The sequence below is a fragment of the Eleutherodactylus coqui genome, chromosome 12 (genome assembly GCF_035609145.1).
Source record: "Eleutherodactylus coqui strain aEleCoq1 chromosome 12, aEleCoq1.hap1, whole genome shotgun sequence".
NCBI classification, from domain to species: domain Eukaryota; kingdom Metazoa; phylum Chordata; class Amphibia; order Anura; family Eleutherodactylidae; genus Eleutherodactylus; species Eleutherodactylus coqui.
Window position 1 is genome coordinate 109,718,265 of NC_089848.1, and position 131,409 is coordinate 109,849,673.

The window sequence follows — 131,409 nt, forward strand, 5'->3', positions numbered from 1 at the left end:
GACTTTCGCGTGAAAAAAACGCGCAAGAGAAATACCAGCGTGACGGCGCCATTAATCTCTTTAAACGGGGCGCTTCTGCTTTAATTTAAACTTCTCTTTTCTTGTCTGTAAAATGTAAAAATACTTCGACTTTCAATGATTTCTCAGCATTTTCCAGAATCTGCTTGCTGTCAGTGAATTCACACAAAGATAAGACTGTGGTCGAAAGTGAAATTGCGGCATATTTCATATTGCGGTGCTTTGGGGCGTATATGTGTCGGAGATAATCCCCGTCGGGCAGACGGACGCCATGTGCCCCACTCGGGCAGACGGACGCCACAGAGGTTTGAGACCCCTCAACAACCCTGACCCAACCGCTCCATGTATTACATGGTTTTCATTGGCTTCCGCTTGGCCCCTCCCCAGCCCCCAGTAATCGGAGTGGGATCGCCGCTGGAGCTTAGATGTGATCCTGGCGGTTTAACCCATTAGATACTGCTGTCTCTAGAGGGCTTGGAGGGAGAGGACTCCCACCGTCACCACATCAGCACTTCCACAATCTGATCATGGGTCTGCCATGTATGGGGGTCTGTGAAGGTCAATGTTTAGCGCTGACAGTAAGGACTCCTGTCCGCGGGTGAATTTTCATTGAGTTCCCCACAGCGATAATCCGGCCGCGGGAAACACAGTGCACACTTTCCATAGCGTTGCTATGGAAAGCACTGCCCTCCCCCCCCCCCTGTCCACGAGCGGAGAATCTAAGCGATTCTCTGCTCGCGGGCGGCAAATCGTAGCATGCTGCAAGTTGTTGCAATTCTCCGCAGTGAGCCTATCTATCAGAATAACGTATCATTGTGGCCGGGCTCACAAGAGCGTAAGTTTACCGCACGCAATGTACATGTGTGTGATATACCGTAATTCGCAGGCCATGCAATACTTTGCCTTACGGTATTTCGCTCACATTAGCGTGTAGGAATTGCATAGTATGTGAGCGCAAAAAATTATGCAGCGTGTTCTATTTCACCACGTATTATGTGCGAGAGCCCATTGTTCTCCATGGGCGCATAAGGATTGTGATTGAGGAAAACCTCTAGCGAAAGGGGATCCTGTGGGCAGAGACAACTCCTCACCAAAAGGGGTCGGAGGAGGATGTCAGGAATCGCTCTGACCAACAGGCTGCACAGCCGGAATACAACGCTGGGGCTCCAACTAACGTGTCCCAACGCACAACTCGCTGTTCATCTGAACATGTCAGCACCGCCATCTAATCTGTGGCGACTACAGAACTCTTCCTGCGCTGTTAGGGTGGGGTCTCTAATAAAGTGGCTGCTGTGTATGTTTTTGCTTGCAATTGCTGAATGGGACGTTACACGAGTCCATAATGATGATTGGCTGCAGATGCGGACGTCGGCTTCTGGTTTTGCACTTAGCGGACTCTGATGATACGTCTTTGTCATGTTGTTTCTCTCTCAGTATCGCGCGGACTATGGAGTTTCCTGCGACTGCGCAGTTTACTGCTCTCAACACTGTTACTGAATGGGATTCCATTGATGTGGTCAGCGAGTCTCCTGTTACCAAGGAGAAAAAGGTAATGCTCCCTCCCGGTATTAAACGGCGTATGTTCCCGATGCCGCAGTGCCAGGAATTAACAACTTTCTACAAAGAGACTTTCCACCCTAAGGCCTCATTCAGATGAGCGTGATTTTTTTGCGCGCCTGTGTGCGTAAAAAAAATGCACTCAGTAATGCGGAAAGTGCGTGAACGGGCAAAGTTTGCGCATGGCACTTTGGTCCCCTCCTCACTGAACACCCTGCTGCTGCAGTCAAAGTGTTCAGTGATGAGGGGACTGCAGCGGGGATGAAGGAATCCCCTGCCACAGCTGTGGCAGGAGACCGCAATGCTAGACCAGCTTCTGCCGCCCCAATGAGATAATTGGGATGACGGCAACCCCTGCAGTGGTGATTTTCGGGAGGTGGCTTGCAATATAAGCCCTTCCCTGAAAATAAGCACTAGCTGCTGGAAAAAATAAACAAAAATTATACATCTCCTAGCAGTGCTGTCGGGGCTCCGCTGCGTCTTCTTCCTGGATCCGCAGCACTTTTCTAAAGCATTTTCTTCTGTCCGGAGATTGAAAAATCCCGTCCTCCTGAAAGCGCTGCCTCTGATTGGTCACAGCACTCAGCCAATCAGAGGCAGCGCTTTATGGGGCCTGCGACTTTTAGAAAAAGACTGATGGGGATTGGGAGAGGAGCCGCACAGCGCTTCTAGGTGAGGTAACTTTCTATATTTCACTTTATATATTTCATGACTGCTGGGTGGTAAATCCAACAGCGTTGGCCGCGCGCTGGAGTATCTAGGACAAACCCATGTGTTCTGACATAAAGGGCAGCGCTGGAGGACGGCACGACTCTGATAGAGACCGTGTGAGAGGGAGACTAAAGAGGTCTCCATGTCACGCATTAACCCCTTAGTGACGCCATCTATTTTGGACTTAAAGATGCAAGGACTCTTTTAGGATTTTCATTTCTACTTTTCATAAGCCGTACATTTTAGATCTCTCCATCGATACGGTCGTATTTCCGCGGCGAGCGGCAGTTTATATTGGTACTATATTTTGGGTACATATAATGTATTGCAAAAGGCCGGCTTCACACGATTGGATTTTTACTGCAGCCTATAGCATGCTTTGAAAGGTATGGAAAGTCGCTTTTTCCTTCACACTCACAGAATTGCATAGTCCGCGGGCGGAGGATAAGTCGCGGCATGCTCCATTTTACTGCATAGAAGTCAATCAAAGCCGTCCGACCAGCAGCCCATGTGCAATTGACATTGCAGATAGGCCGCGGGTCCCCACATCATCACCTAGCAATGTCATAGGAAATCAAATATTTAAAAAAATTCTGTACATGACCAAGGGCGATTGTCTGCAGTCATCCGCAGTACAGAAAGGGCAGGTCCATGGGGTCGCTGTCTGGGCTCACAGCCGGATTCCGCTACGGGAACTTTTATTAACTTTTATTAATTTTTTTTTGGAAGGGCGGGGAGAAAACACCATATTCAAAGACCCATAACTTCTTTTATTTTTCCATGGGCGAAGCTCTGTGAGGGCTCGTTTTTCGTGTGACGAGCTGTAGTTTTTATTGGTGATATTTTGGGGTACATGTGGCTTTTTTTATGACTTTTTTTATTGCATTTTTGGGAGGAGGAGAAGTTAACAAAAAAAAGCATTTGCGCAAAAATTATTTTTTTTTTATAGTGTTTGAGTGCAGGCTGAAAAGTGTGTTCAAGTCCTTGTGCGGGTCGTTACAGATGCGACAATAACACACAAAATAAAACATAGGGGAAATTGCAAAAAATGTTTTTTTTATTTTTTTATTTTTATTGTATCATATTTTTTATGTCCCTGTAGGGGACTTGAACCTGCAGTGCTCTGATCGCTCTGATCCCTTCTGTATGTTAAAAAATCCAAGAAGATGAATCATTTCAGATTTATCTCCACCTTCCGTGTGACTCATCTGTACAATTCCATTGGAAAACAAACTGAAATCGTTCAGGCTGGCTTCACAGGGGCGAAAGCGTATTTACGCATGCATTTGTGCAATGGGTGTTGCGTTTTTGCTCGCATCTGCGTATTTTACTGTCAATTTTGCGCACGCAAACATTCTCCTTTTGATTTCAATGGCCAATTAAGTTTAACATGGCGTAATTGGTGCATAATCCAAGCCAAAATAGGACTTGCTGCGGGTTTTTTTGTGAGATCAAAATGTGCAGCGTGTAAACGCACATATGACCGAATTCATTGAAATCAATGGGCTCTATTTACTGCTATTACATGTGTAAATTTTGCATGTGTGATATGTAACGCAAATGTGTTTATAAATAAGCCCTTGGGCCGAGGTCAGATGAGCGCGGTTTACATGCTGCTGTCACCCTGAAAAAGATTGTGTGACCAGGCTGTCTCTAGCTCCGTGGTGCAGGCTGCATTCTTCCACGGCTCCATAGGAGCCTATGGTAAGCACCCTGGACAGCGCGCACCACAGAGCTGATAGGCGATACGCCAGTCACTGTCCGTTCTTGTTTAGAAGTGCAGATTCTGCGCTTCTAAAAAGGACCCGTGTGAGTGCTTCCAGTGGTTTACATGCAGCTGTAGTAGCGTGTAAACCACGTTCCTCTGACTGAGCTAAAATAACTAAAATAATATGGTTGCACAAGTGTTCACACCCTCTTATATCTGGGGGTGCGGTTGTGTTCAGGATTAGCCAATCACATGTAACCCCCTGATAGAATGTAGTCTGCACTCTGCTGCTAGAAGTTTGGCTTTTCTAGGAGGATTTCCTGACATTTTCTTAGTTTGTCAGTAAGATCTTTCAGTACATGTTTTACTAGAAGCTCCATCCTGTCTGCCAGAAGTCCATGGGGAATGTGTTCTGTCTGATGAGACCGAGGGGGAACTTGTTGGACATCCCAGAAGGGATGATTGGGGCAAAGCCAACACTGCCGTCACCGGAAGACCCCCAACCCACAGTGACTATGGTGGGGGGCAGCATTATGTGGGGGCTGTTCTGCTGCTGGAATCGGGGCTTTAGCCAAGGGGGAGGGAGTTATGAACAGTCCCAAATATCAGTCCATGTTGGCCCAAAACCTTCCGGCCTCGGCTGAAAGGATGAAGATGAGAGATTTCACCTTTCAGCAGGAAAATAACCCCAAAAAGACAGACAAAAGAGCGGCTGAGCCAGAAGAAGAGTAAAGTTTTGTAATGCCGCAGCCAGAGCCCAGAGCTGAACCCCATTGAAGATCTGTGGGTGACCTGAAGTGGGCGCTACACATGAGATGCCCTGGGAAATTCTCTTATCCGAATCCCCCAAAAATAGGACACGTTGCAACTTTTCCATTGCACTATTGATGTGAGCAAAAAATTACTCATGTTAATTAACCTATTGAAATCAATGGTTTATTTTCCATTGCGAGGTCCACCCATATTGTAATTGTATAAATTACAATCATTCAAATAAATCCACTCTAGGGGGTCGTCCAATGAGTAGTATTTTTAGCGTCAGCCCAGTGACTTCTTGTGAAGCAATAAACCAGACTCTACACCCACCTGTTTCAGGATTTTGGCCGCTTCGGTCCCCCGGTCTCTACTCGCCTCCAGGTAACTCTATCGTGAGGTCGTCTAAGGGCAGGACAGCTTCAACCAGTCACTGGCCTCAGCTATAGCAATGGGGCCCGAGATTGGCCGCTGTGGTCACATGCTTACATGGCACATGTTGGAGCAATCAGAAAAGGAACAGAGACTTTGGGGATTGGAGCGGCGGGGATCAGGATGATGGAGGTGATGAAACGGGTGGGTTTATAATTTTACTCGGCTTATGCTAAAATTGTTTGCATATTAGGCCTCCGTGCACCTACACAGAAATCTACGCCAGCTTCTGGCATAAATTATACATAAATGTGCCACATCCCTTCCCAACAAGCCACACCCCCTTTTCAGGAAGTGATGCAGAGTGACATACGACTCAAAATGTTGCTACACTTTTGAACATGTTGGACCTATGCCAAACTTTGACTTCTCTATGACAAAAAAGATTCATAAAATTCCCCCACAGTTTGTAAAGATTTGTTCATTTAGTCGTACTTTCTTTTTTGTAGGTAAACATAGTGGAACCCTGGGAGCTTCTAAATTTGCCGGAGGTGGGCAAAAAGGAGACAGGAAGTCATCCACTGAAGTAGGTACCAAGTGTGCGCATTACACACCTAACACTTTAGTTATTTCCACTTTAGCATCACTTAGTTATTTCTACATTTTTTTTTTTATGCTTCACAAAAAGTAGAATATTTTTGGCATTTGGATTGATTACCTCGTTGCATTCTTTTCTTGTTTTACGGGATGAGTTACATTTTTTTAATGGTACCATACAAAGGGGACTATCACTACCATTATGGGCTGGGCATAAATTAGACTATACTCCTCTCTCTCCTGCCCTCAGGACACAACTGATCGTCTTCCACTGCCCTGGCTCCGACGTCCAGTATGTACTGCTCTGGCCAATCAGATGCTGTAGTGGTCACCTGACTGCCACAAGTCATACACACCTGGAGCCTGGTGCCCGGGAGCTAATCAGCTGTGTCCCAGGGGGCAGAAAGGAGGTAAGTATGGTGTGTTTTTTTTTTTTTTAATTTTAGGCCGGGCTGAGCTGTTAGGAAATGTTTAGTAGTGACAAAAACCCTTTAACCTGCCAGAAATGGGAATGGGAAATTGTTTTACATTTCTAAGTGAGGTGCAAAAAATGCAATTGTGCCATTTTTTGGAGCGGGGGTTCCTTCTATAGCATTCATGGTGCAGTAAACATGACATCTTAGCTTTATTCTATGTATCAGTACAATTAGAATAATATGATGTTTACAGAGTTTTTTTTCATGATTTACTACTTTAAAAAATTATTAACCCTTTTATTAACAGAAGAATGCTTTCTGTCGCCATATTCTGAGCCCTATAACTTTATTTTACCATTGATGTATGGGGGGGGGGGGGGGCATTTTTTCCATGGTGAACTGTGACTTTTATTGTTACTATTTTGGGGTAAATGCAGCTTTTTTAGCTCTTTATTCAATTTTTATTGGGAGACGGGTGACAAAAAATGTAGTTATGGAAGTGTTTTTTTTTTCCTGATGGCGTTTACGGTGTGCGATATATAATGCGATCCTTAGTTCAGGCTTTTACAGGCACCACAAAATCAGTTACCGTATTTACTCGAGTATAAGCCGAGTCAATACGGTTTACCACATAAAACTGGTAAAACTTACTGACTCAAGTATAAGCCGAGCTAGACTTGAGTATATACTAGGTAAAAAAAACACAATGCTCACTTCCCAGCCAGCGTCTGTGTCCCCGCTACAATGGTCTCCCCGGCGGTGTGGCAAGCTGCTTCAGACTTCTCCCCGCTGTCCTCTCCCTGCTCGGCTTTGAATTCCCCCGCCGTTAACACTGTGATGGGATTGAGCACTACCCAATCCTAGCCGGCGGTCGATTAACCAAACCAATCACAGCCATTCAGTGATGTCATTCACTGAATGGCTGTGAATGATCAAAAGCCGGCTGTGATTGGCTGGTGCTTGATCCAATCAAGGCGTTTACTTACTCGGCGGGGTAATTTAAAGCCGAGCAGGGAAATGACAGTGGAGAGAAGGCTCAAGCAGCTTACCGCACCGCCAGGGACACAGACGCCGGCTGGGAGGTGAGTATTGCGTTTTTTTGTTTTTTTTTACCTCACTCAAGTATAAGCAGAGGGGTTTTTTCAGCACAAAAAATGTGCTGAAAAACTCGGCTTATACGTGAGTACATACAGTATGTTGTTTTTTTTTTTGTTTTTTTTAGATTATTTTGTTGAAAAAATAGGTAATGGGATTTTTAAAATGACTGTTTTTTTTAAAATGCTATCTAACTTCACAAGGGGTGAACGCAATTTTCGGACTGCGGATGTTGACACAAAAGCGCCTTGCATTACTTACGGGAAGCAGGATCGGCAAATGTTTCCCATTGTTTTCAGGGGTAAAACTTGCATTGCATCTCCTCACACCGCACAATGATTTGCCTGGCCCCATTAAAAGCAATGGGCAAAGCGTTCAGAGGGAATGCTCAAAAATAGGACATGCCGCTCATGTATATGACCCCATACAAATTATATTCATAATCTCACATGATACTCCCAGCCATGTGAAAGCAACCTCAATTTTACATTATTTTTTAGTTTCCTTAGGATACTTGAACATGCAATCGTTTGATCACTTCTACAATGTATTGCAATACTTCAGTATTGCAGTGTATTGTAGTTTCCACATTTACAGCACTTACAGGGGTATTCCAGCCTTTTCTAACCAATAACCTATCCCCCGTCCATTGTCCAGCCTGCTGCAAGCGCAATGGGCCGGACATTGTCATCAGCGGTCAGAGGAGGAAGTCGCAGCGTCTGCTTCACAGCCATTGAAATGAATGGACGGCCTGCGCTGCTCCTACACCTCCTGCTCAGGACCGTGGCCATGACGTCACATCCTATCCTGACCAGGAGGTGTAGGAGCAGCTTTCGGCTATGACTTCATCCTCTGATCACTGATGACAGCGGGCCGTATAATCAGGGGATGGATGTGGATGCATAGGTTAAAACAGGCCAGAATACCCCCTTAAATACTTGGTAGCCCGGGAAGCCCTCACAAGGTCCAGGGCCACCATGGCAATCATTGGTACCCACAGTAGGAGGTGCTGGTGTGAAACTAGTGGGGGACCCCTGACTGACAGCAGTTGTGGTGTTTGGGTCCGCTTCATGTGAGATCCGCACCTCTGTGACGTAATTACCACACAGGTCACCAAAGCTCCAGTGTTGTCCCGTAACTTTCGTTTATAGATATAATAGGAAGCATCGACAGACTATGGGTACCCCAACGGCCCCCCAGGAAGGGATCTGACAGGTCCCCTCAGATAAGTGTGGTCAGCTACTACATTTACTCACATAACCCCTACAGTGTGTGACTGGGGTCTCGTCCTGGGACATCTCGTCCTGGGAGCCGCGTACACGGACACCTTCCCCTTTAATAAGAAGTCCTATAACTACCTTCTCCCCTCTGTATCACCTAGGAGCATCCTGAAGAAGCAGTCCCCTGAAAACTCAGCAGTCTCCGAAACTCCTCAGCAACCTACAGACCAGAAGGGGATTGAATTCGCAGCTCCTATAACCGCGAGTCCAGCGCAATTGTGTCCTCTGTCACCAGGTAAAAGCCTCACTAGACGGGATGATGTCACTCAGACTGCTCCTCCTGGTCACTTTATGCCTTGACGTTCAAACCTTCATGGAATATGAGCATCTTTGTGTCAACCTGAATCGTGGCGCGGACACCGCAGATTGTACACCTTAGGGTCCTCTCACACATGGGTGCGGCAAATCGCCATTTCAATCGCAGCGCTCTGCCGTGATTTCAATTTTGTTTTCACGCACGCCATTGTTGTGATGGGTGACGTGGTGCGCTAAATGGTCAAAGATAGAGCAGACCGCGCTCAAAAATCGCAGAGCTAAAAAAGACCCCGCACTAGTGTGTAAATGCGAGTTTCATGCGATATTCTTTTTCTTTGCACTGTTGGAAGCACATGCGATCTCCATGCGTGCGATGAGGCGTGGTGTTCTCTCGCCATGCATTGCAGTCTCAGATCTACAAGTGTGACATCAGCCCGAGGTTCTCCGATTGATATCGCACCCCCCCCGTCTTGTAAATTCACCATTAGGTGCCGGGCTCCTTAAGGGCCTTTTACAAGACAAGTAAGCCTGCTCCTAGGAGCGTTGGGCTGCCCAGTGATTGGCTGTGAAGCCGCACCTGATTTGCATACAAATGCTTTCACTGAAGCAATGGAGCACATTGCACAGCGCTACAAATCGCATGTATGTGCAGCCGCTGCCTTCTAACGGGTTCCGTCACATTAGCGATGTTTTATCTGATGTGATGTTGCTAGAAAAAAAATCCTGGCATATTATATACGGCCGCGATTGGCGATGTTTTGTAGCCCATGTTTCCCTATGGAGCCTCCTTGTTTATCGCATCGTACGTACGATTTTCGTACTATGCGATACATTTTTAACTAACTTTCCCGTGATAAAATTGCGAGTAGCAGCGACACAATGCGAGATTTTATTTTTGACAAGAAAAAGCATCACTGATGCGACAAAATCGCGTATACAAAACTGCGATATCGACTAAATTTTGTAGCGCCGATATCGCTGTCGCTCTTGTGAAAGAGGCCTTATGTATAATTTATGCCAGAAAATGGTGTCAATTATACCAAAAATGTACGCCAGGTTGGACCAGATGTTCATTTCTGTCTACGCACATGGATGTGCCAGTGATACAATTTTTACGCTTTTTTACCACAGGAGATCAGTGGGAATCTGCCTTCCAGGCCCCCACCAATTAACTGTTTCTGGGCTTGTGCACTTCATACACTGAGCTGATTTCTTCGTGAAGCAGACAGCTCCGTTTCCACTGTAGTGGCCAGTCTTGGTATTACAGTCAAAGCTCTAATTGAAGTGAATGGCCTTCAGTACCACGCCTGATCACTGCAGTGAGAATAGAGCTGTCTGCTTCCTGCAGAAATCAGTTCAGTGCATCGGGCTGGTAAACAGCTAATCAGTGGGGATCTAGGGCAGTGGATTTCCACGGATCTACTAATGATGGCCTGTCCTGCAGATCATCAATAGTTTTCAACTGGACAACCCCTTTAAGGTGGTTTTACATGGCTCAATATGAGCTGGATGAGGAGCGACGATCACAAAGATCATTTAAATGGCCTTCATGAAGATTGACTCAGACTGTATAGGGGGCTAACAATGGTTCACCCAGCACACACTGTCATTGGTGTTGGCAGCGCATTCCCCGTCCGCATGGGAAGAAGTGTAAGAGCAGTACAAACCAGCGTCTGCTCTCTGGTCAGCTGATTGTTGCCCTGTTTACACGAGGCAGTGATCGAGTGAATGAACACTTGTTACAAGGCTTATTAAAAGGTCTGACGTTGACTTGCAGGAATGCTGCTATCCAGTAGATGACGCTGCAGAGGTAGTGTTCCATCTTCCCAGAGGAGCATGCATAGCTTTATAAGTCTCCTCACACCTTCTAGGACCTCTCCTTAAGAAGAAACCATTCCTTTCCTGACTGAACGTTCTGATGACTATTCAGTTGTCCGTCTAAGGGCCCCTTTCCACTAGCGAGGAAATCGCACGTTTTGTAGGCCCTTAAAGGTCTTTAAAATCATTAATAGTGGTCATTAGGTGTGACCGTACCTTTAATTGTTGCATATGAGCTTTACTGTCGCTAATTAATTAGTCATTTCGCATCATTTGTATGCAGTCTAATTAGCTCGCTGTGACATCACCGGCGTGGTTGGTCAGGTGACTATTAAATACATGATGCGCTGCCGTTTACCATAGACTGGCGTGTAAGAATGTTGTGGGTGGGGGCAGCTTGTCGGTACGTTACGCCATGACTATTTTAGGCTCCGTGGCAGCCTCCTCCTGGTCACCGTCTTGGCAGGCAGTCAGGGTAACCGTCTATTAATGGTCTCAGCAGCGCTGAAGGAATGAAATAAAACCTGTCCTGTCGCTGACTGTCAAGGCCGGGGAGCAGATATAGAAAGAGCCATCAGACCCAGAAGGCAACAGTAGCAGCACTCATGTCCGTCGTCATGTGACTCTTGGACTTACCTCCGCTTGTACCTCTTCTCTTCTCTTTTAAGTAATTCCACTATGGAATCCAGAACCAAAAGGAATGCAGGGATTTCCATCATACTCCATGCCCAACCCAGGCGTCGCTGAGCATGCCGCCATCGTGTCATGTGTAGGCCTAGCAGCAGACTGCGCCCCGTTTTACATACCGGACGGTGGAGTTCTGGTCCCAGGTAACGTGGATCCTTTAACTCTGTCAGTATTTGCCTGCAGGTACTTGGGAATGAGCCCCTCTTCACCCTTCAGAGTTCTTGCTGGAACAGCTTCTCTAGTCAATAAAGGTTAATAGGAAACCATTCTAAAGACTCCAATAAGTAGGGTCAGACTGACCAGCGGGATACTAGAGGATTCCTTGGTGAGCCCAGACTCTGACTTAAAGGACTGTCCCAATTCTATATTCAGGATAGGTCATCTATAGTAGATCGGCAAAGGTCTGCCATCCAGGGCCCCCTAGGGGTCAGCTTTTCCCCCGCATCAGTGTCTTGAGCTGTTTTGCTGGAGGCAGCAGACAGCTCTATGCATTGCACAGTGGCCTGAACTGGTATTGCATGTTAAGTTTTATTCATTTGAACCCCTTAGTAACATGGCCTGTTTTGGACCTAACGCAATGATTTTTGGGAGATTTTCATCTCCCCCTTCAACAGCCATAACTTTTTACATTTTTCCAAGGACATGGCTGTATGGGGGCTTATTTTTTGAATGGTAAGCTCTGGTTTTTATATGGTACCCTTTTCTGGTTGCATAGAATGTGTTGCATACTTTTTCTAAATTTATTTTGGAGAGCAGGAAGAAAAAAAAATGTAGTAATTCTGCATTTGTTTTTTTTTGTTTTTACCGCATTAAATTTGCAGGATAAATGATGATATTTTTTCCTGTGGATTAGTATGGTTGTGGCAATACCAAAATTATATATATTTGTTTTTTAGATTTTTCTGTTTTACACAATAAAAAACCCCTTTAAAAAAAAATATATATTTCTTTGCAGCGCCGGGTGAATAGTGATGGCCCCCTTAAGTTTCAGCAAACACATGATCATTTCAATTGAAATAGTATGTTTCGATCCACATTAGACTAAGGTGCCTTTTAAGGCTCATTCACTTGGGCGTATTGACCCCGAATACCACATGAGTGTTTGTTTTTTTTTACGCTTGTAATATGCAGTTAATAGAGACCACGGTTTTCAATAAGTTCATTCATAATTGTATATTTTTGACGCGATTTTCTGTTGTGTCAAAAAATACGCAGCATGTCCTATTTTGGTACTAATTATGCACTGAAGTAGACCATAGAAGTGAATGTGCCCGAGCAAATATGTAGTGAACACACAGGAAACGTACGTACAAGCACCCCGCAGAAGTGACGAAATACGCAAGGAATAGGCGGTTTAAAAAAAAAAAAAATTATTTATTTATTTTTTGGGGGTCCGTGAACATGCTGCGTATTCCCAAACCGGACACAACTTATGCCATGTAATTAGCCCTTGGGATGCGTTTACACTTTGCAGAAATGGTGCGGACTTTAAATGCAATTAAAAGTGGATGTGTTTATGGTCTAGTTGACATAAAGGATGATCCCAAGGAGCCGCGGTCCGACACGGGCATTATATATCACAACTTGTCGTCCACTGTTGCTTATTTACCAATGTAGTTGTGCTGATATTCTGGCACAAACGCATTGAAAAACCATTCTATCCGGACTGAACATTACATTCATCAAGGTGAATCGTGACTGGAAGAAGTCTTCATAACCGAGAAACTGAAACGATCAGCACCAGTCAGAGAAGATGGAGGTAACTGCACTGTAATCACTATCACTGCACCATACAGAGGTGCACTAGAGCTACTGGCTCAGAGCCCACCAGGCTCTCTTATCTATCTGTAGATATAACATCTTTTTTCTGGGTGTGGGTAATTCTGCATTTTGCTATGGGGCGCTATAGTTTTACTATGGGGCCCCTGCTACTACTGTATCCTCCTTGGGCATATCAACCAGTCTTATGTCGCTGATCCTGATGAGGATAAGTCAGAAGTGCACTCTGTGAGAGTAAACGCTCAGCTGCAAGGAAGGGGTTAACGCTCGTACACTTGGCAGCTTCTTGTTGCTCATCCTGCGTTGCGCCATAATAGCTTTCGGTTGCTGTTACTCGCCGTCAGGTGAGGAGGACGCGCCTTGGGTGACTCAGCTAAATGCAGAAATGTACAGCGTGTGACTTGCGTAATGAGCGGAAGGACAACCCCAACCGCAGGTGGAGCGCTGGGAAGAATATATGAGATAAAAGAGCGCTGCTCCGGGCGTCTACTTGTTGTGCCTACATGTCCTATCCTGTATGATGCAACACTAAGTTTACCTGAAGGACACTGCTTGTGATGTCACACTACAACACCTGACTAAACAGAGTTGTGATGTCACAGTGCTTTATCCAGGAGCAGATACTTACTGCAGGGGACCCCCTGCAAGACCTCCAATGGCACAAATTCCATTGTCCATAGCAAAATAGCAGTGTGGGTCCGGAGCCCCTAAGCTGGGTGACATTCTGACCAAGTTTGGGGTCCCATCTCTGCTGTCAGGTTCTGTTGTCCAGCCATGTCTTAGGAACTAAACAAGGAAAAACAGACCTATGTGATTGTGTGATGTCCAGTATGTAATGTCTGATCTATATGCCTGTGTGATGTACAGTATCCACATGTTATGTATATACTTGTCTGATGTGCAGTACAAAGAACGTTTGGTACTATGGACCCACTTGTGCCAACCAACAGGCAGGATCTACGGACAGGAACTGGAGCAGAGACAGAACCGACAAAGAGCAAATGGGTTGGCGACCGAGCAGGGACAAGGACGAATACAAGACAGGAAATGGTGCAGACACACTAGCAAGGCAGAGTACCTGTGCTGGCAGCAGGAGCAAAACACCCCAGGAAAGATGTAAAGACAGGAAGACAGTAAACATACAGGATAAAGCAGACAATAAAATAGAGACAGGATCAACAGTGGAAAATGTATACAGAGATATAAGTACAGGATCAGACCAGACAACAAAGTCAGACAGGCGACCCATGTATGCTGGGTGTCTGAGACAAACACAGACAAACACACAACAACACTTAGGCAAAGAGGGAGGGACCCCAGCTCACTTAAATAGGAGGGTAATTGCCTATTAAGCAGCAGCTGGTCCTACCAAAACTCTTGACAAGACCGAACTCTACAGTGACATGGAGGAATATTTCAGGAGACTAAGCCTGAAAGAGTTCTTCCATGACAAAGAGGACACAGGACTTTCAAGCACCCAAACATAGGAGAAACTAGGGGCCAGGAAGAAGTCTGATTGGACACCCTCTCCTAGCCTCAACCCCACTTTGGACAAATATACAGACCCCTTTAGACATGTGGTTCATTACACTATACTGGAAGCATTTAATAAAAAGGAAGCATTTAATATCAATATGCAGGAAAGAAGGGCCATCTATGCCCTCAAAAATAATGATTACCATTAAACCTGCAGATAAGGGTGGTCCTATAGTCCTCATGACATCAGACTACATGAAAAAAAGACAGACCAGCTGATGGACACCAGATACTACACCAAACTGGATCAAGACCCTACTCAGAAATATGTGAGGGAATTGAGAAGGGTTGTCAGAAGCCTGTCTGTGGGCTCCACAAAACTTCTGGACTTGATACCGGAGAACCCCAAGGTGGGAACATTCTACATGCTTCCAAAACTACACAAAGCTGGCAACCCAGGAAGGCCGATTATCTCAGGTGTGGGAACCCTGGGGGCTCCACAAGACTTTTGGACTTGATACCAGAGAACCCCATGATTGGTGCATTCTATATGCTTCACAAAGCTACACAAAGCTGGCAACCTAGGGAGGCTAATTATCTCAGGTGTGGAACCTTCACTAAAGGAAGCTCAGGATGGGTAGAAAGTGTCCTTAAACCACTGGTGAGGAACACAACTAGCTACTTGCAGGACACCACGGTCCTACTGAACAAACTATCAACCGTAGGTCCCCTTCCCGATGGCGCCATCCTGGCCACCATGGATGTGAAATCCTTATATTCCACATCCCACACAAGGATGGACTAACAGCCTGCCTGGCACACCTTGAGGCCAATGGGTTGCCTCTGAATTAGTGTTACAACTCACGAGATTCTTCCTCACGCACAATTATTTTTTTCTTTGGCAAGGGATATTCCTGCAACTCATCGGAACTGCCATGGGCAATAAAATGGCACCGCAACATGCCAACCTTTTCATGGCAAAATTGGAGAGTGACTTTCTCGTCTCCTGCTCCAGCAAACCATTGGCCTACTTTCGCTACACTGATGACATCATAATCATCTGGATCAACACCGAACAAGAACTAATAAAATTCCATGAGAGATTCAATGCATTTCACCCACCATAAACCTGACATTAAGCTTCATGTATACAGAAATTAACTTTTTGGACACCACCATAAAAATTTCAAACAATTCAATACAGACATCCCTATACCGGAAACCGATTGATCGGCTCACATTCCACCAATGGGACGGCTCCCATCCTAAACACATCAAAAAGTCCATTGTCTACAGCCAGGCCATCAGATACAACTGGATCTGCTCCAACCCAACAGACAAAGAGGAATATTTATACCATCTTAAAAATTAATTTACAAATCAGAGTGACCATCCCACCTCAACTGATGACCAAATCACCAGAGCCACCAGGATACCCAGAAATCAACTACTCCGATACATAGAGAAGGAAGGAAATGGTCGTGTGCCTCTAGTAGTGACCTACAATCCACAGCTAGAGGTACTAAGGAAGACTGCAAAGAAACTCCATCATACCCTACACAAGGATGACTGTCTGACCACCATATTCCCGGAACCTCCCCTCCTATGTTACAGGCAACCACCAAGTCTGAGGAAATTTATAATCAGGAGTGCATTGCCCTCTGACACACAAAAAAGGAGCTTTACTTGTGTGATGTACACTATATACCTGTGTGGTTTGTATACTAATGTGATATACAGTATATACCTAATCATAGAATGGTAGAGTTGGAAGGGACCTACAGGGTCTTCGGGTCCAACCCCCTGCTCAGTGCAGGATCACTAAATCACCCCAGACAGATATTTGTCCAGCCTTTGTTTGAACACTTCCATTGAAGGAGAACTCCGCACCTCCCATGGTAACCTGTTCCACTCATTGATCCCCTCACTGTCTAATATCTAATCTGTGTCTCCTCCCTTTCAGTTTCATCCCATTGCTTCTAGTCTTTCCTTGTGCAGATGAGAATAGAGCTGATGCCTCTGCAGTGTGACAGCCCTTCAGATATTTGTAGACAGCTATTCTAGTATTCACAGTATTCCAGCTGAGGTCTGACTAAAGGCCCATTTAGACACAACGATTATCACTCAATAGCCATCTTTTGAGCGATAATCGTTGTGTGTAACTGCACTGACATCGTGCAGTTTTTGTTATCCCGTCCCTCATCGTTGTCTTTCAGCGTGCTGAAAGACAACAATGAGCCTTATCAGGGATTCACAGCGGGATACAGCTGATACTATTGTTTCACCTGTATCCTGCTCACTGATAACGGGCTGCGTATGAAGAACAGAGCGGTCCAGCTCTACTCTCCATACCCGGCACGGAGCGCTCGGCTGTATAATAGCCAGGCGCTCCATGCAGAAAACAGCTGGATGCAGAAGACAAGCGGGGACACCCCGCTTGTCTTCTGCATCCTCCGCTGGCAGCGCAAGGTTATCGCTCATCTTGCGCTGTAAATGACACAACGATGATCGCTCAAAAGTCGCTTGAGCGACATCTTTTGAGCGATTATCGTTGCGTCTAAACCAGCCTTAAGGAAGAGTAGAGGGGATAATGACCTCACGTGATCTAGACTCTATGCTTCTCTTAATACATCCTAGAATTGTGTTTGCCTTTTTGGCTGCTGCATCACATTGTTGACTCATGTTCAGTCTATGATCTATTAATATACCCAAGTTTTTTTCACATGTGCTGCTTAGCCCAATTCCTCCCATTCTGTATGTGCTTTCTTCATTTTTCTTGCCCAGATGTAGGACTTTGCATTTCTCCTTGTTAAATACTATTCTGTTAGTTGCCGCCCACTGTGCAGGCTTTTCTAGATCTTTTTGAATCCTCTTTCTCTTTTCCCTAGTGTTCGCTATCTCTCCTAGCAAATTTGATCAGTTTCCCATCAATTCCCTCCTCCAGATCATTTATAAAAATGTTGAACACCACTGGGCCTAGGACAGAACCTTGTAGTACCCCACTTCATACATTCTTCCATTTGGGTGTGCAGCCATTTATGACCACTCTTTGAGTATGATTACTTGGCCAGTTGTGAATCCACCTAACAGTTGCCTTGTCAATCCCATATTTGGTCATTTTTTTCAATAAGTATAGTATGAGATACTTTGTCAAATGCTTTACTAAAGTCAAGATATACTATATCCACCACATTTCCATGATCAACCCAGTCGGTGATTCTGTCATAGAAGGAAATTAGATGAGTCTGGAATGGCTTATTTGTTACATACCCATGCTGGCTCTGGTTAATTACTCCAATCTCATCCAAGTACTTGCATACATGCTGTTTAATAATTTGTTCAGAAACCTTTCCCGGTATAGAAGTCAGGCTCACAGGTCTGTAGTTTCCTGGATCCACCTTCTTCCCTTTTTTTGAAGATGGGAACAACATTTGCCCCTTTCCACTCTTCTGGGACTTCTCCTGTTCTCAAGGAATTTTCAAAGATTATGGAGAGTGGTTCAGCAATTACCTCCGCTGCTTCCTTTAGTATCCTAGGATGTAATTCATTTAGGCCTGGAGACTTGAATTTATGTAAGTTAGCTAAGTATTCTCTCCCCATCTCTCAGCTTATAGATAGCCTGCATTCTTTTATTCCCCCAGTAGCACAGGGAAGATCAGCTGCTGTTACATCTACTTTTCTTAGAGAAAACCGATACAAAATGGGATGGAATGTACAAGTTCGACCTTGTCAACATTAATCTTAAAAAATTCACAATTTTCATCCAGTAAACATCCAATAGCATCTTGGACTTTTCTTTTGCTTTTGCCCCCCCCCCCCCAAATCCTTTTTTTATTGCTTTTGGCCTCTGTTGCAAGCATCAATTTATCATCAGCTTTTCTGACACTTTTCTGCCCTACAGCTTCTGCAGACCGCATTATATTCTTCTATAGGCCTCATGCCCATGACTGGGTCGGATCCCGCCTGCTAAATCTCGCAGCGAAATCAGACCCAGCAACCCCCCCCCCCTCCCCCCCAGAGATTCCATACTCACCTCTCTGGATCCGTGGCGAGAGTCTCTGCCAGTGAGTCGGTGCACCTGCAGTTCATGATGCGCCGGCACTGGGCGGTGATGCGATTTCCTGCGATACTTCTGCTGAACTCACAGCGCGGAGTCTCACAGGATGGACTGCTTCCATTGACTGCAATGGAAGCTGTCCGCACAATTTTCCACGATGAATAGAATGGCGATTCCTCCCTGTGAGCGGAAAATTGCAGTTGATTTCCACTTGTGAGCAGAGGAAAATTTGTTAACATTGCATGTCTATGGACAGCTATTGCTGCCGGATTTGCGGCAGGTATCTGTCCGCGATTCTCGCAGCAATTATCCGTCCGTGGGCATTGGGCCTTAGGTATTCCCCCTCTTTTCATTTGATAAACATATTTTTCTTCCTTTTTACCATGTGTTCAAGTTCTGTGTTCATCCATCCGGGTCTCTTTAAATACTTCCCATTCTTCCCTCTTTTAGGGATTGTTAACGTTTGTGCTTTTGAGAATCTCATTTCACAATATTTCCCAACCTTCTCGGACATTTCTGTCCTTAAGAACATCCAGTCATTGGGTTCTTCCTCTCCCCTTTCTGAGTTAATTGAAATCTGCCTTTTTGAAATCCAACCTTGAGGTCTGAGTCTTCTCAGGTCTTCCTCCCCATTTTAGCCAACATCCAAGGATATCATGATCACTGCCTCCTAAGGTCCCAGCCACCCTTACTTCCTCATCCATTTCCTCCCTGTTGGTAAGAATTAGGTCCAAGATAGCAGATCCCCCTTGTTTTCTCTTCCACCTTATGGAAGATAAAGTTGTCAGCAAGAGCGGATAAGAATTTGTTGAATCCATTACTTTTACCTGAGAGATTCCCAACAAATGTCTGGATAGGTAAAATCTCCCATGATCACTATGTTGTGATTCTTTGAGAGCTTGGCCATCTGATGTAGAAAGAGTTCCTCCATATCTTCTGCTTGTCCAGACGGCCTATAGTAAATGCCTACAATGGTGTCCTTTCTGTTGTTCTCTCCTTGTATTCTTACCCAAACAGTTTCTACAGAACTCCCAGCTCTGAAGCTTGAATCTCTGTGGAGATGAATGTTTTCCCAACATACAACACAACACCTCCTCCCCTTTTATTAGGTCTGTTCCTTATAAATAAGTTGTATCCTTCAAGCCTTGTATTCCCATCATGTGTATCATTCCACCAAGTTTCCGTGATGCCGATGACATCATATTTCTCTTCCTGTGTTAGGAGCTCCAATTCTCATGTAGAAACATGTTAGTTTGTGATCGGGGTCTCTTGCTCCTCTACTTGCCTTCTGAATTTTTTGTCTTGGTTCTTTGTTTCCACTTCTGGAAATATACCATTGTTATGTACACTATATACCTGTGAGCATATACGTGTGTGATGTACAGTATATACTTCTGTGCTATATATATCTGTGGGATGCACAGTGTATACCTGTCTGAGGTACAGTATATACTTGTGAATATATACTTCTGTGATATACAATATATACTTGTGGGATGTACAGTATATACCTGTGTGCTGTATATACCAGTGTTATTTATGAGCCTGTGTGATTGATGTACAGTATATACCTGTGTGATATACAATATATACGTATGGGCTGTACTGTATACACTAGTGTGATGCATATAATTTTGTGATGTACAGTATACACCTGTATGATGTATTTACCTGTGTGATGTACAGTATAGACTTGCGTGATGTATATACCTGTGATGTACATTAAATACCTGTGAGTATATACCTGTGTGATGTACACCATATATCTGTGAGTATACGCTTGTGTGATGTACATTATGTACCTGTGTGATGTAGGTTATTTACCTGTGTGGTGAGTATCTCTGTGTATTGTATACTATATACCTGTGTGGTGTGTATATATATGTGTTTACATATACCTGTGCGATATATAATAGACACCTGTGTTGTATATGTCTGTGTACGGTGCATGCCTGGACTGACTGCACTACCGCATCCAGAGGGGTCACCACCTTCCAGTCGAAAAAGAAAAGTGAACTTTAGGACATGAAACATTTGGACACTATTGGGCAACGCAAGCAATGAACACCCTGCGCGCATGACTGCTATTGTAGCAAGGGAGCTGAGGCACTTTTACATCAATATAGCAGCGCTCCAAGAGACCCGGAGTGCAGGAGAGGAATAGATGAAGGAAGAAATAGGAGGCTACACCTTTTTTTTTTTTTTTGAAGGGCCTGCTTGAACAAGAATGAAGAATACATGAGGTTGGCTTTGCTATTTAAACCGACCTGGGGAAGAATCTGTCTGACGCACCCATCGGCATCAGCGAACGACTCTCCGAATTTTGTGAAAAACCAGCAGACAACTATCATAAGTGCCCATGCACCAACATTAGATGCTGACGAAGACATCAAGGAAAAATTTACGGTCAGCTGGACACCATCCTATCGGAGATATGGAGGACAAAGTCATCCTCCTGGGCGATTTTGATGCAAGAGCTTGACGAAACTTCGACCTGTGGCCAGGGAATATAGGAAAAAATAAGGTTGGAAACAGCAAATCTAACAGCATCCTACTTCTTACTAAGTGTGCGGAACATAACCTTGTTATCACCAAAACACTCTTCTGCCAGAAAAACAAGTTTTAGACATCATGGAAGCACCACCGGTCAAAGCATTGGCACCTCTTAGACTATGTAATTATACGTGCCAGAGACCGCCGCAATGTACTTCTCACAAGAGCCATGACAGGCGCTGATGATTGCTGGACAGACCACAAGTTAATTTGATGGCCATCAAGATTACCCCCAAACGCAGACTCCAAGGAAGAAAGATAAGATGAAAATGAACACCCGAGCCCATCAAGAGCCCTCTAAACGATTCCGTCTCCAAACCATACTGTAGGATCGTCTATCCATGGAATACCCTGAAAATGATAACGACATCCACCAACTAATCGATAAGTGGAAAGCCTTCCAAATATGGCAAAGAGACACCAACTGAGATCTACACTAGTGCAAAAGCTGAGGTGCAAAGAAGGACCAGAGAACTCAAGAACAACTGGTGGACGAAAAAAGCGGAAGGAAGTCAGCAAAGCCATCAGCCAAATAAAAAAGAACAAAGCCAGCGGACCTGATAGGATCCCTGTTGAAATCCTTAAAGAGGGTGGACCTGAGCTGACACAACACCTCCACCAGCTGATTGAAAAAGTGTGGGGGACCAAGAAACTCCTGGCAGCTTTAAGGACGCTGCTATCATCACCTTTTTCAAAAGGGAAAGCACAGACTGTGGAAACTATCGAGGTGTCTCCCTTCTAACTTCCACTGGGCAAATCCTTGCAAGAATCTTTGCAAACTGTTTTTTAGCCATTTCAGAAGGCATCTTTCCGGAATCCCAGAATGGCTTCCGCCCTTCCAGAGTACAGTGGATATGATCTTCACCGCACGACCGCTCCAAGAAAAATGCAGGGAACAAAACCAACCACTGTACATGGCTTTCATTGACCTCACAAAGGCATTCGACACAGTGAATGGCAATGCTCTTTGGACCATCCTTCAAGAAATCGGATGCCTAGATAAATTCGTGAACATGTTGGCAATGGTCTTGGACAGCAATGGCTCCCAAAGTGACCCATTTAAGATGGAATCAGGGGTCAAAGAGGGTTGTGTTATTGCCTCCACTTTATTTTCCATCTTTATAGCTTTGTTGATAGGAAGCTTCCAACCGGCGTGGAAATCATCTATCGAACAGATGGTAAATTATTTAACCTTAACAGACTAAAAGCCAAAACCAAGGTCACAACAATGTGTTCTAGAACTCCAATAAGCTGATGATAACATAGTCTGTGCGCCTTCAGAAGAAGACCTACAAGCCACTTTAAACATCTTTGCAGAAGCTTACGAAAAGCTTGGCCTCTCACTGAACATAGCCCGTGATGGTGATGTACGCTATACACCTATGCGGTGTATATACATATGTGGTGTATATGCATCTGTAGGGTACAATAGACACCTGTGTACACGATGGCTGATACTGGCGTGGATATCACATAATTGGAAAAAGCAAAACTGAAAACCACGGAGGGAGGGAGCCTGTAGGACTACATATATAATGTACACTATACACCTGTGTTGTGTACACTATATACCTGTGATGTATATACCAATGTGATGTGCAGTATAAACCTATATCATATAGATACCTGTGTGATGTACACTATATACTCGAGATGTGTGTACTTGTTGGATGTACAGTATACAGCTGTATGATGTGATGTATAAACATGTAAGATATACAGTATATAGCAGTGTGGTGTATACACCTGTGTGATGTACAGTATATACATTTGCGATGTACTGTATATACTAGTGTGATGCATATACCTGTGTGATGTATAATATACATCACACTGTATACTGTACATCACACAGCTATTACAGAACCTGTGTAATGTCCACACCAGTGGGAAGTATAGGATATACCTGTATGATAAATACACCTATGTGATATACAGTATATGCCTGTATGATATACAGTATATCTGTGCAATCTATATACCAGTGTGATGTGAATTATACACATGTGCGATGTACAGTATACACCTGTAGGATGTATATACCTGTGTAATGTACAGTATATACAAGTGTGGTATACACTATACACTTATGTGGTGTAAATAATACCTGTATATTGTACACTATATACACGGAGCCCTGTAGAATGTATATACACACACAAGTATAATCTGCCCCCTCCTGCTATACACACACACACACTCACACACACTCACTCACTCACTCACTCACTCACTCACTACAGGGTTCAGTGTATAATGTCCCCCCTCCTGCTATATATACTATACATACTACAATGCTCAGTGTATAATGTGTCCCCCTCCTGCTATATATACTATGCATACTACAGGGCTTAGTGTATAATGTGTCCCCTCCTGCTATATATACACTATACATACTACAGGGCTCAGTGTATAATGTCTCCCTTCTGCTATATATACTATACATACTACAGGGCTCATTGTATAATGTCTCCCTTCTGCTATATATACTATGCATACTACAGGGCTCAGTGTATAATGTGCCCCCTCCTGCTATATATACACTATACATACTACAGGGCTCAGTCTATAATGTCTCCCTTCTGCTATATATACTATACATACTACAGGGCTCATTGTATAATGTCTCCCTTCTGCTATATATACTATGCATACTACATGGCTCAGTGTATAATGTGCCCCCTCCTGCTATATATACACTATACATACTACAGGGTTCATTGTATAATGTCTCCCTTCTGCTATATATACTATACATACTACAGGGCTCAGTGTATAATGTGCCCCCTCCTGCTATATATACACTATACATACTACAGGGCTCGGTGTATAATCTGTTCCCCTCCTATATATACTATACATACTACATGGCTCTGTGTATAATGTGCCCCCCTCCTGCTATGTATACTATACATACTACAGGGCTCAGTGTATAATGTGTCCCTTCTGCTATATATACTATACATACTACAGGGATCAGTGTATAATGTGTCCCTTCTGCTATATATACTATACATACTACAGGGATCAGTGTATAATGTGTCCCTTCTGCTATATATACTATACATACTACAGGGATCAGTGTATAATGTGTCCCCTCTTCCTGCTATATATACTATACATACTACAGGGCTCAGTGTATAATGTGTTCCCCTCCTATATATACTATACATACTACATGGCTCTGTGTATAATGTGCCCCCCTCCTGCTATATATACTATACATACTACAGGGCTCAATGTATAATGTGCCCCCCTCCTGCTATATATACTATACATACTACAGGGCTCAATGTATAATGTGCCCCCTCCTGCTATATATACTATACATACTACAGGGCTCAGTGTATAATGTGTCCCTCCTGCTATATATACTATACATACTACAGGGCTCAGTGTATAATCTGTTCCCCTCCTGCTATATATACTATACATACTACAGGGCTCTGTGTATAATGTGCCCCCCTCCTGCTATATATACTATACATACTACAGGGATCAGTGTATAATGTGTCTCCTCCTCCTGCTATATAAACTTTACATACTACAGGGCTCAGTGTATAATGTGCCCCCTCCTGCTATATATACTATACATACTACAGGGCTCAGTGTATAATGTGTTCCCCTCCTATATATACTATACATACTACAGGGCTCAGTGTATAATGTGTTCCCCTCCTATATATACTATACATACTACATGGCTCTGTGTATAATGTGCCCCCCTCCTGCTATATATACTATACATACTACAGGGATCAGTGTATAATGTGTCCCCTCCTGCTATATAAACTTTACATACTACAGGGCTCAGTGTATAATGTGCCCCCTCCTGCTATATATACTATACATACTACAGGGCTCAGTGTATAATGTGTTCTCCTCCTATATATACTATACATACTACATGGCTCTGTGTATAATGTGCCCCCCTCCTGCTATATATACTATACATACTACAGGGCTCAGTGTATAATCTGTTCCCCTCCTGCTATATATATACTATACATACTACAGGGCTCAGTGTATAATTTGCCCACCCCTTATATATATACTATACATATTACAGGGCTCAGTGTATAATCTGTTCCCCTCCTATATATACTATACATACTACAGGGCTCAGTGTATAATGTGCCCCCTCCTACTATATATACTATACATACTACAGGGCTCAGTGTATAATTTGCCCACCCCTTATATATATACTATACATACTACAGGGCTCAGTGTATAATGTGTTCCCCTCCTATATATACTATACATACTACATGGCTCTCTGTATAATGTGCGCCCCTCCTGCTATATATACTATACATACTACAGGGATCAGTGTATAATGTGCCCCCTCCTGCTATATAAACTTTACATACTACAGGGCTCAGTGTATAATGTGTTCCCCTCCTATATATACTATACATACTACATGGCTCTGTGTATAATGTGCCCCCCTCCTGCTATATATACTATACATACTACAGGGCTCAATGTATAATGTGCCCCATCCTGCTATATATACTATACATACTACAGGGCTCAGTGTATAATGTGTCCCTCCTGCTATATATACTATACATACTACAGGGCTCAGTGTATAATCTGTTCCCCTCCTGCTATATATATACTATACATACTACAGGGCTCAGTGTATAATTTGCCCACCCCTTATATATATACTATACATATTACAGGGCTCAGTGTATAATCTGTTCCCCTCCTATATATACTATACATACTACATGGCTCTGTGTATAATGTGCCCCCCTCCTGCTATATATACTATACATACTACAGGGCTCAATGTATAATGTGCCCCCTCCTGATTATATATACTATACATACTACAGGGCTCAGTGTATAATCTGTTCCCCTCCTATATATACTATACATACTACATGGCTCTGTGTATAATGTGCCCCCTCCTGCTATATATACTATACATACTACAGGGCTCAATGTATAATGTGTCCCTCCTGCTATATATACTATACATACTACATGGCTCTGAGTATAATGTGCCCCCCTCCTGCTATATATACTATACATACTACAGGGCTCAATGTATAACGTGCCCCCTCCTGCTATATATACTATACATACTACAGGGATCAGTGTATAATGTGTCCCCTCTTCCTGCTATATATACTATACATACTACAGGGCTCAGTGTATAATGTGTTCCCCTACTATATATACTATACATACTACATGGCTCAATGTATAATGTGCCCCCTCCTGATTATATATACTATACATACTACAGGGCTCAGTGTATAATCTGTTCCCCTCCTATATATACTATACATACTACAGGGCTCAGTGTATAATGTGTCCCTCCTGCTATATATACTATACATACTACAGGGCTCAGTGTATAATCTGTTCCCCTCCTGCTATATATACTATACATACTACAGGGCTCAGTGCATAATGTGCCCCCTCCTGATATATATACTATACATACTACAGGGCTCAATGTATAATGTGTCCCTCCTGCCATATATACTATACATACTACAGGGCTCAGTGCATAATGTGTCCCTCCTGCTATATATACTATACATACTACAGGGCTCAGTGTATAATGTGCCCCCTCCTGATATATATACTATACATACTACAGGGCTCAGTGCATAATGTGCCCCCTCCTGCTATATTTACTATACATACTACAGGGCTCAGTGTATAATGTGCCCCCTCCTTCTATCTATCTATCTATCTATCTATCTATCTATCTATCTATCTATCTATCTATCTATCTATCTATCTATAGTATACATACTACAGGGATCAGTGTATAATGTGTCCTCTCCTGCTATATATACTATACATACTACAGGGATCAGTGTATAATGTGCCCCCCCTGCTATATATACTATACATACTACAGGGCTCAGTGTATAATCTGTTCCCCTCCTGCTATATATACTATACATACTACATGGCTCTGTGTATAATGTGCCCCCCTCCTGCTATATATACTATACATACTACAGGGCTCAGTGTATAATGTGCCCCCTCCTGATATATATACTATACATACTACAGGACTCAGTGTATAATGTGCCCCCTCCTGCTATATATACTATACATACTACAAGGCTCAATGTATAATGTGCCCCTCCTGCTATATATACTATACATACTACAGGGCTCAGTGTATAATGTCCCCCCTCCTGCTATATATACTATACATACTACAGGGCTCAGTGTATAATGTGCCCCTTCCTGCTATATATACTATACATACTACAGGGCTCAGTGTATAATGTGCCCCCTCCTGCTATATATATACTATACATACTACAGGGCTCAGTGTATAATCTGTTCCCCTCCTATATATACTATACATACTACATGGCTCTGTGTATAATGTGCCCCCCCCCTCCTGCTATATATATTATACATACTACAGGGCTCAATGTATAATGTGCCCCCTCCTGCCATATATACTATACATACTACAGGGATCAGTGTATAATGTGTCCCCTCTTCCTGCTATATATACTATACATACTACAGGGCTCAGTGTATAATGTGTTCCCCTCCTATATATACTATACATACTACATGGCTCAATGTATAATGTGCCCCCTCCTGATTATATATACTATACATACTACAGGGCTCAGTGTATAATCTGTTCCCCTCCTATATATACTATACGTACTACAGGGCTCAGTGTATAATGTGTCCCTCCTGCTATATATACTATACATACTACAGGGCTCAGTGTATAATCTGTTCCCCTCCTGCTATATATACTATACATACTACAGGGCTCAGTGCATAATGTGCCCCCTCCTGATATATATACTATACATACTACAGGGCTCAATGTATAATGTGTCCCTCCTGCCATATATACTATACATACTACAGGGCTCAGTGCATAATGTGTCCCTCCTGCTATATATACTATACATACTACAGGGCTCAGTGTATAATGTGCCCCCTCCTGATATATATACTATACATACTACAGGGCTCAGTGCATAATGTGCCCCCTCCTTCTATATTTACTATACATACTACAGGGCTCAGTGTATAATGTGCCCCCTCCTTCTATCTATCTATCTATCTATCTATCTATCTATCTATCTATCTATCTATCTATAGTATACATACTACAGGGATCAGTGTATAATGTGTCCCCTCCTGCTATATATACTATACATACTACAGGGCTCAGTGTATAATGTGCCCCCCCTGCTATATATACTATACATACTACAGGGCTCAGTGTATAATCTGTTCCCCTCCTGCTATATATACTATACATACTACATGGCTCTGTGTATAATGTGCCCCCCTCCTGCTATATATACTATACATACTACAGGGCTCAGTGTATAATGTGCCCCCTCCTGATATATATACTATACATACTACAGGACTCAGTGTATAATGTGCCCCCTCCTGCTATATATACTATACATACTACAAGGCTCAGTGTATAATGTCCCCCCTCCTGCTATATATACTATACATACTACAGGGCTCAGTGTATAATGTGCCCCTTCCTGCTATATATACTTTACATACTACAGGGCTCAGTGTATAATGTGCCCCCTCCTGCTATATATACACTATACATACTACAGGGCTCAGTGTATAATCTGTTCCCCTCCTATATATACTATACATACTACAGGGCTCAGTGTATAATGTGCCCCCTCCTGATATATATACTATACATACTACAGGACTCAGTGTATAATGTGCCCCCTCCTGCTATATATACTATACATACTACAAGGCTCAATGTATAATGTGCCCTTCCTGCTATATATACTATACATACTACAGGGCTCAGTGTATAATGTGCCCCCTCCTGATATATATACTATACATACTACAGGATTCAGTGTATAATGTGCCCCCTCCTGCTATATATACTATACATACTACAGGGCTCAGTGTATATTGTGCCCCCTCCTATATATACTATACATACTACAGGGCTCAATGTATAATGTGCCCCCTCCTGCTATATATACTATACATACTACAGGGCTCAGTGTATAATGTGTCCCTCCTGCTATATATACTATACATACTACAGGGCTCAGTGTATAATCTGTTCCCCTACTGCTATATATATACTATACATACTACAGAGCTCTGTGAATAATTTGCCCACCCCTTATATATATAGTATACATATTACAGGGCTCAGTGTATAATCTGTTCCCCTCCTATATATACTATACATACTACAGGGCTCTGTGTATAATGTGCCCCCCTCCTGCTATATATACTATACATACTACAGGGCTCAATGTATAATGTCTCCCTTCTGCTATATATACTATACATACTACAGGGATCAGTGTATAATGTGTCCCCTCTTCCTGCTATATATACTATACATACTACAGGGCTCAATGTATAATGTGTTCGCCTCCTATATATACTATACATACTACATGGCTCTGTGTATAATGTGTTCCCCTCCTGATATATATACTATACATACTACAGGGCTCAGTGCATAATGTGCCCCCTCCTGATATATATATCTATATATATATCTATATCTATCTATCTATCTATCTATCTATCTATCTATCTATCTATATATATATATATATATATATATATATATATAGTATACATACTACAGGGATAAGTGTATAATGTGTCCCCTCCTGCTATATATACTATACATACTGCAAGGCTCAATGTATAATGTGTCCCTTCTGCTATATATACTATACATACTACAGGGCTCAGTGTATAATGTGCCCCCTCCTGCTATATATACTATACATACTACAGGGATCAGTGTATAATCTGTTCCCCTCCTATATATACTATACATACTACATGGCTCTGTGTATAATGTGCCCCCTCCTGCTATATATACTATACATACTACAGGGCTCAATGTATAATGTGTCCCTTCTGCTATATATACTATACATACTACAGGGCTCAGTGTATAATGTGCCCCCTCCTGCTATATATACTATACATACTACAGGGATCAGTGTATAATCTGTTCCCCTCCTGCTATATATACTATACATACTACAGGGCTCAGTGTATAATGTGCCCCCTCCTGCTATATATACTATACATACTACAGAGCTTAGTGTATAATGTGCCCCCTCCTGCTATATATACTATACATGCTACAGGGATCAGTGTATAATGTGTCTCCTCCTACTGCTATATATACTATACATACTACAGGGCTCAGTGTATAATGTGCCCCTCCTGCTATATATACTATACATACTACAGGGCTCAGTGTATAATGTCCCCCCCCCTGCTATATATACTATACATACTACAGGGCTCAGTGTATAATGTGCCCCCTCCTGCTATATATACTATACATACTACAGGGCTCAGTGTATAATGTGCCCCCCCCCCCCCGCTATATATACTATAAATACTACAGGGCTAAGTGTATAATCTGTTCCCCTCCAATATATACTATACATACTACATGGCTCAGTGTATAATGTGCCCCTCCTGCTATATATACTATACATACTACAGGGATCAGTGAATAATGTGCCCCCTCCTGCTATATATACTATACATACTACAGGGCTCAGTGTATAATGTGCCCCCTCCTGCTATATATACTATACATACTACAGGGCTCAGTGTATAATGTGCCCCCTCCTGCTATATATACTATACATACTACAGGGCTCAGTGTATAATGTACCCCTCCTGCTATATATACTATACATACTACAGGGCTCAATGTATAATGTGCCCCTCCTGCTAGATATACTATACATACTACAGGGCTCAGTGTATAATGTGCCACCTCCTGCTATATATACTATACATACTACATGGCTTAGTGTATAATGTGTCCCTCCTGCTATATATACTATACATGCTACAGGGCTCAGTGTATAATGTGTCCCTTCCTGATACATATACTATACATACTACAGGGCTCAGTGTATAATGTGCCCCCTCCTGCTATATATACTATATATACTACAGGGCTCAGTGTATAATGTGCCCCCTCCTGCTATATATACTATACATACTACAGGGCTCAGTGTATAATGTGTTCCCCTCCTGCTATTTATACTATACATACTACAGGGCTCAGTGTATAATGTGTCCCATCCTGCTATATATACTATACATACAACAGGGCTCAGTGTATAATGTGTCCCCTCCTGCTATATATACTATACATACTACAGGGCTCTGTGTATAATGTGCCCCCCCTGCTATATATACTATACATACTACAGGGCTCAGTGTATAATGTGCCCCCGCCTGCTATATATACTATACATACTACAGGGATCAGTGTATAATCTGTTCCCCTTCTGCTATATATTTCATACATACTACAGGGCTTAATGTATAATGTGCCCCCTCCTGCTATATATACTATACATACTACATGGCTCAGTGTATAATGTGTCCCCTCCTGCTATATATACTATACATACTGCATGGCTCAGTGTATAATGTGTCCCTTCTGCTATATATACTATACATACTGCATGGCTCAGTGTATAATGTGTCCCTTCTGCTATATATACTATACATACTACAGGGATCAGTGTATAATGTGTCCCCTCTTCCTGCTATAAATACTATACATACTACATGGCTCTGTGTATAATGTGCCCCCTCCTGCTATATATACTATACATACTACAGGGCTCAGTGTATAATGTGTCCCTCCTGCTATATATACTATACATACTACAGGGCTCAGTGTATAATCTGTTCCCCTCCTGCTATATATACTATACATACTACAGGGCTCTGTGTATAATGTGCCCCCCTCCTGCTATATATACTATACATACTACAGGGCTCAATGTATAATCTGTTCCCCTCCTATATATCCTATACATACTACATGGCTCTGTGTATAATGTGCCCCCCTCCTGCTATATATACTATACATACTACAGGGATCAGTGTATAATGTGTCCCCTCCTGCTATATAAACTTTACATACTACAGGGCTCAGTGTATAATGTGCCCCCTCCTGCTATATATACTATACATACTACAGGGCTCAGTGTATAATGTGTTCTCCTCCTATATATACTATACATACTACATGGCTCTGTGTATAATGTGCCCCCCTCCTGCTATATATACTATACATACTACAGGGCTCAGTGTATAATCTGTTCCCCTCCTGCTATATATATACTATACATACTACAGGGCTCAGTGAATAATTTGCCCACCCCTTATATATATACTATACATATTACAGGGCTCAGTGTATAATCTTTTCCCCTCCTATATATACTATACATACTACAGGGCTCAGTGTATAATGTGCCCCCTCCTACTATATATACTATACATACTACAGGGCTCAGTGTATAATTTGCCCACCCCTTATATATATACTATACATACTACAGGGCTCAGTGTATAATGTGTTCCCCTCCTATATATACTATACATACTACATGGCTCTCTGTATAATGTGCGCCCCTCCTGCTATATATACTATACATACTACAGGGATCAGTGTATAATGTGCCCCCTCCTGCTATATAAACTTTACATACTACAGGGCTCAGTGTATAATGTGCCCCCTCCTGCTATATATACTATACATACTACAGGGCTCAGTGTATAATGTGTTCCCCTCCTATATATACTATACATACTACATGGCTCTGTGTATAATGTGCCCCCCTCCTGCTATATATACTATACATACTACAGGGCTCAATGTATAATGTGCCCCATCCTGCTATATATACTATACATACTACAGGGCTCAGTGTATGTGTCCCTCCTGCTATATAAACTATACATACTACAGGGCTCAGTGTATGTGTCCCTCCTGCTATATATACTATACATACTACAGGGCTCAGTGTATAATCTGTTCCCCTCCTGCTATATATATATACTATACATACTACAGGGCTCAGTGTATAATTTGCCCACCCCTTATATATATACTATACATATTACAGGGCTCAGTGTATAATCTGTTCCCCTCCTATATATACTATACATACTACATGGCTCTGTGTAAAATGTGCCCCCCTCCTGCTATATATACTATACATACTACAGGGCTCAATGTATAATGTGCCCCCTCCTGATTATATATACTATACATACTACAGGGCTCAGTGTATAATCTGTTCCCCTCCTTTATATACTATACATACTACATGGCTCTGTGTATAATGTGCCCCTCCTGCTATATATACTATACATACTACAGGGATCAGTGAATAATGTGCCCCCTCCTGCTATATATACTATACATACTACAGGGCTCAGTGTATAATGTGCCCCCTCCTGCTATATATACTATACATACTACAGGGCTCAGTGTATAATGTGCCCCCTCCTGCTATATATACTATACATACTACAGGGCTCAGTGTATAATGTACCCCTCCTGCTATATATACTATACATACTACAGGGCTCAATGTATAATGTGCCCCTCCTGCTAGATATACTATACATACTACAGGGCTCAGTGTATAATGTGCCACCTCCTGCTATATATACTATACATACTACATGGCTTAGTGTATAATGTGTCCCACCTGCTATATATACTATACATGCTACAGGGCTCAGTGTATAATGTGTCCCTTCCTGATATATATACTATACATACTACAGGGCTCAGTGTATAATGTGCCCCCTCCTGCTATATATACTATATATACTACAGGGCTCAGTGTATAATGTGCCCCCTCCTGCTATATATACTATACATACTACAGGGCTCAGTGTATAATTTGCCCACCCCTTATATATATACTATACATATTACAGGGCTCAGTGTATAATCTGTTCCCCTCCTATATATACTATACATACTACATGGCTCTGTGTATAATGTGCCCCCCTCCTGCTATATATACTATACATACTACAGGGCTCAATGTATAATGTGCCCCCTCCTGCTATATATACTATACATACTACAGGGCTCAGTGTATAATGTGTCCCTCCTGCTATATATACTATACATACTACATGGCTCTGAGTATAATGTGCCCCCCTCCTGCTATATATACTATACATACTACAGGGCTCAATGTATAATGTGCCCCCTCCTGCTATATATACTATACATACTACAGGGATCAGTGTATAATGTGTCCCCTCTTCCTGCTATATATACTATACATACTACAGGGCTCAGTGTATAATGTGTTCCCCTCCTATATATACTATACATACTACATGGCTCTGTGTATAATGTGCCCCCCCTCCTGCTATATATATTATACATACTACAGGGCTCAATGTATAATGTGCCCCCTCCTGCCATATATACTATACATACTACAGGGATCAGTGTATAATGTGTCCCCTCTTCCTGCTATATATACTATACATACTACAGGGCTCAGTGTATTATGTGTTCCCCTCCTATATATACTATACATACTACATGGCTCTGTGTATAATGTGCCCCCCTCCTGCTATATATACTATACATACTACAGGGCTCAATGTATTATGTGCCCCCTCCTGATTATATATACTATACATACTACAGGGCTCAGTGTATAATGTGTCCCTCCTGCTATATATACTATACATACTACAGGGCTCAGTGTATAATCTGTTCCCCTCCTGCTATATATACTATACATACTACAGGGCTCAGTGCATAATGTGCCCTCTCCTGCTATATATACTATACATACTACAGGGCTCAGTGTATAATGTGCCCCCCCTGCTATATATACTATACATACTACAGGGCTCAGTGTATAATCTGTTCCCCTCCTGCTATATATACTATACATACTACATGGCTCTGTGTATAATGTGCCCCCCTCCTGCTATATATACTATACATACTACAGGGCTCAGTGTATAATGTCCCCCCTCCTGCTATATATACTATACATACTACAGGGCTCAGTGTATAATGTGCCCCTTCCTGCTATATATACTATACATACTACAGGGCTCAGTGTATAATGTGCCCCCTCCTGCTATATATACTATACATACTACAGGGCTCAGTGTATAATGTGTCCCCTCCTGCTATATATACTATACATACTGTATGGCTCAGTGTATAATGTGCCCCCCTCCTGCTATATATACTATACATACTACAGGGCTCAGTGTATAATCTGTTCCCCTCCTGCTATATATATACTATACATACTACAGGGCTCAGTGTATAATTTGCCCACCCCTTATATATATACTATACATATTACAGGGCTCAGTGTATAATCTGTTCCCCTCCTATATATACTATACATACTACATGGCTCTGTGTATAATGTGCCCCCCTCCTGCTATATATACTATACATACTACAGGGCTCAATGTATAATGTGCCCCCTCCTGATTATATATACTATACATACTACAGGGCTCAGTGTATAATCTGTTCCCCTCCTTTATATACTATACATACTACATGGCTCTGTGTATAATGTGCCCCCCTCCTGCTATATATACTATACATACTACAGGGCTCAGTGTATAATGTGTCCCTCCTGCTATATATACTATACATACTACATGGCTCTGAGTATAATGTGCCCCCCTCCTGCTATATATACTATACATACTACAGGGCTCAATGTATAATGTGCCCCCTCCTGCTATATATACTATACATACTACAGGGATCAGTGTATAATGTGTCCCCTCTTCCTGCTATATATACTATACATACTACAGGGCTCAGTGTATAATGTGTTCCCCTCCTATATATACTATACATACTACATGGCTCTGTGTATAATGTGCCCCCCCTCCTGCTATATATATTATACATACTACAGGGCTCAATGTATAATGTGCCCCCTCCTGCCATATATACTATACATACTACAGGGATCAATGTATAATGTGTCCCCTCTTCCTGCTATATATACTATACATACTACAGGGCTCAGTGTATAATGTGTTCCCCTCCTATATATACTATACATACTACATGGCTCTGTGTATAATGTGCCCCCCTCCTGCTATATATACTATACATACTACAGGGCTCAATGTATTATGTGCCCCCTCCTGATTATATATACTATACATACTACAGGGCTCAGTGTATAATCTGTTCCCCTCCTATATATACTATACATACTACAGGGCTCAGTGTATAATGTGTCCCTCCTGCTATATATACTATACATACTACAGGGCTCAGTGTATAATCTGTTCCCCTCCTGCTATATATACTATACATACTACAGGGCTCAGTGCATAATGTGCCCTCTCCTGCTATATATACTATACATACTACAGGGCTCAGTGTATAATGTGCCCCCCCTGCTATATATACTATACATACTACAGGGCTCAGTGTATAATCTGTTCCCCTCCTGCTATATATACTATACATACTACATGGCTCTGTGTATAATGTGCCCCCCCTCCTGCTATATATACTATACATACTACAGGGCTCAGTGTATAATGTCCCCCCTCCTGCTATATATACTATACATACTACAGGGCTCAGTGTATAATGTGCCCCTTCCTGCTATATATACTATACATACTACAGGGCTCAGTGTATAATGTGCCCCCTCCTGCTATATATACTATACATACTACAGGGCTTAGTGTATAATCTGTTCCCCTCCTATATATACTATACATACTACAGGGCTCAGTGTATAATGTGCCCCCTTCCTGCTATATATACTATACATACTACAGGGCTCAATGTATAATGTGTCCCTTCTGCTATATATACTATACATACTACAGGGCTCAGTGTATAATGTGCCCCCTCCTGCTATATATACTATACATACTACAGGGCTCAATGTATAATGTGCCCCCTCCTGCTATATATACTATACATACTACAGGGCTCAGTGTATAATGTGTCCCTCCTGCTATATATACTATACATACTACAGGGCTCAGTGTATAATCTGTTCCCCTACTGCTATATATATACTATACATACTACAGGGCTCTGTGTATAATTTGCCCACCCCTTATATATATACTATACATATTACAGGGCTCAGTGTATAATCTGTTCCCCTCCTATATATACTATACATACTACATGGCTCTGTGTATAATGTGCCCCCCTCCTGCTATATATACTATACATACTACAGGGCTCAGTGTATAATGTGCCCCCTCCCGATTTATATACTATACATACTACAGGGCTCAATGTATAATGTCTCCCTTCTGCTATATATACTATACATACTACAGGGATCAGTGTATAATGTGTCCCCTCTTCCTGCTATATATACTATACATACTACAGGGCTCAATGTATAATGTGTTCGCCTCCTATATATACTATACATACTACATGGCTCTGTGTATAAAGTGTTCCCCTCCTGATATATATACTATACATACTACAGGGCTCAGTGCATAATGTGCCCCCTCCTGATATATATATCTATATATATATCTATATCTATATATATATATATAGTATACATACTACAGGGATAAGTGTATAATGTGTCCCCTCCTGCTATATATACTATACATACTACAGGGCTCAGTGTATAATGTCCCCCCTCCTGCTATATATACTATACATACTACAGGGCTCAGTGTATAATGTGCCCCCCCTGCTATATATACTATACATACTACAGGGCTCAGTGTATAATCTGTTCCCCTCCTGCTATATATACTATACATACTACATGGCTCTGTGTATAATGTGCCCCCCCTCCTGCTATATATACTATACATACTACAGGGCTCAGTGTATAATGTCCCCCCTCCTGCTATATATACTATACATACTACAGGGCTCAGTGTATAATGTGCCCCTTCCTGCTATATATACTATACATACTACAGGGCTCAGTGTATAATGTGCCCCCTCCTGCTATATATACTATACATACTACAGGGCTTAGTGTATAATCTGTTCCCCTCCTATATATACTATACATACTACAGGGCTCAGTGTATAATGTGCCCCCTTCCTGCTATATATACTATACATACTACAGGGCTCAATGTATAATGTGTCCCTTCTGCTATATATACTATACATACTACAGGGCTCAGTGTATAATGTGCCCCCTCCTGCTATATATACTATACATACTACAGGGCTCAATGTATAATGTGCCCCCTCCTGCTATATATACTATACATACTACAGGGCTCAGTGTATAATGTGTCCCTCCTGCTATATATACTATACATACTACAGGGCTCAGTGTATAATCTGTTCCCCTACTGCTATATATATACTATACATACTACAGGGCTCTGTGTATAATTTGCCCACCCCTTATATATATACTATACATATTACAGGGCTCAGTGTATAATCTGTTCCCCTCCTATATATACTATACATACTACATGGCTCTGTGTATAATGTGCCCCCCTCCTGCTATATATACTATACATACTACAGGGCTCAGTGTATAATGTGCCCCCTCCCGATTTATATACTATACATACTACAGGGCTCAATGTATAATGTCTCCCTTCTGCTATATATACTATACATACTACAGGGATCAGTGTATAATGTGTCCCCTCTTCCTGCTATAAATACTATACATACTACAGGGCTCAATGTATAATGTGTTCGCCTCCTATATATACTATACATACTACATGGCTCTGTGTATAAAGTGTTCCCCTCCTGATATATATACTATACATACTACAGGGCTCAGTGCATAATGTGCCCCCTCCTGATATATATATCTATATATATATCTATATCTATATATATATATAGTATACATACTACAGGGATAAGTGTATAATGTGTCCCCTCCTGCTATATATACTATACATACTACAGGGCTCAGTGTATAATGTCCCCCCTCCTGCTATATATACTATACATACTACAGGGCTCAGTGTATAATGTGCCCCCTCCTGCTATATATACTATACATACTACAGGGCTAAGTGTATAATCTGTTCCCCTCCTATATATACTATACATACTACATGGCTCTGTGTATAATGTGCCCCCTCCTGCTATATATACTATACATACTACAGGGCTCAATGTATAATGTGTCCCTTCTGCTATATATACTATACATACTACAGGGCTCAGTGTATAATGTGCCCCCTCCTGCTATATATACTATACATACTACAGGGCTCAGTGTATAATGTGCCCCCTCCTGCTATATATACTATACATACTACAGGGATCAGTGTATAATCTGTTCCCCTCCTGCTATATATACTATACATACTACAGGGCTCAGAGTATAATGTGTCTCCTCCTCCTGCTATATATACTATACATACTACAGGGCTCAGAGTATAATGTGTCTCCTCCTCCTGCTATATATACTATACATACTACAGGGATCAGTGTATAATCTGTTCCCCTCCTGCTATATATACTATACATGCTACAGGGATCAGTGTATAATGTGTCTCCTCCTCCTGCTATATATACTATACATACTACAGGGCTCAGTATATAATGTGCCCCTCCTGCTATATATACTATATATACTACAGGGCTCAGTGTATAATGTGCCCCCGCTATATATACTATAAATACTACAGGGCTAAGTGTATAATCTGTTCCCCTCCAATATATACTATACATACTACATGGCTCAGTGTATAATGTGCCCCTCCTGCTATATATACTATACATACTACAGGGATCAGTGAATAATGTGCCCCCTCCTGCTATATATACTATACATACTACAGGGCTCAGTGTATAATGTGCCCCCTCCTGCTATATATACTATACATACTACAGGGCTCAGTGTATAATGTGCCCCCTCCTGCTATATATACTATACATACTACAGGGCTCAGTGTATAATGTACCCCTCCTGCTATATATACTATACATACTACAGGGCTCAATGTATAATGTGCCCCTCCTGCTAGATATACTATACATACTACAGGGCTCAGTGTATAATGTGCCACCTCCTGCTATATATACTATACATACTACATGGCTCTGTGTATAATGTGTCCCTCCTGCTATATATACTATACATGCTACAGGGCTCAGTGTATATTGTGCCCCCTCCTGCTATATATACTATATATACTACAGGGCTCAGTGTATAATGTGCCCCCTCCTGCTATATATACTATACATACTACAGGGCTCAGTGTATAATGTCCCCCCTCCTGCTATATATACTATACATATTACATGGCTCAGTGTATAATGTGCCCCCTCCTGCTATATATACTATACATACTACAGGGCTCAGTGTATAATGTGTTCCCCTCCTGCTATTTATACTATACATATTACATGGCTCAGTGTATAATGTGCCCCCTCCTGCTATATATACTATACATACTACAGGGCTCAGTGTATAATGTCTCCCTTCTGCTATATATACTATACATACTACAGGGCTCAATGTATAATGTGCCCCCTCCTGCTATATATACTATACATACTACATGGCTCAGTGTATAATGTGCCCCCTCCTGCTATATATACTATACATACTACAGGGCTCAGTGTATAATGTGTTCCCCTCCTGCTATTTATACTATACATACTACAGGGCTCAGTGTTTAATGTGTCCCATCCTGCTATATATACTATACATACAACAGGGCTCAGTGTATAATGTGTCCCCTCCTGCTATATATACTATACATACTACAGGGCTCTGTGTATAATGTGCCCCCCTGCTATATATACTATACATACTACAGGGCTCAGTGTATAATGTGCCCCCGCCTGCTATATATACTATACATACTACAGGGATCAGTGTATAATCTGTTCCCCTTCTGCTATATATACTATACATACTACAGGGCTCAATGTATAATGTGCCCCCTCCTGCTATATATACTATACATACTACATGGCTCAGTGTATAATGTGTCCCCTCCTGCTATATATACTATACATACTACATGGCTCAGTGTATAATGTGTCCCTTCTGCTATATATATTATACATACTACAGGGATCAGTGTATAATGTGTCCCCTCTTCCTGCTATATATACTATACATACTACAGGGCTCAGTGTATAATCTGTTCCCCTCCTATATATACTATACATACTACATGGCTCTGTGTATAATGTGCCCCCCCTCCTGCTATATATATTATACATACTACAGGGCTCAATGTATAATGTGCCCCCTCCTGCCATATATACTATACATACTACAGGGATCAATGTATAATGTGTCCCCTCTTCCTGCTATATATACTATACATACTACAGGGCTCAGTGTATAATGTGTTCCCCTCCTATATATACTATACATACTACATGGCTCTGTGTATAATGTGCCCCCCTCCTGCTATATATACTATACATACTACAGGGCTCAATGTATAATGTGCCCCCTCCTGATTATATATACTATACATACTACAGGGCTCAGTGTATAATCTGTTCCCCTCCTATATATACTATACATACTACAGGGCTCAGTGTATAATGTGTCCCTCCTGCTATATATACTATACATACTACAGGGCTCAGTGTATAATCTGTTCCCCTCCTGCTATATATACTATACATACTACAGGGCTCAGTGCATAATGTGCCCCCTCCTGCTATATATACTATACATACTACAGGGCTCAGTGTATAATGTGCCCCCCCTGCTATATATACTATACATACTACAGGGCTCAGTGTATAATCTGTTCCCCTCCTGCTATATATACTATACATACTACATGGCTCTGTGTATAATGTGCCCCCCTCCTGCTATATATACTATACATACTACAGGACTCAGTGTATAATGTGCCCCCTCCTGCTATATATACTATACATACTACAAGGCTCAATGTATAATGTGCCCCTCCTGCTATATATACTATACATACTACAGGGCTAAGTGTATAATCTGTTCCCCTCCTATATATACTATACATACTACATGGCTCTGTGTATAATGTGCCCCCTCCTGCTATATATACTATACATACTACAGGGCTCAATGTATAATGTGTCCCTTCTGCTATATATACTATACATACTACAGGGCTCAGTGTATAATGTGCCCCCTCCTGCTATATTTACTATACATACTACAGGGCTCAGTGTATAATGTGCCCCCTCCTGCTATATATACTATACATACTACAGGGATCAGTGTATAATCTGTTCCCCTCCTGCTATATATACTATACATACTACAGGGCTCAGTGTATAATGTGCCCCCTCCTGCTATATATACTATACATGCTACAGGGATCAGTGTATTATGTGTCTCCTCCTCCTGCTATATATACTATACATACTACAGGGCTCAGTGTATAATGTGCCCCCCCCCCCCCCCGCTATATATACTATAAATACTACAGGGCTAAGTGTATAATCTGTTCCCCTCCAATATATACTATACATACTACATGGCTCAGTGTATAATGTGCCCCTCCTGCTATATATACTATACATACTACAGGGATCAGTGAATAATGTGCCCCCTCCTGCTATATAAACTATACATACTACAGGGCTCAGTGTATAATGTGCCCCCTCCTGCTATATATACTATACATACTACAGGGCTCAGTGTATAATGTGCCCCCTCCTGCTATATATACTATACATACTACAGGGCTCAGTGTATAATGTACCCCTCCTGCTATATATACTATACATACTACAGGGCTCAATGTGTAATGTGCCCCTCCTGCTAGATATACTATACATACTACAGGGCTCAATGTATAATGTGCCACCTCCTGCTATATATACTATACATACTACATGGCTCTGTGTATAATGTGTCCCTCCTGCTATATATACTATACATGCTACAGGGCTCAGTGTATAATGTGCCCCCTCCTGCTGTATATACTATATATACTACAGGGCTCTGTGTATAATGTGTTCCCCTCCTGCTATTTATACTATACATACTACAGGGCTCAGTGTATAATGTGTCCCATCCTGCTATATATACTATACATACAACAGGGCTCAGTGTATAATGTGTCCCCTCCTGCTATATATACTATACATACTACAGGGCTCTGTGTATAATGTGTTCCCCTCCTGCTATTTATACTATACATACTACAGGGCTCAGTGTATAATGTGTCCCATCCTGCTATATATACTATACATACAACAGGGCTCAGTGTATAATGTGTCCCCTCCTGCTATATATACTATACATACTACAGGGCTCTGTGTATAATGTGCCCCCCCTGCTATATATACTATACATACTACAGGGCTCAGTGTATAATGTGTCCCCTCCTGCTATATATACTATACATACTACAGGGCTCAGTGTATAATGTGCCCCCTTCCTGCTATATATACTATACATACTACAGGGCTCAATGTATAATGTGTCCCTTCTGCTATATATACTATACATACTACAGGGCTCAGTGTATAATGTGCCCCCTCCTGCTATATATACTATACATACTACAGGGCTCAGTGTATAATGTGTCCCTCCTGCTATATATACTATACATACTACAGGGCTCAGTGTATAATCTGTTCCCCTACTGCTATATATATACTATACATACTACAGGGCTCTGTGTATAATTTGCCCACCCCTTATATATATACTATACATATTACAGGGCTCAGTGTATAATCTGTTCCCCTCCTATATATACTATACATACTACATGGCTCTGTGTATAATGTGCCCCCCTCCTGCTATATATACTATACATACTACAGGGCTCATTGTATAATGTGCCCCCTCCCGATTTATATACTATACATACTACAGGGCTCAATGTATAATGTCTCCCTTCTGCTATATATACTATACATACTACAGGGATCAGTGTATAATGTGTCCCCTCTTCCTGCTATATATACTATACATACTACAGGGCTCAATGTATAATGTGTTCGCCTCCTATATATACTATACATACTACATGGCTCTGTGTATAATGTGTTCCCCTCCTGATATATATACTATACATACTACAGGGCTCAGTGCATAATGTGCCCCCTCCTGATATATATATCTATATATATATCTATAACTATATATATATATATATATAGTATACATACTACAGGGATAAGTGTATAATGTGTCCCCTCCTGCTATATATACTATACATACTACAGGGCTCAGTGTATAATGTCCCCCCTCCTGCTATATATACTATACATACTACAGGGCTCAGTGTATAATGTGCCCCCTCCTGCTATATATACTATACATACTACAGGCCTCAGTGTATAATGTGCCCCCTCCTGCTATATATACTATACATACTACAGGGCTAAGTGTATAATCTGTTCCCCTCCTATATATACTATACATACTACAAGGCTCAATGTATAATGTGCCCCTCCTGCTATATATACTATACATACTACAGGGCTCAGTGTATAATGTGCCCCCTCCTGCTATATATACTATACATACTACAAGGCTCAATGTATAATGTGCCCCTCCTGCTATATATACTATACATACTACAGGGCTAAGTGTATAATCTGTTCCCCTCCTATATATACTATACATACTACATGGCTCTGTGTATAATGTGCCCCCTCCTGCTATATATACTATACATACTACAGGGCTCAATGTATAATGTGTCCCTTCTGCTATATATACTATACATACTACAGGGCTCAGTGTATAATGTGCCCCCTCCTGCTATATTTACTATACATACTACAGGGCTCAGTGTATAATGTGCCCCCTCCTGCTATATATACTATACATGCTACAGGGATCAGTGTATTATGTGTCTCCTCCTCCTGCTATATATACTATACATACTACAGGGCTCAGTGTATAATGTGCCCCCCCCCCCCCCCCGCTATATATACTATAAATACTACAGGGCTAAGTGTATAATCTGTTCCCCTCCAATATATACTATACATACTACATGGCTCAGTGTATAATGTGCCCCTCCTGCTATATATACTATACATACTACAGGGATCAGTGAATAATGTGCCCCCTCCTGCTATATAAACTATACATACTACAGGGCTCAGTGTATAATGTGCCCCCTCCTGCTATATATACTATACATACTACAGGGCTCAGTGTATAATGTGCCCCCTCCTGCTATATATACTATACATACTACAGGGCTCAGTGTATAATGTACCCCTCCTGCTATATATACTATACATACTACAGGGCTCAATGTGTAATGTGCCCCTCCTGCTAGATATACTATACATACTACAGGGCTCAATGTATAATGTGCCACCTCCTGCTATATATACTATACATACTACATGGCTCTGTGTATAATGTGTCCCTCCTGCTATATATACTATACATGCTACAGGGCTCAGTGTATAATGTGCCCCCTCCTGCTGTATATACTATATATACTACAGGGCTCTGTGTATAATGTGTTCCCCTCCTGCTATTTATACTATACATACTACAGGGCTCAGTGTATAATGTGTCCCATCCTGCTATATATACTATACATACAACAGGGCTCAGTGTATAATGTGTCCCCTCCTGCTATATATACTATACATACTACAGGGCTCTGTGTATAATGTGTTCCCCTCCTGCTATTTATACTATACATACTACAGGGCTCAGTGTATAATGTGTCCCATCCTGCTATATATACTATACATACAACAGGGCTCAGTGTATAATGTGTCCCCTCCTGCTATATATACTATACATACTACAGGGCTCTGTGTATAATGTGCCCCCCCTGCTATATATACTATACATACTACAGGGCTCAGTGTATAATGTGTCCCCTCCTGCTATATATACTATACATACTACAGGGCTCAGTGTATAATGTGCCCCCTTCCTGCTATATATACTATACATACTACAGGGCTCAGTGTATAATGTGCCCCCTTCCTGCTATATATACTATACATACTACAGGGCTCAATGTATAATGTGTCCCTTCTGCTATATATACTATACATACTACAGGGCTCAGTGTATAATGTGCCCCCTCCTGCTATATATACTATACATACTACAGGGCTCAATGTATAATGTGCCCCCTCCTGCTATATATACTATACATACTACAGGGCTCAGTGTATAATGTGTCCCTCCTGCTATATATACTATACATACTACAGGGCTCAGTGTATAATCTGTTCCCCTACTGCTATATATATACTATACATACTACAGGGCTCTGTGTATAATTTGCCCACCCCTTATATATATACTATACATATTACAGGGCTCAGTGTATAATCTGTTCCCCTCCTATATATACTATACATACTACATGGCTCTGTGTATAATGTGCCCCCCTCCTGCTATATATACTATACATACTACAGGGCTCAGTGTATAATGTGCCCCCTCCCGATTTATATACTATACATACTACAGGGCTCAATGTATAATGTCTCCCTTCTGCTATATATACTATACATACTACAGGGATCAGTGTATAATGTGTCCCCTCTTCCTGCTATATATACTATACATACTACAGGGCTCAATGTATAATGTGTTCGCCTCCTATATATACTATACATACTACATGGCTCTGTGTATAATGTGTTCCCCTCCTGATATATATACTATACATACTACAGGGCTCAGTGCATAATGTGCCCCCTCCTGATATATATATCTATATATATATCTATATCTATATATATATATATATATAGTATACATACTACAGGGATAAGTGTATAATGTGTCCCCTCCTGCTATATATACTATACATACTACAGGGCTCAGTGTATAATGTCCCCCCTCCTGCTATATATACTATACATACTACAGGGCTCAGTGTATAATGTGCCCCCTCCTGCTATATATACTATACATACTACAGGCCTCAGTGTATAATGTGCCCCCTCCTGCTATATATACTATACATACTACAGGGCTAAGTGTATAATCTGTTCCCCTCCTATATATACTATACATACTACAAGGCTCAATGTATAATGTGCCCCTCCTGCTATATATACTATACATACTACAGGGCTCAGTGTATAATGTGCCCCCTCCTGCTATATATACTATACATACTACAAGGCTCAATGTATAATGTGCCCCTCCTGCTATATATACTATACATACTACAGGGCTAAGTGTATAATCTGTTCCCCTCCTATATATACTATACATACTACATGGCTCTGTGTATAATGTGCCCCCTCCTGCTATATATACTATACATACTACAGGGCTCAATGTATAATGTGTCCCTTCTGCTATATATACTATACATACTACAGGGCTCAGTGTATAATGTGCCCCCTCCTGCTATATTTACTATACATACTACAGGGCTCAGTGTATAATGTGCCCCCTCCTGCTATATATACTATACATGCTACAGGGATCAGTGTATTATGTGTCTCCTCCTCCTGCTATATATACTATACATACTACAGGGCTCAGTGTATAATGTGCCCCCCCCCCCCCCCCCCGCTATATATACTATAAATACTACAGGGCTAAGTGTATAATCTGTTCCCCTCCAATATATACTATACATACTACATGGCTCAGTGTATAATGTGCCCCTCCTGCTATATATACTATACATACTACAGGGATCAGTGAATAATGTGCCCCCTCCTGCTATATAAACTATACATACTACAGGGCTCAGTGTATAATGTGCCCCCTCCTGCTATATATACTATACATACTACAGGGCTCAGTGTATAATGTGCCCCCTCCTGCTATATATACTATACATACTACAGGGCTCAGTGTATAATGTACCCCTCCTGCTATATATACTATACATACTACAGGGCTCAATGTGTAATGTGCCCCTCCTGCTAGATATACTATACATACTACAGGGCTCAATGTATAATGTGCCACCTCCTGCTATATATACTATACATACTACATGGCTCTGTGTATAATGTGTCCCTCCTGCTATATATACTATACATGCTACAGGGCTCAGTGTATAATGTGCCCCCTCCTGCTGTATATACTATATATACTACAGGGCTCTGTGTATAATGTGTTCCCCTCCTGCTATTTATACTATACATACTACAGGGCTCAGTGTATAATGTGTCCCATCCTGCTATATATACTATACATACAACAGGGCTCAGTGTATAATGTGTCCCCTCCTGCTATATATACTATACATACTACAGGGCTCTGTGTATAATGTGTTCCCCTCCTGCTATTTATACTATACATACTACAGGGCTCAGTGTATAATGTGTCCCATCCTGCTATATATACTATACATACAACAGGGCTCAGTGTATAATGTGTCCCCTCCTGCTATATATACTATACATACTACAGGGCTCTGTGTATAATGTGCCCCCCCTGCTATATATACTATACATACTACAGGGCTCAGTGTATAATGTGTCCCCTCCTGCTATATATACTATACATACTACAGGGCTCAGTGTATAATGTGCCCCCTTCCTGCTATATATACTATACATACTACAGGGCTCAGTGTATAATGTGCCCCCTTCCTGCTATATATACTATACATACTACAGGGCTCAATGTATAATGTGTCCCTTCTGCTATATATACTATACATACTACAGGGCTCAGTGTATAATGTGCCCCCTCCTGCTATATATACTATACATACTACAGGGCTCAATGTATAATGTGCCCCCTCCTGCTATATATACTATACATACTACAGGGCTCAGTGTATAATGTGTCCCTCCTGCTATATATACTATACATACTACAGGGCTCAGTGTATAATCTGTTCCCCTACTGCTATATATATACTATACATACTACAGGGCTCTGTGTATAATTTGCCCACCCCTTATATATATACTATACATATTACAGGGCTCAGTGTATAATCTGTTCCCCTCCTATATATACTATACATACTACATGGCTCTGTGTATAATGTGCCCCCCTCCTGCTATATATACTATACATACTACAGGGCTCAGTGTATAATGTGCCCCCTCCCGATTTATATACTATACATACTACAGGGCTCAATGTATAATGTCTCCCTTCTGCTATATATACTATACATACTACAGGGATCAGTGTATAATGTGTCCCCTCTTCCTGCTATATATACTATACATACTACAGGGCTCAATGTATAATGTGTTCGCCTCCTATATATACTATACATACTACATGGCTCTGTGTATAATGTGTTCCCCTCCTGATATATATACTATACATACTACAGGGCTCAGTGCATAATGTGCCCCCTCCTGATATATATATCTATATATATATCTATATCTATATATATATATATATATAGTATACATACTACAGGGATAAGTGTATAATGTGTCCCCTCCTGCTATATATACTATACATACTACAGGGCTCAGTGTATAATGTCCCCCCTCCTGCTATATATACTATACATACTACAGGGCTCAGTGTATAATGTGCCCCCTCCTGCTATATATACTATACATACTACAGGCCTCAGTGTATAATGTGCCCCCTCCTGCTATATATACTATACATACTACAGGGCTAAGTGTATAATCTGTTCCCCTCCTATATATACTATACATACTACAAGGCTCAATGTATAATGTGCCCCTCCTGCTATATATACTATACATACTACAGGGCTCAGTGTATAATGTGCCCCCTCCTGCTATATATACTATACATACTACAAGGCTCAATGTATAATGTGCCCCTCCTGCTATATATACTATACATACTACAGGGCTAAGTGTATAATCTGTTCCCCTCCTATATATACTATACATACTACATGGCTCTGTGTATAATGTGCCCCCTCCTGCTATATATACTATACATACTACAGGGCTCAATGTATAATGTGTCCCTTCTGCTATATATACTATACATACTACAGGGCTCAGTGTATAATGTGCCCCCTCCTGCTATATTTACTATACATACTACAGGGCTCAGTGTATAATGTGCCCCCTCCTGCTATATATACTATACATGCTACAGGGATCAGTGTATTATGTGTCTCCTCCTCCTGCTATATATACTATACATACTACAGGGCTCAGTGTATAATGTGCCCCCCCCCCCCCCCCGCTATATATACTATAAATACTACAGGGCTAAGTGTATAATCTGTTCCCCTCCAATATATACTATACATACTACATGGCTCAGTGTATAATGTGCCCCTCCTGCTATATATACTATACATACTACAGGGATCAGTGAATAATGTGCCCCCTCCTGCTATATAAACTATACATCCTACAGGGCTCAGTGTATAATGTGCCCCCTCCTGCTATATATACTATACATACTACAGGGCTCAGTGTATAATGTGCCCCCTCCTGCTATATATACTATACATACTACAGGGCTCAGTGTATAATGTACCCCTCCTGCTATATATACTATACATACTACAGGGCTCAATGTGTAATGTGCCCCTCCTGCTAGATATACTATACATACTACAGGGCTCAATGTATAATGTGCCACCTCCTGCTATATATACTATACATACTACATGGCTCTGTGTATAATGTGTCCCTCCTGCTATATATACTATACATGCTACAGGGCTCAGTGTATAATGTGCCCCCTCCTGCTGTATATACTATATATACTACAGGGCTCTGTGTATAATGTGTTCCCCTCCTGCTATTTATACTATACATACTACAGGGCTCAGTGTATAATGTGTCCCATCCTGCTATATATACTATACATACAACAGGGCTCAGTGTATAATGTGTCCCCTCCTGCTATATATACTATACATACTACAGGGCTCTGTGTATAATGTGTTCCCCTCCTGCTATTTATACTATACATACTACAGGGCTCAGTGTATAATGTGTCCCATCCTGCTATATATACTATACATACAACAGGGCTCAGTGTATAATGTGTCCCCTCCTGCTATATATACTATACATACTACAGGGCTCTGTGTATAATGTGCCCCCCCTGCTATATATACTATACATACTACAGGGCTCAGTGTATAATGTGTCCCCTCCTGCTATATATACTATACATACTACAGGGCTCAGTGTATAATGTGCCCCCTTCCTGCTATATATACTATACATACTACAGGGCTCAGTGTATAATGTGCCCCCTTCCTGCTATATATACTATACATACTACAGGGCTCAATGTATAATGTGTCCCTTCTGCTATATATACTATACATACTACAGGGCTCAGTGTATAATGTGCCCCCTCCTGCTATATATACTATACATACTACAGGGCTCAATGTATAATGTGCCCCCTCCTGCTATATATACTATACATACTACAGGGCTCAGTGTATAATGTGTCCCTCCTGCTATATATACTATACATACTACAGGGCTCAGTGTATAATCTGTTCCCCTACTGCTATATATATACTATACATACTACAGGGCTCTGTGTATAATTTGCCCACCCCTTATATATATACTATACATATTACAGGGCTCAGTGTATAATCTGTTCCCCTCCTATATATACTATACATACTACATGGCTCTGTGTATAATGTGCCCCCCTCCTGCTATATATACTATACATACTACAGGGCTCAGTGTATAATGTGCCCCCTCCCGATTTATATACTATACATACTACAGGGCTCAATGTATAATGTCTCCCTTCTGCTATATATACTATACATACTACAGGGATCAGTGTATAATGTGTCCCCTCTTCCTGCTATATATACTATACATACTACAGGGCTCAATGTATAATGTGTTCGCCTCCTATATATACTATACATACTACATGGCTCTGTGTATAATGTGTTCCCCTCCTGATATATATACTATACATACTACAGGGCTCAGTGCATAATGTGCCCCCTCCTGATATATATATCTATATATATATCTATATCTATATATATATATATATATAGTATACATACTACAGGGATAAGTGTATAATGTGTCCCCTCCTGCTATATATACTATACATACTACAGGGCTCAGTGTATAATGTCCCCCCTCCTGCTATATATACTATACATACTACAGGGCTCAGTGTATAATGTGCCCCCTCCTGCTATATATACTATACATACTACAGGCCTCAGTGTATAATGTGCCCCCTCCTGCTATATATACTATACATACTACAGGGCTAAGTGTATAATCTGTTCCCCTCCTATATATACTATACATACTACAAGGCTCAATGTATAATGTGCCCCTCCTGCTATATATACTATACATACTACAGGGCTCAGTGTATAATGTGCCCCCTCCTGCTATATATACTATACATACTACAAGGCTCAATGTATAATGTGCCCCTCCTGCTATATATACTATACATACTACAGGGCTAAGTGTATAATCTGTTCCCCTCCTATATATACTATACATACTACATGGCTCTGTGTATAATGTGCCCCCTCCTGCTATATATACTATACATACTACAGGGCTCAATGTATAATGTGTCCCTTCTGCTATATATACTATACATACTACAGGGCTCAGTGTATAATGTGCCCCCTCCTGCTATATTTACTATACATACTACAGGGCTCAGTGTATAATGTGCCCCCTCCTGCTATATATACTATACATACTACAGGGATCAGTGTATAATCTGTTCCCCTCCTGCTATATATACTATACATACTACAGGGCTCAGTGTATAATGTGCCCCCTCCTGCTATATATACTATACATGCTACAGGGATCAGTGTATTATGTGTCTCCTCCTCCTGCTATATATACTATACATACTACAGGGCTCAGTGTATAATGTGCCCCCCCCCCCCCCCCCCGCTATATATACTATAAATACTACAGGGCTAAGTGTATAATCTGTTCCCCTCCAATATATACTATACATACTACATGGCTCAGTGTATAATGTGCCCCTCCTGCTATATATACTATACATACTACAGGGATCAGTGAATAATGTGCCCCCTCCTGCTATATAAACTATACATACTACAGGGCTCAGTGTATAATGTGCCCCCTCCTGCTATATATACTATACATACTACAGGGCTCAGTGTATAATGTGCCCCCTCCTGCTATATATACTATACATACTACAGGGCTCAGTGTATAATGTACCCCTCCTGCTATATATACTATACATACTACAGGGCTCAATGTGTAATGTGCCCCTCCTGCTAGATATACTATACATACTACAGGGCTCAATGTATAATGTGCCACCTCCTGCTATATATACTATACATACTACATGGCTCTGTGTATAATGTGTCCCTCCTGCTATATATACTATACATGCTACAGGGCTCAGTGTATAATGTGCCCCCTCCTGCTGTATATACTATATATACTACAGGGCTCTGTGTATAATGTGTTCCCCTCCTGCTATTTATACTATACATACTACAGGGCTCAGTGTATAATGTGTCCCATCCTGCTATATATACTATACATACAACAGGGCTCAGTGTATAATGTGTCCCCTCCTGCTATATATACTATACATACTACAGGGCTCTGTGTATAATGTGTTCCCCTCCTGCTATTTATACTATACATACTACAGGGCTCAGTGTATAATGTGTCCCATCCTGCTATATATACTATACATACAACAGGGCTCAGTGTATAATGTGTCCCCTCCTGCTATATATACTATACATACTACAGGGCTCTGTGTATAATGTGCCCCCCCTGCTATATATACTATACATACTACAGGGCTCAGTGTATAATGTGTCCCCTCCTGCTATATATACTATACATACTACAGGGCTCAGTGTATAATGTGCCCCCTTCCTGCTATATATACTATACATACTACAGGGCTCAGTGTATAATGTGCCCCCTTCCTGCTATATATACTATACATACTACAGGGCTCAATGTATAATGTGTCCCTTCTGCTATATATACTATACATACTACAGGGCTCAGTGTATAATGTGCCCCCTCCTGCTATATATACTATACATACTACAGGGCTCAATGTATAATGTGCCCCCTCCTGCTATATATACTATACATACTACAGGGCTCAGTGTATAATGTGTCCCTCCTGCTATATATACTATACATACTACAGGGCTCAGTGTATAATCTGTTCCCCTACTGCTATATATATACTATACATACTACAGGGCTCTGTGTATAATTTGCCCACCCCTTATATATATACTATACATATTACAGGGCTCAGTGTATAATCTGTTCCCCTCCTATATATACTATACATACTACATGGCTCTGTGTATAATGTGCCCCCCTCCTGCTATATATACTATACATACTACAGGGCTCAGTGTATAATCTGTTCCCCTACTGCTATATATATACTATACATACTACAGGGCTCTGTGTATAATTTGCCCACCCCTTATATATATACTATACATATTACAGGGCTCAGTGTATAATCTGTTCCCCTCCTATATATACTATACATACTACATGGCTCTGTGTATAATGTGCCCCCCTCCTGCTATATATACTATACATACTACAGGGCTCAATGTATAATGTCTCCCTTCTGCTATATATACTATACATACTACAGGGATCAGTGTATAATGTGTCCCCTCTTCCTGCTATATATACTATACATACTACAGGGCTCAATGTATAATGTGTTCGCCTCCTATATATACTATACATACTACATGGCTCTGTGTATAATGTGTTCCCCTCCTGATATATATACTATACATACTACAGGGCTCAGTGCATAATGTGCCCCCTCCTGATATATATATCTATATCTATATATATATATATATATATAGTATACATACTACAGGGATAAGTGTATAATGTGTCCCCTCCTGCTATATATACTATACATACTACAGGGCTCAGTGTATAATGTCCCCCCTCCTGCTATATATACTATACATACTACAGGGCTCAGTGTATAATGTGCCCCCTCCTGCTATATATACTATACATACTACAGGCCTCAGTGTATAATGTGCCCCCTCCTGCTATATATACTATACATACTACAGGGCTAAGTGTATAATCTGTTCCCCTCCTATATATACTATACATACTACAAGGCTCAATGTATAATGTGCCCCTCCTGCTATATATACTATACATACTACAGGGCTCAGTGTATAATGTCCCCCCTCCTGCTATATATACTATACATACTACAGGGCTCAGTGTATAATGTGCCCCCTCCTGCTATATATACTATACATACTACAGGCCTCAGTGTATAATGTGCCCCCTCCTGCTATATATACTATACATACTACAGGGCTAAGTGTATAATCTGTTCCCCTCCTATATATACTATACATACTACAAGGCTCAATGTATAATGTGCCCCTCCTGCTATATATACTATACATACTACAGGGCTCAGTGTATAATGTCCCCCCTCCTGCTATATATACTATACATACTACAGGGCTCAGTGTATAATGTGCCCCCTCCTGCTATATATACTATACATACTACAGGCCTCAGTGTATAATGTGCCCCCTCCTGCTATATATACTATACATACTACAGGGCTAAGTGTATAATCTGTTCCCCTCCTATATATACTATACATACTACAAGGCTCAATGTATAATGTGCCCCTCCTGCTATATATACTATACATACTACAGGGCTCAGTGTATAATGTGCCCCCTCCTGCTATATATACTATACATACTACAAGGCTCAATGTATAATGTGCCCCTCCTGCTATATATACTATACATACTACAGGGCTAAGTGTATAATCTGTTCCCCTCCTATATATACTATACATACTACATGGCTCTGTGTATAATGTGCCCCCTCCTGCTATATATACTATACATACTACAGGGCTCAATGTATAATGTGTCCCTTCTGCTATATATACTATACATACTACAGGGCTCAGTGTATAATGTGCCCCCTCCTGCTATATTTACTATACATACTACAGGGCTCAGTGTATAATGTGCCCCCTCCTGCTATATATACTATACATGCTACAGGGATCAGTGTATTATGTGTCTCCTCCTCCTGCTATATATACTATACATACTACAGGGCTCAGTGTATAATGTGCCCCCCCCCCCCCCCCCGCTATATATACTATAAATACTACAGGGCTAAGTGTATAATCTGTTCCCCTCCAATATATACTATACATACTACATGGCTCAGTGTATAATGTGCCCCTCCTGCTATATATACTATACATACTACAGGGATCAGTGAATAATGTGCCCCCTCCTGCTATATAAACTATACATACTACAGGGCTCAGTGTATAATGTGCCCCCTCCTGCTATATATACTATACATACTACAGGGCTCAGTGTATAATGTGCCCCCTCCTGCTATATATACTATACATACTACAGGGCTCAGTGTATAATGTACCCCTCCTGCTATATATACTATACATACTACAGGGCTCAATGTGTAATGTGCCCCTCCTGCTAGATATACTATACATACTACAGGGCTCAATGTATAATGTGCCACCTCCTGCTATATATACTATACATACTACATGGCTCTGTGTATAATGTGTCCCTCCTGCTATATATACTATACATGCTACAGGGCTCAGTGTATAATGTGCCCCCTCCTGCTGTATATACTATATATACTACAGGGCTCTGTGTATAATGTGTTCCCCTCCTGCTATTTATACTATACATACTACAGGGCTCAGTGTATAATGTGTCCCATCCTGCTATATATACTATACATACAACAGGGCTCAGTGTATAATGTGTCCCCTCCTGCTATATATACTATACATACTACAGGGCTCTGTGTATAATGTGTTCCCCTCCTGCTATTTATACTATACATACTACAGGGCTCAGTGTATAATGTGTCCCATCCTGCTATATATACTATACATACAACAGGGCTCAGTGTATAATGTGTCCCCTCCTGCTATATATACTATACATACTACAGGGCTCTGTGTATAATGTGCCCCCCCTGCTATATATACTATACATACTACAGGGCTCAGTGTATAATGTGTCCCCTCCTGCTATATATACTATACATACTACAGGGCTCAGTGTATAATGTGCCCCCTTCCTGCTATATATACTATACATACTACAGGGCTCAGTGTATAATGTGCCCCCTTCCTGCTATATATACTATACATACTACAGGGCTCAATGTATAATGTGTCCCTTCTGCTATATATACTATACATACTACAGGGCTCAGTGTATAATGTGCCCCCTCCTGCTATATATACTATACATACTACAGGGCTCAATGTATAATGTGCCCCCTCCTGCTATATATACTATACATACTACAGGGCTCAGTGTATAATGTGTCCCTCCTGCTATATATACTATACATACTACAGGGCTCAGTGTATAATCTGTTCCCCTACTGCTATATATATACTATACATACTACAGGGCTCTGTGTATAATTTGCCCACCCCTTATATATATACTATACATATTACAGGGCTCAGTGTATAATCTGTTCCCCTCCTATATATACTATACATACTACATGGCTCTGTGTATAATGTGCCCCCCTCCTGCTATATATACTATACATACTACAGGGCTCAGTGTATAATCTGTTCCCCTACTGCTATATATATACTATACATACTACAGGGCTCTGTGTATAATTTGCCCACCCCTTATATATATACTATACATATTACAGGGCTCAGTGTATAATCTGTTCCCCTCCTATATATACTATACATACTACATGGCTCTGTGTATAATGTGCCCCCCTCCTGCTATATATACTATACATACTACAGGGCTCAATGTATAATGTCTCCCTTCTGCTATATATACTATACATACTACAGGGATCAGTGTATAATGTGTCCCCTCTTCCTGCTATATATACTATACATACTACAGGGCTCAATGTATAATGTGTTCGCCTCCTATATATACTATACATACTACATGGCTCTGTGTATAATGTGTTCCCCTCCTGATATATATACTATACATACTACAGGGCTCAGTGCATAATGTGCCCCCTCCTGATATATATATCTATATCTATATATATATATATATATATAGTATACATACTACAGGGATAAGTGTATAATGTGTCCCCTCCTGCTATATATACTATACATACTACAGGGCTCAGTGTATAATGTCCCCCCTCCTGCTATATATACTATACATACTACAGGGCTCAGTGTATAATGTGCCCCCTCCTGCTATATATACTATACATACTACAGGCCTCAGTGTATAATGTGCCCCCTCCTGCTATATATACTATACATACTACAGGGCTAAGTGTATAATCTGTTCCCCTCCTATATATACTATACATACTACAAGGCTCAATGTATAATGTGCCCCTCCTGCTATATATACTATACATACTACAGGGCTCAGTGTATAATGTCCCCCCTCCTGCTATATATACTATACATACTACAGGGCTCAGTGTATAATGTGCCCCCTCCTGCTATATATACTATACATACTACAGGCCTCAGTGTATAATGTGCCCCCTCCTGCTATATATACTATACATACTACAGGGCTAAGTGTATAATCTGTTCCCCTCCTATATATACTATACATACTACATGGCTCTGTGTATAATGTGCCCCCTCCTGCTATATATACTATACATACTACAGGGCTCAATGTATAATGTGTCCCTTCTGCTATATATACTATACATACTACAGGGCTCAGTGTATAATGTGCCCCCTCCTGCTATATATACTATACATACTACAGGGCTCAGTGTATAATGTGCCCCCTCCTGCTATATATACTATACATACTACAGGGATCAGTGTATAATCTGTTCCCCTCCTGCTATATATACTATACATACTACAGGGCTCAGTGTATAATGTGCCCCCTCCTGCTATATATACTATATATACTACAGGGCTCAGTGTATAATGTGCCCCCGCTATATATACTATAAATACTACAGGGCTAAGTGTATAATCTGTTCCCCTCCAATATATACTATACATACTACATGGCTCAGTGTATAATGTGCCCCTCCTGCTATATATACTATACATACTACAGGGATCAGTGAATAATGTGCCCCCTCCTGCTATATATACTATACATACTACAGGGCTCAGTGTATAATGTGCCCCCTCCTGCTATATATACTATACATACTACAGGGCTCAGTGTATAATGTGCCCCCTCCTGCTATATATACTATACATACTACAGGGCTCAGTGTATAATGTACCCCTCCTGCTATATATACTATACATACTACAGGGCTCAATGTATAATGTGCCCCTCCTGCTAGATATACTATACATACTACAGGGCTCAGTGTATAATGTGCCACCTCCTGCTATATATACTATACATACTACATGGCTCTGTGTATAATGTGTCCCTCCTGCTATATATACTATACATGCTACAGGGCTCAGTGTATATTGTGCCCCCTCCTGCTATATATACTATATATACTACAGGGCTCAGTGTATAATGTGCCCCCTCCTGCTATATATACTATACATACTACAGGGCTCAGTGTATAATGTGTTCCCCTCCTGCTATTTATACTATACATACTACAGGGCTCAGTGTATAATGTGTCCCATCCTGCTATATATACTATACATACAACAGGGCTCAGTGTATAATGTGTCCCCTCCTGCTATATATACTATACATACTACAGGGCTCTGTGTATAATGTGCCCCCCTGCTATATATACTATACATACTACAGGGCTCAGTGTATAATGTGCCCCCGCCTGCTATATATACTATACATACTACAGGGATCAGTGTATAATCTGTTCCCCTTCTGCTATATATACTATACATACTACAGGGCTCAATGTATAATGTGCCCCCTCCTGCTATATATACTATACATACTACATGGCTCAGTGTATAATGTGTCCCCTCCTGCTATATATACTATACATACTACATGGCTCAGTGTATAATGTGTCCCTTCTGCTATATATACTATACATACTACAGGGATCAGTGTATAATGTGTCCCCTCTTCCTGCTATATATACTATACATACTACAGGGCTCAGTGTATAATGTGTTCCCCTCCTATATATACTATACATACTACATGGCTCTGTGTATAATGTGCCCCCCTCCTGCTATATATACTATACATACTACAGGGCTCAATGTATAATGTGCCCCCTCCTGATTATATATACTATACATACTACAGGGCTCAGTGTATAATCTGTTCCCCTCCTATATATACTATACATACTACAGGGCTCAGTGTATAATGTGTCCCTCCTGCTATATATACTATACATACTACAGGGCTCAGTGTATAATCTGTTCCCCTCCTGCTTTATATACTATACATACTACAGGGCTCAGTGCATAATGTGCCCCCTCCTGCTATATATACTATACATACTACAGGGCTCAGTGTATAATGTGCCCCCCCTGCTATATATACTATACATACTACAGGGCTCAGTGTATAATCTGTTCCCCTTCTGCTATATATACTATACATACTACATGGCTCAGTGTATAATGTGCCCCCTCCTGCTATATATACTATACATACTACAGGGCTCAGTGTATAATGTGCCCCCTCCTGCTATATATACTATACATACTACAAGGCTCAATGTATAATGTGCCCCTCCTGCTATATATACTATACATACTACAGGGCTAAGTGTATAATCTGTTCCCCTCCTATATATACTATACATACTACATGGCTCTGTGTATAATGTGCCCCCTCCTGCTATATATACTATACATACTACAGGGCTCAATGTATAATGTGTCCCTTCTGCTATATATACTATACATACTACAGGGCTCAGTGTATAATGTGCCCCCTCCTGCTATATTTACTATACATACTACAGGGCTCAGTGTATAATGTGCCCCCTCCTGCTATATATACTATACATACTACAGGGATCAGTGTATAATCTGTTCCCCTCCTGCTATATATACTATACATACTACAGGGCTCAGTGTATAATGTGCCCCCTCCTGCTATATATACTATACATGCTACAGGGATCAGTGTATAATGTGTCTCCTCCTCCTGCTATATATACTATACATACTACAGGGCTCTGTGTATAATCTGTTCCCCTCCAATATATACTATACATACTACATGGCTCAGTGTATAATGTGCCCCCTCCTGCTATATATACTATACATACTACAGGGATCAGTGAATAATGTGCCCCCTCCTGCTATATATACTATACATACTACAGGGCTCAGTGTATAATGTGCCCCCTCCTGCTATATATACTATACATACTACAGGGCTCAGTGTATAATGTGCCCCCTCCTGCTATATATACTATACATACTACAGGGCTCAGTGTATAATGTACCCCTCCTGCTATATATACTATACATACTACAGGGCTCAATGTATAAAGTGCCCCTCCTGCTAGATATACTATACATACTACAGGGCTCAATGTATAATGTGCCACCTCCTGCTATATATACTATACATACTACATGGCTCTGTGTATAATGTGTCCCTCCTGCTATATATACTATACATGCTACAGGGCTCAGTGTATAATGTGCCCCCTCCTGCTGTATATACTATATATACTACAGGGCTCAGTGTATAATGTGCCCCCTCCTGCTATATATACTATACATACTACAGGGCTCAGTGTATAATGTGTTCCCCTCCTGCTATTTATACTATACATACTACAGGGCTCAGTGTATAATGTGTCCCATCCTGCTATATATACTATACATACAACAGGGCTCAGTGTATAATGTGTTCCCTCCTGCTATATATACTATACATACTACAGGGCTCTGTGTATAATGTGCCCCCCCTGCTATATATACTATACATACTACAGGGCTCAGTGTATAATGTGCCCCCGCCTGCTATATATACTATACATACTACAGGGATCAGTGTATAATCTGTTCCCCTACTGCTATATATACTATACATACTACAGGGCTCAATGTATAATGTGCCCCCTCCTGCTATATATACTATACATACTACATGGCTCAGTGTATAATGTGTCCCCTCCTGCTATATATACTATACATACTACATGGCTCAGTGTATAATGTGTCCCTTCTGCTATATATACTATACATACTACAGGGATCAGTGTATAATGTGTCCCCTCTTCCTGCTATATATACTATACATACTACAGGGCTCAGTGTATAATGTGTTGCCCTCTTATATATACTATACATACTACATGGCTCTGTGTATAATGTGCCCCCCTCCTGCTATATATACTATACATACTACAGGGCTCAATGTATAATGTGCCCCCTCCTGATTATATATACTATACATACTACATGGCTCAGTGTATAATGTGCCCCCTCCTATATATACTATACATACTACATGGCTCAGTGTATAATGTGCCCCTCCTGCTATATATACTATACATACTACAGGGCTCAGTGTATAATGTGTCCCCTCCTATATATACTATACATACTACATGGCTCAGTGTATAATGTGCCCCTCCTGCTATATATACTATACATACTACAGGGCTCAGTGTATAATGTGCCCCCTCCTATATATACTATACATACTACATGGCTCAGTGTATAATGTGCCCCTCCTGCTATATATACTATACATACTACAGGGCTCAGTGTATAATGTGCCCCCTCCTGCTATATATATACTATACATACTACAGGGCTCAGTGTATAATGTGTCCCCCTCCTGCTATATATACTATACATACTACAGGGATCAGTGTATAATCTGTTCCCCTTCTGCTATATATACTATACATACTACAGGGCTCAATGTATAATGTGCCCCCTCCTGCTATATATATACTATACATACTACAGGGCTCAGAGTATAATGTGTCCCCCTCCTGCTATATATACTATATACATATTACAGGGCTCAGTGTATAATGTGCCCCTCCTGCTATATATACTATACATACTACAGGGCTCAGTGTATAATGTGCCCCCTCCTATATATACTATACATACTACATGGCTCAGTGTATAATGTGCCCCTCCTGCTATATATACTATACATACTACAGGGCTCAGTGTATAATCTGCCCCCTCCTGATATATATATATACTATAGATACTACAGGGCTCAGTGCATAATGTGCCCCCTCCTGCTATATATACTACAGGGCTCAGTGTATAATGTGTCCCCTCCTGCTATATATATATATACTATAGATACTACAGGTCTTGAGAATGTTACCCTTGAATAACCATAAACTCCTGATTTTCCTCCCTGTGTTTGGAGTCCATGTAATCTGTCCAGCAGTGAAAGGGTCCCAGGAGACCCCATCAGCCTGTATTTGGGGGTTCGGCCATCAGCACAGCAGTACATGATCCTTGTCCCCATCCCTCTCCTCTCCTACCGGCACATGTCGTGAGGGATGACCTCAGCCACCCTGCAGTTTGTTATTTAGGGCAATGACGTCATGATGATGTCAGCAGCCGCACACATTAATAGGCGGTGTCAGCAGTGGTAGAGACAGAGCTGCGGCGGGGACATGGCTGTCACCAGAGACGACTATGGTAAGCGGATGTGTCTGTGGCACTACTCCTCCCAGCATGTACTTCTCCCTGTGCTCTGCTTACAGTCACTGATCTGCACGTCACTAGTGCGCTGAGACAACCAGCACCACTCTCTGTGGCCCCGGTACTACAAATCCCAGCATGGCTGGGTGATCGGCAGCTGTGAGGCTCGCATATATCTATAGTACACTCAAGTTCGGCACTATAGAGCAATTCCAGCAACCTCATTGGTTCTGATTCACTATTCCAGCAACCTCATTGGTTGTTTGGGCCCCGGATCACTGGCGGAGGGGGAGCTCCCGGCTGTCACTGCTGCCCTGCCTCCTCCCCTCTGACGCAATCGCTGACGTCATGTGATTTCCTGGAATCTGGTTACAGCAGGGAAATGGAAATGTTACACCGCAAACAAGATGCACATTGACGTCAGCAGAGGAGAAGTGCGTCATCACCGGACACACCGAGCCGGGCGACATGTGGGGTGAGTGCCGACCACTGATTACTGCTGGGGGGCGACAAGTAGGGTGAGTGCCGACCACTGATGACTACTGGGGGACAACATGTGGGGTGAGTGCCGGCCACTGATAACTGCTTGTGGGCGACAAGTGGAGTGAGTGCGGACCATTGATTACTGCTGAGGGGCAACTTGTGGTGTGAGTGCCGGGGCCACTGATTACTGCTCTCCACAGTACACTTAGTAGTTGTGGATACGGTGTATATAATGGACACAGTACAACTAGTAGCTGTGAATATAGTGTGTGTATGATGGATATAGTGTGTATAATGAATACAGTACAGCCAGATACAGGGTATATAATGGATATGGTACATCTAGTAGTTGTGGATACAGTGTATATAATGGACCCAGTACAACTAGTAGCTGTGAATACAGTGTATTTGATGGATACAGTTTATCTAGTAGTGTATATAATAAATGCAGTACATAATATCTGTGGATACAGTTTATATCATGGATACAGTACACCTAGTAGCTGTGAATATAGTGTGTGTATATGATGGATATAGTGTGTATAATGAATACAGTACAACCAGATACAGTGTATATGATGGATATGGTACATCTAGTAGCTGTGAATACAGTGTGTATATGATGGATATAGTGTGTATAATGAATACAGTACAACCAGATACAGTGTATATGATGGATATGGTACATCTAGTAGCTGTGGATACAGTGTATATAATGGATATGGTACATCTAGTAGCTGTGGATACAGTGTATATGATGGATGTAGTGTGTATAATGAATACAGTACAACCAGATACAGTGTATATAATGGATATGGTACATCTAGTAGCTGTGGATACAGTGTATATGATGGATATAGTGTTTATAATGAATACCGTACAGCCAGATACAGTGTATATAATGGATACGGTACATCTAGTAGCTGTGAATGTAGTGTTTATATGATGGATATAGTGTGTATAATGAATACAGTACAGCCAGATACAGGGTATATAATGGATATGGTACATCTAGTAGTTGTGGATACAGTGTATATAATGGACACAGTACAACTAGTAGCTGTGAATACAGTGTGTATATGATGGATACAGTTTATCTAGTAGTGTATATAATAAATGCAGTACATAATATCTGTGGATACAGTTTATATCATGGATACAGTACACCTAGTAGCTGTGAATACAGTGTGTATATGATGGATATAGTGTGTATAATGAATATAGTACAACCAGATACAGTGTATATAATGGATACGGTACATCTAGTAGCTATGGATATAGTGTGTGTATAATGAATACAGTACAACCAGATACAGTGTATATAATGGATATGGTACATCAAGTAGCTGTGGATACAGTGTATATGATGGATATAGTGTGTATAATGAATACCGTACAGCCAGATACAGGGTATATAATGGATATGGTACATCTAGTAGCTGTGAATGTAGTGTGTATATGATGGATATAGTGTGTATAATGAATACCATACAGCCAGATACAGTGTATATAATAGATACAGTACATTTAGTAGTTGTGGATACAGTGTATATGATGGATATGGTGTGTATAATGAATACAGTACAAACAGATTCAGTGTATATAATGGATACGGTACATCTAGTAGCTATGGATATAGTGTGTATAATAAATACAGTACAACCAGATGCAGTGTATATAATGGATACGGTACATCTAGTAGCTATGGATATAGTGTGTGTGTATAATAAATACAGTACAACCAGATGCAGTGTATATGATGGATATGGTACATCTAGTAGCTGTGGATACAGTGTATATGATGGATATGGTACATCTAGTAGCTGTGGATACAGTGTATATGATGGATATAGTGTCTATAATGAATACAGAACAAATAGATACTGTGTATATAATGGGTACTGTACATCTAGTAGTTGTGGATACAGTGTATATAATGGGTACTGTGCATCTAGTAGTTGTGGATACAGTGTATATAATGGGTACTGTGCATGTAGTAGTTGTGGATACTGTGTATATAATGGGTACTGTACATCTAGTAGTTGTGGATACTGTGTATATAATGGGTACTGTACATCTAGTAGTTGTGGATACAGTGTATATAATGGGTACTGTACATCTAGTAGTTGTGGATACAGTGTATATAATGGGTACTGTACATCTAGTAGCTGTGTATGTCATGGATACAGTGTGCCTAATATTTTTGGATACAGTGCATATGATAGATACGGTACATCTAGTAGTTGTGGATACTGTGTATATAATGGGTACTGTACATCTAGTAGCTGTGTATAATGTGATTGTTCTCAGCAAGAGAAACCACGTAATCTTGTAGATATGATACCTTTTAATGGCTAACAAAAATACATGATGTAATAATAGCGAGCTTCCGAACCAACGCAGGGTTCTTCTTCAGGCTTATGGATTGGATCTGAAGAGGCATGCATATTTATACACACTTAGAACATACATACTTATGACAAGGCACAGATATGGATGTGATTGGTTCACACTTAAAAGGAATTCTGCAACAGCAAACAAACTTTTTTTGTCTAGGCCCTGATAGCGGAGTGAAAGTTTTATGGTCCCTAAATTACTGTTGGAGGGGGGGAGGTCAGCAGGCTTGAATTGCTACAAGAGATACACAAACATTTTTAGCTAAACACTGATAAGGGAGTGAAAGTTTATGGTCCCTGAATTACTGTTGATGGGGGTCTTATCTGTGCAATCAAGTCTCACACTTCCCATTCACACATAAATCCTGGGGAATAATTTAACCCCGTATTCAGCGTGTCAAAGGTTGTTATCAATTTATATTCCCAAATTCTTCTGTGGTTTTGTGACTTGAAACCGCCCTTCAATATCAAAACTCTCATATCTCCTATGTCATGTCCATGGTTAGAGAAGTGCTCGGCCACAGGTAATTCTCTTTTTCTGTGTTCAATCGTGTGGCGATGAGATCTCATCCTGGCTTTCAGTTTCTGTCCTGTTTCTCCAACATAAAGACCCCCAGCAGGACATTTACTGCACATGATCAGGTACACAACATTGGACGAGGAACATGTAAATGTCCCTGGGATCTTATAGTCCTGCTGTGTGTTGGGGATCAGTATCCTGTCCGCGGTCAGTATATGTGAGCAGGTCTTACAGCTCCTTACGTTACAGGGATAAGTTCCTTTTTGTGTGTCAGAGGGTAATACACTCCTGATTATAAAGTTCCTTAAGTTAGGAGGTTGCCTGTAACACAGACGCGGAGGGTCCATGCCTCTTCAGATCCAATCCATAAGCCTGAAGAAGAACCCTGCGTTGGTTCGGAAGCTCGCTATTATTACATCATGTATTTTTGTTAGCCATTGAAAGGTATCATATCTACAAGATTACGTCGTTTCTCTTGCTGAGAACAATCACATTTTGCTCTACTGGCTAACACGGTACCAGATCTTTGTTTTCATTATACCTAATGGAGGATACCAGAATGTACCGTACAAAAATGGAACTGAAACATCTTCTGAAGAAGTTGGCACAACTGGACAGCGACATTTTCTTTCTAACCAGATGCAAGAAGGAACATCTATTTCCCAAAGGACTCTGCCTAAAGAACCCAACTCTGCACACTTACAACACTCGTTATGCACAACGTCTTTGCTACAGGACTTCTGAGAGACTGCGGAATCACCTTATCCATGTCTTCTACAGCAACAAGAATAGGGCCCTTATGGACATACAAACTTTAAGAAATACACTTACAGAGGACGTGAACCTGGAAATGCAACACTTTTATACAACACTACGATGCTGCCTTATTCAGAACAAGGAAAAGAAACTCCAGAGACTTCGACTCAAAGCCGGCCTGTACCCAAACACGGATCAGGAGCACCCCGAGTCTGGCGGGAGGGAACAGAACCCCCAACGGGACACGGACAAAGGTAAAGTCAGCTGTGTTATCAATCTGTCATCTCACAACCCCAGTAAGGTGGAGCTCAGTGTCCTCTCCAGGGGACTTTCATTCTGTCCCACTAAAACACTTGACAAAACAGAACTTTGTAGTGACATGGAGGAATATTTCAGAAGACTAAGACTGAAAGAATTCTTTCATGATAAGGAGGACACAGGCCTTTCAAGCACGCAAACACAGGATAAACTTGGGGCCAAAAAGAAGTCTGATTGGACGCCCCCTCCTGCTCGGAATCGCACTTTGGACAAATACATAGACTCCTTTAGGCATGCGGTGCAATCCACTATACTGGACAAGCATGGAAGTGAAACATTTAATATCAATATGCAGGAAAGAAGGGCCATCCATGCACTTAAGAGCAACAAGGAAATCACCATTAAGCCTGCAGATAAGGGTGGTGCTATAGTCCTCATGAACACATCGGACTACAAAAAGTAAGCAAACAGACAGCTGATGGACACCAGATACTACACCAAACTGAATCAAGACCTGACTCAGAAATATGTGAGGGAATTGAGAAGGGTCATCAGAAGCCTGTCTGTGGGCTCCACAAAACTTCTGGACTTGATACCGGAGAACCTCAAGGTGGGAACATTCTACATGCTTCCAAAACTACACAAAGCTGGCAACCCAGGAAGGCCGATTATCTCAGGTGTGGGAACCCTGACTGAAGGAATCTCAGGATGCGTGGAAGGCATCCTCAAACCACTGGTGAGAAACACAACCAGCTACCTGCAAGACACCACGGACCTACTGAACAAACTGTCAACCGTAGGTCCCCTCCCCAATGGCACCATCCTGGCCACTATGGATGTGGAATCCTTGTATTCCAACATCCCACACGAGGATGGACTGACTGCCTGCCAGGCGCACCTTGAGGCCAATGGGGTCGCCTCTGATGCAGTGCTACAACTCACAAGATTCATTTTCACACACAATTATTTCTTCTTTGGCAAAGAGATATTCCTGCAACTCACGGGGACCGCCATGGGCAGTAAAATGGCACCGCAATATGCCAACCTTTTTATGGCAAAACTGGAGAGTGACTTTCTGGCCTCTTGCCCCAGCAAACCACAGTCCTACTTCCGCTACATTGATGACATCATGATCATCTGGACCAACACCGAACAAGAATTAATAAAATTCCATGAAAGATTCAATGCATTCCACCCCACCATAAAACTGACATTAAGCTGCTCGCATACAGAAATCAACTTTTTGGACACCACCATAAAGATTTCAAACAACTCAATACAGACATCCCTATACCGAAAACCGATTGATCGGCCCACATACCTCAGATGGGACAGTTTTCATCCTAAACACATCAAAAGGTCCATTGTCTACAGCCAGGCCATCAGGTATAACTGGATCTGCTCCAACCCAACAGACAGAGAGGAACATTTGTACCATCTTAAAAGAACATTTATAAATCAGGGCTACCATCCCACCTCAATTGATGACCAAATCACCAGAGCCACCAGGATACCCAGAAGTCAACTACTCCAATACAAGGAGAAGGAAAGAAACAATCGTGTGCCTCTAGTAGTGACCTACAATCCGCAACTAGAGGTACTAAGGAAAACCGCAAGAAAACTCCACCATACCCTGCACAAGGATGACCGTCTGAAAACCATATTCCCGGACCCTCCGCTTCTGTGTTACAGGCAACCTCCTAACTTGAGGAACTTTATAATCAGGAGTGCATTACCCTCTGACACACAAAAAGGAACTTATCCCTGTAATGTAAGGAGCTGTAAGACCTGCTCACATATACTGACTGCGGACAGGATACGGATCCCCAACACACAGCAGGACTATAAGATCCAGGGGACATTCACATGTTCCTCGTCCAATGTTGTGTACCTGATCATGTGCAGTAAATGTCCTGTAGGGGTTCTTTATGTTGGAGAAACAGGACAGAAACTCAAAGCCAGGATGAGATCTCATCGCCACACGATTGAACACAAAAAAAGAGAATTACCTGTGGCCGAACACTTCTCTAGCCATGGACATGACATAGGAGATATGAGAGTTTTGATATTGAAGGGCGGTTTCAAGTCACAAAACCACAGAAGAATTTGGGAATATAAATTGATAACAACCTTTGACACGCTGAATACTGGGTTAAACTATTCCCCAGGATTTATGCGTGAATGGGAAGTGTGAGACATTTATTATACAGATAAGACCCCCATCAACAGTAATTCAGGGACCATAAACTTTCACTCCCTTATCAGTGTTTAGCTAAAAATGTTTTTGTATCTCTTGTAGCAATTCAAGCCTGCTGACCTCCCCCCCTCCAATAGTAATTTAGGGACCATAAAACTTTCACTCCGCTATCAGGGCCTAGACAAAAAAAGTTTGTTTGCTGTTGCAGAATTCCTTTTAAGTGTGAACCAATCACATCCATATCTGTGCCTTGTCATAAGTATGTATGTTATAAGTGTGTATAAATATGCATGCCTCTTCAGATCCAATCCATAAGCCTGAAGAAGAACCCTGCGTTGGTTCGGAAGCTCGCTGTATTTTTGTTAGCCATTAAAAGGTATCATATCTACAAGATTACGTCGTTTCTCTTGCTGAGAACAATCACATTTTGCTCTACTGGCTAACACGGTACCAGATCTTTGTTTTCATTGTAGCTGTGTATGTCATGGATACAGTGTGCCTAATATTTTTGGATACAGTGCATATGATAGATACGGTACATCTAGTAGTTGTGGATACAGTGTAGACAATGGCTACGCCTAGTAGCTGCGGATACAGTGTATATAATATATACATTACATTTAGTAGCTGCGGATACAGTGTATATAATGGATATAGTACATCTAGTATCTAGATACATAACGGGCCTCATTCATCAAATGTGTCAAAAAGAGAAACTTCATGTTGCCCGTAGCAACCAAACACTGAGCAGTTTTCATTTGACGTCAGCAGCTTCAGAAATGAAAGCTGAACTCTGATTGGCTGTTACGGTTTAGAAAGGCAGTTTGTCTTTTAGATACCTTTGATGAACGAGGCCCAAGACTGTTCACAGAGGAAATTCCAAAATCTACAGTGAATTCATGAGAAACCTCCGCTTGTGTCTTTCATTTCCTCATTGGAAGAGATGCAATATTTGGTGAAATCTGCTGCGTTATTCCCAGACGAACGTATAATCCACAGAATGTGGATCAGATCTCATGCACTCGGCTGCTACTGTAGTACATGGCGGATTTCCTATGTCAGAAAATTCAGTAACGTATGAGCAAAGTGTGAACACATACACCTCTAACCGCAAAGTCTGTTTTTTGTTTAGTTTTTTTTTTTCTACTGAGGAGTTTGTAGAACTTTTCTTGAGGGATGACATCATGCGTTTACTGCTGTTTGGCATGAGTAAGCATTGTTACATCGGCAGTGACATATGATGTCATCTGGTGGTGTGGGGGAGGGGCTGTGTAACAGCTGTGTAGTAATTCCCTGCCAGAGACTCCTGTCACTCCTCTAGTTCAATATATACTGATCTGAGAGCTAAAAATTCAACAAGATGTACACTGAATGGCCCCTTTAATAGAGGCCCGGACCCTTTATTGGAGCCCTCCTTATCACAGTTGGCTTCTCTGTATGGAAATTATCATCATAACCCAGAGTGGACAAGTTTTCCACGGATCAGTTGCCATGTGAATCCACATTAGTCAATCCAGAGATCGGAGCAACTTCCAACAAGGCCAGTCATCGACGCTACACTAGCCGGGGTCTCACTGCCAACCGTGGTGGGTTCTCATGTAACGATGTGGAGAGTATACAGTGAATGGCGCGATCGAGGAAAACATCCAGCAAGAGGGGATCCTGTGGACGGAAACAACTCATCACTGAAAGGGGTCGGAGGAGGATGTCAGGAATCGTTCTGACCAACAGGCTGCACAGTCAGCTGAATGCAACGCTGGAGCTCCAACTAACGTGTCCGAACGCACAACTCGCCATTCCTCCGCACGGATGGTATAGCAGCAAGCGACCGGTTCCAGCACCCATTGTGGCTAAGAGAAACAGAAAGACTCCAGCGGGCAAAAGAGTGCAAAACTTGTATCACTGAGCAGCGGAAAAGCATCTCCTGGTCAGATGGGTCCAGATTTCTATTGCTGATGGGAGGTCAGAATTTGGCACAAGCAGCATGAATCGCTGACCCCTTCCTGTCAGCCGGTCACAACATGTCAGCACCACCATCTAATCTGTGGGAACTACAAGAAGCTTCCTGTCCGCAGGGGCCGATATTCCTGAAGGAGGATTTCATTACCAAGCGGACTCTACAACACAATGAATTACTGCAACTCTGCAGGTCAAAGGAGTCCAAAGTGCTGCTAGATGGGGGTCTGATGAAGGGGCCGTTCATTGTACATCAGTATGGTTTATAATGACATTAGGTGAAGCTCCACACCATAATTGTACCGATCTGTGACCGATAAGACCAGACCACCAGTAATCTCTGTTTTCTACCTTGCAGCTGCCACGGGAGAGATGCCGGCACACCAGATACACACTCCGGGCTCTGGACTGCCTCAGGGAATAGTTATGGCGGCTTCATCCACAGGCTTAATTGTTCCTCAGCACATGGCAGAAGAAGCGACACGAAAAAGGGAGATGCGACTAATGAAAAATAGGTAACTGATACGTACAGAAGATCACGTTCACCGTGAAAGACCACGTAGCCGTGAGCCCAAGTTCAGTGTCTCATAGCCTCCTACATAGCACTGTGCATGTACTGGTCGTGGCAATGTAGAAGCCCCCCGTACCCCTTCAGTCGGCTGCACATCCATCTCCCTGACTCTCCACAAACTCTTCAGCATGGCCGATCCTTTATTACCCCAACGTCGTCTGTTGGGGCAAAGTGGAGGATTTACATGGAGCAGGATCGGCAGCTGGCACCCACCCACAACAGCCGCCATCAGCATAAATGTCCCTATTGGTTTGAGCTCACGAGGTGCTATTCAGTTGCCATAGCAGTCTGGGGTCTTTTGAAGGCCCTCAGGGCTGCCACAGCTGATTGCCAATCAAACCACTAAACAAAATAAGTAAAACATTAGAAAAATTTTATTAATTATTAGGAAAAAATAAAAGGTATTAAAAATTAGAAAAAACCTTCTCCCATATTTCTAATCAAAACACAATAACCCAAATACATATTCGGTATTGCTGCATTAGTAAAAGTCTGATCTATCAAAGGAACGCAGTTTTATCCCGCACAGTGAATGTGGTCAGGACAAACATACACAACGCCACAATTGCGCTTTTTCAGTCATCCCGTCTGCAAGAAAACATCAAAAAGTCATATGGATTCCAAAAGAGTGCAATAAAAACTACTGGATGTTCCGCAATAAACAAGCCCTCGTACAACAACCAACAGAAACATTAAGGGCTCACACCCACTGGCGTTTTTATTTCTTGCGCTGCGAGAGCGAGTGAAAACACTCGCCTCGCAGCGCAAGAAAAACGCTGCGATGTTGCCAGTGTTTTCAATGGGGCCAGCGGCAGCAGCGCTAGCCCCATTGAAAACATATAGGAGTATAGCATGGACTTCTGTCACAGCTGTCTACTTCAGGAAAAGTGGTCCCAAGTAAATGTTTGTTGTATCACAGAAGTGGCTGAAGCCTACAAAGGAAGGTGGCAAGCACTGTGGTCTCCTTCCTATCAATATGTCAGACTTGCAGGCCTGATATCTCCAGATAGACAGTCGATCCAATGTCATGACCGCGGTGGAAGCTAGTGCTATAGCCATGATCCTAACGCTAACACTCATGAAAGGCTCTGATTCTCCTTGAGGGGATCCAGCTAGTAGTAGAGAATTTTAGGGCAATACTTTCTGGGAAAAGTATGCAAAATACCCCTTCTGAATACAGTTGCCACCTATATTATATATGACTACCCTCTAAATTTAAATGACTCTAGGTTCCCTGGGCAAAACTTTGTGCCAGAACTAGGGGCAGTTAAATTATTTACACTTGGTCTTCTGTGCCGTTGTCCCTCCGGTGCCGGGTTCCATTTCCAGTTGGCCAAGATCACCAATATAATCCACATACTACCTACTCTTCACACTGCGGTGGTAAAGTTAGACTACTGATGCACTACATGACGTGTGTATTGAGTAGGTAGAAAATTGCAACGCCCATCTTTGCCATCTGAAAACGGGGTCTGGAACAGACATATTGGAGGGACACATAGCAGATAATATACATCCCCTCTGGTCCCGGGACAGAATTTGCCTCAGGACTGGAGTTGCTTTAACTCTGACCCTTTAGAAAGCCTTGACGTGGGTGTCAGGTAGGGTTTGTGTTTTCCTTTGGCAATCCCTTGGCTTCATTCTTGTTCCTCTCTATTGCATGGACTTTGCCGGTGTCTTTGGTGCCTTTGGCTGCCCTTAGTCTCCCGTGTGGCTTCTTGGCCTCCTTTCATACTTGTGTTTCTCATCTTCGCATGCAGTTTGTTTTGCTTCTGTTGCCATCATGCATGTTGAAATTTGTGCTTCTTGGCCGGGAATCTGCATTGCGCCATCATCACGGCCTTGATCCCCTTCTGCTTCTGTACGTTGAGACAGTATTTGTCATCCTGTTCTGGCGGTATTGTTTTCACTTTCATCGCCGGCGTCCTTGATGTTTACTTTGAATCAGAAGAGATCAGCGTGAAAGTGGAGGCCACCGCCGCCCGTACTCCTCTATGTGGTGGTTGCCATAGTTATGTATTTTATGTTGGTCCTAGGGAAGCCGCGCGGGAGTGTCGGAAAAAGAAGAAGGAATACGTGAAGTGTCTTGAGAATCGCGTGGCGGTACTTGAGAACCAAAACAAGACTCTGATTGAGGAACTGAAGGCTCTCAAGGATCTATATTGTCATAAAGCAGACTGACTTTTTCTTTGGCTTCGGACTTGGTTGGAGGCGTTCAGCCTGAAATGGTTGCATTTTGGACTCCGAGATGGACTGTGATGAGTCTGGGGAAGAAGTCCTATTTGTTTGGGTCTCAGGAGTGTAAATCATGATACAAACTATTTTATGTCTTTGTAAGATATTGTATTTTATATAATTAATCGCATGTACCGTTTGTTCTTTTTGTATTTTTTGCCTTTCACCGCTTGCAGGGAAGCAGCGAAGGCGTGTCGACTCAGGAGGAAGGAGTACATTAGATGCCTGGAGGGCCAAAACACCATGCTGGTAATGGAGAACAGGCAGCTGAAGCAAGAGCTGGCCGCTTACAGAACGCTATATTCTCACGGCGCCAATAGCCGCTACTCCAACATTCCTAAAATGTAGCTCTAGTTTGTCACAAACCGGCCTGTTCTATATCTTTTACAGAAAATAGAAAAAGTGTAAAAAAAACCCCATAAACCTCTATATGTATATATTGTCTTATTATATAGGTGGATAGCTTTATCACACATGGATTGTGGAGTGTACGAGAGAATACAGGCCGACTCAAAAGTGTGGAATCACTCATGTGGGGTGGAAACTGCTTAGCAGAAGGTGATGTGATTTTGCATACAAGCTACGGGGAAAACCATTCCTCAAAATGGCCCAGTCACCAATGTGACGGCCATTTTGAATGTCGCCATCTTGGATTCAACTCTACTTTTTCCAATGGGAAGGTCGGTGTGTGATATATCAAACTGGAAGAGAATTACACCAGATAAACAATGGCGGCTTCATTTTAACATAACTTTATCAGTTCTCATGAACTGATGTGAATGATGGGTGTTACTTCAATCAGAATGCCATCATCCTTATGTCATGTGAATTAAGCAGATTTGTCATTCTGCGGGTTTTAATCAATGCCACCCAACCGGACCTCCCATCACCCACAGCGGCTGAACGTCTTTCCAAATTCCGAGAAACGGGTTGTAAGTTCAGCCGCTGCACCGTGAGTGATGGGAGGTCCGGTTGGGTTGCGTCGAGCGTATGTGAAGTTCCACCATCGTCTGCCGAACAGTTTTCCTTCTACATGGGTGTTTCCACATTTTTGAGACCCTGTATATCCTTTTCTTTTTTTACTGATTTCGAAAGTAATTTCTTACAACCGCACCGCATACCCACCGCCCGCCGCGCACTCAGGAACACACCTATTTATAAGACGGTCACTGCTGTTCTTGTCTCGTATGCAGGTCCATAATCTCGCAGAAAATGTGTCGCTGACCGGATGGGTTTTGCGAACCGGATGTTTTATCCAGTGGTTTTTATCTTTGTGTCCTCAGAACGTGTATTCGCTTTCTATGTTGGTCCCTTTTTTTCTGTGCTTTTTTTTTATTTCTCTCAGTGTGACACTACCCATAATGCTTTGAGTGTTTTTACATATAAAAATATATATATATTTTCTGCACTTTAAAAATGCATTCAAGATGTTTAAAGTGAGGAATACTTATACAGAAAACTGTTGGTGTTTGACAGGTCTAAACGATTGTTGACCTCTCCTCAGGATAACAGTAATTGATTGGCAAGGGTTGCTTGTTTGGGACCCCCAAAAATGAACTGTTGTCACTGTGCAGGGAGCCGGAAGCTGACAGCTCTGTACACATTGTGGTGGCCCAGGTTGGTATTGCAGGCGGAGCTCCTATTGAATTAACTAGGAACAGACCCCCATTAATCAACTACTGATGACCTATCTTGAGGGTAGATCATCCGTAGTTCAGACTTGGACAGCCCCTTTTTAAGGGGTTCTTGAGGAATTTTCTATTGATGACTAGGGCTTCCACCTTTGTGTAAAAAAAAAAAAAAGGTAAAAGGGGTGTGGTTAGGGCGTGGTTTGTGAAATATGTTTTTATCTCCATTATTATAGTGGTTGCAACTAGTGATTGTGGCCCCAATAGTACTAGTTCCCCCTGTAGTGGCCTCAATAGTAAGAATGCCCCATGTAGAACCTCCATCCAGCAGCAACCCAACACCATTAAAGGGGTTGTCTCCTGATTGGCTGGAATCGGCACACGTGACGGGGTGAAGCTACGAGGACCAGCTCTCCGGCACGAGCGGCCCCATTCACCAGGAAGAAGACCGCACAGCGCAAGCACATCTAAAAAAGCAAGAAGACATCAGAATTAGACGGCACCATGGAGACGGGGACGCCAGCAACGGAGCAGGTAAGTGAATAACTTCTGTATGGCTCATAATTAATGCACAATGTACATTACAAAGTGCATTAATATGGCCATACAGAAGTGTATAACCCCACTTGCTGCCGCGAGACAACCCCTTTAAGTATTCCACTCACTCTCTAGCTCCCATCCGGCTGCCCGCTGCTGTAATCAGAGGCTGTGACCCATGACCACCCTTACACCCTGACATCTATGATGCTTGCAGCATACAGGCGCCACTAGAGGGAGTGTAAAAGAAAGAGGTCACAGCCTCTGATTACCGCCGCAGCGGCCGAATGGGAGCTAGAGAGTGAGTGGAATACTTGATGGTGTTGGGTTGCTGCCGGATGGAGGTGCACTCGGCTGACAATTTATTTTTAACCGAACATTAATATGGCCGGTAAAAAAAATAAATACCAGCAGCATTTTGGCTAAATTGGCTAAATTACTGGCTGGCCGGTGAGTTACTATCCAGGTGGCAACCCTATTGATTCCTTAGAATAGGTCATCAACAGTTGATTGGTGGGGATCCTCCACTAGAGATCCCCGCTGATCCTCAGGTGTGCTGGCAGTGTGGACCGTACTGGCAGCAGATGGTGCTGTCCATATTACAGCAGCCCTGCTTAGTACTGTAGGCACCGCTCCTTTTTGAATTCGATTGGAGCTGCACCTGTAGTACCAAACTGGGCCGCTACAATGTTGACAACGCTACCTGCTTCCAGGGTTGCCTGAACTGACAGCGATGCCGGACATCCGCTGATCTGCAGCGATCCTGAGTGGTGGATCTCCACTGATCGTCTATTGATAACGTGTTCTGAAGATTGGTCATTAACCCTTTCCAATCTACTGTCTGACGTCTAAAGACATTCTGATTGAAGGCTGTACAGCTTCCGATGTCGAAAGACGTCCAGCAGGGTATTCTTACTATATATTACTGTCCGCTCTGTTGTCGGGGACCTCTCCAGCATGTCCAATACAGCAGTACTGGCTCTAGCCAGCAGGTGGCGCCATTGTATCATGGCAGGAAGAGAAAACTCCCTAAGAAACCCTGAATCTAAAATTGGATTGCAAAGGGTTAATGGTTCAGACCTGGATGATCCCTTCAGGCTTATTCAACTTTTAAAGAGCCTCCGTCAGGAATTGGGGTGCTGAGTTTGGGGATGTCACTTTCATACTTGATTACCTCCCTGTTCTCCACCCACAAAGCCACCAGCGCTTCCTGCATACAGCGGCGCACCCCAGTTCATATAACCACATAATTAGTATATGAGGCTAACTGGAGCTGATGGAGCTGACATAGGTTCTCTGGGAACCAGAAGGGGGGGGGGGGGGGGGGTAATATTACCTGCCACTCTCTGTTGTGCTGCTGATCCACCGATTCCTGTGGCCCCTCCACCAGGATGGCAGCTGTTCTGCTGTCGCTGCCAGCTGCTCGCTGTGCATCGCTAATCTCAGGCATTTAACTCTACTCTACCAGTAGTGCTGGTTAATCGGAGCTGGATGTAGTGTCTTATATAACTGATGCACCACCAGTGTGCAGGGGCCATCTTGGAAGATAAGAGGGGGGCACAGGAATGGGCAGATCTGGAAGACAACGGCACAAAAGAAGCATGCCAGGAAATATCACTCATGGTTCCATTCACTGAGTGGCTGTGATTGGCTCATCGAGCACCAGCTGTGATTGGCTGGCTGTGGCTCAATTAGCCAATCACAGCGCTAACTTTGCTGGAAGCGGGGTACTCAAAGCCCCGTCACCAGGAGGAAGCTGAGATGTCAGACGGGGAGGACCATCGAGAGGCATTGGGGCGCAGCAGACCAGGTGAGTATAAGGCCCCTCCCTTCTGAAATAGGACACTGTGTCTCTTTAGGGCAAAAATTAATATGACAGTGTCTTATTTTCAGGGGAAGCACGGTATGTACCCCAGAGTGCGGCCAGTAACATCTCCCACACATTATATGTCCCCCAGAGTGCAGCCAGTAAAATATACAACTCCTCCCACTAATAACAAGCCCTCATAAGGCTGGCTGTGAGTTCTGGCTTTTGCAATGTGAGGATGAAAATCACTTGGCCCTCAAGGCACCAATTTTTGTCACTAAGGGGTTAAGTGATGGTATTAAGTGACATTTAACTAAAAAAATGTGGAATTTCTAGGCTGATGTGAGCGGGACACAGATCATACAGCCACTGGCATAACTATAGGGGATGCAGGGGATGCGGTTGCACCCGGGCCCAGGAGCCTTAGGGGTCCATAAGGCCTCTCTTCTACATATAGAGAACTCAATACTATATATAAAGCATTATAGTTGGGGGCCCTGTTACAGGTTTTGCATTGGGGCCCAGAAACTTCAAGTTACGCCTCTGCATACAGCCAAAGATCGCAATCTAATGTAAGCCGGTGTTCCCCAACCAGTCCTCCGGACCCCCAACAGGTCATGTTTTCAGGATCTCCTATAGTAAGACCACCTGCAGCAATGTCTGAGGACTGACAATAATTACATCACCCTTGCGATACTGAGGAAATCCTGATGGGAGGTGAGAATTTGGCGCAAGCAGCATGAATCGATGACCCCTTCCTGTCAGCCAATCAGAATGGCGAATAGAAGTCATGAGACATTGCGGCCTCGGGGTCCTCTTCATGGAGCGAGAAAGTCCTCAAACGAGCGAATGATGACCGTTATTTGCTTTTAAAGGCAGTCATTTTACATGCAGACATCTGGTTAGGTTTTTTTGTTATTCGCTTATTCACTCGGTCATTGGGCGCTGAGGGGAAAGTACTGGTGAATGGGAACGACCGCTTTGTACACGTAACTACCGGAAATCGACTCAACGGTGATCTTTATGTCAGCATAAAGCAAATTACGGACGATAAGCGAACAACTCATTGTTCAGTCATTGGCCGTCTTTACACGGAACGATATTTACACAAACCGACAATTTTTTTGAACAATAATTATTTCGTGTAAAAGAGCCCCAACGGATAACTTCTAGTTTCCTTCTTCACTGCGGAGAAATATCAGCCATTCTGTTACGTTGGTCGGATATCTCACTTCTTATTTTAGCCCTGAAATTCATTTTTCCTGTATAGAAGCACCTTATATGTTGTATGTGGAGCGGTTCACACTTTGGGGAGTAAAATATGTTTATAGCCATTGGATGTGGTGCAATGACTACAGATTGCAGTCTCTCTCCGTCTTGCTGGTCCTGGCACCACCTGCTGGTGCAGTGCAGTACTGCATGTGCTAAGTGAACAGCCTGATATAGTTGCCATCAGTCCCGCATTTTGCAGTACAGTTCCAATTTTAGGCCGCTACTACATGGGCGATTATGTCGCACAGTGTCAGAGCTACAAATTGCATGTATGTAGAGCCCATGCTTTCCTATGGGTTCTTCCACAGCAGAGATGTTTTGTAGCCTGCGACATTGCAAGACTACAAAATCACAGTATGCTCTATACAGCCATGATTTGCTATTTTTGTAGCACATTTCCCTATGGAGGTTTCATATGTGTTGCATCACAAAAAACGCGGTTTTCCTGTGATGCGATGCAACTTTTACAGTAGATAATCCTACTATAAAAGCCCTAAACTAATACCTACCTGTAGAGAAAAATTTAAAAAAAGGAATAAATCACCTCTCTGGCGCTGTCATCTCCCCTGAAGCTCTCTGGCACTTGCCTAAAGTTCTCCTGCAGAGCTTCCTGGTCGGGACTTTGAAAATCCCAACCTCCAGGAAGCTCTGCCTGTGATTGGTTCCCGAGCGCACGGTTCAGCCAATCAGAGCCAACTCTCGAGGAACCAATCACAGCCATTGATTGAATGGCTGTGATTGGTTCATCAAACACTGGCACTGATTGGCTGAACCACAGCCTTCAGCCAATCAGAGGCAGCGCTTCCAGGAGGCAGGGATTTTCCATTTCCCAGCCAGAAGACATGCCTAAAGACAACTGCTGGGGACCGGGGAGAAGACGCGGGGGAGGTGACAGCGATTCTTAGGTGATGAATGTGTTTTTTTTGTTTTTGTTATGCAGCTAGGGTTTAGCTTAGGCCTTTGTCAGTTTTCGTGCAATGCGATGCAACAGAGAGGAAGGCTCCATAGGGATAGATGAGCTGCAAAACCTCGTAAGTCGCGGGCATCTCTAGCAACCAGCGATGTTTTTGTCTCGCATTGTCACAGCCTACAAAACATTGCTAATGTGAGGGAGCCCATAGGAAAACATGGGCTTCACGTACATGCGATATGTAGCATTGTTTCAACATGAGAAAATTGCGCGATTTTGTCGCCCGTGCGTGAAGCTCGTGGTCTTCAATGGGTTCTTTCTGGCTACAAAACATCTCTTATGTGAAGGAAACCATGGACTTCCCATACATGCGTTTTGTGGCCCGTGTGAAGCAGGCCTAATAACTCTTTATTACACAAACAGACAGCTCTCTACACTCCGCTGACAGACGGATAGATAGTGATGAAATTGGATTTATTTCCAATTTTTCCATGCGGTGTTGGGCGGCCTTTGGCCTCAATGACTGCAGTCACCCTCCGCAGCCGCACTACACCAAATCACATAGATGTGTGGAGGGATTTGTCTCCATTCCTGGAGAAGCTTTAGATAGTGATGTGGGAGATGATAGGCATGTTGGACGCTCACGGATACGGCGTTCTTGTACATCCCAAAGATGCTCATTAGAATTGAGATCTGGACTTTGGGCCAATGAAGTCTGCAGATGTTCTGTTCCCCACACTGTGTGCCGTATGACATGGCGCTCGGTCATGTTGGTGGAGACACGGAGCTGTACAGAGTATTACCACAGGGGAGGCGATGCCACATTGTCCGGGATGTCTCTGTACCCATTGGTGGTGAGGGTGGACTTCACTATAACCAATGGCCCCAGTCCTTCCCATCCGATTTGTACAGGGTGGAGCGCGGTAATTTGCTAATTTGGGAGTGAAATAAAAAAAATAATGAACTTGTAAAAACTTTATTTTATATTTTATTTACATTGAACAGTAGTGGAATTTACAAATTATTTGGTTTTAAATATTGTATCTGGCAAATGTTGACCTTCGCTATCCACACACTGCTGCATACGTTTTCTGAAGTTCTCATGCACTCTTTCAAGCATGTCGACTGGTATTCTGGCAATCTCAGCGTCAATATTGTTCCTTAGGTCTTCCAGGGTGTTGCTTAGACTTCAGGTAACCCCAAAGGAAAAAAATCGCATGGGGCTAAGTCTGGTGAGCGTGCCGGCCAGTTAAGATCACCCCTCAGAGAGATAAGCCGTTCAGGAAACGTTTGCCTCAAAAAATTCCTGGTAACTCTCGCTGTGTGTGCAGTGGCACTATCTTGTTGAAACCATGTATCCTCTAATTGCATTGCCTCGAGTGCTGGCTGGAAAAAATCCTGCAGCATAGTTAAGTAACGTTCGGAATTCACAGTTGCCGGAAAAAAGTAAGGGCCAATGATGCCTACTGGTGATAAGGCGCACCACACAGTGACGCGGTCCGAATGCAGAGGTCTCTGGTGAACTTCTCTGGGGTCGCTCCAGTACCGCATGTTTGGTTTGTTTACACACCCACTGAGGTGAAAATGGGCCTCAGCAGAAAAGAACACAATTGCGTCACGAGATATGGTTGCAAGCATGTCTTCACAAGATGTTCGTCGTGTAACATAATCCCGTGCTGACAATTGTTGGACCACGCACATTGTATACGGGTGAAAATTCAGTTCACTATGAAGAATCCGGTGGAGAGAACGTCTTGAAATGCCAAGAGCAAGTGCTTGCTTCCGAGCAGAGCGTTTCGGAGATTGCAATACTGCTGCTCTAACTCGTTCGGTGTTTTGTGGTGTTGTAACACTCCTCGCAGGTCCTCTTCGTACAGATGACACATTCCCTGCTGTTCTGAATGCATTTACCCAATTTACAACTGATTGCCGTCCAGGAACACGTCCGCGTGGGGGAACAGCCAATCGCAAACGAAAAGCACGTTGCATTGCAATGATCGAGTGGTTATTTGAAAAATACGCTTCAACACAAAATGAACGCTCCTCACGTGTCCACCGCATGATGGCAACTGAAAAGCAGCTGCAGACAAACTTCCCGTCAGCCACTATAAGCAACGCCCACTCTCCCCTCTCTTCGACCAACAGCGCTGCCACAACCTGGAACTCAAAAAAGCAACACCCTGGAAGACCTAAGGAACAATATTGACGCTGAGATTGCCAGAATACCAGTCAACATGCTTGAAAGAGTGCATGAAAACTTCAGAGAACGTATGCAGCAGTGTGTGGATAGCGAAGGTCAACATTTGCCAGATACAATATTTAAAACCAAATAATTTGTAAATTCCACTACTGTTCAATGTAAATAAAATATAAAATAAAGTTTTTACAAGTTCATTATTTTTTTTATTTCACTCCCAAATTAGCAAATTACCGCGCTCCACCCTGTATATCCCTTCGCCTGACAGCACAGGACTGCTCAGTCCACCAGGCCAATCATGTCCCTCCTGTAAGTCCAACGATGCCTTCTGCACTGACTTCTTATGGGTTAGTCAGTGACAGTGACGATCGGAGTCAAGACCTGATTGGTGGGGTCGAGACCTGCATTCCCACATGGCACGTAAGCATACTATTTGCACATCAAAAATACTGCTGACAACAAAAATGCGTTTCTACGGGCAAAACGCCGCAGGTTTGCAATGCAGTTAGCTAATCGGCTGCTACAGGTGAAGCACATCAAACCATGTTCCTCACCTTTAGAAGTTGATTAGCTTAAAACCACATCGTATAACGGTAAATAATGTTGTGAGCTGAGTTCTAGAACAGTATCCATGTTGTGAGCTGGGTTCTAGTGCCATATCCATGTTGTGAGCTGGGTTCTAGTGCCGTATCCATGTTATGAGCTGGGTTTTAGTACCATATCCATATTGTGAGCTGAGTTTTAGTGCCATATCCATGTTGTGATCTGGGTTCTAGTGCTGTATCCATGTTGTGAGCTAGGGTCTAGTGCTGTATCCATTTTATTAACTGGGTCTAGCGCCATATCCATGTTGTGAGCTGGGTTCTAATGCTGTATTCATGTTGTGATCTGGCTTCTAGTGCCATATCCACGTTCTGAGCTTTTTTTCCATGCAACATTTCTGTACCAAGCTCAGTTCTGTAAGGTAAAATTTGTTGCAGCATGCATTAAGTGGCACTATTTTTCTGCAATATTGGGGTATGGGGTAGGCAGTATTGTATGTGGGCTGGTGAGGTTTATGTGCTAGGGCTGCTTTTTGAGTCCACTTCAGCATTTTGCAGGAAGGAGAGAGATTTATTTTTTACGATGTGTGCCATACATCGAAAAAGATTGGGAAACTGTCAGGTTTTTGCTACTGGAGTCTGTTGTTCTGCAGGGTTCCAGGAGCACACCTTCACAGGTGAAGGATAGTTTAGCTGGCTGGGTGTGGTTTGCTCTTGCCAGCCAATCCCCAGGGTCTGAGCTCATATATAAATACAGGCATCTTTCAGTGTCCATTTGGTGTCCAGGGTGAGCAGTCATGTTTCCTTCTGTGTGGTTTGTGTTCTTTCACCTTTGTGTGCAGCTTGCTGTGTGACTTGTGTCCTGTTACCTTGGTGTTACAGCATGCTGTGTGAACTGTGTCCTGTGCTGCTGGATCATGTGCCTCATTAGATTAGGGACCGCGAGACATGAGGACCCTTGATCGCTTGGCTCACGGCTTAAGTGTCTTGGCCAATTCACGAACTAATCCCTTGTATTTATATTCAGCTATTCCATCTGCTTGTAGGGTGCAGGATGTTTGGTGAGTGCATTGGTTGTGTTTAGTTCTATGTGATGTCTGTCTGTGAGTCCAGTCCGCAGTATGCAGTTCTCGGTCCAGCTGATGTTACTGTCAGCATGTCAAGTCTCCATTCGTTTTTGATCCCTTGGTCCTAACCCGTGTCTTTGAGTCACATTCGTGTGGGCCCGGTGCCTATTTGACCACACGAACATAACAGAAACGCTGACCTTGGGTTACTTGCTTTACTGTTTTTTGTGTATTGTTTTTTCTAATGCCAAGGGAGGTCAAGTGGGGGAAAAACAGGAAGCGGTGTGGCAGCCATGTTTTTTTGAAAGGAGATACACAGGAGAAGGAGAATGGAGTGCACAGAATTGAACTCATACAGTGTAGATTCACAGGATGAGGAAACAGTAAATGAGAAGAGCCTAAGGCATGATTGGAAGTAGTATACTGCAAGACACCGGTATTTACCCTTTGGGAATGTATTGCTGGTCAACTGCTTCCACTTGCTGCCTTTCTGCTGCTGGTGTTACTGACCAAGCATCTTTTCACCTTTCTCAGACGCCTCCATCCCCCCCACACCGTAAAGAAACACCTCAGCCACCCTCACAAATCCCCCAACCACCTGCTCACCCTCGCTACCCTACTACTCCTAGCCAAGGGGACATATACCACAACCCTGGCCCACCCCATACTGTTCTCTACCAAAATCCTCCCCAATCATACCAAACCACCCCACTAGCCCATGTGCCCCCCCCCCTTGCCCCATTCAAATGCACCCTATGGAACTCCCAATCCGCCTAAAACAAGCTCCCAACTATCCATGACCTCTTTACCACCAACAACTTTAACCTGCTCGCTCTCACTGAAACAGGGATACAGAAGTCTGATTCTACCAGATCGGATGACAGGCGCAGCTCATCTTCCAGTCATTCAAAGTCCACACCCTACTACTCTTCTTCCCACTGTTCCTGCGCGTCGCAGTTATCTACCGGCCCGCTGGTCCCACCCACCTGTTTCTAGACCACTTCACTGCCTGGCTCCCACACTTCCTATCCTGTGAAATCCCAACCCTCATCCTTGGCAATTTCAATATCTCTACTAATGATCCCAGCTCCTCATTTGCCTCCCAGTTTTTAATGCTTTCCTCTTCCCTCGGCCTATCACAACTCTTAGACTCCCCCACTCACAGAGACGGTAACACTCTCAATTTAATCTTCCTCCTCCTCTGCTCTGCCTCTCAATTTACTAACTCCCCATTCCACTCTCTGACCACAACCTCCTGTCTTTCTTCATCAGGCACCCTAGCATCTCCCGTGATCCTCCTATCTATTGCACGTCCAGACAGTCCACATCCATCATTTTGCCAATACCATCCAGTCCTCCCTGTCCCCTATCTCTCTCCTCACCTTCTCTAACCTATCTGCCAAACACTACCGCACCACCCTCAGCCGTGCCCTGGATGAAGAGGCACCGCCCGTGACCTGAGCCGACTGCCAACTACCAACGCATCTCAAACTTCCCCTTCATCTCCAATTTACTAGAATGCTTGGTCTACTCCCGCCTTACATGCTTTCTTTCCGACAACTTCGCTGTCTACTCTTGACCGAAACCGCCCTCACAAAAGTATCAAATGACCTGATGATGGCAAAGTCGAGAGGTGGCTACTCCCTACTAATCCTCCTTGACCTCTCCGCTGCATTTGTCACTGTTCACCATGACCTCCTCCTTGCTATGTTCCACTCCATCAGCCTAAAGGACACTGCTCTCTCCTGGTTCTCTTCCTACCTATCTGACCGCTCTTTCAGCATCTCCTTCGCTGACTCTATCTCCTCTCCACTTCGTCTCGCTGTCAGGATCCCCCAGGTCTCGGTCCTTGGTTCTTTTCTCTTTTCTATCTACCCAGCCCCAATTGGACAAACCATCAGCAAATTCGGCCTCCAGAACCATCTCTACACTGATGACACCCAACTATACACCTCTTTCCATTAGATCGCAGCACCTTTCCTCCAAAATCTCAATGACTGTTTGTGTGCTGTCTCTAACGCCATGTCCTGCCTCTTTCTCAAACTTAACCTTTCAATAATTGACCTCTTCATCTTTCCGCTCTCAACCAGCCGACCTCCCCTCAACATCTCTATATCAGTATGTGTCACCATCATAGCCCCCAGACAGCACGCACGCTGCCTTGGAGTCACATTAGACTCTGACCTCTCCTTTACCCCCCACATCCAGTCTCTAGCCCAAACATGCCACCTGCACCTCAGGAATATTGCTAAAATCTGTCCGTTCCTAACCACGGACACGCTAAAAACACTCATTGTTGCCCTCATCCACTCCTGACTTGAATACTGCAACTCGCTACTCATCGGCCTCCCTGCACCAGACTCGCTCCACTCCAATCCATACTACATGCGGCAGCTAAGCTCATTTTTCTATTCAGCCGTTACTCAGACGCCTCTGCATTATGCCAGTCGCTGCATTGGCTGCCCATCCACTGCAGAACTAAATTTAAACTCCTCAACCTCACCCACAAAGCTCTGCATGGCGCCGCACAACTATATGTCACCTCCCTCCTGTCAGTACACCACGCAGCCCGCTCACTCTGATCCGCTAAAACACTCAGACTAAACACCCCTTTAATACGAACGCCACATGCTCACTTCCAGGACCTCACCAGAGCAGCACCGACCCTCTGGAACGCTCTACCTCAAGGCATCGGACAACGACCGATGCACGACATTTCAGACGCACCTTAAAAACGAACCTCTTCAGGGAGGCATACCAAATCACCTGACCTAGTTCCCCGCCCCTCTCTATGGCTTCCCACACCTTCCACCCTGCTTATCACATACGACCTCTACCCCTGCACCTCCTTACCGCCCCACCCCGTTTGCTTTTTTATAACTGATTTTTACATGTAATTCCCATACTGCCTGTGCTCCCCGGGCCTTACCTCACCCCCACCCCTTTGTTTCAAACTGATTATATATCACATGTAATTGTTGTATTGTCTGTGTTCTTCCGTGCTTTAAAGCGCTGCGGAATAAGTTGGCGCTATACAAATAAAGATTATTATTACTGCCTCTAGCTTGGATACAAGATGTGATACGGGCAGGCATGGAGGCTCTAGTACCCGGTTGTACCGCCTCTAGTTTGGATACAAGATATTATATGAGGGCATGGAGGCTCTAGTAACCTGTTGTACTGCCTCTAGCTTGAATATAAGATGTGATACAGACAGGCATGGAGGCTCTAGTACCCTGTTGTACCGCCTCTAGCTTGGATACAAGATGTGATACAGGGGAGCATGGAGGCTCTAGTACCCTGGTGTACCACCTCTAGCTTCGATACAAGATGTGATACAAGGGGCATGGAGGCTCTAGTACCCTGTTGTACCACCTCTAGCTTAGATACAAGATGTGATATGGCAGGTATGAAGGCTCTAGTACCCTGTTGTACCAACTCTAGTTTGGATACAAGATATGATACAGGCAGGCATGGAAGCTCCAGTACCTTGTTGTACCGCTTCTACCGTATATTCTGGCATGTAAGACGACCCTCGACTTTTCATCTTATATTCCGGGAATACAGTGTGAAAAAAAAAAATGAATACTCCCCTCCGGCGGCGCTGATGCAGACTCTCGCTCCCCCGTGCACGCTGGCAGAGCATTGCTTTCTGCAAGTGGTGCTTGAATGCCCCACCTCCAGAAAGCTAATGCTCTGATTGGCCAACTCAGGCGGCGTCAGCCAATGAAAGCTGGCGCTGCATTAGCCAATCACAGCCATTCAGTGACATCATTGAATGGCTGTGATTGGCTAACGCATCACCAGCTTTCATTGGCTGACGCCGCCTGAGTTAGCCAATCACAGCCTCCCTCACACAGGGCGTTTGCAGGGCGTTTACTGTAGATTCCACCCGCTTTCAGCAGCGCTGGCATTCTTTATGCCAGAATTTTGGCTGTGTTTTCAGCACAGCTGAAAACGCAGCCAAGGATGCTGGAAAAAAAAGCAATACTCACCTAGCCGCTGCCGTCCGAATCATTGCCGCTGGTCTCTGCCGCTAATCCAGGCTTCCCCTGCACTCATAAGTCTATTGCGATAGGCCAATAGATTGCTGTGATAGGTTCTCGGCGCTGACTCGATGCCTAATCACAGCCCTTCATTGACTGTCTCAGCCAATCAGTGCCGGCAAGCTCTGATTGGCTGAGACAGTCAATGAAGGGCCGCTGAAACGGGGCGGAATCTGCAGTAAACGCAGCATTGAAAAACACTGCGTTTCTGCAAACGCCCCATGTGAGGGAGGCCTTAGGCTTTCGAAGTTGACGCCCCAGATGGTCGTATAAATGTTCCACTGGCTCTCAGGGCAATGGACGCTACAGCTCTATTATTGTATTTTATATCAGGCGTAAGTATGAGCTGCTTGGAGAATCAGAGATCACAAAGCATTTGTGTAAATCTCAAATGATTCCATTTATTTGTTAACAAGTCAAGGTATTTATAGTCCTTCTAGACAAAAAAACTTTGAAAGCAAGGCTAAAGGTCACCTGACTTATACATATTCATAACTTGTTACAATTTTCCATTATTGATTACGAATGCTTAGCATGTTCAGTGGTGTCGATCTCTGGGTAAACCTCTTCTCTAGTCATGTGCTGTCAGAGATCGTTAATGGGAAATCTATAAACATTCCTGAGCTTGGTTAAGGTTTACATAGTTAAATAAAGTCAAACAGATAATAAAGAGTTCTATTTGCTAAGCAGAGTACATTTGAAAAACAAAGTCCATCTTTAGTCAGCCGTCTTCCACTGATTGGACTCTTGTGTGAGCGAAGGTCAATCGCAGCTTTCTTCTTCAGGTCTTGTAAAGTTCTGATTGTTCTATTCTTCTAAACAAAGTATCTGAATATGTGTGTCAAGTAAGTTAGAAAATGGAGTGGGGAACAAGTTGGTGTTCAAACACGATGGTTTCTCTCACATTGGTGATAAATCTGGCAAGCAGGCAGGCCACGGAAGTGTGACAATGTTGTGTGGGCTTCCTGTGACCCCCTTGTGTGCGCGGCCGAGCATTATCTTGCTGCCTCTTGGAAGCCGCCATGAGAGGAACACATGTGGCTGCAGGATGTCCCGAACATATCTCTGAGCTGTCATTGTCCCTCATACCATTTCTAGGGGTGATGCCAGCAGGGGGCAGTGTGCTGCCCCACAGTAAAGACAGGATTGAGGCACCCACCCCAAGGTCTCCAGATATGACCACTGCTGTCGTCAGTGCCCAGACTAAACCTGGATGCATCACTGAAGACAACCCTGTTCCCCTCCGTAGCCTCCAGTTTTGTTGTTCATTAGGTCGCTGCAAATGGAGGCAACGATGAGTGTCAAAGGCCGTACATGAAATCGGCGCCATGAGACCAAATATCTTTCAGCCAAGCTTCAGGAAATGGTTCAGATAGACACAGGGGTGTAACAATGGCGCCACCTGTCTCTGGATGGGGAAACCCCTTTGAGCAGTTGGTGCCCCTCCTCTCACCCTCTTGGCTCCTGGACAAGCAGTCGGCCCTCCTTGCCACCCTTTTGTGTAATTGGAGGTGTTGGAAGTCTGTGGAGGAGCGGCGAAAATGGACTTCCCGGCTGCGATTTCAGGGGTCAGCTTGCATGCTCTCGCTCTATGTTTCACCCCCATTTGAGTGGTTTGAAAAAGGTTAAATAAAAGCTGTGGCCAAAAGTCACCCAGCAAAGAGTGACAATGGTCTCCTGTGTATTATTTCAGGTTGGGTCTATGGGGAGGAGGGGGCCAAGGCTTACGCCCCCTGCCCCTGTTTAGGGCCATTGCAACCCATCAGAAGTTTATTCCATTTCTTGTTTACAATAGCAAACATTAGCCATCTGCGCTGACCAGAAATGCTCTTATAAGCAAGCACAAGCAGTCTAAAGTGTACAAGACAGTCCCCAAAGAAGGATATGTGTTGCTCCTTGAAGAGTTAAGAAGCTTCCAGAATGTGGTAGAAACGGGAAAACTGGAGAGAACCTACAAAAATTGGCTAAAAATGTGCAAAGAATGCATAGAACATCCAAAGAGTTTCAGGCTGAACTCGAATCGTTTGGAGTGATGGTTTCACCCCATACAAAACAAGGCTCTATGGGCGAAAGCCAAGGAGGACCCCACTGCTTAACCCAGTGTTTCCCAACTCTGGTCCTCAAGGCACCCCAACAGGCCGTGTTTTCATGACTTCCTCAGTACTACACAGGTGATGTGATTTTTGTGAATGCCTCAGATATTGCCACAGGTCGTCTTACTATGGGATATCCTGAAAACATGACCTGTTGGGGTGCCTTGAGGACCGGAGTTGGGAAACACTGGCTTAACCCCTTAACGACCACCCATATGCCATTCAACAGGCTTTACTGTGATGTATATGCCTTTCTACGGCACTGCATCATAAGCCTGTCACAGGGGAGTGAAGACTCAGATGTCTGATGACAGCCGGACTCCAGCTGTAACAGGATGGGCACCAAAGAAGCTGCTGATCCCAATCGTTTAACCCCTTACATGGTGTGATGAAAGCACCGACGGCATGTAAAAGTCTGACAGAGGGAGCTCCCAATGTGATTGCAGGGTCTAGATAGGTTGCAATAGGACCCTCAGGCTTAAAGATGGCCTTCAGATCTGCCATCCATGGTGGCCTATGAGGTTCAGCATCTGCTGAGCGTCACAGGCAATACACTGCAATACTGAAGTAATGTAATGTATTATATAAACCATCAAAAGTTGTGAACTTCAGGTTCCCTAGCTGAACAAAAGTGAAAAGTGAAAAAAATAGGAATACAGGGTGTAACATACTGTACGGTACACCCGATGCACTGATACCTTGACAATGCATCAGGTCTCATGGGGAATGGGCACTGTGAAAGGAAAAAGCTATCACAGAGCAGTTTACCAAACATAGAGCTTGGGAATGAGCACCGAAGGCAGGACGCAGTAATCACGTCAGCGCTGGGGACACATCTTAGGGGCACAAGAGGACCAAATAGGTGTGAAAATAAAATATAAAGCAGACATACTGTATATACACTTGGACCAGCTGTGCCTGCAATAGGGAGAACAGTGCAGGCACAGCTGGAGCGCCCTACTCTGCAGTTACAGGAGCGAGCTCAGCCCTATCTTCACCTAGCTGCATAGCTGAAGAGGGGAATTGTACAAAAAGTATTCGGAATAGGCTGATAAAAATTGCACAAATTCTTAAAATAACATTCTGTACGTTAAAAAAAAGTGCAGGTACTCTTTAAGAGCTCGAGAGAATTGCAGTTGAAACTATCAGCAGACGGGACAAGAAGCTCATGGGTGGCTATGAAAAAACACTTGGAGGTTCCACTGTTTCCAAAGGTCGTGCAACCGAGTGTTAGAGAAGGAGCTGGTAATCCTCATTACTGGGTTATTCCATATGGATTTGCTGCAGATTTTCTATTTATGTTACTATGTAATCAGACGTCTGTCCCAGAAATATCTCGTCTCGGTCCTCGGTGGTCTGCTGGAGACGCACCGCTGTGTGGACACCAGATGGCAGCATTACGCAAAGAAATCAATTTATCAACAGCCGTTTTATATTCCAGACCCGCACGCTGTTGCACCTTCTTCTGTGCGATAAAAGCCATATCGGTGATCATTTTTCTGCTATTTTACATAGTTGATGACAGAAGTAGCTCATCAGGTCGTTGCCTTTAAAGGGAACTCTCACCGGGTTCATGCTCCCGGAACCTCATGCAGTGTGAACTTAGGACAATAAGGGAGATGGAACAATACCTCCGCAGCGCCACCTATTGAAAGGCAGCATTCCTGCAAATCAATGTCAGACTCTTTATACAAGCCTTGCACATTACAGGCTTCTCACTAGCAAAGCCAGAAAGCAACTGCACACTGATGAGGGGCAAACACCCTGAAACAACTGCCTGTGTATGGCCTATGATGTGCAAGGCTTGTATAAAGAGTCTGACATTGATTTGAAGGTATGCTGCCTTCCAATGGGTGGCGCTGCGGATGTATTGTTCCATCTGCCTTATTTGCATATATCTCCCAGAGCAACATGAATACCAAAAAGGTCAAAGAGAGTGCCTCAGGGTTTTTGAAATGGCCAATCATCAGGCAATTCACATCCTCTAAAAGGGGAGAGCTGTTGGGACACAGGGGGTAGACAGAAAAACTCCCCCAGACAAAAGAAAAGAAAACCATCAATGGAAAAGTCCTGAGCTCCTAGGGTATGTACCAATGATGCAAATGACCAGTAAAAGGGAATAGAGTACAGGAATAGCACTTACTATGAAGGAGGGGGATGTGGTATACAGAAGCCCCCTCCTAGAAGTGATGACTCCAGATGGTGCAATAAAGCTTCAATCCTTGCCACGATGGGTTAATCACAAAGAAGTCCTTTAATCCGTAGTGGACAATAATCACAGTGGCAACGTGTTTTGGTGCTCTATGGGCACCTTTTTCAAGCCAGAGGATCATGAATGGCCTTTTAAGTCTCCTCACTCACTGCTCTCCCTAAAGCCCAATGTCCACGGGCGGTGTTATGGGAATAGATCATATTTCAGAAGAATTCACTGATCTGCTCCAGATTGGTTATAATGAGAAGCTTCATGCATGAATATATGTATTTTAACTGACGGATGTTATCCGTCAGCCCCCAATACTCTTTTGGTTTATTCAAAGAAATACAATACAGATATAGTTGACCATGACGCACCAATTACATGCATGCCTCTCCAATATCATAACAACTTATGATTGGCCTAGTATGTAATGATGCTAATGATTAACATATGTTTACGCCCCAGGTGTATGTCACTATGTGAACACGTAATTCCTATATACCCAAGTAGCATAGACTTTAGTAATATTCCAATCTGCACCACAGGAATGCAGTAATCGATAAGAAGTTCCTTCCCTTGATAGCTAGCACTGGGAAGAAATGGAGGGGTAAGCTTCAACATTGTACTTGTACATACCAGGGTATAATATTGAGCTTGTTAACCATTTAACTGCTAGCTATTTCCTATGAAGGTGGATATATGAATATTTATATGTTTGCAAGGCTGATATAAGAAACAGATTTATATTATTACTACAACAGGCGGATTTGACTTGCGGAACCTGTGCGGGAGATCTGCAAATCAAGCCGCCCATATGGATGCATGCAGATGTCACTTTTTCCCGATCAACGGATCGCACGCGTGGGAAAAAAATTGCAGCATGCTCCATTTTCTGCAGATTTCCGCACAGACAGCTTCCATTGAAGTCAATGGAAGGTTTCTGACCTGCGGTACACCCGCAGCTGACACTGTGGACGGGCCACAGATCCGCCGGAAAGCAGGAGATTTGAAAAAAAAATGCACTGCACATGAGCGCGGCACGCTGGCTGGCGCGCCAAGCACATCCGCTGTGCAGAAGAAAGAAGCTCCAGCCGGGACGGAGAAGATCCGCGCCGTAGCCGGACAGGTAAGAAAATGTCCGTAAAATGTCCATGGCTGCAGTCACGGGTGGAAACCGCAGCAGGATTTCACACTTGAATCTGTGCGTGCCCGTGAGGCCTAAGGAGAAAAGACAGCGTTTCTGACTCACATCACAGGCCTCTTACTAGCAAAGCCAGAAACCTACTGCACACTGGTGAATGGCAAAAACCCTGAAACAGCTGTCTGTGTATGGATACTGGCTTGGTTTCAATTCCTGGTCATTGTTACAAGGCTTGTATAAAGAACCTAGGACAGGTATGCACAGCGCCCCCGTGTACCAGATTTTTTTCGGATTATGAGACGCACCCGGCTTAAGACAATTGAAAATAGGATTTAAAAATGTCATCTTATTTAGGCCAGGCTCACACAAACTGGTCAAATTCCACATGCGGATTTCTGTAGCGGAAGATCTGCGATACATCGCGGAAAGTAATTGCGAATGGTTGCTGAAGACCATGGATACAATTGTTTTTCTGCACAGATGTACACAATGCACAGCGTATCGTTCACGAGGAAGAAAGATCTCTCTCCCCTCCAACCGGCATTCTGACTTTTCTATCTATTTTCCTATAGAGTAGCGAGCGGTTTGGCCACTCATACGCAATGTTAACTGTGTACGGGTGACGGAATATTCGCATCAATTGCCTTCAATGGAGGCCATCCACGTGGAATCAGCGCTAAAACAGAGCATGCTGCGGTTTTCCTTCCGCTCACGGAATCCCCAATTCCTACCGGCACATCTGAGCGAAGCGGTGGCAATTCATGCCTTTCAGTGTCGGCGTATTACCGCGTATCGTCCGCACAGACACCAATCGCGGAATCCGCAGTTCAAATCCGCCCGTGTGATGCCGGCCTTAAAGGGGGTGTCTGATTACTGGATAAGCCCTTGTCAACAGGACCCCCCGTGTGAAAATAATAAACAAAGAGATACTTACCCCATCGCGGCCGCCGGGATCCAGCGCTGCAGCTCGCTGCGGTCCAAGGGTTTGTGGTGACAGATCATGTCACAGGATGTCACGTGCAGCCAATGAGAGGCTACAGAGTTACCCAGGAGTGGATCCCTTTAAAACTTTCCTGGCGGGCTAAAGAAGTTAAGAACTAAGTTTCATGTAGACTTCAATAGCCGAAGCGGCCCATTATAATTCTGCAGCGGCATTGAAGGTACAGCACAGGGCACCAACAGGTCTAAGGCTACCCCCTTAAATACTTTATACTCCAGCTCGATCATACAAGGGTTATCTGCTCTTAACGCCCTTTCGTATACCTCTCTGCAGCCTGATTTACAAGAGGAAGCAGAAGGTACAGAGGATATAAAATCTACACACCCCTCGTAAAACATCAGGTTTTTGTCATGTTAAAAACTCTGACAGAGATGAATCAGTTCAGATCCCCCCCCCCCCCATGTGACCCGTTATCTGGACAATTCCATCGGAAAACAAACTGAAATCTTTTAGGGGGGAGAAAAAACCAACTAAAATAATGTATTTGCATAAGTGTTCACACCCTCTTATATTCGGCAATGCGGTTGTGTTCAGAACTATCCAATCACATGTAACCTCCCCATGAATAGTAGTCTGCAATCAGCGGCCATTATTTATAGTGATTCTGTTCCCCATATAAAGTTCTTCTAGGAGGATTTGCTGACATTTTCTTAGTTCGTCAGTAAAGATCTTACAGATCATCAAAGGGGTCTGATTGTTGGAAGGAGTCAGTCAGGAGGAAGGGGCCAAAACATCTACATCACATCACATGTACCATGGGGCACAGGGGAGACTGTCAGCAAGAAGGGGAAATACATTTGGCCCAACAGTGACCTCACCAAGTACTGAACGGCCCTCAAAAATTCTGAAGAAGTTTATTTTGGGAGTTCGACAGCAACATTACAGGAGCTGCAGGAGTTTCTGGCAGGTCCTGGTTGTGTAGCCATGTGACAATCATCTCCTATGTTCTTCAAATGTCCAGGCTGTGAGGGAGAAGCAGGACGGAGACCTTCCCTAACAAGAACATCCAAGTCAAAACCTCCATCCCGTCTGCCAGAAGTTTGAGGGGAGCGTGTTCTGTCTGATGAGACCAAGGGTGAATTTGTTGGCCAGAATTCCAGAAGGGATGTTTGGTGTGAAGCCAACCCTGCCATCACCAGAAGACCCCCAGACCGCAATGAGGATGGTGGGGGCAGCATTATGTGGGGGCTGTTCTGATGCTGGAACCAGGGCTTCAGTCAAGGGGGAGGGAATTATGAACAGTCCCAAATATCAGTCCATGTTGGCCCAAAACCTTCCGGCCTCGGCTGAAAAGCTGCTGCAGATGAAGAGGACTTTCACCTTTTAGCAGGAAAATAACCCAAAGCAGACGGACAAATCACCAAAAGAATGGCTGCCCCAGAAGAAGAGCAATGTTTTGGAATGGCCCAGTCAGAACCCAGAGCTGAACTACACTGAAGATCTGTGGGTGACCTGAATAGGGCACTACACATGAGATGCCATAGAATGGTAGAATTGGAAGGGACATTGAAGTCGATGGTAGCCATCTGATCTGCGGACGGGCTGCAGACTCCGCATCATTGCCTAGCAATGGCGTAGCATCATCTGTACTGCACATGTGCCAGCTGGCCGGGACGGCACATCCACAAAACAGATCTGGACAGGTAGGCAGGAGACCGCAGGGGTCACCAGCCGGGCAACGAGTCGGATTCTGCTGCATGATCCTACATATAGAATCCGACCCAGCCGTGTGCATTTGGCCATAGGGTGTGAATATTTATGCAACCACTTTGTTTTTGGTTTTGGTTGTTTTCTACCCCAAAGATTTCAGTTTGTTTCCCAGATGGAATTGTGCGGTTCACGGGGTCACATGGGGGGAAGAAATCTGAAACGATTCATCTTGGAACGTGACAAATACATGGCTTATAACCGGGGTGTGTAGACTTCTTATATCCTTGAAGTGCCGAGGTCTAGAGAGAGGCGTGCAAACATTTACAGCCTCTACTAGTTACTAGGGGACAGAGTAAATGATTTACGTGCGCGGACGCCATGCGTGCGGCTCAGCGGAGCTCTTGGGTTAATGCAAACTTATATGCAAATGCACAAAATGTGGACGCCCCATGAAAGCATCGATCTCCAGTGTTTCCATCACTCCCACGCCGGCAGCCACGCAATCTCCGTATATAAAAGGATGCTGGTCGTCTGAAGAGCTCCGTGGCTTCAACCCCTCAGTGACGCGGCCTATTTTGGTCTCATTCCCACAGTCATATGTGTAAAACGCGTGGATCACACAGCGTTTTACTGCCCTGGGGACTGGCGGTGAGTCGGCTATCGACGCTGTCCCGTAGCAGCGTTGCATATGTAATGTATTACGTATGCGCAGTGCTGAATACGCTACCTATATAGAACAATAGGGCTGTTCGCGCGTGATACGCGGTAAAACACAGCATGGTGCATTCTTTTTCACGTGCGTATCTACACGCACGGTATATATGCTAATGGGAATTGATCAATGTACTTCCACTGACTCCATTCACCACCCATGTGGCGTCAGCGCAGACCTGTCTTCTTCCGGCTCCTCTGTATTGCGAATGGTCCGCATGGCTCGCCGTCAGACATGCGCAGTACAGATTAATTTTTTTAAACTCCTGCTTTTCCCACGGAAATTGCCACAATGCCAGGCTTAGGTTGAAGTGGTGTAAAGCACGTCGTCACTGGACTCTGAAGCAGTGGAAACATGTTCCTTGGAGTAATTAAGAATGTTTCACTTTTAGACGGTTTTGTAAATGGGTATGGGAGGTGCTGGAGGACCACCCACCCAATGCTGAGTGCTTGGTGGAGAAGGGGTTAATGTTGCAGCATATGAGGACATTTTAGACACTTTTATGGCAACAGTTTGGGGAGGCTCTTACCTGTTCCAGCATTATACACCCTTGTGCCCAAAGTGAGGTCCATAATGACATGGGGTAACGAGGTTGGAGTGGAGGAACCTGAATGGCTGATAAAGCCCGGACCGCAGCTATGCTAAGCACCTTTGGGATGAATGGCGTCGCTAATTATGACCTTCTCATCCGCCATCAGGGCCGACTTCCCAATGCTCTGTTGGCTACATGGTAGCCTGCTGTACACTGGGCACCGGAGGGTCCTACACTATGAAGGTAGCGCGTTCTGCTGAAGTTGCTGAGAATAAGCCAAGGTTAAAAGCTGATATAAAAACCACTTGTCCGTCAGTCCGTGTGTGATGTGTGAGTTACATGCAGAGTGTGACAGCACCTGTGATGTCAGTTACTGGCTCTTAGCTCCACCCCCTGATCACATGACATCATCACAGGTTCTTTATCCTCTTTCTGCACTGAATGAGAAATAATGGGCAGACTACACCCCCCACAAACCCCTGCGGCCTCAGTTGCTATGGATACAGCAGTACTCAGTCTGGCAGTTTGTAGCTGGTTGTGACACAGCTGCACACCTGTGTGGAGACTCCAATAAATGACACCTCACAAATTTACATGTACATAGCTCGTGTACTGACAGGACCTGTGATGATGTTACCATCATGTGATCATGGTGTACATCCCCACAACCCCCCGTAGCCTCAGTTGCTATGGATACAGCAGTACTCAGTCTGGCAGTTTGTAACTTGTTGTCAGACAGCTGCACTCCTCTGTGGAGAGTCCAATAACTGACACCTCATAAATGTCCGCACACATAGCTGGCAGTGCATACTGACCAACAACATTACAGCATAGTCCTTCCCCGCTATCTTCACATCTCCTGAACCTGATATCATGTCATCTCCAGTGCAAATGCTGCCAACACCAGTCCAGCCTTCATCTAATTATCAACCATTGTCCAGTGGTGAAACAAACCGTTGCTGTCGAGCAAACATGTCACCAGAGGGGTCAACGCGATTTCACCTCAGCCACAAGCTGAAGTTTGTAGATCTTGTGCAGCTGATATAAGAAAGCTACAAGCGAACATGTCCTCTCAGCGAGCTTCGGAAGTTCGTAAACCACCGGCAGCTCATATGCGAAAGCAACGTAGCAGAGCTGTGTGCGTGTGTGTGTGTGACGTGCATGTAGCAGAGCTAAGTGTGTGACCTGCATGTAGCAGAGCTGTGTGTGTGACCTGCATGTAGCAGAGCTGTGTGTGTGACCTGCATGTAGCAGAGCTGTGTGTGACCTGCACGTAGCAGAGCTGTGTGTGACGTGCATGTAGCAGAGCTGTGTGTGACATGCATGTAGCAGAGCTATGTGTGTGGGACCTGAATGTAGCAGAGCTTTGTGTGACGCGCATGTAGCAGAGCTGTGTGTGTGTATGTGTGATGTGCATGTAGTAGAGCTGTGTGACGTGCATGTAGCAGAGCTATGTGTGTGATGTGCATGTAGCAGGGCTGTGTGTGAGTGACATGCATGTAGCAGAGCTGTGAGTGACGTGCAGGTAGAAGAGCTGTGTTTGTGATGTGGATGTAGCTGAGCTATGTGTATGACATGCAAGTAGCAGGGCTGTGTGTGATGTGCATGTGGCAGAGCTGTGTGTGACGTGCATGTAGCAGGGCTGTGTGGCGCCACCAGAAACACTGGTACCATAATTTCCTAATAATTACTAGTCAGATATGAAATATGGAGAGTGATCATGTTACAAGTGAGCGCATTGAATATATGGAGAGAGTTAAAACGAAAAAATGTTTGGTCCGGTGTCACCAGAAGAGCAAAATGTGATTGTTCCCAGCAAGAGAAACCAAGTAATCTTATAGATATGAGACCTTTTAATGGCTAAAAAAAAACGCATGATGATATTGCGAGATTCCGAACCTCTCGGGGTTCATCTCCAGGCTTATGGAAAAGATCCAAAAACGCATACATATACACTATATGGACAAAAGTATTTGGACACTGCAGACAATCAGCAAATATGTAGATACTGAGTTAGCCACACGGTATGCTGGGAAGGACATGGGGAAACAAAAAAGGTGCTCATTTTGTAATAACTATTCCTTCATCCGATTGAGCGCTTGTGGGGCGAACTGGAGCGACGGGTACGACACCGCCACCCACGGCCATCTCCACAACAATCTCTTCCCACAGCCTTGTATGAGGAATGGCGGCTACTCCTGCCCAGACTTACAGAGAACTTGTGAAGAGCCTGCGATGTGTTACCGCTGTAATACAAGCAGAAGGAGGGCCGACATGTTACTAGATAGAAGAATAAAGCACTTCTGAACAACATGCAGCCTGATGGGGTGCGTTAAATAGCGCTGTCAAATGTTGTACCATGCGTTCAAAAATGCTGCTCGAAATCGTGGTAAAATGCCACGGCTCTGTGCGGTGTTTAACTGAACGCATGTGTGAGACCGGCTTTATGCTCCAACTAACATGTCTGAACGCATAACTTGCTTTACAATCAGTTCCAGCGCCATTGTGTCTAACAGAAACAGAAAGATGAGACTCCAGCGGGCAAAAGAGCGCAAAACTTGTATCACTGAGCAGCGGGAAAACTTCTCCTGGTCAGATGGATCCAGATTTCTGTTGCTGATGGGAGGTCAGAATTTAGTGCAAGCAGCATGAATCGTTGACCCCTTCCTGTCAGCCGGTCAGGACATGTCAGACCGCCATCTAATCTGTGGGAACTACAAGAAGCTTCCTGTCCGCAGGGGCCGATATTCCTGCAGGAGGATTTAATTATCGAGTGGAATCTACATCACAATGAATCACTGCGGATCTGAAGGGCACAAGAGGTCCAAACGCCCACTTGTTGCACTAGTATGTTGTTTCGCTCAGGGAGCCACCTGGAGAGGTCGTCTTGTCGTGTCATGTGATCAAAATACGCGCTAATAACTGAAAAATGTAGTAAATCAAGCAGTAATGCAATTCAAATAATGATGTTATATGTTTGCATATACAGTATATTAGCGCCCGCAGGTTACATGTTTGCATATATATTAGCGCCCGCAGGTTACATGTTTACATATATGTTAGCACCCGCAGGTTACAGGTTTGCATATATGTTAGCGCCCGTAGGTTACATGTTTGCATATATATTAGCGCCCGTAGGTTACAGGTTTGCATATATATTAGCGCCCATAGGTTACATGTTTGCATATATGTTAGCGCCCGCAGGTTACATGTTTGCATATATATTAGCGCCCGCAGGTTACATGTTTGCATATATGTTAGCGCCGCCCGCAGGTTACAGGTTTGCATATATGTTAGCGCCCGTAGGTTACATGTTTGCATATATATTAGCGCCCGCAGGTTACATGTTTGCATATATATTAGCGCCCGTAGGTTACATGTTTGCATATATGTTAGCGCCCGCAGGTTACATGTTTACATATATGTTAGCGCCCGCAGGTTACATGTTTGCATATATATTAGCGCCCGCAGGTTACATGTTTGCATATATATTAGCGCCCGCAGGTTACATGTTTACATATATGTTAGCGCCCGCAGGTTACATGTTTGCATATATATTAGCGCCCACAGGTTACATGTTTGCATATATGTTAGCGCCCGCAGGTTACATGTTTGCATATATATTAGCGCCCGCACGTTGCTGCTGCATCTTTGTTTTTGCATTGTGGCTACAGCAGATTTTCGCATCAGGGATGCTGGTAGGGGGTCTTGGAGAAGCTGCCCACTTGGAGCGTGTGCAGGCTGTCCACCGCGCTCGGTGCCTGCGCTGCTCAGCTTCCCGCCAGCCGCACGGCTCACTGAACTCTGCCGGGAACAGCTGTCAGTTTAATGACCGGATTCTTCCCAGAAACTTGGTTACGAATCTTCTACTGACGTCACTTCAGCGGATTTTGCAATGTTTTCTTTTCTGGAGGCATCTCCAAATGTGCTGCCAGGCGAGACTCCGCAAACAGTGGGCACGCCTGGCATTGTAGCTGTAGTGACAGTCGCAACAGACCATCGGCTGCTGGAGAATTCTGATGTTTGCTGTTCTCACAGCATTTCCTGCGGGCTGCGGTGGTGCCCGTGATTCGCGGCTGTGCTCCGGATTTTGCTGCGATTTTTCCACAATCGTGGCAACAACGACGCTGTAGCTGCACTGCGTCAGCCTCACTGATAGAACAAGCTTAGTAAGGCCGAAAGTGAGCTGCGCCCGCCCGTGTGCGCTGTGCAGGAGACCCCACATTGCAAGTTCTATTCTCACATAGGACATGCTATGATTTTACAATCTGACGCGATCGATCCGAACAAAATTCAGTCATGTACATCAACCGATTAAAAGTAATGGCGGGTTCAGGAGCGTCTTGCATTTGCACAGAACTTGTGCCTTATTCTCTGCCATGTAAGTACAGACTAAGGGATCATTCACACGGCGTATGTAGTTTTGGTGTGTGAAAATTGTAATGTTTTCACGCTCTGAAACTGAGCGTATTTATTGCGCATTTGATCCTTCTTGCACTTTTCACCCTCTCACCATGCAGGTAGCTGACTACCAAATGGAGGAGCCAATAACACCTGTGCAGGACACCGATGAGACAACCACTCACACTGCCTCCTGATAATGAGGGGGGTGGATGCTTGGTGTACACTCCCACACATAGAGGATACAGGGTGCCAGACCATTCTGATATATGTAGTTCACCATGCAGACCAGCAACCTATTAATGACGCCATGATAATTCGGCGGGTTGCCCTGCATATCCATCAGTGAACCACATTGGTACTGCCACCCTGGGCTCCCCCTGGAGTCTTAATGCCACACTGCATGTGAATGATAGATAATAAATGCAAGGCATTGGTTGGATGTTGGCCAAGATACATGAGCCCACTAACCATTAATAGGTTGCTGGTCTGCATGGTGAACTACATGTATCAGAATGGTCTGGCACCCTGTATCCACTATGTGTGGGAGTATACGCCAAGCATCCACCCCCCTCATTATCAGGAGGCAGTGTGAGTGGCTGTCTCATCGGTGTCCTGCACAGGTGTTATTGGCTCCTCCATTTGGTAGTCAGCTACCTGCATGGTGAGAGGAGGATGCATCTATATGCACTCCTCACTCAGTAAGTAACGGCCATTTTCTGTGATTGTTTTAAATTTTTTGTTTCCCCTTCTGCGACGCATTCTTGCATTTTTCAGGCGCGCAAAAAAACGCACAAAGTTCTCATTGATTCGTCCTGCATGTATCGTGTATTCACTGCGCATTTACACCATCCCATTGACTTTAGTGGGAAATTTCCATCCATAATACGGATCAAAATAGGACCATGTGTGCTCATATAATATGCGTGCAAAAACCTCAATGCAAACGAATGGGGTTTAGGGCGCCCACCCACTGGCGTTTGCGATTTTCGTGCGTGAAAAACGCCGCGTTTTCGCGGCGTTTTTCCCGCGTTTTCGCGGCTTTTCCATTAATTTCCATTGACTTTCATGGGTGCATTAGGAGAAAAATAAGGACACATATGCAACTGACAGTTCCTATGTTAAAAAACGCAACGCAAAAAAAACGCCAGTGGACAGGAGTACATTCAATTCTAATTGCTCTGCAGGAAAAACGCAAAACGCAAAGAAAAAAAAATCGCCAGTGGGTGGGCGCCCTTATACTGTCTGTATTATGTGTGAAATACAGAGCAGAAATACGTCCGAGAGAATGAGCTTAAAGGAGATGTCTCGAGGAAGCAGTGAATTTTTTTTTTTGCCCAGTCCCCCTAATTAAGTATACATTATTAAGCCCCCCTGTAAATGACATTTCTAGCTGGTACCGTTCCAGCGTTTCAGCAACTTATAAAAGTTTCCCCAAGATGGCCGCCAGCTCTTTTCCCGTCGCTCGCTGCAGCCCGACGTGCGCGCTCCCGAGACGCTACCAGCTGTGTCTCCATGGCAACCAGACGCCCCGCAGCCGCCGACCAGTCACCCACCGCCAGGCAGCAGGTAACCGGCGCAGCCCCCCCCCATCACAGCGGCAGCCCCCCCGGCGCAACGACAGCCCCCCCCCCGGCCCAGCGCTAGTTCCCCCAGAGCAGCGACAGCCCCCCCCCCCCGGCCCAGCGCTACTTCCCCCGGCGCAGCGACAGCCCCCCCGCGGCCCAGCGCTACTTCCCCTGGCGCAGCGACAGCCCCCCCCATCGCAGCGACAGCCCAGCGCAGCGACAGCCCCCCCCCCCATCGCAGCGACAGCCCGGCGCAGCGGCAGCCCCCCCGGCCCATCACTTACCAGGACAGCAGGACGGCGGGACAGCTGGGCGGCTTCTCCGGACAGCTCGGCAGCTCTGCACCTTCCTCTAACAGAGGAAGGTACAGAATGGCCGCTCCAGCGCGCTCCCGAGCAGTGACAGCTCGTCTGTGCATGCGCAGAAGAGCTGTAGCGGGGAGCACACTGAAGCGGCTCGTGCTGAATGGAGAAGACCGGACTGCGCAAGCGCGTCTAAAAAAGCAAGCTGCCGGCGAATTTAGACGGAACCATGGAGACGAGGACGCTAGCAACGGAGCAGGTAAGTGGAATAACTTCTGTATGGCTCATATTTAATGCACGATGTATATTACAAAGTGCATTAATATGGCCATACAGAAGTGTATAACCCCACTTTGTTTCGCGAGACCACCCCTTTAAGGCTAATTTCACACGGGCGACCGCAGTATCGGGACATGAAAATTGCCTCCCAACACTTCAGGGAAGCAGAGATCCAAGTGTTTTCAATGGGAAACCTTGCATTGCATCGCACTCTTGTGCAGCTCACATGCTGGCCTATCGTAAACAATGGATGAGGCGTTCCGAGGGACGCCCAAACATGGGACATGCCACAAGAGGATGAGGTTCATATTTGTGTGGTTTTCCTGTGACAGTAGCTAGTAGAGATGAGCGAGTATACTCGCTAAAGCACATTACTCGAGCGAGTAGTGCCTTAGTCGAGTATCTCCCCGCTCGTCTCTAAAGATTCGGGGGCTGGCGGGGGGCAGGGGAGAGCAGGGAGGAACGGAGGGGAGATCCCTGCTCCCCCCCTGCTCTCCTCACCTGTCACCCGCGCCGGCCCCCGAATCTTTAGAGACGAGCGGGGATATACTCGGCTAAGGCACTACTCGCTCGAATAATGTGTCTTAGCGAGTATACTCGCTCATCTCTAGTGGCTAGGGATGCTTTCACATGGAACAGAATTAGTCTACAGGACGCGGCACAGTGGCAATTTTTTTAAAAATTTACCAGTTTTAATTGCGGCATGTGTTCTGCGCAACCTCTTGCAAAATTTGTGATTTTTCTGCAGACCTAAAATTGCAGAATTACATCTCCTGTATGTTAGAAATCTGCAGCAACAATTCTTAACAGTCCTTAATCCTGTAGCAGAAAGCTTTTCCATTGCAGAATTGAGAACACCGATCCCGCTGTTAACCCCTTATATGCTATGATGAATGTTAATAGCGGCATGTAAGGGGTTCACAGAAGGAGGGTGCTCCCTCTGTGATGTCATCAGCCCTCTGCCATGTAATCGTGGACTAGGAAGACAGATGGGTGGGGTAAACCCGATAGTATCGGAGGCTTTGGTCCCAGATGAATGTCTAAAGACCAAAAGCCTTAGAGAGGGTTGTGAAAATTAAATGAATTGTGGAGGTACTACCAACCAGAAGAACCCACCATCGGTGGGCACGCCCGATATGTGAAAATCTAAAGAAAGAAAAACTGGTGGAAGAATGTATTAAGTGGGGTACCACAATGCTCTGTCCTAGGCCCAGTATTGTTCAACATTTTTGTAAATGGGAGGGAATTGATGGGAAACTGATCAAATTTGCTGATTACACAAAGCTAGGAGGGATAGATAACACTAGGGAAGAGAGAGAGAGAGTATTTAAAAAGATCTAGAAAAGCGTGCGCAGTGGGCAGCGACTAACAGGATGGTATTTAACAAGGAGAAATGCAAAGTCCTACATCTGGGCAAGATGAAAAAAGCACATACAGAATGGGAGGAATTGTGCTAAGCAGCACATGTGAAAAAGACTTGGGTATACTAATAGATCATAGACTGAACATGAGTCAACAATGTGATGCAGCAGGCAAAACAGCAAACACAATTCTGGGATGTATTAAGAGAAGCATAGAGTCTAGATCATGTGAGGTCATTATCCCCCTCTACTCTTTCTTAGTCAGACCTTATCTGGAATACTGTGTCCAGTTCTGGGCACCCCACTTTAAAATAGACATAGACAAACTGGAGCAAGTTCAGAGAAGAGTTACCAAGATGGTGAGCGGTCTGCAAATCATGTCCTATGAGGAGCGGTTAAAGGATCTGGGAATGTTTAGCTTGCAGAAGAGAAGGCTGAGAGGAGACTTAATAACTGTCTACAAATATCTGAAGGGCTGTCACAGTGCAGAGGGATCAGCCCTATTCTCATCTGCACAAGGAAAGACTAGAAGCAATGGGATGAAACTGAAAGGGAGGAGACACAGATTAGATATTAGACAGTGAGGGGGATCAATGAGTGGAACATGTTACCACAAGAGGTGGTAAGTTCTCCTTCAATGGAAGTGTTCAAACAAAGCCTGGACAAATATCTGTCTGGGATGATTTAGTGAATCCTGCACTGAGCACGGGGTTGGACCGGATGACCCTGGAGGTCGCTTCCAACTCTAACATCCTATGATTCTATGGTGAATATTTGCGACTCTCCAGCGAAGGTAGTGGGACATAATATCCAACTTCTCTTTTATTAGATAAATTAAAACACAACATAAGATATGCGTTTTGAGGTGAACCCCTTCATGAGTCAAGCTGGGTGCAATGTCACTCCTGGTACTGAAGGAATATGGATCCCAAAAGTGCTGGTGGTTCCAGTGGTGGAATTTTATCAAAGGGATCATAGAATGACCGGTTCAAATCCCCTACAGGGACATAAACAATGTAGAAAAAGAAGTAAAAAGAAAAACACGTACAAAATATTAAGGCTAACCTCGCACTGGCGAGTGCCATATGGGGTGGTGAAGCACGGTTCCATATCGCGCTCCCAACCAGCTGAATCCCCCAGCAGATGAGAGGCGTTTTCATGTCAAAACAGCTGTGCATCCCTTCAGGGATGTAAGGATCCTGTTAGCCACGGTGGAGGATCACAGAGTCTCTTAATTGTTTTCAATGGGAGACATCGCATCGTGTGCACCTAGTGTGTGGTTCAATGCTGCCACCGCCCCCATTGGAAGCATTGGGCGCTACAATACAAGAACACGCAGAAAGCTAGAACATGCTGCGATTTGTTTCTCACATCGAAGTGCAATGCAAGAAAACATCACTCAAGTGTATGACCCCATTCGAAAGAATGGGGTTCATATTTATGCATCTTGCAACACACAAATCTCGCATTTACATGGCCGAAAAAAGTGTTTAGAGTTCTATACATTTTTAACAAGTTAACGATGGTGTGAAATGGAAAAACTGAAGCATGTCTTACATTTGTGCGATTCGCATGCAAGAACAGGACATATAATGGAAGATGTCTCGCACGATACACAGCATATGGAGCGCTTCCTGAGCGATGTGAGTTGCGACCGAGGTTCTCGTTTTTATTTGCACCCTGGGGCCGTATTTATATGGCCAATATTCTTGCACGACAGCAGAGCCCATTATATTCGCCACGGGTGTGTTTACTCGGGTGATTTTTTCTCTTGTGGCGCTGTAAGTCTCACACAAGAATAGGACTGGCAATATATGGTCTACCGCACATTGCACAGACCGGATGTCCGATGTCTGCGAATCTCGGGTGCAACTCCTGTTCGACCTAAGAAAAAAATGAAGTGGTAGGTCACTCCTTGACTTGGAAATTCTCATCTCCACGTTGGAGTTCTGCGCATGGATTTGCTCCATTGACAGAGCTAAATCCTAAAATTTGATTCCCCTCAGAGACCGCTGCAGAAGGCCGCAGATTGTGATGTCTTTTTTTAGGTGACATTCACTAAGGAAATTTCCAAAGCCATGGCGCTGTGTGAACATACACTTCACAAGTAGCATGCTTTGGTGTACATCCACGCGAAAATCTGCACCATCTGCTGATTTTCACCCAGTTTTTGGCGCAGATCTACAGTAAAGTTCAGCCTTTGAAGGGGTGACGTCTGCTGTGGATCCATAAAATCTGTTTTTTGGCACAGATTTTGCAGTGGGTTTTGATATGGTTTTTGGTGCAGATTTCCTGAGTTCTAGATTTCTATGTGTTACTACCCTGACATCATATCTAAAGAGAACAGTGTCTATAAGTAGAATAGAGACTCCTCCAAAAAAAAGAGTGACCCATCTGTAGCTGTTTCGGTGTTTTTGCCCCTCATCGGTACAGAACCGAGTACTGATTGGCTGGAGGAGATAGATGTCTTAGATGCAGCTCAGGGTGAGATCTGATTCTCATTGTAGAAACCTGGTGGGGGTAGAGAAATGTATTCCAGGCAATGTTCCATGGGAAAAAAGTATGCAAATTAGCTCCTGACTGTGAAGCCAGAGACTCCTCGAATAACAAGAGTGACCCATCTATAGACGGCTGTTTCGGGCTTCTTGCCCAGGCATCTGCAGAAAAGAGTATTGGTTGACTAAAATTAGGACTACTTTAGCATGTGTTGCATGTGACGTCATGTCTAACAATTGCCAATGGTGTTGCGTTGTGACCAGGGGCGTAACTATAGAGGGTGCAGGGGATGCGGTTGCACCCAGGCCCAGGAGCCTTAGGGGGCCTATAAGGCCTCTCTTCTCCAAATAAGGAGCCCAGTACTATGAATAAAGCATTATAGTTGGGGGCCTTGTTACAGGTTTTACATTGGGGCTCTGAAGCTTCAAGTTATGCCTCTGTGCAGCATGGTTTAGGTATGGGTACAGGTACAGATACAGATAGAGGGGGGGCCCCAGCTCACCTTTTGCATCAGGGCCCCTGAGCCTTTAGTTACGCCCCTGGCTGTGACCTAACTTGACTAACGAATAAGTCGCAGGAAATCCTACTTAGTTGTACTGTGGTCGCCGGTTGTAGACATCCTGTAAGTGTATGAAGAATTATATTTAGGCAGACGCATCAGGGTTAGTTGCTTGTACGGGTGTCGCGTTTCCATGTATATAGGTGACTGTGTGCCTTTAAGGATATTTCCTGCCAAAAAGTGAAACCAGTAACAAAAAGAGAACTGAAACTTTACCAACTTCAAACACGTCTGGGTTTTACTGTGTCTACAACCAGAGCCACCACATGAAGCATCAGAGTCTCATGCCGAAGCCGGCACAGACCGACGAGGGTGAAAGGAGTATATGGGCCCCTTGTTCTTAAATGAACTCATTACAGAGCACCCTCGTATGCTTCTCTCTGTGATTGTGAGTGATGGCTCATCGGCTCTGTCCCTGAAAAGCAAAACAGTAGGACACTGCTTTTAAGGAGAAATTGGGCCCCTTCTGTGCTGGCCCCCTGTGTTGTACAAATGGTGACTGTCATTCTATAGGTACCAACACTGCTCCATCCTGAACCTGTCGCACCACCACCGCGTATTTACACGTACATTTGTACTGCATATTTTCGCGATGGTCGTTGCGTTTTTGTGCACGTGTATACTTGTTTTTACTGTATTTTTTGTGTGCCCTGCATATTTGCGTGTGAAAGAAAAAAATCAGACATGTTCCCCTTGATTTTAAAGGGCAATTAAATTAGTTAAATAGAATGCCCCGGAACAGAAGCCTGCAAGGCTGTAGGTGAAGGCAGCACATGACAGGGTCAACGGGAAGGGAAATGGGTTAACAAGTAGAAGGGGTAGTAATGAAAGGGCGTAAGAAAGTGCGGGGAAGAAGAGAGAAGGAGCCACTTCAGAGCAGGAAGACGAAGGATGGACAGCGTTGAAGTCCCATCCGCCCGCCCTTATGGAACATATGGTTCATATAGGGGCCACGGGGTGCAGAGATAGTGATTTGTCATAGCAGCAGTTAAGGGTCGGGTCCTTGGAGTCAGCAGAAAGTGGGGAGGGAGGGAAGGCAGGCGCTGGATAGCTACCTTTCCCCTTTTTATTTACTTTGACAGGGCGGAGCCCCTGTAGAGTTGCTGAGAGTGGCTAGCCTTTGGTTGTATTGAATGGCTAGTAGGTCTCTGAGTCGGGATGTAGACGACAGGAGGCAACTGGGCGAGTTTTGGGTCTCCCAAGTCAGGTGGCTTGCGGCGGGAGGTGTTGGTGGGAAAATTGGGTCTCCCAAGTCGGTGGTGTGTGGTGGGAGGCATTACAAAAGATTTTCAATTGCTTTGAGCTCCAAGGACCTCCCCCCTTTCAGGGAATGTTTTTATAATGTTGAAATCACTGTGTGAACAAGCCCTTACACCCATTTTTGTGCTTAGGCTGTTAAAAGGTAACTAATTTGGCCATGACTTACTGTTATTATACAGTCTTTGTCAAAACCAATGCACCCCCAGATGAAGTTGTCGTGCTTCTGTAGAACCCGTCCTACAGTTCCATCTCAGGCAGATCTGTAAATGATGAAAGTTGTGGTGATTAGATGAACGGTCCTGTCACCAGAAGCCCTAAAAGTGGTTCCCCCCTTGGCCTATAAGAGGCTCTCGGAGGCTGCTTGTGTGCAGTGACCTGTTCTTCCACTTGTGTAGAGCTTGTTGACCACTAGATGCCTCTACGACGCAGAGAAGAAATTTCACCCCGTTAACAGAGCCAGAGAGGGGCGCACTACTGGTATGTGAGAAGCTGGATGGTCATATCGATGAATTGTCCCCTACGGGGCCGTTCTGACCAGACTGTTAGGAGGTGTTGGGACCAGTGGATGGGGGTACACAAGGTGACTGGCCTTAGGACACCCCCTACAGACCACCAGTAAAGAGGAGTGTCTAATCATCTGACAAGCACTAACAGCTCCAACTGTTTTGTTGTCCGCCATCCAGAGGCAGGACGCGCCATTATTACACCCCTGTGTCTGTCAGAACCATTTCCAGGCTCCTGGCTGAAGGACATTTGGTCTCACAGCCCCCATTACACGTACGGCCTCTAACACCCACCATCCCCTCAGTTTACAGGGAGGTTGTGAACGATGAATCTGGACGCTACGGAGGGGAACATATATTTAAATACATATTTAGTGTGTGCCTATCTATGTGTGACATCACACCTGTGCGTTGATAGGATGTTCTGTGTGCTGGGTGCCTTACAGTATGTTCACATGAAGCAGAGAATGGTGTGGATTCTTCATAGCAGAAGATCCACACCAAACTCCTCAACAAAAAAAATCTGCATCTACATAAAATAAAAACCTTGTCAAAATCCACGCTAAGGGCTTGAACACCTGGCCGTTATTTTGCCCGTTTTGCCGCAAAATGTGGCAGAATTACACCATTGATTTCACAATTGGGATTCTCTATGTGCAAGAAAGACAGGGCAGGACCTATCTTCTTGCTTTTTTGTCTTTCAAACTCGCATGGTGGGGATAAGGTGGTACAGGGGCAGAAGATGTATACGATAGGCAAAGTGGAAGGTGGAGGGAGCAATAGGAAGGGGCAGGGACACTGGTGTAACTATAGGGGATGCGGTTGCTCCTGGGCCCAAGACCCTTAGGCTGGGGTCACACAGGGCGGATTTGCCGCGGTTTTGCCGCAGCAGATCCGCCCGCGGCAAAACCGCCCGTGGCCGCTAAGCCCGGGATTAGCCAGCCATGTGGACAAGGTTTCTCAGAAATCTCGTCCACACGGGACGGCTAATCCGCTGCGGTAAATCCGGTTGAAACCGCGGCTGCGGCGGCCGCAGCCGCGGTTTCAAAAGAAGCAGCATGCTCATTCTTTTTTTCATTCCGCTGCGGCCGCGCTCTCCTCTATGGGAGCGCTGGCCGCAAAGGAAGAGCAAGCGGCCGGACCGCTTCAAAGCCGCCGCGGCTTAAACCGCGGCAGCTCTGCCGGCGGAGATCTCGCGGTTTTTGCTGCGGCCAAACCGCGAGATTTCCGACGTCAATCCGCCCCGTGTGACCCTAGGCTTAGGGGGACTGTAAGGCCTCTACTCACCATATAGTAAGCCTAGTAGTATGAATAAAGTATTATAGTTGGGGGCCCCATTACAGATTTTGCATGGGGGCTCAGAAGCTTCACGTTATGCCTCTGGGCAAGGGGCATGTAGTAGGAGATTAGATCAGGAGGTTTGGTATGCCTAGCTGAAGAGGTGCGTTTTTAATGCGCGTTTGAATTTCCGTGAGTCGGGGATTGTTGGCAATGTTTTGGGGTAGAGCATTCCAGAGGATGGGTGCTGCTCTGGTGAAGTCCTGGGGGCAAAGATGTGAGGTTCGTATTAGAGAGGTGTTTAGTCTGAGTGTGTTAGCAGATCAGAGTGTGTGGGCTAGGTGATGTACGGACAGTAAGGATGGCGCGGCGCCATGGAAAGTTTTGTGGGTGAGGAGTTTGAAATTAGTTCTGTAGTAGATGGGCACTTTCTAACTTTACTATATAAATTTTAGTGTACACTTTCACGTATTGTAAATGCTGAAGATGTTCTACAACAGAACTATCTGCGGTGTTTTACGGTACGAGCCGCGTGGATGAGATTTCACGAGCTCAGGACAGATCTGCAGAGTAGGATGGCCTGAAGTCAATTTATGTTGCAGATTTTCTGAAGATTTGCTGCGTATTTTCCAGTGGACAATCTGCAGCAGCTGTGCCTCAAGTGGCCGTACCCTATGGCTTCCTATCACATATCTGTATGCGTTTCTTCGTTCACCTGTACGCACCATATAATCGCAGGAATGAAGATTTGATGCAATCGAGTCACAATCTTTATTCACGTATTTTAAGCAATTCACATGGGGCACTGCTGCGTGAATGTTAAAAATACGCAGCGCCACATGGAAGCATCTTCAGCTTCTTTGTGGTAAAGATGGAGGAGAAGGAGAGATATGTCATAGCAATTGGAATCTGGATGTGAGTGGAGTGAGTCCCAAAACTGTAAGAGAGAGCAATCCTAAGTAATTCTGTATAGAGAGACCAATTGCAGAGGTACTAATTCAAACCACAGTTTTTCCTATGCGGCTGTTCAAAGCCAGGATCACCGCATAGAAGTACGCTACTGAGTCACACCCATGCATGTCCCGTGCGGGTTGTTGATGCTAATCCTTCTCTGAAAATAAGACAGTGTCTCATATTAATTTTTGCTTCAAAAGATTTCCTTTTTTTTATGTATAGCTGCCTGGACACTATTTGAATTTACTTTTTTATTAACTTTAACTATGGCTTAATTTTGGAGTAGGACTAATAGTTCAAGAATCCTCAAAAATCCTGAAAAATCATGATAGGGCTTATATTAGATATAGGTCTTATTTTCAAGGAAACAGGCTAATTGCTGCAGGAGTGTCTGCGGAATGACCCCTACCCCTCTTCCTCCTCTGGAGTGCTCCCAGTCCAGGAGCGGTACCTGACAGCGCAGACTGTAGGGGGTTTCATCCTGTGTATCCTCCCTGATCTCCGAGCTCTGTTCTACTTTCCCTGTGAAGAATTGTACTTGCATTGTTGTGAATAATTGTTTTTCCAAAGTTTATTACAAGTAAAGTTATACCGGACCCTAACCCTTTCTGAGGACCCGAGGTACTATACACAAGTGTCTGTGTTTATTCTCCACCGTGTAGCATACTGGTGTGTGGGAGCTGTGGCAACACGCGTGACAACTACTACCCCCATCTTCTTGTTTATTGGCTTTCCCTATCCTAGGGGTGTCAAAGGTGTCCTGCAATCCTACTCTGGTTTTGGCTATGTGTCATCCCTCTGGGACCAGAGCCTGGTAAATGCCGCTGTGACAAGCCAACACTTAACTCTCCCAGCTCTTTACGTTTGTCAAGTGTCCAGGTTACCCCTCTGGGGTGTTGCAGAACCCATTTTCTGGTGTCACTGGAACAGTATCTGAACTGTTGCGCTGTTTATGTGTGATGGACTGTCATTTAATTTTTGCTTGGGCCAACGAAGATGGCGCCCAATTCACACTGCTCTTCTCTTGGCTCACTCCCGCCAAGAAGCTCCCACCAAAGCTCCCTGGCGCCAAAAAGACTACACCCTGGCCTGGTGCAAAGTAAGGGGAGGCACTACCCCTGCTAAATAGACTTGTTGTAGCCCAAAGTGGGAGGAGTTAACTGCTGCTGCAGAATCCTGGGCTCAGAACACTTTTGGCCGGGCAGAATGTAAGATGTCTCCACCATCTAGTGAGAGTAATCAAGTGGTCCGTCTTGTACCGGCGGGTTACCCACCACCCCAGCCTCTACTCGGGTGACGAGCCGGAGCTTCTGGAGGAAATACAGCACATTGCTCCGATGCTGCCCCCAAAGAAGAGACTAATCCCTCCTGGGGTGCTCCAACCGGCCAGACCCCAGAGGCTGCCCAGACTGGTGGAGGAGATTGCGCTGCTGCCAGCCATTTCTTCAGTAGACTTGCAGCGGCCTAGGTGAGTACTGCGACTGTGGCCACAAGGGAGAGAGGAGCTGCTGCTTCCCTGGATAGTGGTCCACAAGGACAATAAATTGGCTTGCGCACTCATGCCCCCAGTGTTGCATCCCTTCCTGCGGGATTTTGAGGACTCGGGATGAAAGTGCATTTTAGCGCTCGGGAACACTTGCTACTCTGCAGGGAGCTGAGGCCTCCATTCACCAACCCACCAGTAATGGAAAAAAATGGATGTGCCAGCTACGCCGCCTAGGAAGGTGGAAAGACGGCTCCGCAATCCAGACAGTCCCTCATCAATGGCATCACTAGGGATTTCCTCGTGGTCCACGGATTCTCAAAATGGAGAGATCTATGTCTCCCAAACTTTTAAAAAGAAAAAGGACCAGTTCACCTTTTAAAAGACTCTTTACGTAAGAGACAGTGTTCTTTATTCTTGTTTTTCCCTGTTATGCCCTGATACAAGAACTGCAAAGTCATGCCTTTCTTGCAAATGTTTTTTTTTCATGTTGAAAATATTCCTTAAATGTTACATGAAACGTTCAGAATGTTTAAGTATGTGCTGGAGGAAAAAAAGTAAAGGCGTACTTGAGTTTAAAATTTTGCTTGCTTATGCTCTCTAAAGTAATTTTCTTGCTTACAGTCATTTAGCATTTCCATACATAATTAATGTCTAGTCTAAATGTAATCAATTCATGCTAATTTATGCTAATTTAGTACTGTCACCATATGCCTGAAACTGTGTGCATGATATGATTGTTATCTGTGAATGACTGGAGGTCTTTTTTGTACCCATAAGTCCAGTCTTAGTGTTAGCCCGCTCCAGCCTGTCTCAGGGGGCGGGGCCTTTCATTTACCTCTTTTCAAGTCATGGACAGCGGTATTGCCTTAAAGGAGATGTCTCGAGGAAGCAGTGAATTTTTTTTTTTGCCCAGTCCCCCTAATTAAGCATACATAACTAAGCCCCCCTGTAAATGACTTTTCTAGCTGGTTTGTACTTACCGTTCCAGCGTTTCAGCAACTTATAAAAGTTTCCCCAAGATGGCTGCCATCTCTTTTCCCTTCGCTTGCTGCAGCCCGACGTGCGCGCTCCCGAGACGCTGCCAGCTGTGTCTCCATGGCAACCAGACCCACCGCAGCCGCCGACCGGACCCACCGCAGCCGCCGACCAGTCACCCACCGCCAGGCAGCAGGTAACCGGCGCTAGCCCCCGGCTTCCCAGCGCTACGCTCCCGGCTCCCCAGCGCTACGCTCCCGGCTCCCCAGCGCTACGCTCCCGGCTCTCCAGCGCTACGCTCCCGGCTCCCCAGCGCTACGCTCCTGGCTCCCCAGCGCTAGACCCTGACAACAGACGAAGGCCCCGGAGCCCAGCGCTAGGCCCCGAAGCCCAGGTGAAGGCCCCGGAGCCCAGCGCTAGGCCCCAGAGCCCAGCGCTAGGTTCCGGAGCCCAGGTGAAGGCCCCGGAGCCCAGCGCTAGGTTCCGGAGCCTAGCGCTAGGTTCCGGAGCCCAGCGCTGGGCTCCGGGGCCTACCGCTGTGGCCCGGGACCTTCACCTGTTAGTCAAGATCAGCCCCCGACCCATCACTTACCTGGGCGGCTTCTCGGGGCTGCTGGGCTGGGCTGGGCTTCTCTGCTGAGCTGGGCTGGGCTTCTCCGCTGGGCAGCTCCAGTTTCTGCACCTTCCTCTAACAGAGGAAGGTACAGAATGGCCGCTCCAGCGCGCTCCCGAGCAGTGACAGCTCGTCTGCGCATGCGCAGAAGAGCTGTAGCGGGGAGCACACTGAAGCGGCTCGTGCTGGAAGGAGAAGACCGGACTGCGCAAGCGCCTCTAAAAAAGCAAGCTGCCAGCGAATTTAGACGGAACCATGGAGACGAGGACGCTAGCAACGGAGCAGGTAAGTGGAATAACTTCTGTATGGCTCATATTTAATGCACGATGTACATTACAAAGTGCATTAATATGGCCATACGGAAGTGTATAACCCCACTTGGTTTCGCGAGACCACCCCTTTAAGCTACTGACTGCCCCAATTATATTTTTGCTCTTTTTACTGCAAGTCACCCTTTCATATTTTTGTGTATGGTAACAGTGTGTTTCTCCTCTAAGTAAGAAAGAGTGACAATCATTCCACTGATCTTACAATACAAGCCTGTGGAGCAAAGTGTTATGTAGGAAGCTCCATAGCGATACCTGTGGTTTTGGATTCTGTCCAGCCTAGTAGATTTTTCTCTAATGTTTTTGCAAATCACAGTCCTTTACACGCTGTCATAAATAAATAGCCACACATAGAAATGACTCTTCCTTTAGTCACAGTACACTGGGGGTGGGTACATCCTAACATATAGGTGACCAGGGGTAGGAGTTCTGTTTACAGGTTTCGCCTTACACACTCGGTGACTGAGCAGTGTGTTCTTAAAGGAGTTGAAAGTCAGACACTCAAGATGACCTGACTCCGGATGTATACACTCTGTTTTAGAGGTGCCGGGGGCGGCTTATTCTTAAGTAGGTGGAAAACTGTAGTGGCCCATCCTGGTCCCCTCCATAAATGTCATACATGTTTGTCCTATGTAGATGCACTGTGCAAGCTTGTCCTGTCATATCCAGTCTGTGTGTTGCACAGCTGCAGCACTTAAGTGGTTTTACTTCAATAAAATCATTGCCTGCATGTAAATGTATCAGTCTGTCATGTGGTGTGAGTGAAGGGATAAATAGGAGTGTATGAGAGCAGGAAAGGAGTCCATCTTCAGAGAGTGCTAACACAGATCCACATGGAAGCACCTTCAGCTTCCATGTAGGTGAAGAGGGAAGAGAAGGAGAGATATCCTGAAGCGAGTGGAGAGTGGATGTGAGTTAGACCCAAAACTATAAGAGAGAGCATCCCTAAGTAATTCTGTATAAAGAGACCCATTGTAGATGTACTAATACAAACCACAAGTTTTTCCTATGCGGTCGTCTAAAAACGGGATCACCGTATAGAGGTACGCTACTGAGTCACACCCACGTGCCTGCCGTGTGGAGTGTTAATCCTTTGAGTAAATAATTGCTGCCAGAGTGTCTATGGAGTGAACACTACCCCCTTCCTCCTCCGAAGTGCTCCCGGTCCAGGAGTGGTGACGTATAGATAACGTGGACTGTAGCGTGGTTTAATCCTGTGTCTACTCCCTGATCTCTCAGCTCTGTTCTACTTGCACTGTGAAGAATAGTACCTGCCTTACTGTTAATAATTGTTTTGCCAAAGTTTATTACAAGTAAAGTTATACCGGGCCCTAACCGTTCCAGGGGACCCGAGGTACTATGCACAAGTGTCTGTGTTTATTCTCCGTCACGTAGTATACTGGTGTGTGAGAATGATGGCATCACATGTAATAACTACCATCCCCATCATCCCGTTTATTGCGACTCCTAGGGGTGTCAAAGGTGTCCTGCAATCCTGCTCTGGCCTTGGCTGCATGTCATCCCTCAAGGAAGAGAGCTTGGTAAGTGCCGCCATGACGAGCCAACTTTTAACCCTCCCAGGTCTCCAACGTTTGTCAAGTGTCAAGGGCACCCTCTGGGGTGTTGCAAAAAGGCCACTTTTCTCCATATAGGAAGCCCAGTACTATGAATAAAGTATTATATTTGGGGGTCCTGTGACAGGTCCTGGGAAATGTAAAATCTCCAAAGGTAGCCGAGAGGCTGGAGCAGTGACCAGAGGCCTCATGGAGCGGTCCCTGGTCATGTGGTCGCCATTATCCAATGGCATAAAAAGGTAGCGATCTACCTTAGATCGGTCTCACAAGAGCGGATAAAAATTGGGGATTCTGCATGCGTTTGATCCGTGGAAATATGCAGAGCAATCAAAGGACCTGGATTACACAATTCCGCTCACATTACTAGGTCTGAATTACGTTATTCATTCGCAGAAAAGAGAACGCAGCAGGTTCTATGTACCGCGGATATCTGCAACACAGAGCCCATTGTTCTAATTACATTACGTACGGCCTGCAAGTACCCACATCATTGCTAAGAAATGGCGCGGGTAATATAAACAAAAAAAAGGCGTACTGCGCATGACCGCCTATGTGAGTACGTAGTTATGCGCAGTACATTATGCGGCCGTACGGAGCTCCACGGCCGGGCTCACAGCTGGGATCCACAGCAGGCCTCCGCAAATGGATTCCACATGTGAGCACGGCGTTATTCAGACCGCTACCTGTAATACGTAATTTACAAGAAGCCCCGGGAACGCTCGCCTTCCTGCAGTTCCAGGAGCAGCTTGTTGAGCGCCTTGTGTGTGAGACTGCCGCACCGCAGCAAGATTATGAATCCGCACAAAGCGCCATATTACACCCCATCCCTGCCGCTGAGGTCAAGAAATACCCCCAAAAAGCATGTGAGGAGGGAGGGATACCCAGGTTTTATTGCCCCGTGTGCCCATCCCAACCAGCCTCTGTAATTATCCCAGTTTTGAGACACACAGCACAGTTTACATTATTACTTTTATCTAAGCTTTAGGGAATGCCATAAAGGAGGGGGGGTGGGGGGGTTGTATTATTTTTAGGGAGTCAATTTTTTTTTTCTTCACAAGTGAGCAATGGGGCCTTGAAATTATATATTTGTGCCCTGAAATCCAACAAGTGTTCCCTCCATTATAGGCCGAGCCATGTGTCCTGTAAGCAGATTCGGGCCACAATGGGGGTATTGCTGAACACAGAAGAACTGGTGCTATAAAATTTGGGGTGCGTCTCTCCAGTTTTTCCTGCTTGAAATAAAGAAAACTGTCATGAACGTGACATTTATGGAAAAAAAAATATTTATTTTTCACCTGCTTTATAATATTTTTTGCAAAAAACTGTGAGGTCAGAACACCCCCAAATAAATTTGTTAAGGGATCTAGTTTTCAAAATGGGGTCATTTGTGGGGGTTCTCTGTCATTTTGGCTGCTCAAGGGCTCTACAAGTGGGCAATGGGGCTTAAATCACCTTCAAGCAAAATGTCTGTTCTGAAAGTCACCCACTGCTCCTTTTGTTTTGGGCCCCGTTGTGCATACAGACATAAGATTAGGGCCACAATGGGTATGTTTATGAACATGGGACAAACAGGGGTATCCATTTTGCAGTGTCAATCCTCATTTTCATGTGCACTATAGAAAAAAACTGTCTTTAAAATGACGTATTTGCAAAAATATCAAATTTTATTTTTTCTCCTCTAAATTGCATTAACTTATGAAAAAAACTGTGGGGTCAAAATACTCCTGACCCCCCTCAGTGAATACATTAAGTGGTGTAGTTTTAAATGGGGTCATTTGTGGGGGTATCTATCATTCTGACACCTATGAGCCTTTGCAATCTTGGTTTGGTGCAGGAAAATTGTAAAAATTAACATTAAATTCGTAAGTCTCCTAAATGTTTAAAAAAACTAAAGTTTTGCAAATGTGCATCCAGAATAAAGTAAACAGCTGGAAATATATATTTTATTAAACATTTGTACAGTATGTTTGCACATATTTGAGATGAAGTTAAAAATGTGAAAAAATGACAATTTTTTCAAAACGTTCCCAATTTTGGCGATTTTAATAAATATACCCAAATTTTTTCAGTCTATGTTTACCACCAAATGAAGCACAATATGTGGCAAAAAAATAATGTCAGAATCACTTGGACATGCAAAAGCTTTAAGGAGTTATTATATGTTAAAGTGACACATGTCAGATTTCCAAAAGTTGGCCTGGTCACTAAGGTGCAAACAGCGCTTGGTCACTAAGGGGTTAAATTCTCAGCCATTATCTCTCTTGTACCTTTTTATCAGCTACTTTATGACCACAAGAAAGATAAACTCCATTGGGGTCATAAATGAGCTGGTAAGAAGGTGCAGGAGAGGAGAGAGCAGAGGAGACTGCTCTGTCAGTCCAGCACCCTGATGGATCTCCTACTGACGCTTAGACTGCAGTGTTTATATGCAGGGATATATAAAAGCTGCAGAAGACATACACTGCAATACTTATAATTAACTCCTATTGCAAAAATGATTATCAGCTCAAAACACACATGCATCTAAAGGAAAACCTGGCCCCCAAAGCTGGTTAAAACAGTGTCCTAAATGACTTCTTCCCTTTCGTTTCAGCTGATACTACTCCATAAATTCTGCAATCTATGAGCCGCGGTGAGAGCGGACAGGTGTAGTGCGAGGTCTTGTTCCAACACGATTTTCTGTCCTACGTGGATGGCTCCACCTCCCCTCGGGGCCAGATATACCGCTCCTTAATTATTTATATGTATAAGCTTATGTTGCTTTTCTTGATGTTTTTTCCCGTTCCATTCTTATGCTAATTAGCTGTTACAGGGATTTTCCAACATCATTTGATCTTGGTACTTTGGCGTACCTTCTGTGGCCCGCAGCTTACTGGCTTTTTAGCAGTTGCACTATCTGCAGTTCTAGAAATGATTCTCTTCTTTGGACCATTTACAATGATCCCCAATGTTAAGCTGATAAAAGCTGATTCTGTTGCTGGGACCCCCAACGATCAACTGCAATGTGTAAAGGAGCCTGGAAATAAGTCGTCAATTGCCCTGCTGCCCCCCCCCCCACAGGGGAAATGGAGTATTACACAGTTCATATTGAAATCAATGGGATGTTTGCATGGTGCACACTCAAAATGCTCGTTATACTCACTCTGGCTGATCAATGAGAGTTGGGAATAGTCCTCTTCCCCTATAGTAACCTCTTGATATGACAGATAATTCTTTGGTGAGATTTTACCAATTAGAGCTCATAGGGACACTTGATGGTGTCAGTCTGTAAGGTACTGGAATTCCTCACCTCCTCCACAAGAAGATGCCCTGTTGCAGAAATGAGCATTGCAAGCGGTGGCCATGAAGCTCACCCCCTTTTAATTACACAACTCACATAATCACTAAGCTTCGCTCTTCTTTTAGTGATGCAGCATCACCCACTAAGCCTTGCCCCCTTGGTGACGTGGCGAGCACCACCAGTAACATCAGAGGGAAGTAGACCAACTGTAGAAAGAGTCTGGTGAGTGAAATATTGGGTAGTGCGTGGTGCATGATGAGCACTGAAGTAGACCCGGAGGACCAAAGGGTGGCCCAGTGACTAGAGGCCCAGGACAGCAGGGTTTCTGGTGAAGCTAGAATGACCCAAGGAAGCACAAAGAAGCAGAGGGCTCAGTGAGCAATGGCCCAATGATAAGTGGGGCATGAGAAGAGGAGTGCTCAGCGTAGATGACCATGTGGCCCAGCAGAGTACCAGTACGTGGAAGGAGAGGGCATTCCTCCCCGCTCATACCAAGATAACTTCAGTGCCCGCAGTGATGACAGGGCTGCGGACCAAGACTGGTGAGGTTGTTCAGAGAACTGAGGCGGAAGACAGCAGAAAATGTTCATGCCGCCGGGTCATGGGAGTCTATGCTTTACATCGTGCGTCAGCCCCAGCGCCCTGAGGAACTGTGGGAAAAGGGAAGCCCCTAAGTGAGGGTACTGCAGCAGGGGAGTGGATCCAGCTGCAGAGCGGTCACCTCTGCCATCAGCCCTGTATCAGGGAGGACCCCTCAGCAACAAATAGAAGCTTCCATGTTGCGCTTGTATATAGCCGACACCTTGAGGCCACAAGGGTTTAATGGGTTGTTATAAGGCTTAAAGTGGAGAAAAATTGGATGCTCACCTATCGCGGCTGCCCCCCCCCCCCCTGTCTAGTTCTGCAGCCCCAGTTCCCGCCACAGAGAACCCAGAAGAGGTGACGGACTGTCACATGCCAATCACTGTGGACATGACCGCTCGGACACTCAGGCGTCAGTGGTGATTCTTTCTTGGCCGATGAAGTCTGTGAGGGGCTGAGTGGTCATATGCGCAATGAGCGGCACCTGACCACCCCTGGGTCCCGTGCAGTGTTCACCGGAGCTGCAGCGTTGGACGTGGAACCGCCGGGATACGGGAGTATTCAATTTCTTTTAATTTTAGGCCCATAGAACTTTTTTCATGTCCCAGAAAACCACTTTAACATACAGCATCTCCGGCTGCGTCACATCTACCTTATTATCTCCACACTGGACCCTCGATGCCCTAAACGAGGGTCTTCGGATGTTTTATATGGCAAAGGCAACTCTACCACCCCCTTGGCACCAGCTACCCTTCAGACGCCCCCTGGGTGATCCTACGTAAGCATTTGTAGTAACGCTTTACTAGGTCCTACAATAAGTGGCCGCGCTGCGTCTCTGCAGTCACACGGTCGGAATCGGAGCTTCATTTAGTAAAACACAATGTAACGTCCGGGATGTTTATACTCTTTGTGATTCGTGTTCTCATGAGTCGGACTAGATGGAACATACAGACCTCTCCGGCTCATCGTCGCCGTGACCTTATCCGGGCGTTAAGCCGCTTTGAGTCATTTTATGTTTACAGCTTTATTGATAGCAGCCGCACCTTCTTGAAAAAACTCAACACTTCTGCTTTTTCTGGATTGCTCGGGCGTGGCGGAGGCGAATACTGCGATGTCTAATAAATACGTGTTACAGGCTGATTTACATTATGCTATAAATAACTTATCCACAACGGAAACCTAATTAACCAAGTTGTTTCTTAACCCTTTGCTCTCTTGGTTACATCGGGTCTCAGTCTTGTGGGGTGAGGGCCAACCAGAGTCAAAATCATGGCAGCTTTCTACCAGAAACAGCGCCACCTCTGTCCATAGGTTGTATCTGGTATTGCAGCTTAGTTCCATTGAAGTGAATGGGACTGGGGGGAGGGGGAGCAATAAGATAACACTATAGTTTATTTTTGTTTGGCTTTTACCCCGTTCCTGGTGCACTGTAAATAACATGTAAAGTCGTGGCGACACGGAACTTTTAATAGTAGCAGAAAAGTGGATTAGATTTTACCAAACGCTTTGAAAAGAGTCTACGGAGTAAGTTGCCCAGCAGTGCAAATTTGAAAGCCACAGTGAGTCAATTTATACTGCGGATTTTCATTACGGACTTCACGCTTTGCGTTGAATAAACTGAATTCCATGCAAATTCGCATGTAAAACACACAGATTGTAACGGGGATTCGCTGCCAATTTTGCTGTGGAATTTCCTTGCTTACCCTTTGGGGTATTTACAGCTGACGGGATGGCCAGACCATTTCCTGTCTCCTGTAGGTGATTGGGCCGGTTTGGCCACTTGCAGGTAATTCGCCTTGGACTGGGACCAGTATAGGAGTCATGGTGTTTTTTTCCGTGTAATTGGGAAGCAATGTTAGCAGCCTTTCATGGCTGGGCTCAGTCAAGACACAAATTCTTGCTGGTGGCTACGTGGCGTGGCTACCCATTGTAACCTTTGAGGAACCTCTCATAAGTGGACATGGCGGACATCTGGCTGCTGGATCGAACTTTATTAACAGCGTAAAACAACAGCTCCAAACAAACAGGCCAATCCGGACTGACATTACGCAATCCTGTATAACAGGAAAGTAGAATCCTAGAATGGTAGAATTGGAAGGGACCTCCAGTGTCATTGAGCCCTCTGGGGTCATGCGGTCCTCCGGGGTCATCTGGTCCAACCCCCTGCTCAGTGCAAGATCCACTAAATCATCCCAGACAGATGTCTGTCCAGCCTCTGAAGACTTCCATTAAAGAAGAACTCACAACCTCCTGTGGCAACCTGTTCCGCTCGTTGATCCCCCTCACTGTCTAATATCTAATCTGTGTCTCCTTGCAACACCCCAGACACTTGACTACTGTGCAGAGCTGGGAGGGATAAGTGATGGCTTATCACGGTGGCACTTACCAGGCTCTGGTCCCGGAGGCATGACATGTAGCCAAGGCCAAAGCAGGATTGAAGGCACCTTTGACATTCATAAGATAGGGAATGCCAATAAACGGGATGGGGGGAGTAGTAGTACTTATCACTCGTGACGCCAGCAGTCCCATACATTGTTATGCCGCACGGCAGTGAAAAGAACACAGAGACTGTATAGTACCTTGGGTCCCCAGAAATGATTGGGGCCTGGTATAACTTTACTTGATGAATCAACTTTACAAAACAGGTGTTCAAGGAATTGCAGGTACAGTTCACTTCAAGTAACAGCAGGTTAGAGCTCAGAGGTAAGGAGGATATACAGGACAAAAACCGGGCCTACAGTCGACGTTATCTGTACGGCACCGCTCCTAGACTGGGAGCACTCCAGAGGAGGAAGGGGGTAGGGGGTCACTCCGCAGACTCTCTAGCAGACAATTATTTAAAGGAAGGCTTAGACAATAAACACCCCTCATGGCAAGCACATGGGTGTAACTCAGTGCGGTGATCCTGACTTTGGACAGCTGTACAGGAAAAGCCTGTAGTGTGAAGTGGTACCTGTACAGAACTATTGTAGGGCTCTCTCTCTCTCTCTCTCTCTCTGATGGTGGGGTTCACTCCATTCACATCTGCACTTCAAACGCTACAGGATGTTGCCCCTCTTCCTCCATCTTCCCCTACATGGAAGCTGAAGGTGCTTCCATGTGGCTCTGTGTTAGCACTACTTTGGGTCCCTGAACAAGATGGCACTCGCAGATTGAAGACAGAACTCCTTTCCCAGTCTCAGACACTCCTATTTATATCTTCTGACACACCCAACGACATGACAAACTGATACATTTACATGCAGGCAGTGATTTTATTAGAGTTTAGCCTCCTTCCCACGAACGGATTTCCGCCGCGTAATTCGCGGCGAAAATCCGCTGCGTTGCACGCAGCTATTAGGTTCTATTGAACCTAATAGCTCCATGCTCACGATGCGTAATTCCACCGCGGAATTACGCACCGCGATTTCTCCCGTCCTCACCCGCAGCATGCTCTATTTTCTGCGGGTGAGGACGGGCTGTACGCACTGACGGCTTCCATTGCAGTCAATGGAAGCCGTCCATTCACGCTATCTCCCGCTGTAACCAGCGGGAGATAGCGTGAAAAAACGCTTTCCCGCCCACCGCCGAGCGTCATATGACGCCAAATGACGCGGTCCGGCCGCGTCACGTGACACGGCTGGTGACGCGAGAGCGGTGGGCGGTGACGAGCGGTGACGCGGCGGTGGTGGGCGGGGAAGCGATTTCACGCTATCTCCCGCAGGTAAGTATAGGGGCTCTGGGGGGCGCCGTGACGGGCTTCACAGCGGAATATTACGCTGCGGAGCCCGTCACGCTCGTGGGAAGGAGGCCTTAAACTCTCAAGTGCCGCAGCTGTGCAACACACACACTGGATATGACATGACAGCTTTGCACAGTGCATCCACATAGGACAAATATGTATGACATTTATGGAGGGGACCCGGACGATGTGCTGGGCTACTACATCCCCCCTTTCAGTTTCATCCCATTGCTTCTAGTCTTTCCTTGTGCAGATAAGAATAGGGCTGATCCCTCTGCACTGTGACAGCCCTTCAGATATTTGTAGACAGCTATTAAAGGGGTTGTCCCGCGCCGAAACGTTTTTTTTTTTTTTTAACCCCCCCCCGTTCGGCGCGAGACAACCCCGATGCAGGGGTTAAAAAAACAACCCGCACAGCGCTTACCTGAATCCCGGCGGTCCGGCGTCTTCATACTTACCTGCTGAAGATGGCCGCCGGGATCCTCTGTCTCCGTGGACCGCAGGGCTTCTGTGCGGTCCATTGCCGATTCCAGCCTCCTGATTGGCTGGAATCGGCACGTGATGGGGCGGAGCTACACGGAGCCGGCATTCTACACGAGCGGCCTCATAGAAGACTGCAGAAGACCCGGACTGCGCAAGCGCGGCTAATTTGGCCATCGGAGGGCAAAAATTAGACGGGCTCCATGGAGACGAGGACGCCAGCAACGGAGCAGGTAAGTATAAAACTTTTTATAACTTCTGTATGGCTCATAATTAATGCACAATGTACATTACAAAGTGCATTAATATGGCCATACAGAAGTGTATAACCCCACTTGCTGCCGCGGGACAACCCCTTTAAGTCTCCTCTCAGCCTTCTCTTCTGCAAGCTAAACATTCCCAGATCCTTTACCCGTTCCTCATAGGCCATGGTTTGTAGACCGCTCACCATCTTGGTAACTCTTCTCTGAACTTGCTCCAGTTTGTCATTTTTTTAAAGTGGAGTGCCCAGAACTGGACACAGTATTCCAGATACAGTTGCCACCCGGACGGTATTTTTTTTTTACCGGCCCTATTACAGGCCGGTATTTTCAGAGCCTGCACTGCCCCCTACCGCTGGGGGAAACACAGACCTGCAGAGCCGACAGCTTCCAGGGCCTCAGATGATGTCATGTCATGTGATACCCTGTGTAGGAGGAGTCAGGGATCACATGACCACTTGGGCTACGTAAATGTAGGACTCTTCAGCTGTGTGTGTGTGTCAGTCAGTCAGGATGAATGTAGTGGAGCTGTGTGTGTGTTGGAGCTGTGGGGTTCTGGATGGATGGATTGAGTGAGTGAGTAGAGTTGTGTGTGTGATGTGTAGGGTCAGGATGGATGTAGTAGAGCTGTGTGTAATGTGTGTGGGGGTTAGAATGGATGTAGTGGAGCTGTGTGTGTGAGGGTCAGGATGGATGTATCAGAGCTGTGTGTAGGGGTCAGGATGGATGTAGTGGAGCTGTGTGTCTGATGTGTGTGGGGGTAAGGAGGGATGTAATGAAGCTGTGTGTGTAATGTCTAGGGATCAGGATGGATGTAGCAGAGCTGTGTGTGTGATGTCTGGGGATCAGAATGGATGTAGTAGAGTTGTGTGTGTGTGCGATGTGTGGGGGTCAGGATTGATGTCCGTACGGCACTGCAGTGACAGTGTCGGGACCCAAGGAGGAGAGCGAAGGAGCAGTACATGCGGTACAAGGTATGCACCATGTACTTCATGTAATCTTGTATGTTTAGGTGGTATACATTATACCAGCTGTACATATTATTACATACAGGACATATCTACCTTACATCAGCATCACTATATACAGGGGAGGTATATCTCCTGTATATAGTGATATGAACCATGCTGCGGTAACCTTGGTATCTCCTGTATATAATTATAAATGTGTAGATTGTATGCGAGCATCTGCAGCGTGTATTTGCGAGTAGATGACGTGTGATTCACACTAAGCGTCATCTACTCACGAGAACATGCTGGCCTGGATCCCACACATGTGTACAGCTGCTGGACAGGATCCAGGAGATAAAGGAGGGAAAAAATGCTGTGATAAGCCATGCCCCCAAATCATGCCCCGACACCCCCCCCCCCCTTTTTTTTTACCATGGCCGGTATTATTTCGTGACAAAGGTGGCAGCCCTAATTCCAGATGAGGTCTGACCAAGGAAGAGTCCAACTTGTTACTATTCTGATTTCCCTCGGGAACGGGTATTTACCCAATGGCAACAAAAAGTATTTGTCCATCTTAGTGAACGGTGATGAGGCCTACTGGTTGTGTGCAACTAAGGCAGAATGGTCCGACAATGCAGCAGGCTCCGTATTTACAGCGCTATGGCTGGGAACAATATCGCCCGTCGGGCTACTGGGTCAGTACAACACAAAATTCCACCCCTAAAGGTCCAAAGTAGTCTTTGCTTCCTCACAGCTATCGACCAGCTGGAATCCCACGCTCTGCCGCCTCTGGAAGTCTACTGGAAGTCACATGACAGGAGCCCGCTGCTTCCTGAGCCCTCCGCCCTTCTATTAAAGTCACAGAGCACTTCTTCTTACACGGGAACTGAAGGTATTTCCAGAGATCTCATCCACTGCAGAGAACAATGCACAACATACATTGATCTGCGGTCCGGATATTACATCTGCAGCATGTCCACTTATACTGCAGATTGTCACCCCTTAGAGAGGGGCTAAAATGTGCCTCAAAATCTGGACCAATATCCAGGTCACCATCCCCATGTAACACATGCAGACATCGAGGTGGATCTGCGGAGTTTCTGCTACATATTTCTGCATCATGTGCTTCTCGGGTACGAGCCGATTGGGCAGCATGATCCCGGGACAAGGAGGACTATTGCTCCCGTGTGTTTTATTCTGAAATCTGGTATAGGTGGTGCTGCAGAGCTATTGTTCCATCTTCCTTATCTGCATATTACCCAGAGTTCTCTTCCTAGGAGTGTCGATACCCCTCCCGACCCATGCCAAAGAGAAAACCCATGTGACTAAAACATGCCACTAAAAAACACCAGTAAAAAACACCGGCATGAGTCAGTAAACACATGCGATTTCTGTAGCCTTTTTTAACCCCTTTAAGGACCAGGCTGTTTTGGTCAAAAACTACACTACTTATGGATTTTACCCATGTGATGGCTTTACTGTCAATTTTTTTTTTCTTTGGCTACCAAAATTATTTTTGCTGTATTTTTTTTCTGTGACATAGGGCGATTTTTATAGATCTTGTCTCACTGACTTTTTTTCCCATTTTGTTAATAATTGGGTGTAAAGTGTAAAAAAAATTATTTTTTTTATTTATAGTTTTTATTTTAAAAATTAGTATATTTATGCTAAAATAAAATATGGGAACGGGTTCCTCATGTTGTTTCAGATGTTTTGATATATATAGTATGTATAGTTTTGGATTTTATTTTATTCTGTAAATTTTTTAAACTTATAATTCTAACTATTTTTTTTACCATATATGTCCCCCATAATGTCATATAAGATCTCTGGGGAACATTCACATGGTTTTCCCTACTTTTTCCTCTATAGCTGGGGCATCCATAGGGACTCCAGTAATAGGGAAAACATACCATATACAGGAACAGCTGATCAGGGTCTGCAGGACCCTGCAGCTGTGCTGTAACAGGGAAACTTGGTGGTCACATGATCACCGGGTCGAATAGTGAAAGTAATGCTTCCACTTTCTCTTCTTAGTACATAGAGTTCATTGAGCGCTATGTATCCCAGAAAGGAGAAGGCAGAAGTGGTTAAAAAGGGTTTCTCCCTTCTCCTCTGGGTTCTCAGCTGTTACTAACGGCCGACAACTCGACCTCCTCCTGCTTGATTGCAGGAGCAGAAGCTTTAATCCCATGCCATACATCTGCTAACAGTGGGGATTAAAGCCCAAACCTAGCGCGCTTGGTCCTGAAGGGGTTAAAAGAAAATAAACAGAAAAAAGACCATCTGCAGGACGCCCCAGGCCAAGCATCAGAGCGCATTCACATGGGCGGCTGACTAATATTACACCCTCTAACCTGCGTTTTATGCCTGTTAGGCCGCCTGCACATAGGTGGATCTTTGCTACGCAATCCACGACTGGCGTCCGCACCGCGGATCTGCAGCGAATACCGCCCATAGCACGCAATGTGAAATCAATTCTTCCTGCTCAAGAGCATAAACCCATTGTGGTTTCCGCTCGCAGAGAAACAATCACAGCAGGCTCCATTATGCGCGGGTTCTGCACGTACGGCTTCCATTGAAGTTAGAAGGACCCTTCCTGAAATATGCCCCATAATCTGTTTTGCAAAAGCACGGGGGGGATGAGGGGGGGGGGCGCGTCGGCCGCCTTGTTGGTGTTTTTCTTTGCTTTTCTTTTGCGTCAGAATATGTTGCCTCCAAGCGTTATAAAGCGCACCCCAAACAGCGGCCTTTGTGGCATTTATCCTCACTTGTGGTATTTTGGCGTCAATGCCCGTTTTGCGATTCGCCGTGTGCTGTCAGTGTGGCATTTGTTTCAGTATGCTTATAGATGAAAAAAAAACGCTTAAAAAAACGGCATCGCGTTAAAGTAAATAAAAGTTGCAAAAAAATTAGAATTTCAGCTCCCCTCACGGAACGCTTCCACGAGGGGAGCTGAAAATGCTCACCCAAGTCCGTCTCGCTGCTCCCGGCTGATCCGGTCCGGAGCCTCCACCATCTTCTGCGCATGCGCGCCAAAGGAAAATGGCGGCGCATGCGCAGAAGAGCGGATCGGCACGGGGAATTTAAAATTTCCTGTCTCCTGGCTACTGAAGGTAGCCGGGAGACAGGAGATGCCACCGGGGACCGCGGTGAGCGGTCCCCGGGCCCGTGATCACCGGTACCCAACGGAGACATAACAAATACCGGACAGGTCTGAACAAACGCCTCAACGCGCATCCGGAGGCTGAATGAAATCTAAGATCAAATGATCGAGCGCTGAAAGAAAATACGCGCCTAAAGTCTGATGGAATTCTTTATTTTTACTTTTGAAACCTGATGCGACGCGCTTTTTATTCACAGAATGCATCGACCTCGCAGCGCAACTGCAATATCAGTACGAGTTTCTTGGACTGATATCGCGCTCGCTCATGTGAACGCACCAACAGACCCAATTCTTTCTCTCTGCATCTCACAGGCCGTATTTATGCAGCCAATGTTCTCGTACGAGTCAAACGCAGGCAGATCTCGCACGGAAAATGAACCCGTTCATGTGACCGACGGTCCACGACAGAGAAGTCGCCCCATGTCCTATCTTTCTCACTCAAGGGTCTCCCAAAAAAAATTCGGGTGGCGCCCGTGCCGTGTGATTTGTATGCAAATGCGCTGCAATTTGTACCATTTTTATCATTGGAAGCCCGTGCGATATTTTTGTTTTTTCTAAGGAGCGCAAAAATTGCATTCATGTAGATGCGAGGCGGTTTTTCTTCTAAAACACATCGCAATTACAGAAATCGCGTATTTAAGAGTATGATATCGATCCGAGGTTCTTGAACCAATATTGCCCTCCCCCATGAGAATGCACGCTTAGGGCTCATTCACACGGCTGTATGCGTATTTCGGATTGTGAATACGAAGCCTAATCACAACTAAAAATCGCCTATTTCCTGCGTATTTCAGCCCCGGTTGCACACTTCTGTAAGCACAAGCAGGGTCATTGATTTTAAGTGCGAATACGCAGAGAATACGCATGTATCACGTATACTTACTACATATTTTTTACCCTCTCAGGGCGCCCACCCACTGGCGTTTTT

The 131,409-nt window shown here is 44.2% G+C and overlaps 1 protein-coding gene across 6 annotated transcripts; it reads left to right on the plus strand.

Moving 5' to 3' along the window:
- Positions 1-8,608: 8,608 nt before the first annotated feature.
- Positions 8,609-75,203, plus strand: CREM (cAMP responsive element modulator). Of its 6 annotated transcripts, XM_066585673.1 has the most exons (4): positions 8,609-8,742; positions 11,249-11,410; positions 72,329-72,485; positions 74,953-75,203. In XM_066585673.1, the coding sequence occupies exons 2-4, from the start codon at positions 11,281-11,283 to the stop codon at positions 75,122-75,124; spliced, it is 459 nt and encodes a 152-aa protein (XP_066441770.1). In that variant the 5' UTR covers positions 8,609-8,742; positions 11,249-11,280; the 3' UTR covers positions 75,125-75,203. The 6 variants fall into 6 exon arrangements, with proteins under 6 accessions (XP_066441770.1, XP_066441771.1, XP_066441776.1 ...); XM_066585674.1 differs by lacking the exon at positions 8,609-8,742 and having other exon boundaries at positions 11,073-11,410; positions 74,578-75,203; XM_066585679.1 differs by lacking the exons at positions 8,609-8,742; positions 11,249-11,410 and adding an exon at positions 63,326-63,401 and having other exon boundaries at positions 74,578-75,203.
- Positions 75,204-131,409: the final 56,206 nt, after the last annotated feature.

Bases quoted from the DNA above. Each gene is read 5' to 3' on its own strand.
- CREM (XM_066585673.1), top strand. From the start codon at position 11,281: ATGCAGGGATTTCCATCATACTCCATGCCCAACCCAGGCGTCGCTGAG. The intron at 11,411-72,328 runs GTAACGTGGATC...TCTACCTTGCAG, and splicing joins CGGTGGAGTTCTGGTCCCAG to CTGCCACGGGAGAGATGCCG. The intron at 72,486-74,952 runs GTAACTGATACG...CACCGCTTGCAG, and splicing joins ATGCGACTAATGAAAAATAG to GGAAGCAGCGAAGGCGTGTC.